General features: G+C 35.1%; 5 protein-coding genes and 2 pseudogenes across 11 annotated transcripts; 5 read left to right on the forward strand and 2 right to left on the reverse strand.

The window, feature by feature from the left end:
• Window positions 1-2,100: 2,100 nt before the first annotated feature.
• Window positions 2,101-8,371, forward strand: LOC120203314 (polypyrimidine tract-binding protein homolog 1-like). Of its 5 annotated transcripts, XM_039203630.1 has the most exons (11): window positions 2,101-2,408; window positions 3,126-3,335; window positions 4,029-4,091; window positions 4,183-4,256; window positions 4,422-4,517; window positions 4,992-5,049; window positions 5,122-5,226; window positions 5,316-5,397; window positions 7,406-7,518; window positions 7,758-7,824; window positions 7,923-8,094. In XM_039203630.1, the coding sequence occupies exons 1-11, from the start codon at window positions 2,226-2,228 to the stop codon at window positions 7,973-7,975; spliced, it is 1,104 nt and encodes a 367-aa protein (XP_039059561.1). In that variant the 5' UTR covers window positions 2,101-2,225; the 3' UTR covers window positions 7,976-8,094. The 5 variants fall into 5 exon arrangements, 4 of the variants coding, with proteins under 4 accessions (XP_039059561.1, XP_039059560.1, XP_039059563.1 ...); XR_005523807.1 differs by lacking the exon at window positions 7,923-8,094 and having other exon boundaries at window positions 7,406-7,644; window positions 7,758-7,848; XM_039203629.1 differs by having other exon boundaries at window positions 7,758-8,371.
• Window positions 8,372-16,653: 8,282 nt separating this feature from the next.
• Window positions 16,654-19,658, reverse strand: LOC120203316 (annotated as a pseudogene).
• Window positions 19,659-28,303: 8,645 nt separating this feature from the next.
• LOC120203317 (inositol hexakisphosphate and diphosphoinositol-pentakisphosphate kinase VIP2-like) lies at window positions 28,304-49,147 on the reverse strand. 3 transcript variants are annotated; one of them, XM_039203636.1, is made up of 30 exons: window positions 49,053-49,147; window positions 48,805-48,864; window positions 48,414-48,460; window positions 47,572-47,655; window positions 46,044-46,107; window positions 45,517-45,670; window positions 45,123-45,193; window positions 44,721-44,825; window positions 44,215-44,307; window positions 35,991-36,065; window positions 35,039-35,124; window positions 34,641-34,847; window positions 34,460-34,559; window positions 34,300-34,370; window positions 33,659-33,740; window positions 33,295-33,453; window positions 32,928-32,970; window positions 32,637-32,719; window positions 32,435-32,497; window positions 32,277-32,351; window positions 31,574-31,699; window positions 31,191-31,432; window positions 30,934-30,978; window positions 30,186-30,252; window positions 29,877-29,948; window positions 29,443-29,696; window positions 29,303-29,360; window positions 29,002-29,169; window positions 28,757-28,831; window positions 28,304-28,606 (listed from the first exon to the last, which is right to left on the reverse strand). In XM_039203636.1, exons 1-30 carry the CDS (start codon window positions 49,116-49,118, stop codon window positions 28,340-28,342), a joined length of 3,162 nt encoding a protein of 1,053 aa, XP_039059567.1. In that variant the 5' UTR covers window positions 49,119-49,147; the 3' UTR covers window positions 28,304-28,339. The 3 variants fall into 3 exon arrangements, with proteins under 3 accessions (XP_039059567.1, XP_039059565.1, XP_039059564.1); XM_039203634.1 differs by having other exon boundaries at window positions 49,035-49,147; XM_039203633.1 differs by lacking the exons at window positions 46,044-46,107; window positions 47,572-47,655; window positions 48,414-48,460; window positions 48,805-48,864; window positions 49,053-49,147 and adding an exon at window positions 45,030-45,052 and having other exon boundaries at window positions 28,305-28,606; window positions 45,146-45,193.
• Window positions 49,148-57,523: 8,376 nt separating this feature from the next.
• Window positions 57,524-59,599, forward strand: LOC120203293 (galactose mutarotase-like). The gene is made up of 4 exons (XM_039203608.1): window positions 57,524-57,710; window positions 57,800-57,849; window positions 57,928-58,162; window positions 58,902-59,599. Exons 1-4 carry the CDS (start codon window positions 57,524-57,526, stop codon window positions 59,597-59,599), a joined length of 1,170 nt encoding a protein of 389 aa, XP_039059539.1.
• A 2,561-nt stretch (window positions 59,600-62,160) lies between these two features.
• On the forward strand, window positions 62,161-66,067 carry LOC120203294 (galactose mutarotase-like). Its single transcript, XM_039203609.1, has 6 exons — window positions 62,161-62,347; window positions 62,436-62,485; window positions 62,564-62,690; window positions 62,765-62,872; window positions 63,079-63,754; window positions 66,049-66,067. The coding sequence occupies exons 1-6, from the start codon at window positions 62,161-62,163 to the stop codon at window positions 66,065-66,067; spliced, it is 1,167 nt and encodes a 388-aa protein (XP_039059540.1).
• A 7,355-nt stretch (window positions 66,068-73,422) lies between these two features.
• LOC120203287 (probable leucine-rich repeat receptor-like protein kinase At1g35710) lies at window positions 73,423-74,194 on the forward strand. Its single transcript, XM_039203605.1, has one exon. The coding sequence runs from the start codon at window positions 73,423-73,425 to the stop codon at window positions 74,167-74,169; it is 747 nt and encodes a 248-aa protein (XP_039059536.1). The 3' UTR covers window positions 74,170-74,194.
• Window positions 74,195-74,885: 691 nt separating this feature from the next.
• LOC120203295 lies at window positions 74,886-78,041 on the forward strand (annotated as a pseudogene).
• The last annotated feature ends 23,382 nt before the right edge of the window (window positions 78,042-101,423 follow it).

The following is a 101,423-nucleotide window of genomic DNA, read 5'->3' on the forward strand; positions in this document are numbered from 1 at the left end:
TTAATTTTTTTTAAAATATAGTGAATAAAATAAGAGTAATAAGAAAGTTTAGTTACTAAATTTGTAACTTACCCTCTTTATATACGACGTAATAAATCTGAAACCTTTTACAGTCTGTTTCAATCATTACACGACGAACACCTAATTCCAAGCCAAACATAGGCCTTCATACACACCCCGTAACTCCTCATCCAAGACTGAACACGCTCCCTCGGCCCGGATACACTGCCCTGCAGAATCTCGCAGAGCTCCACCGCAAGTTGCGAGTCCCGATGCTGGATTTCGACCCCCATCCGTGTTCAATTTATACCAGCCAACCGGAGGTGGTTGTCACGTAATTGTGTCTCCGTCACGCGACAATGGAGCAACCCCTCTTCTTCCATAGAGCGTCACGACATCTAATGCTTCACTGCACAACCGTCGTCCACGGTGAAAGATACTCTCCCTGTCAACGAACCGAGGTTCGAAAATCACCTTGTTCCTTCGAGTCCAGATACACCACAAGCGCGACCCAGATAGGAAATCCCAGGCTTCTATGTTAATCGAAAACCGAGCCTGCTGTTGGAGATCGGCTAGTATCTAGTCATGGAAATTCATATCAAGAAATTCCCCAAGGAGCTCAGGTTTTACCACTGCTGCCTACATCACTACAGCACCGGACACAGACCCTGAAGACATGCGAAATAGACTCTACCGCTGCTCCACAAAGTTGGCAGCAGGAGTCGTCCATAAAATGTCAACAAACACGCTCGATGTTGTTCATAAAATGACCGACCCTTGAAAATGGATCGATCCCTTGGATTCCAGAAAGTTTTGAGTCAATCCCTTTTACAAAAAGTTCGATCCCTTGAAAAAAAGGATTGATCCATTCACCAAAATGATCAAACCCTCGATGAAAATGATTGATCCTTCCCTAAATGATCAATCCCTTTCTTGCAATGGTAGAATTATTTGAAAAAAATATCGATCCCTTGTGTATTAAATGCTATTTTTGAATGTAGGTAACGACTATAATGATCCTCAACGGTATAAATTGAAGGTCAAAGCATCCCAAGGTCAACAAGAACCATATTGATCAAACATATCAACATCAAATAATTCCTCGATGCTTTATTTATTTCAATCTTTTCATTGTAACACACTTGTGAGCTACATTGTTTATTTTGCTCAAGTGCGATTTAGGTGAGCGTTTAAATTGTGTAAACATATTTACCTTGTGAGGTTTTCTCAATTGTTTGCTTTAGTAATTCCTCTTGTGAAGAGAGTGTAAGGTTTTAGAGTATAAACCTTGTGTAATGTTGTAAGATTATAGCTTGTCCTTGAAGGTTAGCAAATCTAGTGAATTTGAGAAATTCTTACTGTGGATGATAAGGTAATGGACGTAGACTTGGTTTAAAAGTCGAACCACTATAAAATCGTTGTGCAAATCTTTCTATTCTTCTGTTGCTTCCACAAATTTTTTAAAATACTAATTCACCCCATCTTAGCCTCTTTTCGATTGTTCGTAAGAGCTGACAAATCATTAAAGAGTAAACACAACAAAATTTTAACTCCCGACAGTCCTCTAGAGGGCTAATTAACCCTCCGTCTCATCAGAGTGTTCCTAAATAAGGTTACGAGTCGAACTTTCAATTTTCAAACACACACTCTTAGGCAAGAAAGAAGTTTGCATGGCATACAAGGGTATAATGTTCAAAACTGACCAAGTGAAGGTCACCCAACCCAAATAAGGTCCGTCTCTAACGGACCTTCTGAATTGTTTAGTCATCCACTTATTCTAGTGGTCTCATTTTGATCACACATCGTTAAAATATAAATAGAAACACTAGCGTGGTATTTTAAAAAATCACTTGATGATGTGGTATTAACTTATAGTGAAACATCAACATCGCCGTTATTTTTTAATAGCGGGTAACCAAAATGTAAAATTAAGGATGGTTTAGAAAAAAATAATTAAATGACTAAAAAATAATTAAATGACTAAAATGAATATACAAAAGTAAATGGATGACTAAATACATAATTTATCCAGAAAAATCCTATACGCGGATTCTCACTGACCATATATATTTTTCTCGAGAAAATATCCTCATCAAGTAAACAAAGCTCCCAGAACTGACAAAACCAGATTTCCTCGTCGCTCAAGAATACTAAAAGTTTCTCGAGAAAATTCCCGTATTTTCTGTCAAATCAAAGACCCTTCCTACTCCTTTCATAAACCCTAGATGTCAACGTCAAGCCAACCTCAATTCCGTTATACCCAGACGCCATCGAAGGTCCTCCATCTCCGTAATCTCCCATGGGAGTGTTCGGAAGAGGAACTCGTCGAGCTCTGTAAACCCTTTGGGAAGATCGTTAACACTAAGTGCAATGTCGGCGCCAATCGGAACCAAGCTTTTGTTGAATTTGTAAGCTTCTAAATCCTTCCTTTTTTTAAGTTCTTTGTTTATTGTTTATGGATTGCCTTGTGTTGGCGAAAAATAAAGTTGAATTTGTGTTGGGTAAGGGCAATCAACTATTGATTGCCTACACTTTTGGGAATTTGATTTTCTAGTGTAAATTTCAGTGTGTTCCTTCAAATTGTCAAAGTATGACTTCTTTTTGTGAGATTTGTTTTCTTTGCACTGCGTTGATTTTTTAGCTGATTTTTTTAATACTTTGATGTGTAAATTTGATGGGGTTAATTGCAGAATTGCAAAGTGTTATTATTTCTTTATAATTTGGTGGTGATTGGCCTGATTATTTTGTTCTCATTTGAGAGTGTAAAAGATATGTTATTATGTGACCCGAGTTTGAGCAGTTTTGTCAGCAGTTGTGTGCGAGTTTATTCATATTTGAAATCAGACACATATATGACCTTGTAATCATATTAGAATCTTCAAAAAAGAAAAAAAGAAAGTGTAAACATTGATGTGTTAACTTCACCACCAATCGGGTTGGATTTTGAATTTTCTTGGATGATGGTTTATTTTGATTTCTCAAGGGTAACTTATCATTTGAGTTCTATTCTTCTTCTTTTAGTTTGAATATCGATGGATTAATTTCATCCAGTGAAATTTAGAGAATATTTGCAGGTTGAGCAGTTATGTTTTTATGTTACTCAATTATGTTACTTTTATTTTCAGGTAGACTTAAATCAGGCTATTTCGATGGTTTCATATTATGCTTCTTCATCAGAGCCAGCACAGGTTCGTGGAAAAACTGTATATATTCAATATTCAAACAGACATGAAATTGTCAACAACAAGGGTCCGGGAGATACCCCAGGAAATGTTTTGCTAGTTACCATTGAAGGTGTGGAAGCTAATGATGTGACCATTGAGACAATTCACTTGGTAAGTGCTTATTACTGGCATGCATTTGTCAACTAAATGCCTTCAATTGTTACAGATTCTCTATTCTATTTCTGCTAAAAGAATTGGTTCTCTAGATTTTTTAAAGCCACTTTTTGCTTCAGGTGCTCTAGGTTAAGGAGCACATTTGTATGATTAAATGAAGACATCTTGAATTTCTATGTCTGGACTCTAGACTCTAGAAGTGGTCTACTTTAGTTCGTCAAAATCTTGTGAACTACCATGTGTGAAGTACCACTTCTATTTTCGTATGTTATTTCTTATTCGATTGATGAGAGATGCTTGATTTTTCTTAAATCCTGTAGTTTAAGGAATATGCTTTTTAATAGGAGAGCACAAGACCGTTTCTTATAGATTTGAAATGAGTGAAACTGTCCTTTACATAAATAGAGATAGCAGTTTTTTGTCGAAATCAGTTGAATCCTGGATGGTTATACCCCTTATTTATATTCTTTTGTTGGAGACAGTTTGGCAATATTATCATGTACGTCATACTCCTTTCTAAGGTCTATCTTGAGGCATGTATGCACAGGTGTCATTCTGCACTTATTTCTTGTCCATTTGGATTTGCTAACAAAGAATTTTACATTATACCCATGTTTGTGACGGTTTCTAATGTTCTTTTCTTATTTTTATTTATGATATCTACCTGTTTCTGTTTTAATTTTGTTCCAGGTATTTTCTGCATTTGGTTTTGTTCACAAAATTGCTACATTTGAAAAGGCTGCCGGATTCCAGGTGAGAGGGCAAAAGCGCATTTAGATTTTTGGATCTGTGGCGATTACTTGTTTTTCAATACGATGTTCATGTTTATGACAATTGTTGGCAGGCATTAATCCAATTCACTGATGCTGAAACTGCTTCTTCAGCGAGGGATGCCTTGGATGGTAGAAGTATTCCCAGGCATGTACTTCTTCCTTGCTTCTTCTTCCTCCTTCTGCACCAGCACACTCATTTTTCTCATTTCTCTAGCATCATCTAATTCTCTTCATATTGATTATAAACGTATGGTTTGAGAATTGAAAAAAATTGGTTGCATGCTAATGTTCTTTTCATGATGTTGTTTAGGTACTTGCTTCCAGCTCATGTTACTTCTTGTCACCTGCGAATCTCATATTCTGCACACACTGATCTGAATATCAAGTTTCAGTCTCATCGGAGCAGGTACAAGTGGATCCATGAAAACATGTTGTTTTCTCATTGAAATTCAATGTTTTGGTCATGTTTATTCCTGAAATTTCAAGTAATGTGATTGCTAAACTTTTATTGTGGCACCTGATACATTGTTCATCACTTTCCGTTGGTTAAAATGAACAGTAACATCTGGAGAGTCGGCTGTGTTATGCTAGTCTTTAATCGATAAAGTTTGAAAGCTTTTGTTTCTCGTTTTTATATAATTCAAATCAGCTGGAAACTCATATTTGCTTGATCTTTTATTTCTGTTAATCAGGATGCTGCTGTATTGAGCCCACAATTCTTCTCATTTTGTGTATTCATTTGCAATAGCATCACGTTGTTACCCTAACATGCTTTCTATCTTGATCAAATTGCAATATATATTTGACATTGGGCTATGCATTTGTACTTTATTTGTAATGATTATATTAAAGTTCCCGATTTTATTTGCGCATTTTGTAGGGACTATACCAACCCATACCTTCCTGTTAATCCAACTGCAATGGAGGGTCTTATGCAGGTAATGCTTTCATTTACAAACATATGAGCTATTTCTTAGTAGTGACTTTCACTAATATGTTGTAATCTTCAGCCTGTAGTTGGTCCAGATGGAAAAAAGCAAGAACCTCAGAGTAATGTGCTACTTGCTTCAATTGAAAATATGCAGTATGCTGTGACAGTAGATGTTCTTCACACTGTAAGGCATCCTGCTTCTTAATTGACATGGAAATGCCGGTTCATTGTTTCAAAAGTTTCACATATTATTCTACCGGTTGCTTATTGTAGGTATTTTCTGCATTTGGTGCGGTCCAAAAGATTGCTATATTTGAGAAGAATGGTGGAACACAGGCACTAATTCAATATCCTGGTATTCTTTTATCATATGATTTTTTAATTGTTCTAGGTATGTTTTAGGCAGTGTTGTTTTTTGATAAGAAAAGGAGGCCTCATTAAAACCCCCTTCATAACTTTCAAAATACAAATGTATCTCAACGGACATTGGAAGGAGGAAAAGAGTACCTCAAAATTTTATTACCTAATAGCAAAAATACACAGTACAGAAAAACGTACAACAGAATTCACACCAAAGCACTGCCTCCTACAAACCATAAATAAAAATTCCCTCATCCAATTCCTAACTTAACTAGATCATCCGCCTCACAATTCACAACTCCTTTAATATGCCTAACAATAACATTCCTATCCACTACAATAGGCACTATTTCCTCCACTAGAGATTTAAATAAGGCAGAACAAGAACCCGGATTCTTGATCCAATCTAAGGGTTTGCTGCAATCACTTTCCGAGATAAGTCTTCCCTTAGAACTCCAAGCCGATTCCATGAAGAAAACTAATCCCGCTTTGATTGCCAAAAGCTCTGCCATAATTGGGGGGCCCGAACCAACACTCTCAGAAAAATTCCCCAGCACCATGCCTTCATCATCACGTAATAAACCACCAATATCCCCTTTAAGCCATAGCTTGTCCATTGCGCCATCCACATTCATTTTGAAGAAACCTTTAGGAGAAGGGCACCAAGATAAAGAACCGAAGGATGTTTCTTGCTGTTCGACCAAGAGTCAGCCAAAGAAGGATTTCCCACCAAACAATCAAAAGGAATAGGGACTTTCGGAAATTTCGCCGAATACATGCAACCACCCTATACCTTGTTAGGAAAAAAAGGAGAGTTTGATCTAAATTCTTCCTCTCAAGAAAGCAGTGTTGTCAAGGTGTGTCGGTGCTAAGGCTTAGTGCCAGATGACAAAAGTGCCTTAGGCCTTGTCAGGCACGACACTTTTGATTTGGCACATGCTTGGCGTACCTAGACTAATTTTTATGCAAGGGTATAGGATCAAAGACAGCTTGCCTGACTATGTTCTCTTGCCTTTATTTTTATGTGTTTTTTTCACATTAATTGTACTGCTAATTGTAAAATAAGCGGGTATAATATTGACTCTCTACTTTGCACAATCATTTTTTTTACAAAAGTTATTTAAAAACCAAAGCTAAGGGTAAGCAGATAATATCATTGATGTTGTGCATCACCATTGATGCGAGCTAGGTTGCTTAGCTTTTGTGGCATTGTAGCCTAGGAACAAAAGTAACTAACAGAAATTTTCTATCAGATTACTTTATGAAAGGAAGAGAGGTTTGGTGCATATACTTTTGTGAAATTTCCATTCCCATTTTCAGACGCTTTTTAGATGACTGCATGCTCAAAATTTTGAGAAAATGATTAGTATAACCTTTAATACTCATTAATACCTGAACGTTAGTCCATGCAACATTGTTTGAGTATTCTAATATAAACTTGTGGTCATGGACAAGTTGTGAATATTGGCCAAAAAAAGGAAGAGAAATTCTGCATCTTTTGTGAGATTGAAGTAGACCACTCTTTAGAGTTTATCTCTTAATCTTATTTTGTACATGTACATGTACATGTACATATGCATATACATATACATATACATATACATATAAATATACATATACATATACATATGCATATTGCTAGTTGCTACCTCTATGTGAGGGGTCTCTGTTTAGTGTATGCTAATGAAACCTTGACCCTCTCTTTTGAAAGACGAGATCCAGATATTTTGTTCCATTTTCTTCTTTATATATGTGTGTGTGTGTGTGTCTATTTTATTATAATATAATTATAGCATCTTTCCCTTTACATTGCTTTGTATTGAAATTTTTGTTGCATTTCTATGTGATGGAAATATTTTTTTCTTTTTTCCTTCTCAACTGTCAAATCTTTGAGTTTGTCCTACAACCTGAAATTATTATCATTATTATGTATGTATGTATGTATGCATTATTTTGTTAGATATTTTGGTAGGCTTTACTGACATAGAATTTGTTACATTCAGATGTCATGACCGCTGCTGTCGCCAAAGAATCCTTAGAGGGACATTGCATATATGATGGTGGCTATTGTAAGCTTCATCTATCATACTCTCGTCATACTGATCTCAATGTAAAGGTATAAATATGTGGTTTTGAGTTAGTGTTCATAAGAAAACGGAAAGAAGAAAAATAAATTAACGACCTCTTTAGAAGATAAAGACGATCCATTTTTCCAAAAAAGAGAGGATATGAACACTTAAATGTATGCTTCTCGACACTTGTTTACGATCCTTACCTGCTAATTTAGTTCTATTATATGGCTTGATACACATTCTCTACATGTGATTCTTGATTAGTTTCACTTTTGCCGCACAGGCTTACAGTGATAAAAGTAGAGATTACACGATCCCGGACCTAAGTTTGCTTGCGACACAAGTTCCCGGTATGCCTGCTGGTTCAAATGCTTCAAATGTTTGGCAGAATCCTCAGAGTGCTCCACTGTACCCTGGGACTGACTATGCAGCTTCAGCTGCAATTCAAGCTCAACCCTCTGCGGGACAAGTCCCAGCATGGGATCCAAGTTTACAGGCTAGGCCACCATACAGATCTGTGCCCGGAACCGTTCCTGGTCAAGCTTATCAACCGTCTGCAGTCTCTGGGTATATGAATGCCGCACCACCTGCTGGTTCATCACCCCTTTCCCTACCTGGCTTGGCTTCCATGGGAATGGCGCCACCAGGGGCAAATGTTAGGACCGGTGGTGCACAACCTCCAGGTCAGCCTCCTTATTACGGTCAATGATCATTTTCTTTACGTCTCCCAAGTCGAAATGATTTGAAATTAGATCTCTTGGTATGCAAATCTCTCTGACCCTTTAAGTTAAATTTTTGTTGGCTTTTCTTTTTGTACCTTTTTCTTATAATTCTGAAACCGTTTCCATTGTTGGATTTAAAAGGAGATTACATTCAAATGAGTTGGTAAATCAAAGTGGAAGCCATGTTTTCCATGCATTTAGATTCTCCTGCAAACCATTTTTGCCTTCGGACCTATCCGTAAATCGTTTCGGCTTTGAAACGATGATGGTCCCTCCATCACCTCCATGATCATGTGATTTGCATCTAATCATTCATATGGATACCGACTAAAGAGGAGTTTTGTATATGAACAAATATCTAATGGACTGGTATATATGAATGATATTAGGTCATGTCCCCCAAAAAGTTTTAGGTTCAATTACATCTTAGGTCCCTATTAATTTTGAATCTAATCAAATTAAGCCTATTTCTTTTTCATTTTAAATACTTCTTAGGTCTCTGATCGTAGACAAACTAAGCATATTCTCATTGACTTATTTAGATTATATTACCCCTGAAATAAGAGGTTTATTTCGATCTGATAAACTTGATCTGAATTAAATTATTCGAATCAATTTATCTAACTTAAGACTCGATATAAATTCGGGCATGACTATTTTAAACTTGATCCCAAGCTTAAAACAAATCAAACTAAACCGAAATCGATCTAAATTTTATCTGGTCTGATATGAATTTAGACTAAAGAAACTAACCCCCAATATAATGATAAAGCCATTCTTGTGCCAAAAATAAATTCTTATCTTATATTGTGATATTTTTATTAATAATAACAGTTAATTTTATTAAATAAATTCTTAATATTTTTTTCAAACTTAAAAAAATAAATATAAATAAATATCATTATTGTCAGTAAAAAATGTTATTAATACGAACATAAAAATGACATAATGATAATATATTAATAAATATCATTTTTGTTGACCGGTTTTTAAGGTTTTGTTTTGACTAATTCAGATCGATCCGGATCGTATACTTGATTCTGGTAGGTGAGTTTCTCAACGCGGAGTTTCTACATACAAAAAAGTTAAATTAAAATAATCACTAAAACAGTTAAATAAATATCAACAAAAAAATTAGTTTCAAATTTAATCGAGAAAAAAAATACAAATTGAAAATTGTTTTGAGGAATTCTAGGCAGATTTTTTTCCTTCAACACACAAAAAAACTATTTGATTTAATTATTATTTTATTATTAATAATTTTAATTATATTTTTTAATTAATTTATTTTTATAAATTAAAGTTAAAATTATTTCTATTTTAAATCAAGTCGGATTTGGGTAAGTGGGTGATATCTAATCAAAGATGTGGAAGATGTGGGGGCATGGTCCCATTTTTAGAAGGCTGTCATCTCATTCTCATTCTTATTCTCATTCAATTATGGGTAAATTTGTATTTAGTCACTCATCTATTTAAGTAATTTTATTTTGGTCAGTCAACTATATTTAAAAAAAAGATACATAACATTATGTTGAAAACATTTTGATATTTCGATATAACAAATTAAGTTAAATGAATTTTAAGATTTTCCAAAATATTTTTCTATGTATATTCAATATAATTATTCGAATATCAAAATATTACTTCAAATGTCATTTTTAATCCTTACTCAAGTGTAAAATTAAGTTTTAATCTAAAAATAATTTCAAAACAATTTTAAAGCCAAAAATTCCAGATTGCTCAGAGGGAACCGATTTCCCCCAAGGGGGTACCGATTCCCCCTGAATGGTTTGGCTCCTAGAAAAACAGAATGCTCGGAGGGAACCGATTCCCCCATGATCAACGATCGAAATATTTGAATTTTACACTTATGGAACCGATTCCCTATGAGGAGGTATCGATTCCCTTCACGTTCCAAGTTGTTTTATTAATGGATTCTCATCTCCAAACGGCTCCAAAACATCCCCAACGACTATATACGATTTCAAACACATTCCAAGCTATAAATACAAGCTAAGGACACTTGAAGAAGCAAGAGAACAACTATCCAAGCAATCAAAAACAAGAGAAGAGTTTTTCATTCTTATTTCATCTTTCTCTTGTAAATATTTTGTTCTTGTGAGCTCAATCTTGTAAACACCTACCTTAGAGAGGTTTTCTTGTTTACATCTTTTATCCTTTTGTAAAGGGGAAAGGTTCTAGCTTATCCCGTGTAAAATCTAGGGAAAAGGTTCTAGTTTAGCCTGGAAAAACTAGGGAGTTGTAAGGTTACTATTTGTCCTTAAAAGAAAGAACAAATTAGTGAATTTATTGGAAAATCCTTGGTGAGGAGCTAAGGTAGTGGACGTAGACTTTGGTTGAGAAAGTTGAACCACTATAAATCGCTGTGCAATTCTCTATCTTTCAATCTCCTTACTCCCTAAACACAAAACCGTTCCGACCCCTCTTTGCAAATCATTCCGGTTGTCGATTCAAGCTTCTGAAAATCCTAACACATTATGTTTTAGTCCTTGTTGTTAAAAAATATACAGAATTATTGATATTTTTTTTTTATTTTTTCAATGATGATGTTATATTATTTTATGATAGCATATCAACATCACAATTGACTTTTTAACGAAGGGCGAACAAAATGAAATCAAAATAGCTGGATAGCTTTTAAAAATGGTGAACCTCAACATTATGTATTGGGATTATTTAAAAAATAGGGTAAATTACATATTTAATACATAAACTATTGATTTTGGTTCGTTTTAGTACCTAAACATTTAATTTTTTCAAAATCACGAAACATTTAGTTTTATTTTGTTTCCGTATCTCATCGTCAAAAACTTAATGGGTAGTTTGCACGTGTCACCTTTTTTATGGGTAAATTGAATCATTCATCACTCAACTATCTTCTCAATCATATTTTGGTCACTAAAGTTTAGTTTTTTTTAATTTAATTACTTAACTTTCAAATTACTCCTAATTTAATCACTCTAACTTTCATTTTATTATTTTTATTATATAATAAAATAATAATAGAAAATGTCATGTCACAAAATTATTAATTAAATAAATTATTTTTTTATTTTTATATTAATATGGGATAAGTACAAGGTAATATATATTCAAAGATAACTCTCAACCATTTGATATTGAACGTTCACACCTCTAGTATTCCTAGTGCTCGAACCCGATACCTGAAGGAATAACAACAATTCCTTTACCACAGAGGTTGCTTGGTTCGTGCTAATAAAATAAATTAGAGTGGTTAAAATAGGAGCAATTTGAAAGTTGAGTAGTTAAATTGAAAATTTTTAAACTTTTGTTCCAAAATAGGAGTGAAAATAGTTGTGTGATAAATGATATAATCTAACCATAAAAAATGCAGTGACATAAACAAAAACTAAATGTTACGTATGATTTTGAAAAAATTAAAAGTTTAGGTACTAAAACGAACCAAAGATGATAGTTTAGGTACTGAATGCGTAATTTACCCTAAAAATATTTAAATTATGGGTCTAATAATGAAATATATTTTATGAAAGGTAAATAGTGATTATCATCGTTATTAGATTATTTATAATTACACTTTATTAATTAAACATGTTTAAAATAATTTAAAATTTATTATGATATATAAAAATGCATTTATTAATCTAAAAAACATATTTTTGTGTGCGAGTAGTTTATGATGTCTAAACAAATGAAATTAAAGTAGCAAATATTTTACCAACAACCAGTTGGTCTAGTGGGATGAGGTACTAAGTAGGGGTGTATTCGGTTCGGTTCGGTTCGGTTTTTTACCAAAAATTGAACCGAACCGAAATAAACGATTTTTCAATATTTAAACCGAAACCGAATAGTTAAAAAACCTAAAAAACCGAAATCGGTTTTATCGGTTCGGTTTTTTTAACGGTTCGGGTTTTTCGGTTCGGTTCGGTTCGGTTTTTCGGTTTTTCAATGAAAAAATCATTTGAAACTATAATTTTTTTTTACAAAAATTGCCTATTCGGTTCAATATGGAACAAATGGGTTTCATATGAAAAATCTAAACCGAACCGAATCAAAAAAATGAAGCCTTTAAACCGAACCGAAAACCGAACCGAACCGTTTTACTCGTTTCGTGTCTGTTTTTCAGTTTTCTCGGTTTCGTTGCTCAGCCCTAGTACTAAGTCCCTTAAGCAAGGCTAGGGGTTCGAATCCTAGCGTTTGTGAATGGAGCAAATTGGGTTGGAAGGGTCGCCTTTGCCTCTACAATATATGACCTGAATTAGTCGGTCAATAGATCGGATATCAGTGGTTAATTCAAAAAGTAACAAATATTTTTAATAATTTTTTTCTTCAAAATAGTCCCAATTTTTTCATGGTTTATTGGAGAAAATAAATGTAATATTTTCCCCAATCTCCAAATTATTAATTATCATATATGATATGTTGTAATGGGCCTGGAAGCCCACAGTAAAGTTTTGTTCCATCACTCTTTATGGGCAAAATTGACCTAATACTGTAGGGGCTATTATTTAGTCCAATACAGTACAAAATAAATTATTTAGAGATCTACGACATTTATTATAGTGACTTGAAATTCGTCACATCAATATAATAAATTTTAATAAAATATATTTTTTATTCAAAAATTTCACCCTAATGTGATAAATTCTAATAAAAAATTGTGCTCTCGTTCAGCTTCAAGTAAATGACAACTATTCGTGCAATTGCATTGTTCTGTCATGGTGCATTGTTTTGCCTTTGAATTAAAAAATTGTGCGTTTTACTGATATGAAGTGATATATCACCACTGAAATTTTTTCTAAAATGAGTTGATATATTACTGAAAAGTTGCTGAATATGATTAATTGAGCAATGGAAAGTTGTTGAAGATGATGAATTGTACACACTTAGATTCTGCCATGCTGCATTATTTGTCTATGAGATGACATTTTACTGAAAAGTTTCAATCACCGAATTGAATGGTTATTGATGATAGATCGAACCCAACTTAATTTAATAACTAGCAATTTATCTTAAACTATAAATGGCTGTCCCTTGTTCCCATATGTAATGGGGTAAGGGGGAGGTAAGATAGTAGGCTACCCCCAACACTAGGTTGAGAGCAGCTTCCGTAAGAGACCTCCAAATTATGAAATACCCTCCATGGGACCTGATCCCACGACCTCAAGGCTAAGAACCTTGTACTCTACCAACTGAGCTGGATAGTCATTTCTTATCTTAAACTATAAATAATAGTAAAAAAATTGTGATTCATTTATTAATTAAACTAAATCAAAATATCTTGAGGATTAATTATAATAAATATCGAAATTCTATTTAAAAATATATTACGAGGTTAATCCATTCGCTTTAATTTATCAATCATCAAATATTAGAAAAAATTTCATTTATAATTTTTCATTTTTAAATTATTTAACAGCTGATTTCTACGGTTGAACCGTTTTCTCAAGTCAGTTGTTTTGCTAATATGTGGATAAAATACGCCGAGATCATTAAACTATGACTTAATTATCATTTTAATCCCTAAACTTCAAAAAATTATAAGATAATAATTGATTTTTTTTGCATGGACGGGGGCTGGTATATTTCAGTATCAATAGGATTGTAAACAAACTGAACGTTCAACGAACAGTTCATAAACCTTTCGGCGGGAAGTTTGTTTATTTATTAAACAAATGAACATGAACAAGATTTTATATTCGTTTAATTAAATGAACGAACATGAATAAATGACTTGTTCGTTTATTTACGTTTTTGAATGTTCGGTAATCCATTCCTTGATGTTCGTTTAATTATGTTTGTTTATACTTGTTCGTTTACGTTCATTTTTTTATATTCAATTAAATCCCTAAACCCGTTTAAAATATTAACTCTTAATAAATTTTAACCTTAAACCCATTAATATTTTAAAACCCAATTAATTTTAAACCCAAATAAAAACACTCAAATCAATTAAAAAAATATAAACTCAAAATTATTTAGAAATAAAAAAGCTATTCTCAAATATCAATCAAATTAATTTTATATTCATTCGTTTATGTTTATTTATTTTAGTCGGATTGGCTTTTAAGGTCAATAACAAACCTTTAAAAGCTAAAGCATATTTAGGGATGGACATGGGTAGGTCTCGACCAACCCGACTCGGCCCAAAAATTATATACTCTTCATCCGACTTGTCCTTTTGAGATAAAACTCCACCCCGAAAAACTTAATGACTGGTGTCGAGATGGATCGAGGGAGTTGGTAGGATAATCGTCTTATGAAATATTTATATTCTTGTATAATTTAACTATTTTTTTTGTTTTTTAATTCATAATTTATTTGTCTCTTATTGAAATTTTGTAAATTCGCCTTTTAGTATAAATTATAAAATCATGTGTAGGGTTGTTCATAATTCGGTTAAAACCAAATTAATCAACCAAAACAAAATTTCGGTCGGTTAATTTTGGGTTCGGTAGGTTAACGGTTAATGATTTTTTTCAAACTTTGATTTATGTTAATTCTATTCCAAATCGGTTAATTAACCGATTTAATCGAAATTATTAAATATTTAATATATTATATATATTATTTAGCTTTAGGAGTGTTTAAACTTCGATTTTGACCGAATTAACCGAATAAACTAAAAATATCTAATATCTAATATTTTATATATAATATTTATAAAATCCATTTAATTTGGTTAACCGATCAATTAATCGAACTTAGTTCAATTCGTTAATTTTTTTTTTGTAAGAAATCGATTCGGTTAAAAAAATTTATTAATAAAATTTAGATAATTTAATTCAATCAGTTAACCGAGTTAACCGTTAGAACATCGTTAGTTGTTGCAGGTGTCAAGGTGAACCATAGCTTGTCTACCTATGGACACAGGAGCACAGCGTGCGTTAGATCCGCTGACCATGATTAAGAATCTAAGAATTTAGGATAAATTATGTGTTTAGTACTTAAATTATCAGTTTTAATCCATTGTAGTATCTAAATTTTCAATTCTTTTCAAAATTATACCTGAAGTTTAGTTTTTGTTTCATTTTAGTACCGTCATTAAAAACTTCAATTTTTGTTTCATTTTAATAAATTATTCAAAATTTAACGTTAAGTTTTGAAAAGATTGAAAGTTTAGATACTAAAACGGATCAAAGTTTATAATTTAGGTACTAAACGCGTTAACGTTTTAATTACGTGTACTAAAATGAAATGAAAACCAAATATTAGGTATGTTTTTGAAAACAACTAAAAGTTTAGGTACTAAAATAGATCAAAACTAATAGTTTAGGTACTAAATAAGTAGTTTACCCGGGAATTTATTTGGGATGAATTTAAGTATGCCTTGATATTAAATTTGATAAGCCGTGGTCCAATAATTAAATCATCAACCTTATCATCATATTTGAATCCATGAATAAAATATTAAGTCATTAGTCAAATTCATTATAATTATAATCCATATTTTTTAATTTTTTAAAATATTTATCTTGAAAAACTATTATTATTCAAATAATTTTGATATTTGATTTTAAAAAAATAAATAAATATTTAGCTTGAAAAACTATTATTATTCAAATAATTTTGATATTTGATTTTAAAAAATAAATAAATATTTAGCTTGAAAAAGTTTTATCATTCACTTATATTTTTGGGCAAAGTATACAAATGGTCTTATTACTATAAGATATTACTTTATTGAATTATAAAATGGCCCCCGATTATAAGGAGTTGCTTTGTTGAGTCCCCCATCCATTAAAAGTTACAAAATAGCCACTCGGCTATTCATTATGTCTCATACTCATCATTTTTCATTAAAATTTTGACGATAGTCTGAGCTTTACACTAACCTACTGACTGATATATGATAAAATCTGATCTCCCAATCTCAAATCTATTATATCTCAATCAACATATTAACATTCAGCTCAAACAATCATTAATTTATTAATGGAAAAGGACGAGTTTGAAAAATAATGAATAGTCGAGTGACTATTTTGTAACTTGTAATAGTTGAGGGATTCAACATAGCAACTTCCTATAGTTAGGGACCATTTTATAACTTGTAATAGTCGAGGACCATTTGTGTAATTTACCCTATATTTTTTAAGAAAAACTATCCATTAAAATTTTGAAGTGGAATATGGCACAAAAAGGGAAAATATTGAAAGTGGTAGACACAGGGCAATATAGGGTTAGGGTTGAGTGGCTAATTAGGACTTTGCATTAGTGTCAACATTGCATCATTCATCAACCAATTATCGAAACTCGATTGGTTCCGATTCGTTCTTATAAAATCATATTTTTCGTAAAAGATTTGAGTTCGAGTTTAGGTCGAAGTTTTTAAAGGACGAGATCGATGATACTAAAAATATCATAAAATAATGCCATTTATCAACTTATACAAGGTAAGAAAAATGGATTTATAACAGCACCCTAACATTATATTCACACAAGTTTTTCTTATGTTAAAGATGTTACTTCTGAGGTCTCTTAAATCCATCAACAGTCCAAAGACTAAACAAAGAACACATAAAAGTAACGTCATGGTTGCACCACCTATCGACTGGCCTTCACCGTCGTGCCATAACCATCGCCGACGTAGCTTTCGAGCCCCTATTCTCCAATGTAACCCGGACATCTAGGATAAAGGTATATGATAGCAATGAAGAACGAGAGAAATGAACGAGATGAGCTTCCTTGAGCACGACTAACTGGCCGTGATGCTGCACGTTCAGTTCTATTCGTATAATTAAACGGTGGATATCGCAGCCCGAAGAAGCGGAAACCGGATAAGAACCAAATTCTATGTATGAAAATAGAGAAACTTGAACGTGTGAACCTATGCTTCTTTTGCTCTGGGCTTTGGTGATGGGTGAGTAGCCTGATGATTGTTCGAAGCGGATAAACTCCTCATAGGTTGTCCCTTCCTCACTACGAATCCGGCCTGCGCTCTGGTGTCGGTTTTAGCATTTACGTTGGACCTACGATCGGATTGCATAGTTTGGAAATAGTAGGAAGAGCTTGCCATATCTTTGAGGTTTGGTAGTGGCTTTAGGATTTCAACAACTTCACTCATCCGAGGTCTGGTTTTCGGATCACGGCTAAGACATTGGGCAGCCAGCTGGGAAGCCTTTTGCGCACCTTTAATCGAAAAGTGGCCTTCAAGTCGAGGGTCTAAGATTCGGAAGAACCTTCTCTTGTCTCCTAGATGCGGTCTTGCCCATTCCACAAGACTGTGCTCCCCGTTCGGTCGGTTTTTGTTCATCGATCTTCGGCCGGTCAACATCTCGAGTAAAACTACCCCGAAGCTATATACATCACTCTTTGATGACAAATGTCCTAAACCAATAACCGTATTTGATTAATGCCGTATCGGAGGTGGACTATTTCCGAAAGGCAGAGCAGAAAGAGTGTTGGATATAAAGGGGACTAATTCATCAAACATCATATCCGGAAATGAAACCGCGAATCTACCACGTACCGGTCATTACATATTCAGGTGCAGCGTAGCCGTATGTTCCCATAACTCGAGTAGATACATGCGTTTTATCTCCTTCGGGACCATCTTTGGCCAGTCCAAAATCAGAGAGCTTGGCATTGTAATCCTGAAAAGCAGCAACAGTTTCAGTACAATAAAAACATAAATTTGCAGATGGATTAACTTACTTAATGTCTTAATTACATACTGCATCTAACAAGATATTAGATGTTTTAAAATGGTTGTTACCAGAGAAAATTAAACATCGAACACGAAAATGTGAATGCATAAAGCACAATGATAGTGAATATGAAGGTAATAACCACACAAGCTGTATGGTCCGGTACATAACTTGGATACCTCGAATTTGAGGCTCTTACACAAAATAAGAACGACAAATCAATGCAATTCTAACGTAAGAATTTACCATAATCATATATGGATCTTATGATTGGAAGGCAATATGCTCTTTAACTTAAGGTACCACTCGATATCTCTAAGCTAAATATTGAACAACCAAGGACATTGCCTTCCAATCATAAGACCCAGATTCCTGGTTTAATCTAAGTTAAAGAGCACCCTAGAAATCATGTGTTTGTTTAACAAAGGTATTTGAATACGTACGGCTGAGCTACTTTAGTGTCGGAACACGTCGGTTAGAACCGTGATTAACATATATCATGAAACAAAAGGTTGTTACGTACTTCGGAAGAGGTGATTCTCCAAGCTTCCTCTTGGCTTAAAATCGTATACCAGTAACCTGTGATCATCTTCAATGCAGTAACCAACCAATTTAACCAAATTGGGATGGAGGAGGTTACCAAGAAAATCCACTTCGGCCTGAAATACAATCGGAAACATGAAGTTTACAATAGAACACACACACAAAGAAAGAAAGCATCATTCAGATGTCCTACCAGCCATTCTTTGTGACCCTGAAGTCCTTCGATGTTCAGCGTTTTGACAGCAACGGTAAGTCCGGTACCGGGTTTCACAGGAGCGGTTCCGCTTTTCTCAATCCAGCCTTTGAAGAGACAACCAAACCCACCCTCACCGAGTAGACTCTCGGGTCTGAAATTCCGGGTTGCTAATTTAAGGTCAATAAATGTGAACTTCCGTAGCTGCGAAGCAACTTTCAGTTCCTCACTGTATTTTGGTGTGGACGAAGCAGTTTCCGCATTACTAGTCGTAGAAGACGCCGAAACGATCGGTTGATCTCTGCGTTTCTCTTTCGCCCGCTTACTTTCTGCTGAATTTGTACAAACAGCAAGGCAATCAGATACCATTTCATATATTGTATATGCATTTATCACACAGTAAATGTTTCCCAAACTAAATCAAATGCTGCAAAAGGATTCATATTATTGAATTTCCCAAAATAATAATGGTAAAACCCCAGTTGCTTTCAAGTTTCAACTAATCACCTCATTCAGCAAAACTAACCATTTCATACATACATACATACATACATACATACATACAACAAACAACATACATGATACAACATACATACATAACATGTAACCCTAAAAATATCAACTTTATGATCAATAAATTACACATCTATAAACCTTTGATTAAGATTGATACAAGAAAGCAACCTGAGGTGAAAAAACAGTAATTTTTAAGATCAAAAAACATAAAAGAAAAGATGAATCAGAAGATTACCAAAAGGAGTAGGTGTTCTTCCACTCATGGAGTTATCAGCTCTTGATCTAGAAGACATGCAACATCCCTTAAACCTTAATTTAACCCAGCATCCTCTGCTGCTTCTTCATCATCTTTCTTCTTCCTTGATGGTTTTTTGCCAACAAATCTTTCAGATTGATGACCAAACCCCATCTTTCTAAAAACATTCAAATTCCCTTCACCAAGAAAGAACTTTTTTTCCCTTTACTTTCAATAAAGCAGACAACTTTTGATCATGAAAGATCTAAACACAAGTGGTTTTAAGCAATCAAACACATGAAAAAGTAGGTTTTTAGCTGTTAATCACTAAGACTAGGGTGAGCAACGAAATCGAGAAAATTGAAAAACTGACACGAATCGAGTAAAACGGTTTGGTTCGGTTTGGTTTTAAATGATTCGATTTTCGGTTTGGTTTAAATGCTTCATTTTTTTGATTCTGTTCGGTTCGGGTTTTCCATATGGAACCCATTTGTTCCATATTGAACCGAATATGCAATTTTTGTAAAAAAAATTATAGTTTCAAGTGATTTTTTCATTGAAAAACCGAAAAACTGAATCGAACCGAATCGAAAAACCCGAACTGTTAAAAACCCGAACCGAACCGAAAAAACCGGTTTCGATTTTTTCGATTTTTTAACTATTCGGTTTCGGTTTCGGTTTAAATATTGAAAAACCGTTTATTTCGGCTCGGTTCAGTTTTTGATAAAAAATCAAACCGAACCGAACCGAATACACCCCTAACTAAGACTCAGTTTATGAAATTTAATCAAAAATTCAAAAAATGAGAGAGAGGTAAATGGATGCTGCTAACTACCAACAGTAATCTGGCTTCTTCTAGGACAACTTTGAAAAATTATACAGGGAAATTATTTAAGGAAGAAATTATTCAATTAATTACAATTTTTGTTATAGTGATTAATAAAGTCATTAAAATTTTCTTATCAGAATTAAGTGTATAGGGATGTACACAATTGACTAATATTTAATTTTATAGAATTTAATAGTTAAATGATTGGATAAATTATGCATTTAGTATCTTAATTATCAATTTTTGTATGTTTTAGTGCCTAAACTTTTCATTTTTTTTAAATTATACTGAAGTTTAGTTTTTGTTTCATTTTAGTACCTCACCGTTAAAAACTTTAGTGTTTGTTTCATTTTAGTACCCCATTCAAAATTTAACGTTAAGTTTTGAAAAAATTGAAAGTTTAGGTACTAAACATACCAAAACTAATATTTTAGGTACTAAACACGTTAAGTTTTAAAAGGTGAGATACTAAAATGAAATGAAAACGAAAAGTTAGGTATGATTTTTAAAAAATTGAAAGTTTAGTTACTAAAATGGATCAAAACTGATAATTTAGGTACTACATAGGTAATTCACCCTAAATTCCAGATTTTGAATCCGGTGATATATCAGGGTATAATTGTTGTAGTTTATAAATAATTTCACCACCAATTATAATAAATATTGTAATTTCCTAAATAATTTCTTACTTATCTTATTTATCTTATTTTTTAATTCATTATTTTTTCTCTCAAAATAAGTCTAATAATCTAATCATATTCCATATCGATCAATTTTTAATTTCCCCCTTTTTTCTTAATTTTTCTTAATTTATTTTCATGTATATAAATAAATATTGATCGACTTTTAATTCATTATCATTATTATATTAAAAAATCATGGAATTAAACACTTTCGAATATACATTTATATTTAATTAAAAAGAGAAATTATTGAGCTTGCCAATGAGATAAATATTATGTAATAAAAAAGTAATATGGGGAGTGATATAATACTTAAAAACTTTGTTTTGATTAAATATTAGTTATAGGTAGGGATGGACATGGGTCGGGTTGGGTCGGGTTTTTGGTCCATCCGACCCGACCCGAGAATAAGGGAGATTCCACCCGAGACCCGACCCGAAAATAAGGGAGCCTCCACCCGAAACCAGACCTGACTCGACCCGAAACCATTTTTTTTAAAAAAAACTCAACCCGATCGGGTCGAGTTCGGGTCTCGTGCTTATCCCTAATTATAGGGTTATCTTACATGGAGAAAACATAAGGTCTAGTGAGAGGATTCCACGTATGCATGTAGGTAAGGTTGATATTTTAGTAACGCTCATGAATAAGTGCCCAAAATATACACTCTTTTTCGTTTAAGTATATAAAGTAGCACGAACCGAACAACCTCAGTAGTAAAACGAATTATTGTTATTCTTCGAAGCCCTAGGTTGAGCGTTTAATATTAAATGGTTGAGAATTTTCTTTGAACAAATATTGTCTTATCCTGATATTAATTAAATAATATTTTAGATACTTAAACGAAAAAAATAATATTTTAAATACTTAACTTGATAAAAGAGATAACTTAAAATACTTATTTTAATTAAAAATATATAACAGACAAAGACAAGTATCACTTGCATTGGTCTGTTTTCTGCCAAATGATGAGTGCTTTCCCCTTTTATATCAGTTAGTGGAATTACAAGTAAAAACTTGACAAAATGGATTCCCCTTTGCTTTACCACACCTCTTTTCACATTATACCATAACTTGTTTTGTCTTTTATAATCTCCAAACAAAAATTCCCTTTAAATTGATATCAACATATGAATTTTTTTTCTTTAAATTCCAATAATATTGAACTTATCAAGTGGCCCCAGTAGTTAAATCAGATATTGATATTCTGAAAGTTTTGATTCGAACAACTGTATCTATATGGTATGTGCACTTTGTCAATTAGTTAAGAAAATTTTGAACAAATATTATCTTATAATCATCCCAAATTATTCAAAAAAATTGAATGATGTCGTAAATTACATCAGATTGTAAAATTTGAATTTCTTTTATTATGTACTACCTCAATCCCATAAAAATTGTCGCTTATTGACTTTTTAAAAGTAACAAATTTTAAACTTTAACTATGATTATTTTAAACATATTTAAAAAATTAAATTCATATATATTTAAAAAAATAATTGACTGAAGGTTTTTAAAATATTTTTTTAGAATTTTACCAATAATAAAATTTAAATAATAAAGAGTCAAACTTAAAAAATTTTGTCCAAAAAAGTTAATCATGGACATTATAAGTGGGACAGACGTAGTATTTTTTTTTATAAATCTGGGGTGAATATAATATAATATATGTTTAAAGAATCTTCATTATTTGACAATGAATTTCTATATACCCTACGTATATAGTGTTTTAACTTTAAATCTCAAAAGATAACATCAATCAATAGAGTATATAATTGGAAAGTATAAAACAATGGATTTATCACATCTAAGAGTTAATTATACTACACGTCCTCAAACTATGACTTTCATTTTAAATTGGTCTTTGAACTTTTGAATATTTCAATTTCATCCTCAGATTACAATCCTCATTCTAAATTGCTCCCTAATCATTTGAATGTTCTAAATTCATCCCCAAACTATGATTCTCATTCTATATTAGCCCGAACTTTTGAATGTTCCAATTCACCCCAAACTTTTGAAATATTTTGAGGAATGTAATTGAAACGTTCAAAAGCTTGGGGATCAATTCAGAATGAGGGTCATAGTTCAAGGATGAATTTGGAGCATTCAAGAGTTTGGGGGATGAAATTAGAATGCCGAAATGTTATGGACCAATTTGGAATGAGAGTAATAATTTGAGGATGAAATTGGAATGCTGAAATATTTATGGACCAAATTAGAATGAGATACATTGTTTGGAGATAAAATTAGAATTTCCAAAAATATAAGAACCAATTTAAAATAAGGGTCATAATTTTAAGAACATGTGATAACCCAATATTTTAAAATAATGCTAAACTCACATTTAGAGAGTAACCTTTGCATGCATGAAAAATTAAAAAAGAAATTCTAGAATTATGATTTGAGTCCTTTTAGTAGGATGAAATTTGAACTAAATTAAAATAAATAAACTAAATCTCAACATAAATTAATATCAAAATTTGACTTTAATATATTCATATCCAAAATATAATCATACCAACCTTAAAGCATCGACAAACGTAAAATTATATATATCTTTTATCGGTTGTCAAAGAATGTGAAGTTCCTAACAAAAATGTGATATTTGTATTGAAAACATTTTTTAAAACATTAAAAGATTGATGTGAATGTGTCACCATTTCTAAAGGAGGTTTGGCATGCCTCCACCATATGCCATATGTGCAATGACGGATCTAGAATTTTATATTAGGAGGATGAATTTGAACTTTTAAAATTTTAGAGGGATCAAAACATATTTTCAATAGGAAAGATAATCTAAAATCTATAGTAATTTTAAATTTTCAAGGGTTGAGTGTCTCATCCCATCCTCTCTCGATCCATCCCTGCATTCGTGGGGAAGAAAGGAAACAACCCATTCACACACAAGAAATCTTTTTGTTGTGATGTTAAAATTAATCCGGTAACGTTTTACTTTTTATTTTTTTTTAAAATTAATAATTTTGTCTAAAATTATGACAAAAAGGTTGAGGTCTTAAAAAATAAAATAAAAAATGAGTTCAAACACGACATGATTTTTTATTAATCTAAGATCAGTACAATGTAATATATATCTAAAGATAACTCTCAACCATTTAACATTTAACGTTCGTACCCCTGACATTCCTGATGCTCGAAACCAGAACCTCAAAGAATAACAACAATTCATTTATTACCGAGGATATTTAGTTCGTGCGAATACGACCTGATTATAAAAACTTTATTACGTAGTAACAACACATGGGCTAATCATATAATTTGTATGGTGTAATTTATTAAATATGGTATGTTCCAAAATTATCAAATCATACACGAATCGAGCGACTATAATGATAAAAAAATTGTTGTTATTTCTTATGGTTCCGAGTTCGAGCACCTTGAATACCAAAATTATGTGGTGTTTTAACTTGAGATCTCAAGAGATAACATCAATCAATATAATATATAATTGGAAAGTATAAAACAATGGATTTATCAAATCTAAGAGTTACTTATACTACACGCCCTCAAACTATGACCTTCATTTTAAATTGGTCTTTGAACTTTTGAATATTTCAATTTCATCCTCAGATTACGATCCTCATTCTAAATTGCTCCCTAATCATTTGAATGTTATAAATTCATCCCCAAACTATGATCCTCATTCTATATTAGCCCCAAACTTTTGAATGTTCCAATTCACCCCAAACTTTTGAATGATTTTGAGGAATGTAATTGAAACATTCAAAAGCTTGGGGATCAATTCAAAATAAGGGTCATAGTTTAGGGATAGATTTGGAACGTTCAAGAGTTTGGGGATGAAATTAGAATGCCCAAATGTTTATGGACCAATTTTCAATGAGAGTAATAGTTTGAGGATGAAATTGGAATGTTGAAATATTTATGGACCAAATTAGAATGAGATACATTGTTTGGAGATAAAATTAGAACTTCCAAAAATATAAGAACCAATTTAAAATAAGGGTCATAATTTTAAGAACATGTGATACAATAAACCCAATATTTTTTTCACCACACTTTCTAAAAACACTTCAAAAATAATGGTAAACTCACATTTAGAGAGTAACCTTTAAATGCATGAAAAATTAAAAAAGAAATTCTAGAATTATGATTTAAGTCCTTTCAGTAGGATGAAATTTGAACTAAATTAAAATAAATACACTAAATCTCAGCATAAATTAATATCAAAATCTGACTTTAATATATGCATATCCAAAATATAGTTAGGGGTGTTCATTTTTCGGTTTTAACCGAATTAACCGACCGAATCAAATTAGTTCGATTAATTCGATCGGTCACCGAATTAGTTCGGTCGGTAAACGGTTAATAAATTTTTTAGAATTCGGTTAACGGTTAATTCGGTTCGAAATCGGTTAATTAACCGAATTAATCAAAATTAAATTTTAAATATTAAATATATTATATATAACATATGGGCTCAGCCAAACCATTTAAAACTCAATTAATAATTTAAGATACAATAACTTTTTAACCTAAATCAATATTAATTAATTAAAAAATCTATATAAAATTTTTAATTTATAATTATATATTATTTAAATCAATTTTAAATTGTTTTTTGAATTAAAAAATATTCAATTTTTATATAAATTAGAAAATTTTAAAAAAATTCGGTTAATTAAAAAATTAACCAAAATTTATTCGGTTCGGTTAATATTTTAAAAAAAAGTTCGGTTCGATTAACGGTTAAAGAAAAAAAAAGTTCGATTAATGGTAATTCAGTTCGGTCGACCACTGTTTTAACCGAGTGAACACCCCTAAATATAATCATACCAACCTTAAAACATAGACAAACTTGAAGTTATATATCTGTTTTATTGGTTGTCAAAGAATGTGAAGTTCCTAACAAAAAAATGCGATATTTGTATTGAAAACATTTTTTAAAACATTAAAAGATTGATGGAATGTGTCACCATTTCTAAAGGAGGTTTGGCATGCCCCCAACATCTGCCATACGTGCAAGGACGAATCCATAATTTTATGTTAGGAGGATGAATTTGAACTTTTAAAATTTTAGAGGGATCAAACCATATTTTCAATAGGAAAAATAATCTAAAATATATATTAATTTTAAATTTTCAGGGGCTAACTATCTCCACCCGTCCTCTCTCGATCCACCCGTCCTCTCTTGATTAAAAGGGATTGTTTAGCTACCAAAATGAACAAAAACAAGTATTTTATACTAGACATTAAATGTCCAAATATCCACTATTTCCCCCTTATTAAGGTTGCAAGTTTTGTATCTTCATATTGTATATCCAAGGTATCAATTCAAACCCATAACTTGTAGTCAACGAGTGTTGGTACAAATGGTTGAGATTTAGGAAGTTTAATTTATAAGACCAAGTTCGAATCTTACCACCGTCACTCTTGGTGGGTAATTTGTAAATTTCTATGTAAATCTCAATTGGGTCTTAGAGATGCCCTGGACTTAGACTGAGGGAGTCACCCCTGACCTAAACTTTTTGTAAAAAAAAAACCCGTAAGTTGTATTAAACATAAAATATCATCATTTAAGTTTGAATCGTTTTCATTCTAAAGTAGTCCTCAAACTTTTGAACATTTCAATTTCATCGCCAAACTATGATTTTCATTCTAAACCAATCTTCAAACTTCTTGAACATTTCAAATTTATCCCAAACCATATGTATCTATTAATCTCGTCCCTTGTTAACAAAATCGTTAGGCAAAATTATATTGTTATATGCTTTAAAAATAAAATTAAGGTTAAACTATAGTGGAAACTAGTTACATATTTAGATGAATTTGAGGATGGCATTGAAAAATCTGAAACTTTGGGGACTAATTTAAAATAAGGATCATAGTTTGGGATGAAATTGGAATGTTACAAAGTTTAAAGACTAATCTAAAATAAGTTATAGTTTAGAGATGAAATTAAATTATTGAAAAGTAATTTTAAATGAGGGCCATAATGACATAGAATTAACTCTTTTTTTATTTAAACTTATGTTTGTCTTTATTAATTAATGTTTGCATTTTATTTTTATATAATATCAAAAAAAGAGAAAACATGGGGACGAAAATGGTATTAATAGTAGTACTCAAGTATCCCAGTCCACGTATATAAGATAAGATATTTTATGATTAAAGTCGATGATGACGTGGATAACAACTTTGATGTTCGTCCACTAATATAAGTAATGTTTTTTTAAAAAAATATAAAAATTTCATTATAATGCAAAATTATTTATACAAAAATTATAAATTTAAAAAGATAATTATTTAATATACTTTTATCCATAGATTTAAAAAATTATGCTTTTGATCCTTCAATCTAATCAAAATCTTTATCAATGATAATCGATTACAGTCACAATTGATGTTATAGACGATCATTCGACAATCACCACCAACTTCCAATAAATATGATTATCTATTTTACATCCATTATAATACTTAAATTTTAATTTTTTTAAAACTATACCCATCATTTAATTTTCATTTTATTTTAATACTCTACCGTTAAATTTTATAAAACTTAATGTGTTTAGAACTATAAGTTTTGATTAATTTTAATACCTAAACTTTTAATTTTTACAAAATATAACTTTAAAATTTTAAAGGGTACAAAAGTAAAACAAAAACTAAAGTTTTAATGACGGATACTAAAACGAAATAAAAATTAAACTTTAAGTATGATTTTTTTAAAAAATAAAAAATTTAGATATTAAAACGAATTAAAATTGATAATTTAAATACTAAACTTGTAATTTATCGTATTGTATAAAAGGTCTAAAAAGTTACTCTCTTAAAACAAACCAAACAATATTATATAGTAGGCGAAAGTAACACAGTTGTTGAGTTATTCTAAATTGCAATTTTTATTAAAATAATTATTTTATTAAAAATCTCATGATGTAATAATTATAAAAAAAATAACACAATAAAGTTTATAATTCTTTTTATCTAACTAAATAACAAAATTGTAAGGAGAAAACTGTTTTAGTAGAGAGTTTCTTGGTTGTTATATATTGAGCAGAGGTAAACAAACACTGAGATGCATCATTAAAACAAGGCATAATGCCAAAAATAACTCCCAACATTTATCAAGATGTTCATTTTGGCCCGTTCTATTTTTTTGAAGCATTTTAACCCCAACGTTTCATTTTAGGACAAAACCCCCTAACATTTGACATAATTATCACTTTACCCTTTTTTCTAAGGCATTTCAACCCTCAACATTTCATTTTAGGTTAAAAAGGCTCCTGTTTTGTAGTGTTAATTGTGTGTTAACTAATGATTTTCATCACTAGAGGGAGCTTTTTAGCCCTAAGGGAAATGTTCGGAGCCAAAATACTCGAAAAAAAAGAAGCAAAAATAACCATTATAGTAAACGTTGGAGGCTATTTTTAGCATTATGCCTTAAAACATCGTCATCAAAAGTAAAAAGAATGGAAAAGTTAAGTTGAGAAGGGGAATGAAGAAGGAACAAACTTGTTACTTGCCATTGGTATGAGCAGCATTCTTATGGAAAGGCCAGAGATTCACCAGTCGCTCGAGCACCGACGCGCTTTTGGAGAAGTAACCTGAAAATCCGGCAGGAACTGATGGAGGAGGGAAGTCTTCGGCCGGCATTGCGAACGGGCGAATCATCTTCTCCATTTTCTCTAATGTGAGATAGGATCCAAGTTCTTGCAGCCTTTCCGGACCATTTATCGGCAACGTATGCTCTTGGTGAAGTGAAGCAGCCTTGCTATCATTCATCTGCCAATGCAAATTGCATTAGCTTCGTTTTGTTTCATGCAGCCAGCCAGCCAACAAGCATAAAAACTTTTTATATCCACGTAAAATTGAAAAATATTTGAATTAACTTCAGATTCTGATCATTTCTCGTTGTGAATTCGACAGTATTACCTCCAATGGGGATAAATCTGCACCGCGACTAAATGTCAACTCGATGCGGAACCTTTTCGGTTCTTCTATTGCTACCTGTGATTTCAATTTCAGACAAAACATAAGCTCAGTATTACTGGACCTACAGACCTATGTCACTCAAGACTTGTGAACGAGTATCAGATACAGTATGTACCGAACACGTATATACTCGATATTTTCCAAGTTCTTCCATAATCGATTATGTAATAAAATAAGGCACATACCTCTGTATTCTCGAACAACCGTATCACGATGTAACTCATGTAGTCAAGCTCCTTGGTTTTATATAAACGCTCTAAAGCACTCTGGCAGATGAGACTATCTTCTCCCTGAAGAGATTCATCCAGGTTACAGTAACGAAGTACGTTCATGAGGGAATGGATATGAGATTCCTGTTAGACAAATCAGAGTCATAGGAAAATCGTTGTAAGTACATATACAGAAAATTCGGGAACTCGTGTCTGTCGGGTCGATGTGAAAGGCCTACAATTAAATAACAATTGAACTATCACGATTTGCACTTACTGATGTGAAGTAAAGGCGTGTTCGCACATGGCGCTCTGGTGTCTTCACATTTGCATACCTGAGGAAAAAAGATTGAAATATAAAAAGATAATTAATATAGAGAATAATAATACATGAGTTAAAAGGTTTTATGTACCGACTTCGGGTCCAAACGGTATTTGGTTTCTTTATCATCGTCGTCATCTGGATCTATTGAAGTTTCACTTGTGGTGCTAGATAGTCTTGTGTCATCAGCATTGATGAAGAACTTCGGTGGGGACTCTTTATCATCGTTTTCGGTCTTCGTTGATTTTGAGCACTTGTCTTGATTACTCTTTAACTCGGCGACATTGAGGGCTTCTTCACGAGTATTCCTCAGATCGATCAAAATTTTACCCAACAAACGTCGCGCAATCTGACAGACCAGAACAAAAATTAGGGAAACATGAGCAGTTCATTTGCATTAATAAAGGCTGCAAATGCACATTGTTAAAGGGGGGAATCAATAGGAACATTTTATAAATAACAAACATATGAAAGTACCATCTTGTTCCGGGACCCTTCTAATCGAAAAAGACATGCAGAAAAGAATCACCTTTGAACCGAATTTTAGTTTTTGCTTCGGATTAATTCCGTATTCATTAGGGATGACGCCATCTGCAAGAAGCTGCGACAACATGCAGACTAGTCAGATGCTAGGATAAATCGCAATGGTCTATAAAAAACAACCAAATGAAAAAACATTAAGATGTAGTCGTCAAAAGAAGCAACTAAGATAATGTAGACAAAGAAGTCAAAATTAATCAACAAGTATGGCCGGATAAGACCAAATAGAAAAGAACGGCTAATACAGCGATTATAAGAGATAAACGGCAATTTCTCTATGGTGGTACGATGTTTGTACCTGGGCAACTTTGAAGAGCTCATCCAGACCTTCCAAATTAAGATGAGCATTGTGCAGAAGATCATATCTGTTGGAAAGTAGGTCAATCAAACATACAAAAGTTCTCAGAAAGAAACTAAGCATTTGAACTTTTAAAGCCAATGACTTTCTATATTTATGAGCGTTCTAAAGATTAATAATCAAGACGGAACAACTTGCTTGAGTTTTGTCATTTATGAGATTTACGACATTTATCGAAACATCAAATTATGCCATGTTGTGCAGTGCATTTGTTGCATTACAACAAGATGCATCTGCAACCTCCTCATCACTCCAGACCCTAAATCTTAATATGCAGCAACCTCCTTAAAAGAAGCAAATGTTCAACCCTATACCCAATACCAAGGTTAGATGAAACACTAGGCCACTTGATCTGTCAACACCATCATCATTGATGGTTCATTTTCCAGAATCCAAAGAAGGTTCATTTCGACTATAACATGTGGTGCTTGAATGCAATTAAAATCAAGCAATAATCTCCTCCAAATAAATGGATTGTTTTCAATTTTCTGTTTAGTGGATTCGAAGAATCAATGAAGAATGAATAAGGAGGAAATTGTTTTGGGACAAAATGATGGAGGCAAAGATAAATTCTAAAACCAGGACGAAAGGACATTTACACACGCTTTCTGAACTACAGATTTGGTTGTGCGTATAGTGCCTACTTTCTGGCAAACAAATTGTTAATAGAATTGAAATAGATACTCACTTGCAAGAGTCATAAACATCAGGAATTTGAGTGATATCAAAGCGTCTGCAGGAAAGTCCATTGTCACTAAACCAATAATGCTAAAATAACATGTTGGCAAGAATCACAGTTTCAAGACACCAAATGGAAAATTATATATAGTTTAAGAATGGATAATGCTCTTCATATAATGAACATGAAAGAATATTAACAAAAGTGGCAGAATATTCAGAGACCTGATGCAGAAGTATAATGAAGAACAAACCGTAGATACTTACCCTTTCCGTTCATTATACAAATCTCTTTCAAGTTTTCTCCATCGAGCATACATCAAGAGGAATCCCTCACAACCACAAGGCAATCCAGCAACAATTCGATCAATGTCAATATTTGTCTTGCCAAGAGCTTTTGCTTGGTCATACAGAGGAACCACATCATATGGGCTCGCTTCTGTAAGAGTCTCATCTTCATCCATGGCAAGTAATCTGACTTGTTCAGTAACCTTCTTAGTCAAGGTTACCTGGTATACGAGAGGTTCAAAATGAAAAAGGGGATGACACAAAAATGGAAATAGTTAATCTTGTATTGCATATTCACGGGGTAACAAAGGGAGTGAGGGAGTGACTCCAGTGTTGCATATTCACTCGTATGATGAAATTACCAGTCTGGGAAGGAGATCGGAAGCATTAGAAGGCAATCCAGCTCCGTCAGTCATCCAAGGACATTTAGATGTTCCATTACTATGAATTTTCCTCACACCAGAAGTTATAACTTCATTCAGACTAGCCTGCAAAGTATAGAGGAATCTTAAAACAGCACTCAAAAATGTGAAAGAACGATTTTACCTTGAATGATTTATCCTTATACCCTGTCCTAGGCGGAGGGTTGGGGTGGTAACTTGTGGAATAGATGGAGAACAAGTTTGTAGAAGGCAATAACTAATGACTGCACAACTAAATAATATGACCACAGAAATATAGACCTATTGTGAAGCAGACACCTAGAGCTTAACATTTAGGTTGTTCTCGAGCACTATATCAAAGTCTCTTTAGTCAATTGACCCAGAGTTTTAATAATGCCCACTTGTTCGAGTAATTTATAGTTACATGCAAGATCAAGAAGTCTCGTATGGACCCATGAGTTAACTTATTTGATTCTCCAGATTATATCCAGGTTACTCAAGATCATAAATAAGCATGTTCAGGAGCTCTCCTCGTGGCCCAATTAAATAATCAAGTTATGCAGCAGATAACCTTTTGTAGTTAAAACTTCATAATTCATACCAATGAATAGATAACTTAAATCACTGACCAAGCCAAGAATCGTAGTTTAATCGTAGTTTAAGGGAAAGAAGAGATATAAACCTTGGCTTCTTCCATCTCAGTGCTGGCATTGTCAAGTCCATCCAACATAGAGGAGTCCTTGCTAACAAGGGAGACCTAAAAAGAAGACCAACTCAGTCATGCAAATTCAATATTAAAAGGAAGAACGCACTCAATAAGGGAAGTAGAACATTACATACCAGGATCGGTGTTAGTTGCCCTTCAAGGTCAAGCAGGCCTTTAGCAAAAGCAGCTGCAGACATCTGTTAAAATGATTTAATTTACAAATCAATTAATGATGCCAAACAGCAATGACAATAAGTTTATAGAAACTTAGTACAGAAGAGCACAAACAGGCGTTGACCAAAATATATACTGATTCATTTATGAGTTGAGGCATACCTGAACACGGCCTTCATCAGAACTGTAAATCTTTAGATCATGACGATATGTACTATGAAGGCGAAGAAGACCAGTACCTTCACCTGTAATTTTATATAAAAATCCATCAAGAAAAAAAAGCAGCATAGTTCTGAATTCGTCACTATTTTATCTACCAAACAACCAACATAAATCTTAGGGGTCAAGTGTTACTCGAGTAAAAACTAAAAAGATTAACATATCTATAATGAGCTCAGTCATGCCATGCAAGGTGCAGACTACTAACAGTCAAAAAGTTCTACTGTTGGTAACCTGGATACATGTTATTTCGGAAATATCTACCCAGCTCTTCTGCCTGCACAAAATTGAGACAAACTATGTAAGAGAAGAAAAAGGAAAACAAAAAATGAAGCAATATATTTTTAGATATATGCTTACACATGTCCAAAATGAATTTCTGTCCCAACCTTTGTCCACTTTAAATTCAATTAATCCTTCTCATTTAAACTTTTCAATGCTATCCCTTCTAATTCAAATTCAAATAATTTTCTAAATTTTATGGGATAGTTTGGCTTCTCAAGTGAAATGTTGCTCTCTTTATAAGCTACAGGGTAACTAAATAAGAAGTACTTGAACTAGTAATATAGGTAAACATGAAAGGGAGGGTCATATTTATTACCTGCTTCCTCCCAGCATGTGTAAGGACACCTCCATATTTAAGAACCATCAGTGCTTCAACAGGCCGTTCTTCTTCACCTTCACCATTACTTTTTGGAACTTTAACCCATTTAAGAGGCTTTAATTGAACCTTTCTATAAATACCAGAAAAATGTCCTCCCTGGAATCAAATACATTTAGCATGTGACAGAAGCCCCATATCAACAATCTTTCTACAACAAAAAAGGGAAATTATCTACATAAAGGAATGGGGAATCATGAAGTTAGACATCCACAACAAAGAGGTATGCCCATGAGCAACGATAAAATGAATGTAGCAAAGCTAGTAGAGTGAAAAAGCAAGCCATTTCAAGATAAGATATAACCTCCTCAAGTACTGCTTTAACTTGACGAAGCTTTTCAGCATGCTCAAGATCTTCTGCTTCACTATCACTTCCATGACCTGGTCTATTTCCCATAAATAATCAAAGATAAATCATTATCGATCTTAAATAAGTTCAACAATCCAAAGTGATTAAGTACTTTCTTTATAAAAAAGTAAAATTAAAAAACATATGCAGATATTGCTACAGATAGTAAACACCTAACGCCCTCCTCCTACCCCCACCCAAAAAATAAAAATAACGAAAGAAAAAAGAAAGAACTTCAAGATCTGTCAACTACCAGAGGGCAGGTCAATCTTTTCTTTTGTTTTTCTTTTGCTTCAGCTGTCAAAATCACATTTTTCCTCTTAAACTAGCCAACGAATGTTAATTACCTTCTTAGCTTCTCTCATTCAATTAAACCATAAATTAAATAGCTAGTGATTAAATATAGCCTCATTAAAACAAACCTCAATTCCTAGTTCCTACCCTACTAAACTAGTTGCAATTCCTTTTCCTGTCCAATAACATATCACCGTTACAAACTCTAGCTTTCGGTCCTTTTGATGCTGTGAGTTGCAGGGAATTGGATATTATAAATTGTTCTTGCTAGATCAGAAAAAATATGAATTATGAAAAGCTACCTGTAACGGGGTACAAGCATTCTTGTAGCATCCAACAAATCTTGCAACTGAACGGCACTCTTAAGTTTTGTCTAATAAGTGATAAAAGAACAAACAGTTGCTTAGGCAACAGAATCTATTTGTACAATAAAGGTAAGTAATGAAGAAGTGAAATAATCACCTCAGATCTGGGTCTTCCCCCATTGTACTTTAGCATCAGGTTTAGCAGTTTTTCCTCAGTAACCTTCAATTTCACCTTCTGCTTGGGAGTTCTATCACCACTGCCCATTCAGGGTACTTTTTGAGTTAAATGTAAGGATTACTAACAAAGGAAAAATAGCAAGGAAAATGAAGCAACATACTGGCGAATAACTACAATAACACAGCGTAGCTCCTCAGACTGCCCAAATGTCCCCATGAGTCCACTTCCTTGACGAGTAAGTCCCTCAGAAGGCTGCACTGGTTCATTTACTTTCCATGGTAATGTTGGTGGTATTGCCAAGGAAAGATGTGGGGCTTTTGCATCTAAAAACATTTTCCTCAGCACACACGCAGCATCATCGTAATACCTGTATAGCAATAGAGCCTGTAAGTCCTTTACACAACAAATAAACAAGAACGGAAATAACAATACTAAGTTTAGAATAACGGGAAATAGAAACATCAACTCAAGACAATACACAGCATAGTCAAATGAAAAGACCTATGATAACAAAACCATGGATAATCTCTAAAGCGGAGAGAAGTTGATTAGCATTACTTGTGAGAGTTCTTAACAAAACTCCATCCATTCACATCACAAACATAAGAACATCCATCCGAACGCAAAAGATCAAACCCACAAACCTGCAATAAATCAAAATGGTTATCAAATGGACATTTCTTTCAACACAAGGAAAGTGCATAATTTTTAATAAACCCCATCTTTCTATGTTCAATTATAAGATATGACAAGTGCAATTATTACTGCAACGTCTAGACAACCTCAAAAGAACATATATATTAAATTTCTTCAACTGAATGTGTCAAAATCAGCTGTGTAGTATTAGTCTCATTTGTTTAGGAGTCTTTTATGATAAGAAAGATAAGTCTTAGGAATCTCTGTAATCTCTATCTCCAGATAGAATTTTATCTTTAGCGGAAAAGTACTATTAGAAGTCAGCTAATAGTTTATTTAAACTATTGTAATCTCCTAATTTAATAATCAGATTTGTCTTGCATTAACTCTTCTATTCTTTCCTTCTCCTTCCATTTATTCTCTTAGATTATAACAAAATGAAACCATTCTTCATAAACTAAATTGATAATAACTCCAACATGTATACAAATCTTTCATTGCCCTTATATCAGACTTAAATGGAAACAAACTCCTAAAAAAGAAAATCTAAGAGCTAAAATATGGTGGTAAAATTTATGACAAAGCATTACATGTAAATAATATCTAAAGAAGCTAATATGAGCTTATGCTCAAACTTTTCAGAAAAGATAAAAGAAATTACTATGAGCACAATTCAAGCAAACAAAGTTTCAAAGGATCAGAATGAGAAGAAGAAGAAGAAGAAGAAGAAGAAGAAGAAGAAGAAGTCATGGTCGAAATACAAACAAAAACACAAATGAGTAGTTTCCGGTAACACTTGCAGAAAATAAATGGTCACATATCCACAATGGTCAACACTAAGGCATCTGTTGCAAAGGAGATTCACTCAACATACCGCTTGCCTAAATGCCATGCAAACTTCCCGTGCCATTTGTTTCTCATTAGGAGTCAGCAGCACAGGATACCTGACCTGTCATATAGGTAATAAACATAAGTTTCAAACATCATGTATCCCAATAGTGTAATTGCATTGGATCAATTATCGGAGCAAAAGCGGTAGGTGAATAGAAACTAGTGTTACATGTTGAAGACCTTAATCATAATTCTTTTATAGGAATAATAGGCCTCATTAAAAACCTCCCTCTTAGTTAACTCTAGAAAAGGGTAACTAACGGAAGGAAGAAAAGAGTGTCTCAATTTATTGAATAGAGAAACTATTACAATAAAGTACACCAATACATTTAGGGCATCAAAATAAAACTATAATCCTTAAAGCACCCTATACAAAGACCTTAATCATAATTGATTAACCAGACTGTCATATGGGTAATAAAGATATGTTCCAAACATCATGTCTTCCAATACGTGTAATAGCACCGTATCAACTATAACGTGGTAGGTGCTTAGAAACTAGTACTACATGTTGAAGGCATCAATTATAACTAATTAAGCTTTCCATAACTTTTCACTGGGCATTTAATTGTAAGTGATCGGCCACAAATCCAATCAAATAATTTAAACCTTTACTAAAGTAAGACACGATCAAATTAGAAGCTTTGCATATGAGATCCTAATCACTATCGTTTTACATATAATTTCTGCTAAACTATTGATTTAACCTTGCATTTTACCGTCCATTTTTCACCCTGTGGAACTGTGAAGGTATGGACAACGATTTTTTTTTTTATAGGAATAGAAGGCCTCATTAAAAACCTCCCTCATAGATAGCCCTTTCCCAACAGAAAGGATCCACTATTGGAGGGAGGAAAAGAGTGCCTCGTTTTATTGCTGAACGAAAATTACATAAAACTCAACAATTACACCAGAAATCCTGACATAAAACTTAATAACTCCACCTACTTGAGTAACCTACTGACTGGGAAGGAAAATAACAAGTATCTATAGTCTTACAATCAACCAATCCCCATCTTTGCTAAACTATCTGCCTCCCCATTACAAGCCCTTGGAATCAACCTAACTAACAACACCTTTTCAGAGAAGAGTGATAGAATTTCTTTAACTAGAGGCAATAAGAAAATAGGTGCCAACACCAGAAAGTGAACCCACTCCACTGCTGACTTGCAATCACTCTCAACAATCAGCCTAGTGACAGAAAACCATCGTGATGCCAAAAAGATTTCAATGCCTCTTTTAATAGCCTTTAACTCAGCAACTGGTGGGGAACCTTGATCGCTATTCTCTGAAAAAGTCAACAGAGTGCAACTATTCCAATCCCTAAGGATACCTCCAATACCACCAATCGAGTCACTTAACCTTACAGCTCCATCGACGTTCATCTTCAAAAAATCAACAGGGAGTAGCCAGCAAAGCACAGAGCAATCCTTTAATTCAGAAACCGAAATTCCATCTGCAAGTGAAGGATCCCCAATGAGCAAATCCTCCTGTATAGGAATTTTAGGATACTTGGCTTTAAACCACTTAGATAGCCTAAATCTAACAATGAAAAACAGAGAAATCCTATCAAGAGATAATCCTTCAAACACAATCTCATTCCTTGCTTTCCAAATAGACCAAAAAATGACTCCCGGGATAAACTTCCAAATCAATGAATTCACCCTCAAATTCCCCCACGAGATAAGTAAAGAAGGAGGGTCCTTAGGTAAAACTACAGATAAATCCCAAAAGCTTATTACCTTATTCCATAATTCCCAAACTACATTACACGTAATAAACAAATGATGCACTGATTCCTCATGCTTCTTACAAAATGGGCAAAGGATATCTTCCCCTAAGAACATTCCTCTGTTAACCAACTCCACTTTTACTGTCACTTTCTGATGGGCTAACTGCCAAAGAAAGGCTTCAACCCTTGGTGGGGACAATCCCAACCACAACCCCTTTGACCACAGATCCTTGTTCCCAACTTCCAACCCGAGCGCATTCCTGCAAGATTTGACCGAAAATAATCCATCCCCACTAGCTGACCACGAGAGACTATCCTCTACAGAATCTGTAATTTTTATATCCTTCAATCTCAACATCAAATCCATCCATTGATCCAACTCCCAGTCAGACAAATTCCTCCTAGTGCAAATATTCCACACCCAACAATTTGATTCATTACTACCAAATTCAGCGACCTTGCCCCATTTGTTAGAGGATAATGCATAGATTCTAGGGAAAAGATTTTTTAGAGGAACCTCTTCTATCCACGGATCAATCCAAAATAAAATAGACTTTTCATTACCAACTTGCAGCTTCGAATTTGATCTAAGACATAAACCCACCGAATCATTCTTCCAAAAATTGTTGCCAATACTTCTCAAAATCCAAGAAGATCTAGGTGAAATAATCTTGCTGATAGACATCGAGTTGCAACTGATCTTGTGCTTGCTACATATCATTCTTTTCCATACAGAATTCTTTTCATTTGCGAACTTCCACACCCATTTCCCCAATAGTGCTCAATTCGCAAGATTCAAATCAAGAACTCCAAGGCCACCTCTGCTCATAGGTTTGCAAACTGAACTCCAATTAACCCAGTGAATCTTCCTCTTATCCTCGTTGTCACTCCATAAAAATTTAGCCATTAAAGAATTTAACTTCTTTTCTACTTTGAAAGGCATTTTAAAAAGCGATAAGAAGAATATGGACAGGGAAGATAACACAGACTTCAATAGGACTGTCCTACCAGCCAAAGAAAGAGAAGAAACTTTCCACCCGGCTAGTTTAGAATTAAATTTTTTAACGACTGGCTCCCATAAAGCTTCCGAATTCTTCCTAGCACCGATGGGGAGTCCCAAATATTCTATTGGAAAACTATCAACTGAACAGCCCACTTCCAACGCCCAATCAGATAGGATTTCCTCATCAACGTTAATCCCAAAAAGTTTACTCTTCGCTAAATTTAAATGCAACCCCGCCATTATACTGAAAATCCTCAAAATTCTTTTAACGTTTTTAATCTGGGTAAGTGAAGCTTGACAAAAAATGATGAGATTGTCAGCAAACTGAAGATGTGATAGCCGAAATGAATTTTCAGAATTCCCAATAACAAAACCTTGGAACAAACCTATATCCACTGCTTTAGAAAGCATCAAATGCAACAGCTCCCCTACTATATTAAATAAAAGCGGTGAGAGACTACATCCTTGTCTAAGCCCTTTAGCCATAGAAAACTCATCCGAGTGGGAGCCATTTACAAGAACCAAAATAGAAGCTAAGGAAAGACACTGTGAGATCCACGAGCACCATTTCATACCAAATCCCATCTCCTTCATTGCTCTGAGTCGAATAGGCCATTCAACAGAATTGTAGGCTCTCCGAAAGTCACCTTTTAGTACCACCCCTTGTAGCCCTTGTTTTCTCCAATAGTCGATCCCTTCATTAGCAATAAAGGTACAATCTAACAACTGCCTCCCCGGTATAAGAGCGAACTGGGAAGGACTAATGACATCACCAACACAACAACTTAGTCTCTTAGATAAGACTTTTGATAGAATCTTGTACAAACTGCCCACAAGGCTAATTGGTCTAAAGTCTTCTATATTTTCCGGAATTTAATTTCTTTGGAATTAGAGTAATAAAAGCGTGATTTACCCCATGCTCCCACTTCCTTCCTATATAGAAATCTTTAAAAAATTTCAACACATGCTCCTTTAATGCAGGCCAGCATTTCTTGAAAAAACCCATTGTGAACCCATCCGGTCCTGCAGATTTAGAGCTGTTCGAAGTAGCAACTGCTTGCCATATCTCCTGTTCTGAAAACTGCTCCTCTAACTTAGATGCCTGATCCCATGACAGTTTTGTAAAGTCCAAAAGTAAGTCCACTTCCATTGTCAAAATTGAATTATACTCGGTCTTGAAAAACTCTGAAATATGAGTCTTAATCAAGAAAGGATCTGAAACAACACTTCTATTGATCTTCAAGCTAGTAATGGCATTTCTTCTACTTTTATTTAGAGCACACAAGTGAAAAAATCTTGTGTTTCTATCCCCATCTTTAATCCATCTTGTTCTTGCTCTTTGAAACCAAATACTTTCTTCAATCCTGTAAAACCTCCATAGATCCGATCTAAGTTGCTTGACCTGTTCCCATTCCTGAGTAGAGAGACTACTACCTTGCGCCTTAAACTCCAACTCATTTATCTTCCTTTCGGAATCTTCAATCGACTCAGAAATCCCATTAAATTTCCTGCTTGACCAGATTCTAATTGATTTTTTAGTTCCCTGTAGAATACTGAAGATGCCACTTCTTTTGTTCCTCTCCCTCAAGCCAACCATGGTTGATTTAACCAAGTCCTCAAAACCTTCTTCCTCTTCTAATAGATAATTATAAAATTTGAAAGGTTTAGGGCCCCACTCCACAGACGATTCCTCCAAAGAAACTGGATTGTGATCAAATAGAGACCTAGGTAACAGTCTTTGCACTACCCTCGGAAAGTCAACTTTTAGTACCACCACTTGTAGCCCTTGTTTTCTCCAATAGTCGATCCCTTCATTAGCAATAAAGGCACAATCCAACAACTGCCTCCCCGGTATAAAAGCGAACTGGGAAGGACTAATGACATCACCAACATAACAACTTAGTCTCTTAGATAAGACTTTTGATAGAATCTTGTACAAACTGCCCACAAGGCTAATTGGTCTAAAGTCTTCTATATTTTCCGGATTTAATTTCTTCGGAATTAGAGTAATAAAAGCGTGATTTACCCCATGCTCCCACTTCCTTCCTATATAGAAATCTTTAAAAAATTTCAACACATGCTCCTTTAATGTAGGCCAGCATTTCTTGAAAAAACCCATTGTGAACCCATCCGGTCCTGGAGATTTAGAGTTGTCCGAAGTAGCAACTGCTTGCCATATCTCCTGTTCTGAAAACTGCTCCTCTAACTTAGATGCCTGATCCCATGACAGTTTTGTAAAGTCCAAAAGTAAGTCCTCCACTTCCATTGTCAAAATTGAATTATACTCGGTCTTGAAAAACTCTGAAATATGAGTCTTAATCAAGAAAGGATCTGAAACAACACTTCTATTGATCTTCAAGCTAGTAATGGCATTTCTTCTACTTCTATTTAGAGCACACAAGTGAAAAAATCTTGTGTTTCTATCCCCATCTTTAATCCATCTTGTTCTTGCTCTTTGAAACCAAATACTTTCCTCAATCCTGTAAAACCTCCATAGATCCGATCTAAGTTGCTTGACCTGTTCCCATTCCTGAGTAGAGAGACTACTACCTTGCGCCTTAAATTCCAACTCATTTATCTTCCTTTCGAAATCTTCAATAGACTCAGAAATCCCATTAAATTTCCTGCTTGACCAGATTCTAATTGATTTTTTAGTTCCCTGTAGAATACTGAAGATGCCACTTCTTTTGTTCCTCTCCCTCAAGCCAGCTATGGTTGATTTAACCAAGTTCTCAAAACCTTCTTCCTCTAATAGATAATTATAAAATTTGAAAGGTTTAGGGCCCCACTCCATAGACGATTCCTCCAAAGAAACTGGATTGTGATCAAATAGAGACCTAGGTAACAGTCTTTGCACTACCCTCGGAAAGTCAACTTTTAGTACCACCACTTGTAGTCCTTGTTTTCTCCAATAGTCGATCCCTTCATTAGCAATAAAGGCACAATCCAACAACTACCTCCCCGGTATAAAAGCGAACTGGGAAGGACTAACGACATCACCAACACAACAACTTAGTCTCTTAGATAAGACTTTTGATAGAATCTTGTACAAACTGCCCACAAGGCTAATTGGTCTAAAGTCTTCTATATTTTCCGGATTTAATTTCTTCAGAATTAGAGTAATAAAAGCGTGATTTACCCCATGCTCCCACTTCCTTCCTATATAGAAATCTTTAAAAAATTTCAACACATGCTCCTTTAATGCAGGCCAGCATTTCTTGAAAAAACCCATTGTGAACCCATCCGGTCCTGCAGATTTAGAGCTGTTCGAAGTAGCAACTGCTTGCCATATCTCCTGTTCTGAAAACTGCTCCTCTAACTTAGATGCCTGATCCCATGACAGTTTTGTAAAGTCCAAAAGTAAGTCCTCCACTTCCATTGTCAAAATTGAATTATACTCGGTCTTGAAAAACTCTAAAATATGAGTCTTAATCAAGAAAGGATCTGAAACAACACTTCTATTGATCTTCAAGCTAGTAATGGCATTTCTTCTACTTCTATTTAGAGCACACAAGTGAAAAAATCTTGTGTTTCTATCCCCATCTTTAATCCATTTTGTTCTTGCTCTTTGAAACCAAATACTTTCCTCAATCCTGTAAAACCTCCATAGATCCGATCTAAGTTGCTTGACCTGTTCCCATTCCTGAGTAGAGAGACTACTACCTTGCGCCTTAAATTCCCACTCATTTATCTTCCTTTCGGAATCTTCAATCGACTCAGAAATCCCATTAAATTTCCTGCTTGACCAGATTCTAATTGATTTTTTAGTTCCCTGTAGAATATTGAAGATGCCACTTCTTTTGTTCCTCTCCCTCAAGCCAACCATGGTTGATTTAACCAAGTCCTCAAAACCTTCTTCCTCTAATAGATAATTATAAAATTTGAAAGGTTTAGGGCCCCACTCCACAGACGATTCCTCCAAAGAAACTGGATTGTGATCAGATAGAGACCTAGGTAACAGTCTTGGCACTACCCTCGGAAAACTGGTAAGAAAATTCCCAGTAATTAAGAACCTATCCAGTCTGACCCAAGTTGAATCTTCTCTGTTATTACACCAAGTAAAACTTCCACCCACCAAAGGAAGATCAATTAGATTCGTTAACTACAGGAAATTTCTAAGAATATCCAGAGAATGCCAATTTTGAGACCTTCCCAACTTCTCAACCGGATCAAGATACAAATTTAAGTCCCCCCCAATGCAAATTGAAATAGTTTGAGCAGAAACAAACTCCACCAACTCCCTGAAAAATTCTTCCTTTTCTGATTCAATTGACGGACCATATACATTTATAATCACACACTCATCTTCCATAGTCTTAAACTTCCCAAATAAAGCTATAAATCTGCCACTTATATGAGTTTCGGAAACTTCAAATTCATTCTCATTCCACAGTACCAACAGTCCACCTGCAGTCTCATTAGCTGATGAAAAAACTCATCCCTTAAGAAAATACCCCCCTATCCTTCTCCTAAGAGCCATAGAACAATTAGCTAGCTTTGTTTCTTGGTTGAGTAAGATGCACAGCTTATTCTTTTTCACCAAACGGGACACTGCTCTGGATTTCTCCTTTTTCCCCAGCCCCCTAATGTTTCATGAAATAAAATTGATAACTGTCATAAAAACAAAACAATAATAACCCAATAGCCTCTGAACCACGTAGCACCAAAACCCAGACCGCTACTTTCAGCAATTCCTACTATCCCCCAAACCCTCCTCAAGATTTACTATTTTTTCCAAAAAAGCCTTCTTCCCCTCTTTGAAGTAAATCCCCAGCATCCTACTAACTTCCCACGTGGCCAATGCCTCATCCAAAAACAACGAGAAAGAAAGAGAGTAGGCCGTAGGAGAACTAACCACATCCAATGCTTCCCTTATTAAAATCCTTCTCTTTCTCCTTCTATGTTTCCCTGCCCCTGCTCCAGATAAGCAACCTGCTTGAACCTCTTCTCCACTCTCAGACTGCTGGAATTTATCAACATCTACTTTTGGAGGAGAACCACCTTCCTCATCTGCAAATGATTATAGAACATCTAAAACAATATGTTCATCATAGAACACGTCATATTTACCTTCTTTGGCATGTTTTATGTATTCCAAATTTCAAAACTTTAAATCTAAATGACCTGACTTTAATTTCTTCCACATAACACAACCTGACTTGCTCATTCTCCTGATAATTGAGTCCAACTAACCAAATATGGTTTCATTAACCACATCAACTCTCAAAGATGATAACAAAAGTAATCCACATAGGTTGAAATTACATACTCGCTGTCCACAGGAAAAAATCCTCACGCAAAAACACTGAAACTAAAGGACAAAGGTTGCTTAGAATCAAGCATTGACAATTAAACAAATTATTAAAAGAAATTGTTCGGAGCAAATATAGGGAGTTCTGGATATGCACTCACGTGCATGCATCAAAGAGAAACAGAAAACATTCTTTGGATAATATATTGCAAGATACTTACTTCTTTGCCATCAGGGTTTCTCATAACAACACCATCAACAACAGGAGACTTCCTAGCCTCCGCATGAGCATATTCGGGGCCAACAGTATAGACCTACATTCATTTGACAAGATGATCGGACAAACTTGAGAGAGAGAGAAAGAAGTAAGAGTATTGGTTAATGGTAAAACAGAATCTCAAAAAGGAAACAACACAAAAACCCAATGTATGATATGTCTGCAAGTAGAATAGATGTTATCATTAATACAAAAATTAATCCCAAATTATGCCCTGAATTAATAGTATTAAAAATCAAAGAAACAACAAACATGAGGTATCCATGATACACTATTTCCCTCCACTCTCCTATTCATACACAGTTAAGCATAAAGAGTATGATTCTTGAAAAATTGATCAACAACAAAAGAATTTAGTTTAATACAAAAAAAAAAGAATTTAGTTTCATACAAGTACAATTTTAAAGAAAAATAAATTAACTAGAAAATATTTCCACCAAAATGCACAACCTTGACATCTGTTCCTCCTGTTGGCATAAACTCCTCATATATGTAAGAACCGTCACGTCTTACTCTTCTAACATCAGGATGGAACTCACTTGATCTGTTCCCAACCTAAAAAGTAAAGAAGAAAAACTATATCACATTACAATTAAAATTTATCATAGAGAATACTTAAACTACCATGAGCCAGCTATTATTGACTGCCACATGTAAAAAGAAAATGAGAAAAAAAGTATTTTCCAAACAACGCATTATGCTTTTAAAATTCACATCAAAGATGAAAAATTACAAAAAAGTTCAAATAAGTATTCAGACCTTCCTAAACAGATTCTTCATGCCTCCACTAATGCTTTTAAAATTCACATCAAAGATGAAAAATTACAAAAAAGTTCAAATAAGTATTCAGACCTTCCTAAACAGATTCTTCATGCCTCCACCTGCTGAGCTTGGGTAATATATCATTATGCTATGATTGTCTCCTTCAAGAAAGCACAGAATAAAGTTGTTAACATGTGTAATGGAAAAGAGGGTCAACACTGCTATTGCAATTATGAATTACAAAAGAACAAGAATCCTTTTCAAGCATCATTAATTACACTTCAAAAATTAATTGCATGTAGAAATGAGCAATAAATGAAATGTCCACTAGTTTATCTTTTTCATGATCTAACATACTTTGCATGGAAGTTCAAGCTTTATGAAAACAAGAACGTCACAAAGACCATATTAAATTCATTCTCTGGATATTGGTGAGAAGCAAATATATTCATGAAGGTAAAGGAAATATAAAGGCTAAACTCACCATCAACAGGTTTCTCCACAAATGGCTTCCAAAAACGATTTCCGTGGACCTCAACATAATCTTCTTCTTCAATAAAATAATCCAGCACTTGGTATGGTTGTTCTCTATTTACGAGGGCATATCTTGGAACAGGAATTCCATACATTTCTAGCCGCTTGAATCAAAATCAAATAGTTCAGTCAGTTTTAATCAATCAATTGCTATATTAGTGTGATACATTTCAACTATTTATGAGGTTAGTTCTCATTCAAGCTCAAAGGTTTTTTTTTTTCTCAAAGCATATAAGCTTTGACCAATTATGGTACAAGACTTAACCTTACTGTCAATCAGTTCTAAAGTTAAAATATTACAGAAGCGGCAGGAGAAGAAAACACCTATTAGAGTCTACTCTCTCAACATCTCAGGTCAAGGCAGCATAAAAATGACTGCCCTGACGTCCCTAGCTGAGGTGGAAAGTGTTCTTGGTTTTCCTAAGTTGATAAAGGTTCAAAAACCTTGACACCAAGATGGAATTTTAGGATGTATACCTCATAGACCATCCGTCGATCATGGAGAAGGTTTTGTGGTTCCAATTCGTTCACAAGGAATGGTCTGAATCATAGAGAAGAAACAGTTGCAAAACATAATTAACTACTGCTTACTAGGTATAAAAAATTATTATAAAGAGAAGAAAAGTTTTCTTATACAAAGAACTAAAAGGATCAAAACACAGTAACAAACCATTAGACAATTATACAGACTAAAGAATTAGAAACTATGACAGAAAATCAAATTTACAATATTAAAAAGATTGGTTCTGCTGAAATAATCATATTTAAGATGAACAATCAGATGAAGACACCACTTAGATTGTAATTCAATAAAATAAGGCCAAACTTAATGCAGGTCTACACACGAGTAAAAGATTCAAATGATTGTACACTGGTGGAAAACATGACACTTAATATGCAAAGGTGGCTCCTACTGCACTCATCCATGACCCAAGCTGGCAAGCTTTAATTCGCCTACCTCCATTAGAGAGAAATTAACTAAATCGTCATCTATACGCTGCTCTTGAACATTATCTAATCAACTCTATCTTCATAGAGTCCTAAATATTTTTCAATTGTAAAGACCTTAATCTTCTACATATTAATGGATTGATGGGGAAATCTTCGCATGCTGATGCTGAATTAACAGCTCAAATATCCATAAAGTATCCTTAAAAGGTTTGATCCCAAAGGTAAAAAGTGTGAGTATTACGGTCAAAATTGTTCAATCATTATATCAAGTTTTTCATGTTAAGAATCAACATTAAGCAACTGTATAGGGTACTTTTATTTAGGTGAGGAGATGTTACAAAATAGCAAAACGCGTTCTAGTGGATCCCGGAGGACGTGTCGTAGGTGATGATAGAAGTAGTGGATGGCTTGAATAGATGAAAGATGAGGTGAAAGTTATGGTGTTCGTAGTGATTGTTAAGAGAACTTAGAGTCTAAGTTCAACAAAAGATCAAGTCCTCAAATGAAACGTTCCAACCCCTATTTATAGCCCGCTCAAAGATGTTAAAGTAACGGTTATAGAAAGACGTGAGGAAACATGTAACAAATTACTACGTAATGTGGCTTAACTCCATAGCTTTTTGATATAGAAGTTGTTATCACAGATTTCCCAACATGGAAGTTGCGCCCAAAGTTGACTCCATAATTTTCCTAATGTGGAAGTTGTATCCAACATTGGATCCACAACTTCCCCAAATGTGGATGTTGTATCCATCATTGGCTCCACGACTTTCGTAATATGGAAGCTATGCCCAACGTTGGCTCCACAGATTTTCCAACAACGTTGGCTCCTCAGCTTTCCCAATGTGAAAGTTGTGCCCAACATTGGCTTTTCCAATATGGAAAGCTATGCCCAAGTTGGCACCACAGCTTTCCCTATGTGGAAGTTGTGTCTAAGTAGTATTGTTTCCCAGATCATTAATCACAAAAACAAGTATCCACAATAATCTTATTTTGAAACTTGCACATAGAATACATCCATGAAAATAAACAAAAAATATAGATAATAACTTACTTCCTTAAAGCAGCATATGCTTCAGCTTTCTCAATGGGATACCCAGAGGAATAAAATGCAATCAAACAATCACAGATTGGCCACCTGAAATATGCAAAATTATAATAAATTAGACAATTCAATGAAAAAAAACCTCTCAACCCAAATATGGAAGAAAGCAACATGAATCTCAGCCATAATACCAAGAATTATATTCATTTGTAAGCCCACCTACATGTCTCTCATCTAATCCTCTACCTTATTTCCCTCCTAGAAATCACACAATCCTCCTAGAAGACGAAAGAGAGGGAAAGAGTAAAATGTCAAACAAGGGACTGATCTTCAGTCACTTAGTCAATCAACTCAAGCTCCACCTTTTGGAAGAAAACAAATATGTCACGCAGTTCATCAACAGGAAGATGAAACTGAAAAATGAAAGACTTAAAAATTATCAAGATAAATGCAAGTATGCAACCAGTTTGGGCTGGTTTGAACACGACATTTAGTTTGCAAATTTTTGGAACTCCTCCGCGCCTCTCTATATTTTCCCTATTTTTATCAACATTAGCATTCAAACTTTTGAAATTCACAAGAAAACTAAAAATTAATATGTATATATATACCATATGTTACCCGGACTTATACTAGAGAGAAGTTCGGACACAAGGGTGTATCAGACACATTTGGAGGATCATATCCCTTAAAATCATGTCTCAAAACATGTTAGACATACAGAAACAACAATGTTTTACAAGAAATAGAGAGTTCTGATAACAAAGATAATACCAGTTATAACCTATATTATCAACAACTTCATAATGTAAACCAGACACTGTGTTCCAACGAATTAGCTGAAAATGTACCTTTCTATAGGTTCCTCAAGAATAACCTTATCGCCAAAATGTATAATCTACAAAATGATCAAAAAACAAAGAAACATTGCAATTTAAGGGATTACTTTCAAAGGAAAAATGCAATGCAAGAGATAAGAATAAAGCAACATGACTTTTAACACGCTCAATTTCACGCGTACACGCACTAACAAATCCCCCCTCTCTCCCCCACCCCAAACAAAAAAAAATCGCTTTGAAGTAAAAATGTAGAACTTACACACACAAAAAAATCATAATTATCCTCCTGCACGAATAAGCAGTTCTATTCCTCGTAAACTAGTTCACGTTTCATAAATTTACTTCACTTTTTTTTAAAAAGGCAGATTCATTTAAGTATAAACTAAAAGTAAATCTGATCTACCTCAAATTCGCCAAAAGCCTTAAGCCTGTCAAGAATTTGTCCCATTGGAGCTGAAAAAACCTGAAAACATTTAAAATGTTTAAATCAAGAAGTAAGCAGTGTATACTAAACTAATTACAATATAACTCATACATCATCTTAATGCTCTTTTCATTTAAAAAAAAAAGTAGTACTATAATTTTCGTATATCTAGTAGAAAAAGCTTGAGCGAACAAAAGAGAAACAAAAACCTCGCTTCCGCATTTCACCTTCTTTTCCATGACGCAGACTCCAATTGTTATCTTTTTATGTCCTCTGATTTCTCCACCTCCCATCTCTCTTCCTCTTATGCTCGCTCAGGAAAATAAACAACTAACTTCAAAGAACAAACGCGATGCGAAAACACCGATTTGAACTCTTCAGATTCCGATCACCGCCACAACGCCAATCGCAGCCGGAAGTTCCTTCGGAAACGCGTATTTTATACGATATACGTAGACGAATACATAGGCAAGAGCTATCAGAATTTTAACCAAAAAAAAACAGAGAAACGATTCAGCCAAGAAAGAAAGAAAGCACTGAAGGCAGGAAGGCGGTGTGTCAGCAAGAGAAATATTTTAGAGATGAAAATGAAATGGAACGTTCTTGGAGGCAAACATAAATAAATAATACCATTAAATTTAGGGTAAACTATACATATAGTCCCCAAATGTTTAGGCATATTTTATTTTGGTTACCTAACTTTTGAAACTTACATTACAATCATCGAATTTTTAGTTCGTTTTCATTTTCGTCCCTGCCGTTAGCTCCAGTAGTTTTGCTGATGAGACACTTAACTGCTGTTTAATGTGATTGTGGCCGTCACGGATCCTATTGGGCTCTATTGCTGATGTAGTGGGTAACTCGGACGGCGACGAAACTGTAATTTCGCGGATAAAATCACGTTTTCAGACCTTGATTTAAAACCCTGACAGCCAGTACTTGGATGTACGTATATACTAAGATTTATGAACATTTTTTTAAACCCAGAATGATAATACATGTGAGATAAGTCCTACCTTCCGCTTCTCTGCTTCTTTCAAAGTTCCGGGCATAGTTACATCAAGCATGTTCATAACTACTTGTGCAGTTTGTAAAACTTGCCCTATTTCACCATCTTCAAGTTCAGCTTCCTCTTTGACCAACTCTCCTTCAAGAGGTTTGGTCTGTGCCGACAAATCTTTGAGTGAATCTTGTCCGGACTGTAGGTGGATGCTCGCAGCTGTACCACCATCTTCTGACACGTCTCTTGTAGGTGAAAGCTAAGCCTGTTGCAGGAGAGCTTGGCACTAATAAAGGGTCACTCCACATCTTTTTCATTAACACAATGTGGGAGAGAAGGGATTTGAGGAGGAGGTGGAGAAATAACCTGGAGAAGAAGAGGGGGCGGGTTAACGGCAGTGAGGTGCCACATCAGCAAAACTAACGGGAGGTAATGGAGGGACAGAAATGAAAAATGAACTAAAAGTTTGATGATTATATTGCAAGTTTCAAAAGTTAGGTGACCAAAATGCAAGTACCTTAAAAGTTCATAGACTATTTATATACTTTATCCTTAATTTTATTTTAAAAAATAGATCACCAAATTAGGTTGAAATAATTTTCTTCACTTGCCCTCACGACTCTCGGTTTAACCCTAATTAATCTAAATTGACTGACATTACACATCTAATTTTATTAGATGAGTTTCTCAACGAGATTTTTTTTACATACATAAAGACTCAAATTCGAAACCCTCTTAAACGATGTCAAGTTGCTTATCAATTGAACCAACCTTGTTGATGATTAAAATAATTTTTAATATTATAAAGTTATTATAAAATATAAAATAATTATAAAATAAATAAGAATATAATAAATTTAATAATTCTCTTAAGAAAACTTAAATTTCATTAGAGAAAGAGATTATTTTTTTACAATAGATAAACAAAATTATTTAAGCATATTTCATTTATCTGAGTATATTATTTTTAAATTATGCAAATTGTGCTCAAATTTTTTAATATTCAAATTTCATCTTTATACTATAACTCTCATTCTAAATTGGTTTTTAGACTTTTAAATATTCTGATTTAATCTCTAATTTCATCTAAATATAAAGCTATTTTCAACCATAATTTAACTTAATTTTTTAAAACGTATAATAGTATAGCTTGGAGTCATATTTCTATTAACATGGGATGTAATTAACGATTTTATTAAAAAATTAAAAATTCAAAAGTTTGAGGATTAATTTAAAATGAGATAATTTTAGTATGAAATTGGAACGTTTAAAAATTTAAAGAACAACTTGGGATGAGGATCGTAGTTTGAGGACATATAATATAATTAAAGGTACACTACGAATTTTGTACTTAAACTATCAGTTTTATAATGTTTTACTACCTAAACTTTCAATTTTTTCAAAATCATACTTAATATTTAGTTTTTATTTCATTTTAGTACACCTCCATTAAATACTTAACTCGTTTAGTACTTAAATTATCAGTTTTGGTCCGTTTTAGCACCTAAACTTCAATTTTTTCAAATATTAATGTTAAATTTTGAACAGTGGTACTAAAATGAAACAACATCTAAAGTTTTCAACGGCGAGAAACTAAAATAAAACAGAAACTAAACTTTAGATATGATTTTAGAAATATTGAAAGTTTAGGTACTAAAATGAACTAAAACTGATAGTTTAGTTACAAAACGTGAAATTTACCCTATAATTAAATAATTATTTATAATAAAGGGGATGTTTGGAGACGGTAGCTTTTGGATTCTGGTATATGCAAAGTGGGTGATGTTTGCAAAGTTAACAGCCTTTTTGTTTTTTATTCATGTTTTAATGGAGATTTGGTGAGCTTAGATTTTGGAATATGTCTCAGACAAAAAAGATAAAGTGACAAGTGGGTGATGTATGTGACACATTTTTTAAAAAAAATAATTCTTAAATAAACTTGTGTGCTATTTGCACAAATAAATAAAATAAAATATTTTTTTCTGATAAAATTGGCAATTAATTGTACATTTAGATTTTATAAACGTGTAAGAAATTTTATGAAAAAATTTAAATAAAAATAATTTAATGATAAATTATTTTACTCTAATGTAGAATTAAAAAAGTTAAAATAAATATTTAAACCAACAAGGGAATTTTTTAGTCAAAAACAGCATAATTAATTTTGACCATCCAAATACTCGGCACGATTTTGAAGTTTGACCGATTAATAAACATGCGTCAATCGGGTTTTTTTATTATTATGAACAGATGTATTGGTTAAATTAACGCTAATTGACTGAGGGTTTGTTTGGTTGAGAGAATGTGAGATTTTCATGGGAATAGAATTCACATTTTTTCGTTTGATTGGCCGGGAATGTCATTCCCGATAATCTTACATTACCAATAGTGAATTTTTTGGAGTATATTACCGGGAATGTCATTACCTCCCTTTCCTTAGGTATTATTGGATTACCAGCGTTTTGGACTAAAATACCCTTAATTTTTTTTTCTTTCAAAAATATCATTATTCTGTCATTGAATAATAAAAATTCTACGAATGTTAAATTACAAATTTATCCTTAAACTATTTTAGATTTAAAAAAAATCTATAATTAAAATTTTATATAAAGTTCAGAGGTTAAAATAAAACTTTACTCTTTCATTAAACCTTTTTATATTTTCAATTTTATAAAAAAATATATATAAAATTTTATGAATTTAAATTTTTAAAGAAAATATATAAATATTTTTCAACTTGTTAAAAAAACAAATATATAATAAGGATAATTTGTTCAAATATACATTCCAATAATCTTTTATTTCTTTAACCAAACATGATAATCTTACATTCCTGCTAAACCAACCAAACACAAAATACAACATTCTCAGTAATCCTATTCCCTGGTAATCTTTTATTCTCACTGGTAATCTTACATTCCGTGAACCAAACACACCCTAAGGGGCTATTTGTTTGACTCTAAATGGAATCATTCAGCGCTGAATGCTGAACGGTTCAGCATTGACTTTTCAAATACAACTCGTATCTAATTCGAATACGAATCCGATGTGTCACATTGACTTTCAAATCGTTTACTTCTGAAAGATAGTTGCAAATCTAAACTTTTATTTATATAAAAAACGATGGACTCATTGATCAAAAAGTAAATAATAGAAGTTCAATATCCCTCAATTTCAACTTCTTGAAGCACCAACTAAAATTGACTTTTTTTCTTCCATTTGCCAAAAATTCACACCTCGTAAAACATATTTCTCAAGCGAAGACACCCAAAGTGACCCCTGATCGGTAATAACATTTCGAATCAGCTGCACCAACAACAGATAGATTATCCATTTTCCACAAGAATTTGGTATACAACTGCTCGATCATATAGAGCACAACTCAAGGAAGCACAAGCTGTCGACACCAATTGTTTGAAATGCTAAACAAAACTGATTTTATAAGCAATAGTCTACCCCACATAGTTGAGATGCCTAGTTGATCGCTGCCCCAACTTCTGGTTAACTCAATTAATTAAAGCAATAAGATCACTCTTTAAGGTTAAGTTTGGTTGGCATGAATCCCTTAGAATTGGGGGGAATTGGAATCCAATTCCACCACTTTCCCATGTTTGGTTCAAGTTTTCCAATGGAATTGGAATCCCTCATGGCTTCAACTTTACATCAAATGAGGGAAAGTGAATTGCATCCAAGAATGGATGAAATTCAATTCCCTTGTTGGAGGGAATTGAAATTTGATCATACTACCCTCATTAATCTTTTGGTAACTTATTCATATATTGAATAAAAATATTTTTTTTTATTTCGGGTCGGGTTTCTAATTCATATATTAGGGTCGGGTCGGGTCGGGTGAAACTTTATTTTGGTCGGGTCGGGTCGGTTTTTTTAAGTGTGATATTCGGGTCGGGTCGAGTTCAGGTTTAGGGTGAAAAATACCGGACCCGAAAATATATATAATTTTACCTTATATATTTAGGAATAATTACAATAATACCCCTCTCTATATAATTTTTTTCAATTAAGTCACTGTTTTTATTGAATAAAAATAATTTTTTTATTATTTCGGGTCGGGCCGGGTCGGATTTCTAATTCATATATTTTGGGTCGGGTCGGGTTTTTTAAGTGTGGTATTCGGGTCGGGTTCGGGTTTATGGTGAAAAAAACTGGACCCGACCCGAAAAAAAATAATTTTACCTTATATATTTAGGAATAATTACAATAATACCTCTCTATATATAATTTTTTTCAATTAAGTCAATGTTTTTATTGAATAAAAATAATTTTTTTATTATTTCGTGTCGTGTCGGGTCAGGTTTCTAATTCATATATTGAATAAAAATAGTTTTTGGTATATTTTTTGGTAACTAATTAACATACTCCGATTGTAATGTATCGAAATATTGCTCTATCTTTTGGTAACTTATTAACATATTTTGATTGCGATGATTTTAACTTATGACGTTTATTAGCATGATTTTTATAATTTATTGAAATGAATAATCAATCAATAAAATGAAAATATAATATTTTTTAATTTTTTATAATATATTACTACATGTAAGTTGTAAAACAAACTAAAATAAAGCAAAAAAAATAAGAAGGGCAATTATGTCATTTTACATTACTGAAATCAAATTCATCTGACATGTCTGCGAACCAAACAGAATATGGAATTGGATTCCAATTCCATTTCCTGCCGACCAAACAGAATATGGAATTTGATTCCAATTCCTGACAGATTCTAATTCCTGACAGATTCCAATTCCTTCACAGATTCCAATTCCCTCAAAAACATTTCAGCGAACCAAATGTCACCTAAAAGTTTTCTTGTAACTAAAGGCACCTCCAAATATCTAGTCGATGTTTCCCTTATTGAAACCTATAAGTGCTCTCAAAATGACTATCGATTAATTCTACAAGACCACTGATAAATACATTTCAACCTTTGAAGCATTAAGCTTTAGATCCAAATAAACATAGAACTGATCTAATTCTCTTGCAACGAGCCCTTAAAAAAAAATCAAAGAGTCATCCGCAAAGCATAAGTGGGTTAATCTAATTCTCTTGCATCGTGGATGAAACTCAAAGATCCCATTGGCAGCATCTAGGTCCAAAAGTCTAGATACAACATTCATGGTCAAGTTAAACAAATAAGGTGATAGGGGATCTCCTTGTCTTATACCCTTTCACCTTTAAGAAACCCCATCATGCTATCCTTGTCTTACACCCTTTTCACCTTTAAGAAACTAGGAATGGCAACGGGTCGGGTTTTGCTCGCCCCGTCCCTGAACCCAAAATGAATCCCCGTCCCCGACCTAATTCCCGACGGGTTTTTTATCGGGGCGCCCCGTCGGGGATTTTTTTACCTCGTCCCCGAACCCGACCCGAAATATTATACCCGAACCCGAAAATATTTTATATATAACTAATATAAAAATATAAAATATTATATATATAATTAATATAAAATATATAAAATATTATATATATACAATCGGGGCGGGTCGGGGATATCTTGCCCCGAATCCGACCCGAAAAAATCTCTGATACCCGACCCGACCCGAACTTGACCGGATTTCGGGTTTCCCCGTCGGGTTCGGGTCATACTGGCATCCCTATAAGAAACCCATCAAGCTTCCATTAAACAAAATTGAAAATCGAGCCCCAACAAAGCAATCCCTAATCCAATCTCAGGCACAGTAAGAATAAACCCCAATCTAACCAATCAATTTTTTTAGGAGGTACACCTTTGGAGCACACTTAGGGGAAGGTCTCCTACGGAAGCTGCTCTCACCTAGTGTTGGGGACAGCCTACTATCTTACCTCCCCTTATCCAATTACATATGGGAACAAGGGACAACCATTTTTAGGGGAAAGGAACTTCCTAGCATACATCTTAACAATCTTCTAAGCCATGAGTGCATTGTTCACTATACTCATTCCTTGCATAAATGCGGTTTGATTCAGGGCAATCATGTTCGACCTATAATTTTTTATTTGAAATTTTTGGCACAAACATCACAATAGTAACATTAAACGTAGGCAACATGACAGAATCAGAAGAAAAAAAAGATCTTACAACAGCTAAAAAACCAGTCCCAACCATAGACTAAGCACCCTTGGTCATGTCCATATGACTGTTTTTCTTTGTTTTCTTAGCCGCCATCAAATAATTTTTGTATATATAATATTTGAATTATTTGGATTCATTCTCATTATAAATTTAAATTCATAAATTTAATAATATAATATCATTTGATTATGATAAATGTATATATTGTCAACATATTCAATTTAAACTTATAATAAATATGTATATTTTTTTGACTGAAAAAGGGAAAAGTGGGTGAGATCGAGGACCGGTGTCGCTGACGAGTCAATGGAAGACTATTGTTTCGGTGGCGGCCGCCGCCCGGTTTTTAGAAAGGTTCAACCCGGAAAAATATACACCTGTCCCGAACCTAACCCGTTTTTTTAGATAAAATTCAAACCCGACTCGACTCTAAATAATATATTTATTAGAAAATATTAGATTTTTAATAAAAATAGGGATTTATTTGAAATAAATAATATATAGAGGAGTATTATTGCAATTATCCTTAAATATATAGGTAAAATTACATTTTTTTTGGGTAGGATATTTTTCACCCTAAACTCAAACTCAACCCGATCCGAACATAACCTCTAAAAACCCCAACCCGACTAGACCCAAACACATTTTTTTTTTAAAATCTGACTCAATCTGATGGCAACCTATCAAGTTCGGATCCCGTACCCATCCCTATTTTGAGTTTTTTTCACATTAGTTTTAGAACTAACTAATTTTCCTAATTTGGTCTTCCTATTAAAGTTCGGGTCCCGTACCCATAGTCTACAAGGTGTCGGGTTTCTATATTTGATCCGACTTAATTTAATTAAATTGATTTTTTTAATTTTAAATTCAAGTTTAAGTTGAATTATGTTTTGATTTAAGATATAAAACTCGATCTAATACAATATTATAATTATCCTTCGAACTATACCGCTAAGCTAGATTTAAACTACGATTGCGGCTGCGTCACGTTTATTGCGATTGCGGACATGACGGATGCTATTACAGTCATTACGGATATCTCAATCGTGAATTTTTTAGGTTGTTATTTCGGATCAGTGCATTACTTGCATGCCTTATACTTATCCTAGATAAATAAACAAATGACTTGAAGTTAAGATAACCATTAATGTGATTTGAATATTGAAAGCATCCACTCTAACCGAGTATCGGGATGAGAATATATTTTCTCTTATCCCGACTACTAGATCTATCTAATCCGTTGATCTACAAATAACTATAATAACTAGTGCTATCAGCTGAAGACCATTATAAATACCCTTCAACACAACTGAGAAGATGACTTGAATCTCGTACAATCCACTCCTAATCTCATTCTTTTCATGACCGACTCTCTCTCACGAAGAAATATCGACTAATTATTTTATTGCTCATTTTTCAATCTTTACAAAGGATGGATTCAAATATTATAACAGATCGGTAATAAAGTGCGGACAAATCTCTACTTTGGACCATAAATATTGCTTAAAAAACTGAGTATCCCATGTTAACATATGTCGTCCTCTCTTTAGTTTCCTAATTTTGGCCCAATGCACATCATGTATAAATTCCTCAGAAAATCCTCTGATCATAGTGTATCTCAGAACATGGACAAGGTCTGCTTCTTGTTATCCCTGCTTCTCGTGGTCGCTTCTGGTGTCGTCAACGGCGTAAGATCGGAAGATAAAAAGGATTCGAAAGTCGAAGTATTTGAGCTGAAGGCCGGGAACATATCTGCTAAGTTCGCCAACTATGGAGCAAGCCTCATGTCACTTGTTATTCCGGACAAAAATGGTTGGTTCTTTTTCTTTCCTTTTCGGATTCCGATTTTCTCGTTCGGGTCGAGATTTTATTTCGTTTTCTCGTTGTCCGCAAATTTTCAGGTAAACCGGGGGACATCGTTCTCGGATATGATTCTCCGGATGCATACAAGGTGAGTTTCATTAGTGCATATCGGATGTTGAAATAAGGGAAGCCATAGAAACTAATTGAGATGGAACACACCCTGCAGGATGATGAAACATACTTCGGAAGAGTCGTCGGACGAGTCGCAAATCGAATCCGAGACGGGAGATTTTCTTTGAACCGAAAGGAGTATCAACTGAAGCCTAATGTCAATGGGAAACACATGCTCCACGGTGGCCCCGGAGCATTGGCCGATGTTATCTGGGAAGTGAAGAAGATTAAGGAAGATGCTAACGTTCCAACCATTTTGTTTACTTATGATAGTCCGGACGGTGAAAATGGTAAGAAAAAAAAAAAGCATCATTATTTCTCATTGCAAAGGATTGCTTATAAGGCCAATAAATTGGATTTATTACATCACAATCCTCAAATTATGACTTATTCTCAATTAATCCCTAAACTTTTAAATATTTCAATTTCATACCTAAATTATGACTATCATTCCAACCATTTACGTGTTTGTAAATGTTCGCTGCCTTCTCATATCTTTGTCTTCTAGTTTTCCGTTCGGTCTTGTTCGGTTTGTCCTTGGTTATATGTACTCTTTTCCTCCACTTAGGTTAGGGAGGTTTTTAAAGAGACATATAACCAAGTCGACTTTTTTTTATTAATATATAAATATCATCTTGCCGATAAAAAAATAGTCTTCAAACATTTGAACATTTCCTTAAATTATGATTTTTATTTTAAATTGGTCCCCAAACCTTTTAAACATTTTAATTTCATCCTAAACTATATGTATACACTAACCACATCCTTTGCCAATGAAATCATATTTAGGTTAAATTATGCTTGAAACTAATTGCATATTTGGATGACTTTGGGGATGAAATTGAAAGATTCAAAACTTTGGGGACCTATTTAGAATGAGGATCATAGTATTGAGATGAAATTGGAATAATTTTGGGATCAAATTGGAGTATTCAAAAGTCTAAGGACTAATTTAAAATGAAGACCATAAGTTGGAGATATAATGCAATGAACTCCAATAAATTTGATCTCCGGTACATTTTGCTTCAGGATTCCCAGGCAAGGTTAAATTCTCCGTCCGGTACCTCATCCGTTCGGATCTCCGATTTCGAGTGACAATGAAAGCCAAACCTATAAAAGAAGCAACCCCATTGAACCTAGTGCAGCATACATATTGGAACCTTGGTAACCATGACATTGGCGACATCTTGTCCGAAGAAATCCAGATTTTTGCCTCCGAGATCACGCCGGTCGATAACGAACAAATCCCCACGGGCAAACTTCAACCCGTGAAAGGAACTCCGTACGATTTCATCGAACCGAGGGTGATCGGTAGTCGAATCAAGGAACTTCCGGGTGGTTACGACATAAACTACGTCATCGAGGGCCCTGATGACCCCGTCAAGATGAAGAAAATCGCGACGGTGAAGGACCCGAGGTCGGGGAGAGTCATGAGACTGACTTCGAACCAACCCGGCTTGCAATTCTACACCGGAAACCTGATAAAAGACGTGAAGGGAAAAGGGGGAGCGGTTTATAAAGCTCACGCTGGACTATGTTTGACGACTCAAGGCTTCCCAGATGCAGTGCATCACCCCAATTTCCCTTCCATAATTGTTTCACCTGGAAAGCCTTACAAGCATAAAATGCTGTACAAGTTCTCCATGGCATCGGACGAAGAAAAGAAACCTGAGGGGAAGAAATTAGAAAATAGAAAACTCATTTTGAACGATAAAATTTTGATCTAAAATGTAAACTCACAAAGATTTTGTAATACAAATGAAGAAATTGTTGACCTTTGAAAATTTTGTGTTGAAAAAAAATATTTTACACGATGATTTAGATTAATTCGACTTTAAAATTAAATTTATATCTATTACTTTATCCATCCACACTAAAATTAAATTGTTGGCCATGACAATCTCACTCAAATTACGGGGACCTACACATATTAGTACGGTATACCGGGGTCCCCGGTCAGAACCACACGTGCAAGTTTCCCTGCATGTAGCTCGTCCGTGCTTTCCCAGGCGCTGCATGTGACTCAGCATGAGGCGGAACTGCACACTCTTGTGTTCAAAGCATTGTCCGAGTGAGTAGGTAGCGCCAGGGTTTCAAATCGCAGTCGCAGTCGCATTTTTTGTCATTTTGGGTTTACCGTGACTGCGGGTATCTCGGATGGCGGCGAAACCGCTATATCGCGGATGAAATCGCGGTCGCGGAACGTTTTTTGAAACTCTGGGCAGCGCCTACCAAGCAAAGCTTTCTTGAGGGGGCTGGGCTGGTTCCTTTTCGGAAAACCGCCTTTTTTTCATCTATACTAAAAGCTGCCATGCACGTTCAGTGGCAAATTTGGCACGCCTTTAAAGTTAAGTGTCTAAAACTATGTCGTTTTAAGCTTCAAAATAGCCACACCAGAACGATGGGGTTTTGGTTAGACAAACTATGCTAGTAACTGTTTGTCATGTCATTCCGTTAGTGACTTAATGACATAGTGTTATAATTGAATTTGAAACTAAAGTTCAATGTTATAATTGAACTTTTTTAAAAAAGTTTAGTGGTATAAATGAGTCAGCAGACAAAATTCAATGATATCTAAAGTAATTTTCCCTAAAATATAACTCAACAATTTGTTAGTACAACCTATCAAAACAATGAATAACAAAGTAAATTAAATAAAATAAAGGGTAGAAAATATAAAGATAAATATAAAAGCATCATCAAATATAATTAAAATTAAAATATATAACAATTTCAAAGTACCAAATCCAAAATATCATCACTGGATAAACATAAGCATCTAAATACCAAAATAAACCAACAAGTAATTCAAAATAAACCCTAAATTCTAAACCCTAAACCCTAAAGACAAATATGATAATGCATGAATCTAGGATGACGATGCATGAATCTAAGACGATCAACATTAAAAGAATTCAGTAACCTTCATAAATTTTTCCTAAACCCTAAACTATCTAACGAAGGGTTTCGTTGCACAATTCTGATTATATCGGTAAACAACCTTTTACCAAATATGGGATCGGACTATATGTGACCAACGATAAATCAATCAGAAAACAAATGTTGTGAAGGTGTTGTTGCAAAACGACCGAAAATGTATGCGAAAAATGTACCGAAAGTCATAATGAATGTACTACAAGAGCATAGAAAACACATGCTACAAGAGAAGAGAAAAACATGTCACAAGGATCATCGCCTGTTGACAACCAACATTAAGATTGATATCACCGCCAACAAAACAAAAATCGAAAAGATATGAAAATCCATCAATTTCATATCATGTATTATTTTTTATTATTTTCATATGACGTGATATATTTTATTAGTATTTTAATGTCACATAAGATTAAAATAAAAAAAATTAAAACCTTAAATTATACCATTAAAATTTAGATTTAAACACTAAACCCCCAAATTATATATCAAATCATATAGCAAACCAAGACTCCAAATTAAACTCCCACTCCAGCCACACCCTCTCGCCGACGGACAATGGCTGATCGATGGCCTCACCCCAGACATATAATTCTGCGTGGCATTAAATTACTAATAAAATATGTCATATCATATAGAAATAGGATAAAATACACAAATAATCCATCAACTATATGACGATGCCTTGTTGAGTCCTCCGACTATTAAGAGTTATGAAATGGCCCATTGACTATAGGGCATTACTTTGTTGAGTCCCTCGACTATTAAAATTTATAGAATGGTATCCCGACTATTTATATGTTCCAAACTCATCCTTCCAGGTTAAAATATTAATGGTAGTTTGGGCTAGACATTAACTTGTTGATTGTGATATAATAAAATCTGATCCCAAAATCTCAAACGACTATCATATCTTAGTCAACAGATTAACATTCAACTGAGATTATCATCAAATTTTTAACCAAAAATGACAAGTTTAAAACATATAAATAGTCAAGTGAACTTTTTGTAACTTTTAATAGTCGAGAGAATCAACAAAGTAAAATCTTATAATTAGAGCATCATTTTGTAACCTTTAGGCTTTAATAGTCGGGGATTTAACAGAGCAACATCCTAAAATATAAAAACATTTAAGCTTCAATTATCCAAATAAGAGCAAGAAGGTAATTGAAGGATGAATGATGTAATTTATCTTTTTTAGATGAATTCAAATATAATGTCTGGTCGGAAGCAAAGTGCGGGCTTTAAAAACTGTCGTCCTCTCCTTAGTTTCCTAATTTTGGTCTCATGCACAATCATCTATAAATTCCTTGTGAAATCCTTTATGAATCCCCGTCGTCGTTTATCTCAGAACATGGACAAGCTTTGTTTATTGTTATCTCTGCTTCTTCTGGGAGCTTTTGGCTTCGTCAATGGCGGAAAGTCGAAAGAAAAAAAGGTTTTCAAAGTCGAAGTGATTGAGCTCAAGACCGGGAACATATCCGCCAAGTTCACCAACTATGGTGCAAGCGTGATGTCGATTATTGTCCCGGACAAAAACGGTTGGTCCCTTTTTATCTTGTTCGGATTACGATTTTCTTGTCCGGGTTGAGATTTTCTTTCGTTTTCTCGTTCTCTGCAAATTTTCAGGTAAGCCGGGTGACATTGTTCTTGGATACGACTCCACCGATGCATACAAGGTGAGTTTCATGAATACACATTGAATGTTGAAATGAAGGATGCCATGAAAACTAATTGATATAGAACACTCCGTGTAGAACGATGAGACGTACTTCGGGAACGTCGTCGGACGGGTCGCGAATCGGATTCGAGACGGGAGATTTTCTTTGAACGGGAAGGAATATCAACTTAGACCTCATGAAAATGGGAAACATTTGCTTCATGGTAAAGTTAATATCTTGATATTCATTGAAGAACAAATTTCTGAAATTTTTTTGCTTGATCTTGTGATGTATTAGGTGGCCATGGAGCATTGGCTGATGCTATATGGGAAGTGAAGAAGGTTAAGAAAGATGTTGCTGATCCCACTGTTCTCTTTTCTTATGATAGTCCAGACGGTGAAGAAGGTTAAGAAAGATGTTGCTGAAATTTCTCCTTTTGCTCGCCAATATGATTTTATTAGAAAATTTTAATTTATATATCTAAGCGTATTTGTATGTCTCGTTAAAAACCTCGTTAATCTTATGTGAAGAAAAAGAGTACACACGACTAGGCATAATCCAGATCATTGTAAAAAGAACTAGCACTTGATCTCCGGTACATTTTGATGCAGGGTTCCCCGGTGAGGTTAAAATCACCGTCCGGTACCTCCTCCGTCCAGATAACCGATTGAGAGTGACAATGAAGGCCAAAGCCATAAAACAAGCCACCCCTTTGAACCTAGTGCAGCATACATATTGGAACCTTGGCAACCATGACAGCGGTGACATCCTGTCTGAAGAACTCCAGCTTTTCGCCAACCAGATCACGCCGATCGATAACGAACGTATCCCCACGGGTAAACTCGAACCCGTGAAGGGAACTCCGTACGATTTCCTGGAATCGAGGGTGATCGGGAGCCGAATCAACCAACTCCCGGGAGGCTACGACATAAACTACGTCATCGAGGGCCCGGACGACCCCATCCGGATGAAGAAAACAGCGATCGTGAAGGATCCGAGGACGGGGAGAGTCATGAAACTGACCTCGAACCAACCGGGCATGCAATTCTACACCGGGAACCTGTTGAAAGACGTTAAGGGAAAAGGAGGAGTGATTTATAAGGCTCACGCGGGACTCTGTTTGCTGACACAAGGCTTCCCTGATGCAGTGCATCACCCCAATTTCCCTTCCATAATTGTTTCACCTGGAAAGCCTTACAAGCATAAAATGCAGTTCAAGTTCAAGATTGCATCGGACAAAGACAATAAATCCGATGGCAAGAAATCCGATGCGAAGAAATCTGATAAGTCATGAGTTAGAACAGTTGTTTTTATTTTGACCGTCCCGACAAGGGACTTTAGCATGCATTCTTTTTGATGTAATTAATTCTGTGATTTGATTTTCCTTTTGATGGATTAAATAACAAGTAACTTTTGATTTTCCAAAAATGGTCAGTAGTCTCACTTACCCCCTTCTTAGCCAGTGCATGAGCAACTTGATTTGCTTACCTTGGGGCATAATGGACGTGGCAGGTTTCAAAAGCCTTCATTTTTTCTTTTATGTCACAGATGAAAGGTCGAAGCTCAAAGAGATTAGGACCCGATGCATTGATTCTCTTGACTATGGCTAAGACATCTCCTTCAACCAAGACCCAGTGAAAACCCATTTCAACGGCAAACTTGATGCCATGTAGGAATGCCAAAGCTTCTGTAGCGAAAGCGGAGCTAACCATGTAAGAAACTCTGCAGCTTGCTCCCATAATTTGACCCTCCACATCCCGAATCACACTACTAGTACAAGCTTTTTCTAATTGGTGCAGGAAACTTGCATCAACATTTACCTTCACAAGCTCTGCTGGTGGGGGAGTCCAAACAACATCATTCCTAGAATGACATATCGCCCAAATGCTAATTGTGAATTGTCGTTTTTGGTACTGTTTACATGTTGCATGACCCACATAAACCAGTCTACAATACTTACATGTTTCACAACATTTTGCAAAGTAAAACCCAAGCTATTTCAAATTTGACGAGCATAAGGACAATCACAGCATGTGTGAAGTATAGTTTCGATCACTAGGGGGCATCTGGGGCAGAATTTATTCTAAGCAATTCGTATGGTATAAAGATTGTTAAACGTAGACACATAATTATGAAAACATTTCCATAATAATATGCATACCTTGCTAGGGCAGTCTAAACCCCATAGTTGATGAAACACCTTGTCATAACGTTTTTAAACGAAAATTTCGAATTAAAAATAATTATGACTTAATTTGAAAAATCGGGGCTTTGGATGAATTTGATATTTGATCAAATTTGAAGTCGTCGTCGACCTTTGGGTTAGGTAGGTCGAATACCTAAAAATGTCATTTAAAACAATTTTAAGAAAAATTATTTTTAAGACAAAAATTGGTTTGTGTTACCAAAGATTCATTTTTAATAGTACGAGAGTTGATTACGCGTGGAGAAGGGTGAGCACCCCTACAACGCCTAAAATTAGTACTTAGTCGCTTATACGTTGTCATAACAATGGAATCTGCAAATTCGAGTCTAAGATTAAAATACGATTCTTCTTCTCATACAATGATTAATTATTTCGAATTACAAAATTCCATGGAAAATAAATCATATTTGTTTCAAGTTCACTTTTCGCTCGAATGTCATTGAATCGTACTTCCCCTATAGGGACATACTTTTCACGCCCATTCTACAGCGAGCGTTCTTGGAAATATTCGAGCAAGTGATATTTACCAAATTATTAAATAAATAAGCAGTTTTCAAAATTTTTAAAAAGTGTACATAAATATACTACGTAAAACATATAAATATACATGCACGTAGACATACACATATAAATATTTAATATGGCAAGACATGCATAGCAATATTTACAACAAAAATATGCACATGCTAAGTTAAGGGCTAATATACGATAAACAAACAATACATGGATCAAAATGCATGAATACAAAAATACAGGGAGCTAATAAGACAATAATATGATTTTCGACAATATTGGAAACAAAGGACTAAAATATAAACATAGCATAATATAAGGACCACACACATGAATTAACAATTTTATTTAATGGCTAAAATAAAAATTTTAAAAAACTTACGAGGATCAAAACGACTATTTGCCCATGCGCAAAAATACGGGAATAGTCCCCTTAAAACGACAACGTTTTAAACGGCCTATATAAGGCCATTTTCATTCCCCTTTTTTATTTCACTCTTTTTCTTTTCCTCTCTCTGTCTTCCTTTAAAATTCTTTGCCTTATCTCTTCTCTCCTAGACACAGAGAGCAGCTCCGCCTCCGGCCGCCACGTCGGCGTCGTCCGTCATCGTTCCATGGTAGCCTTTCGAGCCACGATTACATCAGTGGCTTCGTCTCGAGGCCTTGAGCACGGATCTGGGCTTGGTTTTCTCGAAAACGTCCCGAGCTCCACAAATTTGTCGAAAATTATTTGAATTTCAATCTCTCCTATCTCTTTATTTGGCCGCCGGATTGCCTTGATTTCAGATTATGTTACTCCCCTCTATCATGCACTCCTTCTAACCGTCTCAATCCACGATTGGAACCTCTGAACGCTGGTGAGGAACTCCGATCGAAGGTAACCCCTTTTTCTTTTTTCCTTTTCGATCTCTTTTTTTCTTTTGATTTTTTTCTTTCGAATCCTCATTTGATTTTTTGTTTGATTTCCCCTTGAAAAATGGTTTCTCTTCCTTTTTTATTATGCTTGCTAGTTGATGTGATGAAATAAGGTATGATTACCCTATTTCGAGACTTGATTTGTTCTTGGATTTTGTCTGTGCAAGTTGGTCCTTTTTTGTGATTTTTTGCCATTTTTTTGACTGAATATTCTGCCTTTTTGGTTAAGAGGTGATCGGTGACAGTGGCGGCACGATGAGGATAGGACTAACACGGCTCAGTCGACGACGTGATAGACGACGGTGATAGCTGAGGGCTTCGACGATGAAAGAATATGGTAGCCCTATGGTGAGATTATGGTTAGGGTTTAAAACCCTAATTGGGTCAGATCAGATCGTAATCGGGTCAGGTCGGATCCAACGGATCAGGGTTGGCCAATTGGGCTTCGGTTTTGTTGTAACATTGGGCCAACTTGGTAAGGCTTCGAGTTTGTTGACTTGTAAATGTAATTGGGCCTCATTTTTGTTTTAGGCCTACAAAATATTATATAATATTAATAAATAATAATAATAATAATAGATGATAATAATAATACGATTAAAACACCCAGACAAAAATGGGTGTCTATAGTTACACCTCTTAGTCCATTCTTGTGTTAACAAGAATAAGACAAAGACGACAAGACAACAAGTTTTTGTCTGGTTCCCTCATTTCCTTTGAAATTTGATGTTGAAAATGACACTGCTCATCCACTTTGAAGAGCTCTGGCTATTTTTGCTTGGTGACGATCTCACTCTTTTCCCTGAAAGATATTGAGTAGTAGGACAATCTTACTCCTTTCCCTAAAGGACTCTTAATCTTATTTTGACTGATCCACTCATTTCCCTAAAGGATGTTGAATCATGATTCAGGTGATCCGCTCCTCTCCCTGAAAGATGTTGAATTTGGTGACGTTCTCACTTTTTTCCCTGAAATATGTTGAGTCATGGGACGATCTTACGCCTTTCCCTGAAGGATGCTAAGTCGTATTTCAAGCAATCCACTCATTTCTCTGAAGGATGTTGAATCTGGTGACGATCTCACTATTTTCCCTGAAAGATGTTGAGTCGTATGACGATCTTAGTCCTTTCCCTGAAGGACATTAAGTCGTACTTCGAGTGATCCACTCCTTTCCCCAAGGGATGTTGAATCGTGATTCAGGTGATTCGCTCCTTTCACTGAAGGATGCTGAATCTGGTGACAAAATCACTCTTTTCCCTAAAAGATGTTGAGTTGTAGGACAATCTTACTTCTTTCCCTGAAGGATACTAAATCGTAATTCGGGTAAAGACTTGACTTCTCTACACGAAAAAGTCAGTTTGAAGTTTCTAGGGAAACAATCCTAAGAAGGATTCTAATATATTTCTAGAAAATGATCCTAAGAAGGAATTTAACAAATTCTAGAAAAACGATCCTAAGAATGACTCAAACAAATTTCTAGATAATCGATCCTACGAAGGACTCAAAAGAATTTCTAGAAAATGATCGACCTCACTAAAAGATTGACTCCTCTGCACGAGAAAGTCAAGAATAACATTACTAAAAGGTTGACTCCTCTTCATGGAAAGTCAAGAATAACATTACTAAAAGGATGACTCCTCTTCGCGAGAAAGCCAATAATGACATCATTAAAGGTTGACTCTTCTTCACGAGAAAGTCAGGAATGTTTCTAGGAAAATAATCTTGCGAATGACTCTAACAAATTTTTAGAACAACAGTCTTAAGGAAGACAAAATGGAGAACTTGATTCGTTTGTATTATAAATTTTCAAAGGTTAGGTAGGTTGAATACCTAAAAATATCGTTTAAAACAATTTTAAGAAAAATTATTTTAAAGACAAAAATTGGTTTGCATTACAAAAAATTCATTTTTAAGAGTTCGAGAGTCGATTACGCGTGGGGAAGGGTGAGCATCCCCCACAACGCCCAAAATTGGTACCTAGTCGTTTATACGTTGTCATAACAGTGGAATCTGCAAATTCGAGTCCAAAATTAAAATATAATCCTTTTTATAGAACAATGATTAATTATTTCGAATCACAAAATTACACGGAAAATAGATCAGATTTATTTCAAGTTCATTTTTCGTTCGAATGTAGTTGAATCATACTTCCCCTATAGAGACGTACTTCTCATGCCCATTCTAGGCGAGCGTTCTTGAAAATATTCGAGCGAGTCACATTTAACAAATTATTAAATAAAAAAGCATTTAACAAAAATTTAAAAATATATACATAAATATATTAGGTAAAACATATAAATATACATGCACGTAGACATACATATATAAATATTTAATATGGCAACACATGCATAGCAATATTTACAAAAAAAATGCACATGCTAAGTTAAGGGCTAATATACGATAAAAAAATAATACATGGATCAAAATGCATGAATAAAAAATACAAGGAGCTAATCAGACAATAATTCAAATTTTCAAGCATAAAATAGTGATCAAGTTGCATACAAAACAAAAATTCGAGGGACTGAAAACATAAATAGATCGATTTTTAGCAATATTGGAAACAAGGGACTAAAATATAAATATAGCATAATTTAAGGACCACACACATGAATTAACCATTTCATTTAATGGCTAAAATGAAAATTTAAAAAACTTGCGAGGATTAAAACGACCATTTTATACGGCCTATATAAGGCCCTTTTCATTCCTCTTTTTTATTTCTCTTTTTCTTTTCCTTTCTCCCTTTAAAATTCTCTGCCTTCTTTCTTCTCTCCCAGACTCGGTGAGCCTCCGACGAGTAGTTCCGCCGTCGATCGCCACGTCATCCACTGTCTATGGTCATACACTGCATCTTTTTTAGCCCCTATTACACTGATGGCTTCGTCTCGAGGCTTTGAGCATAGATTTGGGCTTGGTTTTCCCGAAAATGTCCCGAGCTTCACATATATGTTGAAAATCATTCAACCTTCAATCTCTCTGATCTCCTTATCTGGTCGTCGAATCACCTTGATTTCGGAGTATGTTACTCCCCTCTCTCGTGCACTCCTCCTCACCGTCCCGATCCACGATCGGACCCTCATAACGATGGCGAGAAACTTCGACTGAAGATAATCCCTTTTTCCTTATTTTTTCTCCCTTTTTCGATCTAATTTTTTCTTCTAATTTTTTCTTTCAACTCATCCTCTGATTTTTTGTTCGATTCCCCATTGAAAAATGACTTCTCTTCTTTTTTTTTATTATGCTTGCTAATTGATGTGATGAAATAGGGTATGATTACCCTATTTCGAGACTTGATTTGTCATTGGATTTTGTCTGTGCAAGTTGGTCCTTTTTGTGATTTTTTACCATTTTTTGACTAATTGTTCTTTCTTTTTGACTTAGAGGTGATCGGTGACATCGACGACACGATGGGGACAAGACTAGCATGGCTCAGTCGACGACATGACGAATGATAACGACAACTGAGGGCTTCGACGACGGTGACGACAAAATAGGGTAATCTTAGGGTCATATTAGGGTTAGGGTTTAAAACCCTAGTTGGATCAGGTCGGGTCGTAATCGGGTTAGGTCGGATCCAACGTATATGGGTTTGCTAATTGGGGTTCGGGTTTTATTTTAACATTGGGCCAACTTGGTTGGGCTTCAAGTTTGTTGACTTGTAAATGTAATTGGGCCTCAGTTCTATTTTGGGCCTACAAAATGTAATATAATAGTAATAAATAATAATAATAATAATAGATGATATAATAATACAATTAAACACCCGGAAAAAAATGGGTGTGTACACTCCTATTTAGAATCTTGATCCAAAACCATTGTTGTGTTGTTTAACATTTTGTAGCCACTTCTCACAGTATTTAAGCATGTCTTTTCGCCACTCCAAACACGTTCATCACTAGTAGCCACAGAGAAAAGATGGGTCCGTAAGACATTAATCATATCCTCAGTGTTAAAAACAAATTCCAACAGTCCAATCTCCCACGATTTGTCACCCGAATTTATCAAATCAACCACCACTGACAAACCATCCACCGGCTCCGTAGTTATTTTCTTCTGACTTCGACTAGGAAACCAGAAATCATTCCAAATGGACACTGAGAAAACCCGAATACGAGTCCGAGATGTCATATCAATTTTTCAAATTATTTCCTTATATAAAATAGATAGAAATGAAGAAATTTCAAACATACTAAAAAATTTACATATATCAATTTAAGACTTTTACAAACTATTTGTAGCTTATACAAATTTAATCCTTGAAATACATGCCAACACTATATAATACAAAAGGGAAACCTACTGTACATTTTCTGAACTGATCTTTGTTAAAGTTATGTTGTCTCCGCTACCTATCTTCTCTTAGCGCTTCTTGGATCCTACGTGTGAAACACTCACACGCTAAGTCATAGACTTAGTGAGACATGTAAATAAATAATGACTACTTACAAATGCATGTACATATCATAGTACACAATGCTTACATATACACATGGATCATCATTAACCTGCTAAATATTAATTATATTATTATTAACATTAATTCATTTTTATCATGTAAACATGTACTTATCATTTCTATACACGTCATAAAACAAATAGATCAGTTCACAATAAATCACACATAGTATCAAGCCAAGTTTATTTATTTTATTCACTTTAAACCTATGCATACTTCTGAGAACTTCAGGTATGTGAGTACATAGAGGTTATGCACATATGCTGTCACCACAGCTCGTATAATTCCCACTAGGGGCACTTAAAATTTGTCCCGAATGACCACTATGTCCCGAATGACCACTCCTTAAGAACCATATACATAATACAATGGACCAAATAAGTGTACCGAAGTACCACATATATGTTCCACATAATTACATATATGTCTCAAATGACCACGTAGAACCCTCGACTCTTGGCATTCCAACTATACCCCTAGCTCTCATAACACATAAAATGGGCATTTTCATTATGTCATTTCACATATTCATATAATCACGTGGTTAACTTACACGTAGCTTATTTTCATATAATTCACTTTCACATTGATCACTTCCATATGATTCACATGTCACATATCTCATGGCTTATATCTCTTAATCACTTAATCACATACTAGCCTATCATATAGTTGAAAGTTACTTAGCTTATCTTATAGACATGCTTTCACATACTTAATAATTACATAGCTTATATCATTTCACATGGTCACATAAATCCATATTATTTAGATAAGTACTTAAATCTAGACATATGCATGTACTCATATATTTTAAACATCATATCACTATATGTTTATATTTGAGTACTTATATAATCTAGTATCATAATTAGACTCCTCGCAAGTCTTAATTCCATAATCTAACTACACTTAATATCATGTACTCACCTTGGTTACTTGTCAATACCAAACTCTTGTTCTCTCTCTCGAATCTTACTCTGACAGCCTATCCGAGCTTTGATTCCAATCGATATCTACACGAATACGAAATTAAATAAATGTCGAGATTCGAATTACTTGATACGATTCATATTAATGCCAACCAAATAAAACTCCAATTCCAACTTTCCAAACTTAAATAGTATCGGTACTGCCCTTAGGGTACCGATACCTCTATGCTAGGGTATCGATACCCTAGCCAGGAACCAATACCAAAATTAGCTTCGAAATTCCCCGGGTATTGATACCTTCCACATTGGTATCGATACCCCTACCATATGGTATCGATACTGTTATGAAGACTCTTAACCATTTGATAATGAATGCTCAAATACCCTGAAATTTCTAATGCTCGAACTACTGAAGTAGTTTGATTCGTCTATTAGATTTATTTCTATTTTAATTGCAAAGTGATATATTTATAATAATATTTTAATTGAAATGATTGAATGCACTCGTACAAGATAGAAGATATTTTCTTTGGATTTTGTAAATTAATCTCAACTTTCAATGATATTTGTATGCGTGTGCGTGGGTGGGGTAGGGTAGCCCGTAGCCTTACATGTAATTCCAGGTGAAAAATGGACAGATTTTGGAGTCAAGAAGTGGATTATGAATCTTATGAAATATTTCATTTTGTGTGTTGAAAAATGAGTTATTATTAGTCATATTAAATTATTCAGTTCATATCCAAAAAAAAAGGAACTGTGTATAACAGTGGAAGGATGAACCTATAAATCAATACTTGAACCCCACATAATATGTTTTTAGTCAATACTCTGACATCACTTTGTATTTCAGTGGAAAATAAAGATAAAATCACTTGAAAATTATATATCTAGATGCTTGTGTTTAAACCGATTGGTTGGTCTAGTATGATAAGATATTCGATTTTTTAAGTAAGGTTAAGGTTCAAATCTTAATATTTGTGAATGAAACAAATTGAGTTGATAACGTCATCCTAGAAGGGTCTCTATAAAATTTAATATGGATTAATCGATCATTAGATCAAATAACAATGATTAATTCAAAATGTACATGGCATCCTATGTTATATGTTTACAATATGTATCCTTTTTTGGCTATCTATATTTAAGGATGGGCACGGGATCCGAACTCAACGGGTTTAGACCAGATCCGAACCGATCGATTCTGTTTTTTTAATTGAGTTTGGGTCGGGTCAAGTTGGATTTTTTTAAAATATGTTCGGTTGGGTCGGCTTCGGTTTTAGGGTGGAAAATAGACTCAAAAATTTTACCTTATATTTAGAGATTATTACAATAATAACCCTCTATATATATATTTTTCAATAGATTCCTATTTTTATTGAATAAAAAATATTTTTTAGAAAAATATTTATTTCGGGTCAAGTTGGGTTGGATTATGGTTTTATCTCAAAAAATAGGTCGGATTCAAGTCGAGTAAAGTCACACTTAAACTTGGGTCGAATCAAATTTTAAGTGGATGATTTTTATTTCGAGTCGGATCAAGTTAATCGAAAATCCGACTTGACCCACGCCGATCCCTATCTGTATCTGAACCTTCAACATTGTCGTGCGATAGTAATATGAGAAAATGTATCAGCGTGTCTCTCAAGTAGTTGAAGAGTAGGCGGCTGATGTTTAGAGTCACCAGTCTATTGACAATTTCGAAGTACACTTAACTATTGTGTGTTCATATATCAAATGATCTTGAAATTTTCATTCCTTTATCATTATTATATTTACATTATTAACAATGATTTCCGTCAAAATCAGAAGGATGAACCGTGTAAATTTTCATATTATATATATATATATTATATATATATATATATATATATATATATATATATATATATGTGTGTGTGTGTGTTTTTAGATAACTGAGAGCAATCCCATGGCATCTTATGTGTACTCTTATATCGCTATAACATTCTGTTCGATCTCTCTAATTGTGAGTACCAGTGGGATTCCAAAGGCAACTGAAGGTGATTCAGAATCTCTGGCGGCAGAGGCGGAGGCATTGATGGGAATCGGGTGGTGGAGTAACTATATCGAGGAATCCGTCGACCATTGTCGATGGCCAGGTGTTAGGTGCGACGCTGCCGGGAGTGTCGTCGAGATCGATCTCGGCGGTCATGGTCTCGTTGGGAGCATCACACCACACATAGGTGCCCTCTCGAAACTCAGGTTCCTCAACCTGTCCCGGAACAATCTAACGGGTGAGTTACCTCCTTCACTCGGGAACCTCACTCGATTATCGGTGCTCGACGTATCTCGTAACGGAATCGAGTCTATTCCCATGGAATTTCAGAACATGAGGAATCTCACCAGGTTGATTATGGACTCCAATCCATTGCACAGCATCCCTCCCCAAATATGGAGCCTACGAAAGCTAAGGACCCTCTCCCTTCGTCATTGCATGCTCAGGGGTTCCATTCCACCAAATATAGGGAACGCGAGGAGCTTGGTTAACCTCGATCTCTCATTCAACACGCTCGTCGGTCCGATCCCACCTTCGATCGGCAACTTAACGAATCTCGCATCGTTTGTCCTCGAAAGCAACCATCTTAGCGGAACCATCCCTTTGGAAGTAACAAACCTTAGGAACCTCTCTTTCTTGGATCTTGTGTCAATAACATGAGTGGCCAGATCCCTTCATTTCTAGGCCTCTTAACCAGTTTGAACAGGTTGTACCTTGATTCAAACCACTTTGAAGGTTTCATCCCATCGGATATCGGAAACTTGACGAGTCTAACCGTGTTGTGGCTCACTAACAACATGCTCACCGGTCCGATCCCTTCGTCGCTGTGTTACCTGCCCAATTTACAAAGGTTGTACCTTGAAAGAAATCTTTTAAATGGTTCCATGCCTCATGAAATTGGAAACATGAAGAAGCTTGAATATTTATACCTTGATTCCAACCACATTTCCAGTCCCATACCTTCATCTCTACTTGGTTTACCTAGTTTATCCAGGCTATCAATGAGCATGAACATGTTGGAGGGTACCATACCCTACGAAATTGAGAGTTTAAAGGCACTTGAATACTTGGATCTCTCCCACAACAAGCTGAATGGACCTATTCCAACTCAGATTGGTAACTTGCCGAGTTTATGGTCCTTACGTTTGGGGTACAATCAACTCAGTGGAAGGATTCCACTGCAAATTGGTGCCTTATCGACTCTGTCCTACCTTGATCTGAGCCATAACTTTATCAATGGAGTTATAGCTTCATCAATGGGGAATTTAACTCAGTTAACCTTTCTTGATCTTAGTGAAAATAATCTCACTGGCATGATTCCCAGATTGTCATATCATCTTCAACACCTCAACTTGTCATTTAACTCACTGAGTGGTCCGATTCCAGATGAATTACAGCAGATTCCAACTCAGTCCTTCACTGGAACAAGGGCTTATGTGGTTCCATTACAGGCCTCCCTCGTTGCTCTCCATCAACAACATCAACCGGGAAAGTAAGAGCAAAGGGAAGCACAATTTGACTGTCAAAATTCTTGTACCAACTTTGTTATTTCTCTTCTTGACCTCCGCCACGCTGTTGCTTATAATGATCCGATCCCGACGTAGTCGAGTGAAAAGTTTGAGACCTGATCATACCCTGACCAAAACCGGAGACCTATTCTCGGTGTGGGACTACGACGGAAGATTGCATTCGACGACATCATCAGAGCAACCGACAATTTCGACATCAAGCATTGCATCGGAACAGGTGGCTACGGCAGTGTTTACAAAGCAGTGCTACCTAGCGGCAACATTGTTGCATTGAAAAGCTCCATCGATTCGAAGCCGAGCAGCCAGCTTTCGATAAAAGTTTCCAAAACGAGATCAAGTTTCTAAGTGAAATACGACACCGGAACATCGTCAAGCTCCATGGATTCTGTCTCCACAACCGATGCATGTTTTTGGTTTACCAATACTTGGAGAACGGAAGCTTGTTCTACGCATTGGGCATCGATGAAGAAGCTGTGGAATTAGATTGGAGCAAGAGGGTGAACATTGTCAAAGGTATCGCACATGCCATTCCTATATCACCATGATTGCAGCCCTCCGATTGTTCACCGAGACATATCGAGCAGCAACATCCTGTTGAACTCGAGTTGGGAACCCTTTGTCGCCGATTTCGGAACTGCAAAACTTCTCGATCCCGATTCATCGAATAGGCGATAATGGTCGGAACATACGGATACATTGCCCCAGTTCTACCCTCCAATCTGTGCTTTATTTTTAAAATGAAGATGAATTAGAATATTAAATATTTTAGGTACCAATTTAAATGAGGATCATAATGCAGGACATACAATGTAATTAACTATTTTTATCATATTCATCCATTTTAACTCTTCTTTTCTCATTTTCATTACAGAACTTGCTTATTCGATGGTCGTGACCGAAAAATGCGCTTTTATAGCTTTGGGGTGTTGGCATTAGAAAATTGATGGGAAAACATCCAGGTGAACTGTTATCGACGCTATCGTCGTCGTCACTGTCTTCGGCTCGATATGTCACGTTAAATGAAGTTTTGGACCCTCGTTACCACCTCCAAGATGTCAAAAAATGACGAGAGACATTGTTTTCGTTGCTCTTGTTGCCTTCGCGTGCTTACGGAGAAAACCTAAAGCCCGACCGACGATGAAATCAGTGTCTCAAGGGTTTTCTGGGCTTCAAGTGTCCGATTGCAGTGCCTCTTCATGAAATATCTCTGATTGAGCTTAAGAATTATGAGATGTTTATGGGTGGGAAAACAATGAAAATAGTAATCCTCACATAGGTTAAATATCCATAATGGAACTATGTTGTAAGGTGTAAGGGACTTTGAGTAATAGTGTATGGGTTGTTACATTTCTGTTGTAAGGTGGTGTTAATCCTTACTTCATCTTTCAAGAAATGAAATAGAAGTTCCTCGTTTGTTTATTTCCCTTTATCCTTTTATCAGAATTCACCGGAACTCCACATGGTATCGGAGCTCCATTTCGGTCTTCCCCGATGATCAATGAAGGTCGATCAGTTTCTTCAGTGGTGTTTTGGCCATCTTTTCTCTCACTACTCGACTCCTGTCTCGCGAGATTGCGTTCTCCCCGTACGAGTCACAGTGCCCGTTCAGCTCCTTGTTTTGGTGAATTCAAGTCTTCTAGTGATATTTTAACCTTTCTCCTCTTCTAATCTATTGTTTTTGTCGATGTTTCTGTTGTTTTGTGATCTATTCTGTTGTCTCTTGTATTCTATTCGGCTGATTAGGCTGTTCTTTCATGCTTGGCTGCTAGTCGTTTCACTGTGTTTTTTGTTATTTGTCCTCTGTTTCGTTCTTTATCTTTTTTGTTGGGGTTCTTTGTTGCCAATGGCTATTACTGCTTCATATCAAAGTCAATCAGATACTAGCAGTGCTAATATGTCTAATAGGCGATTTTCGACCAAAAAGATCAATGCTATCTTAGATGACCAAAACTACTTCTTGTGGCATCAACAAGTTTATCTCACATTTAAACCATACACTGCCTAGATATGCCGATATTATGTTGTTTCTCCTCCTGAGCATAATTCATGAAGGTCAGTCGTTAGAAATCCTGAGTTTGATTCTTTTGAAGAGCAAGATGGTGCTCTTGCCTCTTGGTTATTATCAACTGTCAGTGAATCTGTTCTGTCACATCTAATAGGGCTTAATACTTCATCTAAAATATGACATACTTTTTAGATTGTATAGTGGCAATACTATGTCTTACGTAAAAGGTGAACTCTCTATGAAAGATTATTTGATGTCTATTAAAGCTGTGTGTGATGATCTGGCAAGTTGTGGAGAATCTATCTCGAGCATGAACATATTACTGCTATTCTGAATGGCCTTCCCCTGAGATGAGGCTGTGATTACTATTATTGTTGGCTCTTCTCCTACTGATCTTAGGACTATTAAAACTATACTTCTAGACGATGAGGCAATCAGGGTTTAATAATCGAATTAATACCTCTGTTCATTGTTCTACTGTAAATCAGTCTGCTGGTAGTAATAATAATGTGGGAAATTCCAGTTCTTCTTCTCATATTGATGTCAATGACTATAATAATAAAGATAGTGATAATAACAGTAGGGGGAGAGGCAGAGGTAGGTTCAATTCCTCCAGGCCTCAATGCCAATTATGTGGAATGATGAGACACCTTGTTGAAAGGTGTTATAGGTTTGATAAGGGGTATAAAAATGAGTCTTTTGGGAATATTCAAGGAAATAGTAACATAAATCAGGATTTCATGCAAGCTAATGTGAGTACTTATGATTTTGCTGCTATGGTTGCTTTGCCTCATCCTGGAACAGTATTATGTTCCTCCTCCAGTCAATACAGCTCCTCATGGCCCTCCACCTTGGTTTTTAATTCTCACCTGATTGCTCTTTATAATCTTTTTCTTTCTTTGACTTCCAGTACATCTACTGTGCCTGTTCCCTTTTTTCCTGTTGTGCCTATTACCAATAGGACTGTTCAACATGGTGCATCACCTGTAAATTCTTAGGCACAGTTCATCACTGTTAATCCTAGCATTCCCAGACCATTCCTCAAGCTCTTATAGCAACTCCTGAAGTTCTAGAGGACAATACTTGGTATCCTGATTCAGGGGCTACACATCACCTAACGAATGACTATAACAATCTTCAAGCTGGCTCTGTGGCTCCTGCTTTTGGAAATGTCCAGGTTGGGAATGGTAATATGTTTCCTATAAATTGCTCTGGTCAGTCAAGTCTATTTTTTATTTCTAGTTTGTTCAGGCTTCACATTTTACTTTATGTTCCTAAAATACTAAGAATTTACTTTTTGTGTCAAAATTCACACAAGACAATAAAGTCTCTTGAGAATTTTTACTTCTTACTGTCAAGTGAAGGATCTTGAGTCGAGGGAAGTTCTGCTTGAAGGCCATGAGGATGGAGGTTTGTACAAGTTTGTGCTACCACAAAATAAGTGTTTCTACCTGTTTCACTCAAGACTTTAGTTCTTTCAATAATTGTTGTGCTTCTGCTAAACATTCCACTGCTACTAATGCTCTTTTATATTCTAATGTTAAGCATAGTTCTTTAGATTTGTGGCATAAAAGAATGGGTCATACGAGTAAAAGTGTTTTACTTAAAGTTGTAAAAGATTGTAATATTCCTTTAGTTCATAATAAAGAAGAGCATGTTTGCACTGGATGTAAATTAGTTAAATCTCATAAGTTACCATTTACAAGGTCCACAACTGTTTATTGTAAGCCTTTGCAACTTGTTGCTGTTGATCTCTGGGGTCCTGCACCAGTGTGTTCTAATGGCTTCAAAGACCATGTGGCTTTTATAGATGCCTTTTTCTTGTTCAGTTTCTCTAGCAGGTTAAAGAAGTCTGAGGTTAAAGAAGTCTGAGGTTAAAGAAGTCCGAGGTTAAAGAAGTCTGAGGTTAAAGAAGTCTGAGGTTAAAGATGCCTTTTACAGAAGTCTGAGGTTAAAGAAGTTTTTGTTCAGTTTCTCTAGCAGGTTGAAAGGCGGCTTGGTGAAAAGCTGTTGACTCTGCAGACAGATGGTGGGGGTGAATTCTCTTCCTTGCTGCCTTTTCTTAATAGTCAGGGTATTCTACATAGGCTTTTCTTTTCCACATACATCTTAGCAAAATGGCCTTATTGAACGAAAGCATCGGCAGATTGTTGAAGTTGGATTGCCTATCCTGGCACAGGCCTCGATGCCACAGTCTTTTTGGAATGATGCGTTTATTAGTGCCACATTTCTCATCAACGGATTGCCTACTTCAGCTTTGGGAGGTATGTGTCCTTATACTAAACTGTTTGGTAAGGTTCCTGATCTTAGCATGGTCAGAGTTTTTGGTTGTTTGTGTTTTCCCTTCTCAAGGCCTTTCCATATAATTTCAATTTAGGTCTTCACCCTGCTTATTTTTAGGTTTTCTTCTAGACACAAAGGGTATAGATGTTTAGATTCTACAGGTAGGGTTTATGTCTCTAGACATGTTAGATTTAATGAATATGTTTTTCCTTGTAGTTCTAGTTTTAATTCTGGTGCTTGAAAAGTGTTGCGAAATTCTGTAAATTTTCAGCTTCCTTCTGATCATACACACATAGTTCTCATTCTAAAGCTAAGTTTGTTTCTTTTCCTTTTATTCTAGTTTGTCAAAACCTAGAGTGGTGTCTGTTTCACCAGTTCAGAATACAAATGTGTCTTTGTCACAAGAGTCTTGTTCAGTTCCACATGCTCCCATTCCATTGCATTCAGATAATCACATACAACTTCTCTGCCATTACACTCATCTCCACTTCTATCAGCCTCTATTTTCACTTTATCTTCATCTGTGCAGCATAGTAATGTGATTTCATCTTCGATACCATCTCCATCTCTACCTGTCTCAATCTCCATTCTATTACAAACTCATGATACTTCATTATCATTACATTCATCGCCATCTTAGTCAACATCCATCTCCACTCCATCTTCTTCTACTGCTCCTCAAGTGCCACCTCCATCTCTACCATCATCCACCTCCATTCCACCCACAAATTTGGTTATTAATCATCACCCTATGATTACCAGAGGCAAATCTGGTATTTTTAAGCCTAAATTTTTCAGCATTGTGGTCAAAGACAGAACCTGTGGATGTCTTTGAGGCTTTACAATATCCCTCGTGAAGACTGCTATGCAAGAGGAGTGATGCACTGTTTCGAAATGGCACCTGGACCTTGCAACCTCTTCCTCCTAATCGCAAGCCAATAGGGTGCAGGTGGCTTTTCAAAACTAAGAAAAATCCTGATGGGACAGTTGACAGGCTAAAGGCTCGTTTGGTTTCTAAAGGGTACTCACAGAAGGAGGGCACAGACTTTAAAGAAACATTTATTCCTGTGGTTCGAGCAGTCATGATAAGAACTGTCCTTGCTGTTACTGTCATGAATAAGTGGACAATTCGTCAGATTGATATCAACAACGCTTTCCTAAATGGAGAGCTTGCTGAAGATATTTTATATGCCAGCCACCCGGTTTTGAGCAGACTGAACCTGCTGGATAGAAGTTGGTGTATAAGCTTAAGAAAGCGTTATATGGTCTTAAGCAGGCTCCTCGTGCCTGGTTCGATACATTCAAGGCTTTCTTAGTTGAAAAGATAGGCTTTATTGTTTCTCGAGCTGACACATCCTTGTTTGTTAGAAATACATCAACGTCTAAGCTTCTTTTAGGGTTTATGTGGACGACATTATGCTTACTGGCAGCAGTGCAGCTGAGGTAGATGAGGTTGTGCAGCAGATCAATACTCAATTTTCTCTTAAGGATCTGGGTGAGCCTGAGATGTTTTTTGGGATGAAGTTCAGCATTGTGCTCAAAGGCTCCTCATGAAGCAGAGGAAGTATGTTGTCTCAACATGTAAATATGCAGTCTATTAGGTCGACTCCCACTCCTATAGTGGTTGCATCGAGGGTTAATGCAGCTGAAGGTAGTCAAAAGTTTGCCGATATTCAGTTGTATAGGAGTATCATTGGTGGTCTACAGTACTTGTATCTCACTAGACCTGATATTTTATATGTTGTGAACAAGGTAAGTCAGCAAATGAATGATCCTTATGAGGAACATTGGAAGTCTGTTAAAAGGATCATGGCTTGATTTTTGAGCATACTGATGAGTTTAGCCTAGTCTGTTACACTAATGCTGATTGGGCTACGTCAGTTGAGGATAGAAGGTCCACCACTGGATACTGTATTTTCTTGGATCAGCTCCAAAAAGCAAGGTGTTGTCTCTCGATCATCAGCCGAAGCAGAGTATCATAGCCTTGCTAACTCGGTTCTGAACTGGTTGGGTGCAGCAACTTCTGTATGAAATCGGTATTACTTGCAAGTAATCCAACTGTGTGCTGTGATAACACCTCTACTGTGTCCATGGCCATAAACCCTACACACCATGCTAAGATAAAACATGTTGAAATAGACTTCCATTTTGTGCATGAAAAGGTTCTTGCAAGGACATTGCTTGTGAACTATGTTTCCTCCTCTGAGCAAGCGGTTGATGTGCTTACGAAACCCATTTCTCCATCTTTGTTCAAAGGTATGTGACACAAGCTGGGTGTGTTCTTGGGAGGAGATTCAGCAAGAAGGGCAACCAGGAGAATAATAGTGGATATGGGTTGTTACATTTATGTTGTAACCGTTTATAGTTTGTTGGGCTCAGTTAGATTTGGGCTTCAAGGTTGTAACGGGGTTCCTCTCAATCGGTTGTATGGACCTTGTCTTGGCTTGCTAGTATGTAACTAAGCTGTTGTGTTTTGTTAGGGAGGCCTAGTTGGGGGTTGTTTTCATTAATCAATACCATATCTCGCTTCGAAAGATAGTATGCAGGTTGGCAGTCGATTCTTTTGGTGTTTGGTTAGAGTACTTTGTGCTGTTGCAGGTATTGTGAATCCTTTTCTTTTCTTTGTATTCCGAGAAGAATGTATTCTTTTCTTCTATTAAGATTTAGGAAGGTTTTTAACGATACATTCTTTTTTAACTTTGATTTTATAAAATAATTAATTTGTCGAGCAAAAAAAAAATTGGTATATATAATACTTTCTTTATGGGTAAAGCATACAAATGATCCCGAGTGCATGATATTATTTTGTTGAGTCTATCGATTATTACAAATTATAAAATGATCCTCTTCTTATAGGATGTTGTTTTATTAAGTCTCGACTACTTTTTTTAGCACAATGGATGGATGTCCCTTGTTCCCATATGTAATGAGGTAAGGGGGAGGTAAGATAGTAGGTTGCCCCCACCAGGTTAAGAGCAATTTCCGTAAAAGACCTTCGAATTATGAAATGTCCTCCGTGTGACTCGATCTCACGACCTCAAGGACAAGAAACTTGTGCACAACAATTATTTATTAATATTAAATACAACTTGACAGTGCAGAGAGATCTAGCTATCTCTAAAAATCCCGACATTTATTAGGTTAAATTTGATTTGGCCACGTGATTTTAGTGTCTATTTTATTACTTGGAACGAAAATGTATGCTTGCACTTTTGTTTATACATTTTAAGGTTTAACAATGCCGAAATCTTCAAATATTGTACCTCTTTTTCACTTCCGATTCACTGTGTTTTTGTAAGTGACTGATCCATAAATTTAAGAATATGGATTTAGAATTTTAATATATTCTTTTAAAATAATGTGTATGGGTAATTTTTAATTTTTTTCTATTTTTCTTAACACATTAAATGAAATTTAACCATTTTTTCAAAACAATAAGATACATCAAGGGTCTTAATGCATCTGCCCAAGTTTTTGCCATGAAGACATTATCTCAATTCATTTAGAAAAAAAAATGTCATTTAGAAAAGGCTTAATAGCAAAATAAGTGCTCAAATTATACCGTTTTCCCCAAATATATGCCTAAACTATTTTTTGACTCATTCAAGTACCTAACGTTATAAATGTTACCCATTTAGGTGTCCGGGCCATCAATGACGTTAATTTTTCTTGTTAAGTGACATGTGTCACAATCTGGTGATTTTAAAATTTATTTTTTAAAATATTATTATAATTATAAAAAAACCTAATTTCTCTTAAATTATAAAAAAACCAAAATACCTAAAATTCCCAAATCATATCCTTAACCCGCCATCCTCTTAGTCATACGTCGTTGATTGGTTGTCGAGATCGCGTGGGATCATGATTTTCATCATAGGGTTCTTGGGGTATAAAATGTTGATCGATCGTTGATCAGTCACGATTTCATGGGGGGTTTGGTAGCCAAGGGGAAATGAGGTCAGGTGGAGCTTCGTCGATGGAAAAGGGCGACAACCAATGTGGGTTTAGGGGTTGAAATGAAGATTTTTAACGTTTTGGGTTCAAAATGTTTATGTTTTTCTTTAATATATATATATATATAGTTTTAATTTTTTAAAAAAAAATTTAGAAGCACTAGATTGTGACACATGTCATTTAACGGGAAAATTAATGTTGTTTACGGTTGGGACACCTATATGGATAACGTGTGTAACATTAGACATTCATTCAGGAAAAAAAAGTATAGTTTGGACATTTATTTTGGTACTAAGTCTTTAGAAGAACTCAAAACCCATATGCATGTCAGATTAAAATCAAGTTTTTTAAAGGGTAAACTACATAGTTTGTCACTAATGTTTGGGAGTTTTCGTTTTCCCCACTGATGTTTCAAAAGTTACAAATTGGTCACTAACGTTATCGATTGATTACAAACTGGTCACTCGACGTTAACAGACGTTAACAAAACTGACAAAAAACACACCTGACGCGTTAAGTGCTGACATGGCATGAGTTGAATAGGTTGATCTTCACGTGAATTTTCCTAATCTCTAACGGTCACTTCATCTTCTCCTTTCCTATTTAACCCAAGAACAAAGTTAAAATTAGGGTTTTCTATTCACATTTTCTTTAAAATTTGGTATGAAAATTGTAAGGCAAATCCTTGAAGATGGAAGAATCAATTGATTTTCCATTGATTTTTCGCTTTACAACTGTGGATGCCCAGCGAAGGTGGCCAACGCTTGAAAAAATGTCTCAGTTGATCAGCCATTGATGCAACTGAATCGGTGTAACATCCCAAAAACCGGGCTAGTGACCAAAGTGTAAGATTTAAATTTTGTGATTAAGTAGATAAATTGAAAAGTTCAGGGATTTACTTAGAATTATTTGTGTAGGATTGATTAGCAAGAATTGAAAGAAGGAAAGACAAAAAGGTCAATAAACAAGAAAGAAATTTAAAATTTTCTTAGTGGGTATTATATATCCACATGGAGAAGAGTTAAAGGAATCCAGAATTTTCTCCCTTTTTCTTCATCATTTCTTTCTCCTTTCTACCGTGTCTTTATACCTAAGGTAAGTGATCTTTGACTTAGCTATTTCTTGAGTTTTAAGTAGTTTTTGGTCTTTGGGTGTAAGGAAAGCTTAAGGAAAGCTTAAGGTGGATTAAAGCCATAGATGAGTGAATTAAAGATGAATTTGTAAATAGGGTTTTTGAGTGATTGATAAGAATTGGTTAGATAATGAAATTTGAAGTTATTTGACTTGTCATAAGCAAGAATAAGAAGATTAAAGTGTTGGAAAGATTTGGGATGTGTTAATTAAATGGTATGATTTTTAGTTTCAATGTTTTAATGGTGTTTTGGATGTTTGGGTGTATTAAAGTGATGTAGGTTGGTTTTAATAAGTGTAGTTGTGTTTAAAGGCCTAAAAGGAAAGTAAAGTGGGAAATTTAGCTGAGTTTTGGTAAATTTCGGGTTGAAATGAGTAAGTTCTGGACAAGGGGTTAGTACTGGATGAACAGTACCAATACTTCAAAGCAAAAATAGGTGAAAAATGGGTTTGGGTATCATACTGGAAGAACAGTATCGATATCATAAGATGAAATAGTACGAATCAGAAGAACAATATCGATACCGAAGGAGTAGCATCGATACTAAAGGTATTAATACTAATGGATAAGTATCAGTATCATTTTAGAGATGAAATTCCAGAATGTAGAATGGGTATCGATACTGAAGTATAGTATCGATACCATATTGAGGAAGCATCGGTACTGGGCCTGGGGTACCGATATTATTCATAATGAAAATTTGAATTAAGTGTTTCTTTAGCTTAAGTTATTGATGATTGATTAATAGTGATTCGAATTCCGATATTCATATCGATCGTATATTTGTGTAGATACGAACGAAAGCAAGTTTCAGATGAATCGACGATATAAGATTGACCAAGAGAGAGATACGAGTTTTGCTTTGACTAAGTGAGGCTAAGGCGAGTGCATATTACTATATATTGTCTTATGGAAAGAAGACTTGCGATGACTCTATTTCCGATAATTGATTAAAAAAAATGTTTGAAAGTTTATGAAATAATATGATTATATGTTTACATGAATATAAGCATAGTTTTGATTATATTACTACATGAACATGCATTGTTTATATTTCATGCTATGTGATATGACTTACGTGATTATATGAAATGCGATATAAGTTATGTGATATTGAACTACGTAATTATATGATAATGTGATAAGCTATGTGACATGATCTATGTGATTATTGTCTATGTGATATAAGCTATGTGAAATGGTATAAATGATAAAGTCCAAAAGTATGCGATGAGAGATAAAGGTATAATTGGCATACCAAGAGTCGAGGGTTCTACGCGGTCTTTTGGGACAATTCTACATGGTCCTTCAGGACATTTTTACGCACATCAATGCTACGGCACAAACAAGACCACCGGAAGCAGACAATGATGAACAACCACTATGTTTGTGGCAGGAGAGAGATATCGATCACTTGAAACATATTGTACCAAAGAAGCGACTTCTCTGCAGTTAGAATTTCTCATCCTGCTATCATCCTATATCATCAGTTCAAGGAATCAAGTCAGATGGGATAAAATTCAAGATAGTTATACAAAATTCAATCAGATTTTTCCTGGATCATAAATTCAACAATGAAAAAACTTTTTTTTTGGATAATTTATCTTTATTACCTAGTAAAGCAAAGTTTGTTACAAAAAAATACCGATCTCAATACAACATATACATTCTACATACCAAAAAACAGATCGGTTAGTCAATCCCCCATGAAATTAGAGGTGAGAGGTGACTCTATCATTCCTATTGATTCTTTTCCCTTTATGCTTAATACTTACAAGTTCTTTAATACAAACAAGGAGCTTGTCTTGGATAGGAGCATCCTGTAAAAATCCTTCGATTAAGTTTCTCCCATAGAATGTAAATGTAGGCACACCAAGCAAGCCTGAGAGTAGTGGTAAGGAGAGACTTTCCTTTCCATGTGTTGGAAGCCCAAGTTAACAGTCATCCCATGAGAGCAGGATTTTGTAATTCTGTTAAAAATCAATTTGGTTCCATAGGAAAGAAACAGTGGAACATTCAAAGAACAGATAATTTCTGGTTTCCATTACTTCATTACACAGCACACAACTCCCATATAGTAATTCCCATACTGCAGGCGATCACGAGTAGGCAGTCTGTCGAGGGTGGTCATCCAGGCTAGCATGCTATATTTGGGAACATGTTGTGGAAACCATATCAAAGAATGCCATGGAACTTTTCCTTCCTTCACCCTTATCTCCTACCAAATTTCCTTTATAGAAAGGCATCATTCAAGATTGTTGTGGTTATTCAGTTCGTAGCTTGAGTATTTGGTTTAAACTCCAACTGTAGTTTGTATTTCCTACCAATTGCCACAGGTTACTATCCCGTTAACAGAGGAATTAATCCAGGCAACCCATAAAGAGCCCTCTCCAGCCAGTATATTCTTTATGAGCTTAATCATACAGGCTTTGTTCCAGATTTAAGGTTTTTCAGTCCAAGTCCTCCCTCTGATTTTTGCTAACAGATTTTGGTCCAGCTAACTCTTGCTCCTGATGTGGATTTGTCAGAGCCCTTCCAGAAGAACCTAGAGCAAAGTTGTTCAATTTTTCTAATTATTGATTGAGGGAGAAGAAGCTGCATACACCAATAATTAACAATGCTGAACAAACTGCTCTTATGAGTTCCAGTCTTCCAACGTAACTCAAGTTTTTAGCAGACCATATAGTGAGTCTTGCTTTAATACTAGCAATAAGAGGGTCACAATCTTTCTCATAAAGTTGTCTAGTAGTCAGTGGGACACCAAGGTATCGAACATATAAGCAACTGTACGAAAAAACAATAGCTTGTTTAATTTGTTCGATGTTCATCGTTGAAATTCCAGTAGAGATAAAAAAACACTTAGCAGCATTTAAATTCAGTCCAGACAATTCATAAAATTGATCAAGAACATAGATGGCTCTAATGATAGATTCAACATTGGCCTTACTAGATATCAACAAGTCATCAGCAAATGAAAGGTGAGTGAGTCATATTTTCTTACATTTTGGATGATAACTAAAGAGGCCTCTAGCAGCAGCCATATTCAACATTTGGGAAAGAATATTCATGGTAATTATAAAAAGATGGGTGAAAGGGGGTCACCTTGACGAATGCCTCTTGCTCCTTTGAAGTAACCAATTAGGCTCCCATTGAGGAGATAGAATCTAGCTCCTGTGAAGTAAGCTTCAATCTAGTTTAAATCTTTGAGGGAGGTCCAATGCTTTCAAGACAACATAAAAAACCCCAATGAAGAGTGTCGAAAGCCTTTTGGAGGTCAATCTTCAATTTACATCTTGGGGATATAACTTTCCTTCCATATCCCTTAACTAGTTCTTGAGCCAAGAGAGTATTGTCTACAATGCTTCTACCTTTAATGAAGGCAATTTGATGAGAGAGACCATTCTAGGGATACGACTGGTCAGTCTTTGGACTAAAATCTTGGTTATGGTTTTATAGATGACTGAGCAGCAAGATATAGGCCTGAAATCCTTGACTTTGCTGGGATTTGGAGTTTTTGGGATTAGAGCAATAGTGGTAGCATTGAATGCAGGAAGCATTGAAGAATGCTGAAATTTTTTTACAGCTCCCACAACATCCTCTCCAACTATGGTCCAAGCCTTTTTAAGAACAATGGAGTGTAACCATCGACCTGGGGCTTGTCGTTGCCTTGAGCAAAGATAGCTTCTTTGATTTCTTCAGTGGTGACATCTTTGGTAAGGTTAGAAGAAAGATCAGGAGGCATTGAATAGTTCATAATGTCTTCAAGACTCATGGTCACAACCTTTAACTTTGTTATCCACTTCCCAATTAAATTCATAAAGAATTCTTGCACTTCGGAAGCCATTGCATCAAAGGTTTCAAGTCTTAATCCTTGATCATTAATGAGCATTCGGATAGTATCCTTCTTTTATTAACAACTACAGCAGAGTGAAAGAATTTAGTGCATTTGTCCCCCTTTGATCCATTGAACCTTTGCTTTTTGTTTCAAGAACATGAGCTCTGCTTCTTCTAGGATAAGTAAATCTTGTTGTAATTGTAGTTCTTTATCAAAAGAATCTTCACCCTTTAAAGAAAGAAGTTGCTTCTTTTCTAATTCAAGCTTTTTAGCCTTGACCCGAGAAGGTAAATCACTGTAGCAAGAATTGTTGAGGTTTTTAAGATCGGTCTTGAGGCGCTTGAGCTTAAGGAACAAATCTTCATGGGACTACCAAGGGCAGAAGGATGCCAGGACTGCTCCACAATTCTCTGGAAATTGGGATGAAGTGTCTAGAAATTAAAGAATTTAAAAGGTTTGGGGTTGTTGTTAGAGCTTCTTTAGATAGCCATACAATAGTCATACAGTGGTCTAAACTTCTGTAGCTAAAAATTCAACAGCAGAGTTATGAAAAGTTGTAGCCCAATTTGAGTTAATAAACCATGTCAAGCTTCCTAGCAAGATAGGAACCAGATTGCTTATTGCTCCATGTGAAAAGTGGTCCAATAAAGGGGTGATCATGGAGGTTAAGATCTGGGAGACTTCCTGAAATTCTTTCATTTCCGGGAGGAGGAGAGCAGAAGTAGTTCATGATCTGAAGATTCATAAGGGTGCAAAGTGATGTTAAGTCACCACCTAGTATCCAAGGAAGATGACCAATGTTGCTTTCCAGATTTTGTAGCTGATTCCACAACTGTTTCGAATGATGTTGTCATTGCTTCCATAGACAATAGAAATAACAAATGAAGTTCCTAGGAATAATCCTTTGACAGTTATGATCTGATAAGAAGTTTGAATAACAGATAACTCAATATTTTTTTCTTCATAGAATCCAAACTTTCCATTAACAGCAAATCCATAGTTTGTACTAACATTCCAACAAGCAAGTTTAGTATTAAAAATATTAATGGATTCTCTTCTTTAACTCTAGTTTCTAACAAACATAAAATATCAACTTTATTCTAAGAGGCTCTAAGAAGAACTTTGTCTTATTTTAGAGGATGATGAATCCTCTAGTGTTCCAAAAATTGACAATCATTGAGAACGAAAGCCTATGGAGGAACTTGCACCCCCTACTGCAGAACTTTGACTTTATCCAGTTTGCTCTTCTTTTTCTGCTTAAGCTCTTTTACCAGTTCGGCTACACCCTTGGAAGCATTTCGACTTGTTCTTTGAGGCACATCAAGGGTTGAGGAGTTATCTCTCAGCCGAGTTAAGGATTTCAAATCTATTTCTTGATCCTGTAAAAGAGGCTTTATCCTTAGTGGTCTTCCTCTAACTTTCTTAGGAAACCGATGTTCCCTCTTTAGGTAGAGGAATGTATCAGTAGGAATTGCATAAATTTTATTATGACAGCCAGCATTTGAGTCTGATGGAACTTCATTAGGAGCAGTACAAGTAATGTCAGTAGGAATAGATTTACTTGCAGAGTCTTTCTCTTGACAGCCAACAAAAGAATCAGATAGAACTTCATTTGGAGCAGCACAATTAGGATCAGATGTGTTAACTGTCTCTTGAATAGATACAACAGGATCAAGATTAGTAATGGCTTGAACCTTAGACAGTTATGGTTCTACTAGCATGGAAATGGAATTAGATTTGGAATCAGCTTTTCTCTTCCAAACTTGGGTAGGATTTGTGTTAGTTTTGACCAGACAGATTTTTTCATTATGGCCAAACACCTTACATTTCCTACAGCAAGGAGGCAGCCAAGGAACCTCGATGTGAATCGAAGTGGTTATGTTATCTTAAGAACAACTTCTAAGGTTTTTGGAATGACATCTTCAACTCCTACTTCAATGCAATCTTTGCAAATTCCAGTCTAGTTTTTAGAGGCTGTAACCGAGTTCATCGAGAATAGGAACACCAATGCCACTAGCAATATAGCTTAAGCCTGCTTGTGAATAAGTTCTAAAGGGACGTTGAACAGATGAACTCAGATAGGGATTTTGGATAAATCAAAGTTTAAACGTTTAATATAGGGTTCCCATTTCTTATGATTAGGGGTTTGTTTTAGTATATACCAAGGGCCATTTTCGATAACCCAATCCCTAACAAATTCAGATGAAAAAGAAAAGACATATAGGTTGCTCCTCGCAATACTCACCTGAACACGTGAACCTTGCAGTTTTTGTCCATAGTGAGTCAACAATCTTTGCAATGTTGTGAAATTAGGCGTTGGTCCGAGGAACTGCCCCACTAAGGTGATTTCCACTCGGAGATTCCGGCTTCTAGGATCTCTGAGGGAGGATTGATCGTTGAAATTCCATCTCTGATAATCGGGGGATGGTAGTTTAGGGATTGACTGGTTGAACTCCCGAAAAGTTTTCTCCAATCCATGCGACTAAAGGGAGAAAGCTTGAAAGAATCCCGACTTAAAGTAAGCTGAAAGGACGAGAGGTTCACCGGAGACACGACGGATTTTCCTGTTTCGTTAGACCTGCTAACGTTGTAGAATATTAGTACTGTTCTATTTTTTTATGAAAAAACTTTATCTACTCCGAGCTATCTGAATTGAGCAATTTTAAATACGCAATGTTGGTGCAATGTTTTTTCCTCTTAAACATGAATCATGGTTTCTATAATAAGGAAAGTACGTAAACTTCTACCTACCTGTTTCCCTTCCTATTTGAGGGTTGTTCAATCATCAAGACACTTGGGAATCTTGAGAAGAATCTACTTCCTCCGCTCCAGGAATGAGCTGCAAAAGAAGAAAATGCGAGGGGGAATTTAAGTTAGAAGAATGTCAGACGGAATCAAGAATCGCCATATATCGATACCTGCAATCGAACTATCTTGGACTTATCCCGTGCAACATCAATTGAAGAACTCATGCTCGTCTTTTCTGCATCCTCTCTTTTAAATAGAGAAAATAAATCCATTTTGATCTAATGAAAACCATAGGATTTACACCCCTCTTTGTTTGTTTGGGAGAGAGAGGTGGACTTACGATTTGCCCGGTTTCTTTTTCTTCCTTCGTTTTGCGGTAAGGACACCTCAAATGTCAAAGAATGCAAATCATTGGAATACAAGTACATAGACAACTAATTAAACTGAAATGGCTTATGGTCAAGTTCATAAACGTGAAGGATACGGGTAGGACGGGCCGAATTGGATTCTTCATTGCAGAAAACACTCTAGTGGTGCTCAAATATCTCATGGGGTGTTTCAATATTTTCTTGATTCTTGTTCAAACCATGGTTTCAAATCCGGTCCGAAAACGTGATAGCGCCCGTAAATTGCGATTTCGTTGCCGTTCGAGTTAGACGGTCGCAATCACGGTAAATCCGAAATGACCAAAAACTCGACCGCTACCCGCGATTTGAAAACCTGGTTCAAACGGTAGCCACCTTCGCTGTGCATCACAGTTGCAAAGTGAAACATCAATTGATTCTTCCATCTTCAAGGATTTGCCTTACAATTTTCAGACCCAAATTTTAAAGAAGATATGTAAATATAAAACCTAATTTTAACTTTGTGCTTGGGTCAAATAGAAAAGTAGAAGAGGAGGTGACCGTTTGTGATATTAGGGTAATTCACGTGGCGGTCAACCTATTCAACTCATCTCATGTCAGCACTTACGTGCATGTGTGTTTTTCGTCGGACTTGTTAGCGTTGAGTGACTAGTTTGTAGCCAATCGAAAACATTATTGATCAATTTGTAACTTTTGAAACATCAATGAAAAACAAAAGCTACCCAAACATTAGTGACCAAATATGAGTTTACCCTTTTTTAAAATATCACCTTTTCAAGAATCAAACAAATTGACGATTTATAATACCCAAGCTTAATACTAAAGAATAGCCGTATTCCTTTGGAGTTAAAATAAAAATACCTAAATTATTATTTTTGGTTTGTTTTAGTATTTAAATTTTTATTTTTTTTAAATTATGACTAATGTTTAATTTTTATTTTATTTTAGTATCTCGCCGTTAAAAAATTAACCAAATTGCATATTTTTATGGGTAAATTCCATAATTTGTTTTTTTGCTCGGCAGAAGAACATTTTTATTAAATAAATCCTGAGTCAAGAGTCTCGTTAAAAACCTCCCTAAACTTAAGTGGAGGAAAAGAGTACTCTTGACTAGGAGCAAAATACAACTCCAAACGATATAAACGAAACAAAACACAAAACAGACGAAGATGCCCCTTCAATATCTGAAGCCCCCTACTAAAGGCAAGGCTGGGAGCAATGCAATGATACAACAACCAACAGACTTAGTGCAACAGCAGCACCTTCAACCGACACTTTAAAGACTTAACACAAACATCATCTCTAGAAACCATTATAGACAAAACCGGGCTGAAACAAGCAAAGCTAACATCATCTAAAAGAAGAACAGAGAACGACTGCATGCTTCGACAATTACGCTCCAGACCATACCTAGAAATAGATAGGTTAACGACCTAACCGACAAAGAGAAAGCCAACAAAACAAGTAGAGCAGCTAACGAAAATTCCAGCACTGTAGAGGTCGTCCAGACCAACAGCAACCAAACTTCCAACATAATAACCCAAAAGCAATCGGTTCTGCTCACCCCATCAAGCGCAAAGGAATGCGCCATTCTATTACGATTACAAGGCATGAACCAACCATTGCACTACTTGATCATCCAAACAACTTACAAATTTCAGGAAGAACAATTGGAAATACTCTTCGGGAAACACCTCTTTGACCAACAAGACCAAGCAAACCAAAAAGGGTAACACAACTCCCTCACACAAGCCAAGATACAACTAGCAAAAGACAATATGGAATGGCCGAGACAACCAGCACAATCAAACTCTAAACTCCTACAAAAACAAACAACAAAACAAAAACTTTGATCCCTTCTCAAAACGCCTAACAAACCTATAGAGAATAATAAAACAGAACATTACTAACTGCCGCCAGAATCTAACATGAATCAGTGCAACTTTAATTCATTACTAACAAAGCTACTTCCTTTACCACTTCCTGTTTCTCATCGGAAAAATGGATACCAAGGCTTTTACCCAACTCCAAAGTTTTCTCGGCTTCTTTAAATGCAGCCAACCATCTACCTTTTAAATCTGAATCAGATAATGACCTTCTTGATAACTCTGAGGAGTCCAAATCATCTATCTTCAATTTGAGCTTCTTAAGCGCTTGATCCCTTTTTCTTCTGCTTGGAACAGATAAAACTTGATTTTGTATTTTCAGAAGAGATCCATACTTTTTCGATTTTTTGTTTTTTCTCAAGTACTCAATTTTTGGAAATGAATTGAACAAATCATTAGTCACAAAATCTCCCCGACCCTTAAAGTCCTTAAGAGTCCTCCAACTATCTTCTCACTCCTATTTTAGTACTAAAGTTTATTTTCAATTTAACTGCTTAACTTTCAAATTGCTCTTATTTTAATCACTCTATTTTTTGTATTAATAATTTTTGTGACGTGATTTTTTTTATTAACATATAATTAAAAATAAAAAAGTGAAAGTTAGAGTGATTGAATTAGGAGTTCTTTGAAAGTTAAGTAATTAAATTAAAAAAATTAAACTTCGTGACCAAAATATGAGTGAATAGATAGTTGAATGATGAATAATGTAATTTACCCATAAAAATTATGCCACGTGAAAATTAATGTGACGAAATATTAAAAAGAAACAAAAAATAAATATTACTTATGATGAAATATTAAAAAAAACGTTACGTATGATTTATTTTAAAAAAATTTAAATATTAAAACAAACCGAAATTCATAATTTAATTATTAAAATAAATAAAAGTTGATATTTTAAGTACAAACACGTAATATACTCTATAATAAAAGCTGGATGAATGGAGAATCCCGAAGCACCACAATCGAGAAACAGACAAAAAGGTCTTTAAATATTCTCACCACCGCCATAGGCTGCCCCATGTTTTGCCACAGAACATATAACATAAACAAAACCCTGTAATAATAATATTATTGTGTTAAAAGTTACCCACCAGATTTATGCCGGTTTTCTCTCATTAATTTCATCAAAAATCTTATACTATAAGTTTAAGAGAAAATAACCTCAGTGACCAAAAATCCCATATAATATACGATTTTAACTAATTTTTTCTAGATTTGTCAATGCGATTTTCCAATTTCGCGTTACGATTTTCCCAATTCGCAATGCGAATAAGTAAATCGCAATGCGATACTGACTATCGCAACGCGATAATACAAAATCGCAACGCGATAATACAAAATCGCAACGCGATACTGACTTTGACTTTCGCAACACGATAATACATAATCGCAATGCGATTTTCAAAGCGCCATTAGTATCGCAACGCGTATTTTATTTTCAAATTCCAAACCCGAATATTATATATTGGAACACTGAACCGTCCACAGTACCCGAATCGTAACTCATAACCTAAAACCTAAAATCACAACTCAGTCCCATCTCCATCTCTCACTCTCTACGACGACATCCGTCCCCATCTCCGACGAAATCCGTCCCCATCTCCGGCGAAATCCGTCTATCTCCATCTCTCAGAGCCACCCTCACAATCAGAAATGGAAAATCAACCAAATCAACCACCGAGAGTTAGGTTTTTTAATTATTTTCATTTTAAAATTTTTGCATTATATTAGGTTTTTCATATTGAAATTGATGATAAGTTTACTGGTAATTTCAATAATAGATTAACCATTTCACTTAGATTACTTATTAAATTCATTCGATTGCTGCCAATACTGCTAAACTGTTTAGTCTTTAACCCTGTGAAGTTACTATTTGTCTTTGTTTTGTCTTTTGGTTGAAGTAATGCAATTCATTCAAGTTTCAATTTTAGGCAATGACTATTTGAAACCGAGAATCGCAACGTGAAATGAAAATCGCAACGAGAAAATCGCAACGCGATTTTAGTTTCGCGTTACGATTCTCTCGTTGCGATAGTCAAATTCGCGTTGCGATAGTCATTTTCGTGTTGCGATTTTCATTTTCGTGTTGCGATTTTAAGTTTCAGAAACTATTCTTCTTCTGCAAATTGAACTTGAATGAATTGCATTACTTCAACCAAAAAACAAAGACAAATACAAATTCACAGTGTTGCAAATTTAAGTTTGAAGAATAAACTACTACTCTTTATGTTTATTATTGTTTTTGGTATATCTTCACAGTGTTTTTTGGTATCTAACTTAGTATGTTTATTGTTTTGTAGAACTTTTATTCGGCTCAATTGACCTTAAGAAATAAAGTAAGTCTGGCCAAAACAATTGCGTCGAAGCTTTCACCTGCACAAACAAAAATGTTTGAGGATACTTGCTTCGGGCCATGGCTGAAAGTACAACATCCCGGTGGAGATGCGATGTTGACACACCTGTTTCTTCAAACCATGACTAGCGATCTACCAGAGACTATACAACGTCGTGATGAAGAGATATGGTTTGATTTTCCACCGGCGTATACGTGTTTTGGGCGGGAGGAGTTTTGCTTAATCACCGGTCTACGCTTCGGACACGATGATGTAGGTCGGTACACTAATTACCTGCCCATCATGGTTATCCCGGGTTTTTCCTGGAGCTGGAGAGGCAGAATCTACACGGAAGACTTGACGAGATTATTGAATAAGAAAGATGGTTTTACTCGGATAGATGACGTCGATGTTTGTCCGAGTATGCCTTCTAATACTTTTGCATGCCGGCTTTTTAAGCGGGAGGCCAGACACCTATTCCGAATGATCTAATTAAATTGGTAGAGGACCTAAATGCATGGAACCTATTTCCGTGGGGTTCGTATTTATGGAAAGCTACATGGAATAAGTTATCGTCTGCCTTGGATGATCGAAAAAGTTTGCATAGCGATAGTTCCAAATACATTTTGACAGGCTTTATTTGGGCCTTTAAGGTAAGAATTTTTATATAATGTTTCCAAAATTATAATTAATTATTTAACAATTACTAATGTTTGTTATTATATTGTTTGTAGATTTGGATATTTGAGGCCTTTCCCGCAATGCAGACATATGCAATTAAAACTTCAAATGATATTCCCAGGGCTATTTCCTGGAAGAGGAAACGGACCTTGCAATGGGAAGATTTACTAAACGACAATAAATAATATAAGTTAACATAAATACTACCATATGTTTATAAACAAGTTATTACTAGTACACGTTTAACTTTGTTTGAGCTTTTATATTGTTAGGAGGCCAACACTCCATTACATAGGCTGACACCCACAGAAGCTGAGCTTGCCACTGATTGGTGGCAAGCTAGTAAGCGTTTTTTTGATGGCACGGATGATGAGCAGCCTCCACTTCGGGAGCCATCACCTCACCCAGAGCTATCACCTCACCCAGAGCCATCACTTGATCGACCCGAATATACACCTCTACAATGACATCCATCACCTATTCTGTCACATCATCGAGCCTCTTCTCCACCATCACCTCAAGATAGGCGACCGGCAAAGATGCCACAACGTTTATCTCCCTGTTCTCCACCTCCACCTCCACGGGATGAGTTAGGGGTTACGTGATGAGTCAATGCTTGCGTGAGGAGGTCGGTACTTTACGCAAAGAATATGGTGCATGGCGTGTTGAGGTGTCTACTTTACGTGGTGAGGTAGCCGCTCTACGTGAGATGGTAGTATCGTTGTAGAATGAGGTTCATACTCTACGCAACGAGGAAAGTTTAAGATTTTTCATATTTAACTTGATGATAAATTTACTCGTAATTTTACTTAGATTAACCATTTCACTTAGATTGCTTAGTAAATTCATTCGGTTGCTGCCAATACTGCTAAACTGTTTATTCTTTAACCCTGTGAAGTTAGTATTTGTTTTTGGTTGAAGTAATGCAATCCATTCAAGTTTCAATTTGCAGAAGAAGAATAATTTACTTTCGCAACACGAAACTTAAAATCGCAACGCGAAAATGACTATCGCAACGCGGAAATGGCTATCGCAATGCGAAATGAAAATCGCAATGACAAAATCGCAATGCGAAATGAAAATCGCAACGACAAAATCGCAACGCGAAAATCTGCGATTTTCATTTTCGCGTTGCGATTTTGTCGTTGCGATTTTCATTTCGCATTGCGATTTTGTCGTTGCGATTTTGTTTCACATTGCGATAGCCATTTCCGCGTTGCGATAGTCATTTTCGCGTTGCGATTTTAAGTTTCGTGTTGCGAAAGTAAACTATTCTTCTTCTGGAATGTTTATATATGTTGTTCTTTTAAATGTTTATATAAGTGCTTATTTCTGGAATGTTATCTGATGCATTTTGTGAACTATGATAGAATAATGACTTGGGTGAATACAATGCAAGTTTGAAACATATTTGTCTTTGTTTAATATCATGTCTGTTTATTTACTGATTTATGTATTAATTTTTTTAGCGGCCCGATAAGGTGGATGCTTTACGTTGGGTTTTTCTTGCACGACGAAGTTCACGCATTAGACGGCGTGCACGTGCTATTACGTCTCCGTTCACCCCAATAGTGCGAAGACTCCGCAAGAAGAAGCCCGACTCACCTGTCATCCCTCAAGAGTCCCCTCCAATCGTTCAAGAGGCCCCTATCATCCCTCAAGAGTCCCCCCCACCGTTCAAGAGGTCACTGTCATCATTGAAGAGGTCCCTCCCACCATTCTAGAGCCCGATTCACATGGGGTAATATATCGAATTATTGAGAAACCCCCACCGTTGCCGGACATGATGGATGAGAGTTGGTTCTCGTATGAGTTACTGGCTAGTACCCTTCCGGTATCTGAAGTGGAGAGGAGACAACTACCGGAAACAATTCTGGATAATACCCTTTGGGCTAAGATTGCAGTTGATTTTTATTTACATGAGCGGAGACAAGGGTGTTACACTGACATAAGCAAACTCAACGATGAGATGTATTTGTTGCTTAATCAGTCTTGGTGGGGTGTGTTATTAGGGGTTGAAGACAATGGCTATTTCGATGGGGAGGTAAGTCTTATATTTGTCTTATATATGATTTTGATTAATTTTTTAAAAATTAATGTAATTCACTAATATATGTCTTTTTTTGTAAAACAACATATCGATGCGTAGGTGTCACGTCTTCTAATAATAAGGAAACTTAAGAAAAAAAATCGTGATATACAATAATGCCGGCGACTTTTCACGCAGTTCAGTTGAAGAATCAACGAGATGAATCATTTTCATTGGGCAATGGACAAGCTAAACTTTATCCTGCATGGTGGGAGGTCGATAAGGTTAGTATTTATTTTTTAAATTTTTTAAAGGTGTTCATAAATAAGTGCGCAAATAAATGAATTATTACTTATGATTGCAGGTGTTTATCCCTGTTTTGGAACGTCGTCATTGGTTTCTCGTCCAACTTCAGCTCCCATCCCTGAAGATAATAGTATATGACAACATGATAATTACATATCACTGTCTGATTTGAGATATATCAAGGGATGAAGCTCTCATTTGGCTAAATTCTTGGATGAAATTAATTATTGGACTCATTCTGGACACAAGAAGCCAAAGAAGTTCAATGTTACAGTTGTCAGAGACGAGACCGCGCCACAACAATCGCCGGGAGCCAAAGGGGATTGTGGTCCTCTCGTATGCATGTGCTTGGCGCGTTTTACGACGGGAAGCATAGAGTTTCTACCTCCCACCGATAGAGATAGAGCTGCAGTAGGCTTGTGGTTTCGGCATTATATGGCTAGAGCGATATATTCGAGACGCTGCCTACCTGCATCCGCGTTATGAAAGTATCCATAAATAATTGGTAAGTCAAATGCAAGTTTTGTTAACATATATACTCCTTTTGGTTTGAAATTGTTTGGTTAAGTACCTAGAATTCAATAATTTGCTGTTTGTAGGTTTTAGATGTGTAGGAAGTCTTGTTTGAGCAAATGTTTGGTTTCTGCAGGTTAATCCCTAAGTGAGCTGCGTGAAATGGATGTACGGGTGAAAAAGTTGATTCATTGATTCAATAATTGATGAGGAAATAAGAATTATTATTTTTTTGATTGTTTAATTGATTGTAAAAGATGATTTGTAATGTTTGATTTGTTTAATTGATGTGTACATAATTCTTATTTGTGCTTGTTTAATTGATTGAAATGTAATAGTTTGATTTGTGATTTTCAATCTGCATTATGTTGAAGGCAAAACAGACTATCGCAACACGAAACTGACTATCGCAACGAGAGAATCGCAATGCGAAATGAAAATCGCAACGAAAAAATCGCAATGCGAAATGAAAATCGCAATGCGAAAACTAAATTCGCATTGCGATTTTCATTTTCGCATTGCGATTTTCATTTCGCATTGCGATTCTCTCGTTGCGATAGCCATTTCCGCGTTGCGATAGCCATTTTCGTGTTGCGATTTCCCCGTTACGATAGTCAAATGAATGTCTAATAAGTGATAACAACTGAACAGATCATAGCAATGTTCAAACTCAAGTTACTAATACATGCCTAACTGAAATGTAAAAGTGCACATAAATACACATAATAAAAACGTTGCATTTAAAAATCACCTAAGTTAACATCCCAAAAGGTGAAGCCGGTTGTGATTGGGATTTTGAAGATGATTGCGATTTTGATTGCCTTTTGCTTGACACCATATGAGCTTTGGATTTTGATGAGGATCCATATTTTGGTAGAGGAAAAGATGATTGTGATAGCACTGGTGATCCACATGTCAACCTTGTATGACCACTTTCCTTGCACCGACTACATGTCGATCTCTTCTTCTCTTCACCCGTAGACGGTATACGATCGTGACTTTTGGTCGGCCAGGTAGCCTTCTGTCCTGGCTGGTGGCAAAACTGTTTGAGTCATCTGGTATGTCCCACTCAAAGGATGTGGAATAGGGTAGACAATTCGACATAAGTCTGTCGATATACTCTGTAGTGTAGCAATCTATAGCGTATGTGCTTGAATCATCTTGGTTTAGATGAAGAGCAACTTTTATAACATGGCCACACGGATAACCAGATGTTTTCCATTTCATACAACTACACGTCCTTGCATTTAGATCGAGAAGCCCATTTAAGTTATCCAGTACTTCAAACAAAGTGTTGAACATGGTTCAACTCTCCATGACGTTGACTTCACAACACGTTTCGTTATCTTTTTTTCAGTCCATGGTGTAACACGATGTTCCAATATTCCTGTAAATTTAAATAAATAATACTTAGTAAAATATGAAAGTTACGAATTCAAAGAAATAATACCTGCATGGTTTCTTTTCTTGTAGTACCACTGTTGAATAGAGGCTCGAAAAAACTCCATTAACATAGTAATGGGTAATTTCCAAGAATGACGACTTAGAGCGTTGATTGATTCTGCACTATTAGACGTCATGAAACCATATCTTGCTCCAAGTTGATGTACTCTTGACCATCTTTCAAACCCGACATCTTCTAGTGTTTGAGCACACTGAGGCAAAACACGTCTTAAACAGTTTATATACTTATTGAAATCCACTTCCCGATAAGCTTTTACAGCCTTCCAGTATGTCCATTTGTGTTTTTTTATACCATCAGATACAAATGAACACCACAAAGTCCATGAAAAGCATATGGGAAACACCTTCTAACAGCGTTGTCAATTGAGTTTGCCCTATCGGATATGATTGTCAGATTGCTAATAGGACCTATGTAATCCCTAAGATGCCCCATAAACCATGTCCATGAATCAGAGGTTTCAGATTTACCAACCCCGTAAGCTATTGGCAATATCCCATTGTTAGCATCCATGGCTACTGCTAATAAGTTTACTTCAAGGTATCGACCTTTCAAATGTGCTCCGTCAACTATAATAACTGGGCGCATGCAAGTAATAAACGAACGAATCTAGAAAATAATATAAACAAGAAATATAATCATTTAAATGTGAAATGCATGTAACTAATAAAAATGAGTTAACAAAATTATATTGATTTACTAACCGCAGCACCAATGGCGATAAACAACAACTCAAAGTGTCCATCTCTATCTGTTTTGATATGAGTTACCGACCCAGGATTTTTTAGCTTTAAATTGTGACAATAAGCCGACAGTTGGGCAAACGATGCTTCTGGCGACCCCTCAACAA

This window comes from Hibiscus syriacus, unplaced genomic scaffold (genome assembly GCF_006381635.1).
Source record: "Hibiscus syriacus cultivar Baekdansim isolate YM2019G1 unplaced genomic scaffold, ASM638163v2 tig00009796_pilon, whole genome shotgun sequence".
Classification (NCBI taxonomy): Eukaryota; Viridiplantae; Streptophyta; class Magnoliopsida; order Malvales; family Malvaceae; genus Hibiscus; species Hibiscus syriacus.

Excerpts from the sequence above, each read along its gene's own strand:
- LOC120203317 (XM_039203634.1), bottom strand. The coding sequence starts at position 49,118 with ATGGGAGGTGGAGAAATCAGAGGACATAAAAAGATAACAATTGGAGTC. Across the intron at positions 48,461-48,804 it reads AGGCTTTTGGCGAATTTGAG|ATTATACATTTTGGCGATAA; the intron begins GTAGATCAGATT and ends ATCATTTTGTAG. Across the intron at positions 30,253-30,933 it reads GATGTTTATGACTCTTGCAA|ATATGATCTTCTGCACAATG; the intron begins GTGAGTATCTAT and ends ACTTTCCAACAG.
- LOC120203287 (XM_039203605.1), top strand. The coding sequence starts at position 73,423 with ATGGCATCTTATGTGTACTCTTATATCGCTATAACATTCTGTTCGATC.
- LOC120203314 (XM_039203629.1), top strand. The coding sequence starts at position 2,226 with ATGTCAACGTCAAGCCAACCTCAATTCCGTTATACCCAGACGCCATCG. Across the intron at positions 4,518-4,991 it reads TTTCAGTCTCATCGGAGCAG|GGACTATACCAACCCATACC; the intron begins GTACAAGTGGAT and ends CGCATTTTGTAG. Across the intron at positions 5,050-5,121 it reads CAATGGAGGGTCTTATGCAG|CCTGTAGTTGGTCCAGATGG; the intron begins GTAATGCTTTCA and ends TGTAATCTTCAG.
- LOC120203294 (XM_039203609.1), top strand. The coding sequence starts at position 62,161 with ATGGACAAGCTTTGTTTATTGTTATCTCTGCTTCTTCTGGGAGCTTTT. Across the intron at positions 62,486-62,563 it reads ACTCCACCGATGCATACAAG|AACGATGAGACGTACTTCGG; the intron begins GTGAGTTTCATG and ends CACTCCGTGTAG. Across the intron at positions 62,873-63,078 it reads TAGTCCAGACGGTGAAGAAG|GGTTCCCCGGTGAGGTTAAA; the intron begins GTTAAGAAAGAT and ends ATTTTGATGCAG.
- LOC120203293 (XM_039203608.1), top strand. The coding sequence starts at position 57,524 with ATGGACAAGGTCTGCTTCTTGTTATCCCTGCTTCTCGTGGTCGCTTCT. Across the intron at positions 57,711-57,799 it reads TGTTATTCCGGACAAAAATG|GTAAACCGGGGGACATCGTT; the intron begins GTTGGTTCTTTT and ends GCAAATTTTCAG. Across the intron at positions 58,163-58,901 it reads TAGTCCGGACGGTGAAAATG|GATTCCCAGGCAAGGTTAAA; the intron begins GTAAGAAAAAAA and ends ATTTTGCTTCAG.